This window comes from Rhipicephalus sanguineus, chromosome 7 (assembly GCF_013339695.2).
Source record: "Rhipicephalus sanguineus isolate Rsan-2018 chromosome 7, BIME_Rsan_1.4, whole genome shotgun sequence".
NCBI classification, from domain to species: domain Eukaryota; kingdom Metazoa; phylum Arthropoda; class Arachnida; order Ixodida; family Ixodidae; genus Rhipicephalus; species Rhipicephalus sanguineus.
In genome coordinates this window covers 14647711-14782394 of record NC_051182.1, presented here as the reverse complement: position 1 = coordinate 14782394, position 134684 = coordinate 14647711, and the positions used below count along the sequence as shown (strand labels likewise).

Sequence of the window (134684 nt, the reverse complement as noted above, 5' to 3'; positions counted from 1 at the left end):
AAAAAAAAATTCTGGCTACGCTTCTGCTGTATGCGTAGGCTGTGCGATGAGCTAGGATCCTTGTGCTATCATTATTATTAGGTATATTATAGCCAAAACCACCAAAAGTCGTGTCGTTTCAGAAGCTTGCATTTCAGTTGAAGTATTGTAACATTAAAAGTTATTCATCGTTTCAATGATTCTAGTTCAATGCACAGACGCAGGTAAATGTCTGAGCAAGAAGCGTGGAAAGTTTCATGGGAAAATATTGATCTGTTCAATAGCTTAGCTATGAGATTTTTCGCAACAAAAACCTACTTAAAACCAAGTTTCGAGAAAAACAAGAATTAAATTTTCTATACATGTCATTTTCAATTTGAGTGTAGTCACAAAAAAAGGACCATAACTTTCGAACTGAACCAAATAGAAGCGTAATTTTTTGTGAACCACAAATAGGTTCGTACATTGTTAGAACACCAAAAGTAAAAATTCACTTTTCTTGAAAAAAAAAAGAGACATTGTGAATAAGCACTAAAAATGACTTGAATAAGTTGCAGTGATACATATTGGCAATAATACCGCTGGTAGTATGATTCTGGCACGCGCAGTGCTACTCGGCATGCAGCCTGACACCGTGATAATGCACACTTGGTTCTAGGGTTGCCACCTGCCCGGTTTTGGACCGGCCGGGCCAGTTTTTTGACAAGGGGCCGGTCGCCGGTCCGCACCTAAGACCGGCCGTCATTGGCCGGTTTTTTGCTCATCGTATCCCGAGTATTTTTTTTTTTTTACTCTTCTCCGTGTTGACCACACGTACCGGCGGTCAGTCCCCGACCGCGCAGTTCAACAACTACGACGGTAAATATTTATCGTCAGTCACCACAACTCTTACGCTATTAGTCAACCACTTTCTGGGATCGCTTCAAGTCAAGCGATCATTGGAATAGAGCATATTATTGCGCGTGTATGGTACATGAATATCCGACATTTTTGTGGCATAGGCACATTTTAACGTTTATGCGAGTGGCCTGTTGGATTCAGACGCAAAGAAGAGCTTCTATATGGACGAAGCATTGTGTTTCCTTTTCAGTGCAGCACATTCAGACTAATAAGCGAAGCGTCATTCCAATCACGGGTACTTTTATGTCAGCAATTAGGCTAATTGGTTTTAGGCTTTTGTTTGTGCATTGGGTTTATTTGGGTCAATGAAAGCAATGTTACATTAAATGGCACTGCATGCCGAAGAATTGACATAGCGTCTATTGTTCAACATTATTTTAATCCCCCCCCCCCCCTTGAAAGGCCTTTTTTTTCGGTAAAAGGTGGCAACCCTAAACTTACCCTGTTTTTCAAATGAGGAGAGGGAGTCTAGGCTTTATTAGCGCAATAGCCGCGGTAAAAAGAAGACGATTAACGCTGCAAAGTGTAGCACGCAAAAAATAGCGCGAGCCATATTCGTCGGACGCTAGCAAGGCTGCGCTGTACGTCGTCTGCTCAACGCCACGGGATGGATGGATGCTATGAGCGTCCCCTTTATAACGGGACGGTGACATGTCTGCCACCAGGCTCGAAGAAAAAAAAAACTTCCTTGTTTCAAGTTGGCTTAATACCTTATCTACACTGATTAAATCTATGTTATTATACAAAAAAAATATATAAATTCACGGTCCATCTCTCTGCCTCTTAAGGCAGAATGACCTTATTTTCCCCCATTATTTAATTTTGTACTTTATCTCTACTTTTCTGCCACCAATACTCTAACCATCTCTTACTTATTTCTATCGCGGACGTGTTCAGCTTTCCATTGTTGTCCCTAAAACCCAAGGCTTCATGTAGACTCGTGCCCACACGTATACCTGGGTAAATATCGCCACATTCAATCAGTACATGTTCCATCGTTTCCTTAGTTCCCCCGCAGCCTGTACATTGTTCTTCTTCGTTACTGAATCTCGCTTTATAACTACGCGTTCTAAGGCAGCCCGACCTTGCTTCAAACAGCAAAGCGCTTCCCCTTGAATTATCATAAAACCTTTCCCTCCTTATTTCGTTTTTTCCCTTTCGGTAGTTACTCAGAGCCGGCTTCTTTTCCAATAAGTCCTCTCCGCCTCTCTGACCTTCCGCTTAATGCTCCTTGTTGCCACGCGCCCTAGAGTTACTGTATATGCTACCTTTAGGTAAGGTATATGTAGAGTCACTGTATATGCTACCTTTAGGTAGCAGAGTTGCGCATAGGTCCGGCTAGCAACCACAGCTATGCGGTGAAGTCGCACTTCGTTTTTGCAGGCGCATGCCTACCGTGACGCCGATTAACCTGTCTGGCGTGTCGAAGACCGGCAATAAACGATGGCGAGTGTTAATTCAGTTCGCTGCAGCGGCGGCGTCGAGAAATAAAAAACATTGGCCCAAGCGGCAGCTTCTCCGCAATGCATGGTTGCTAGCGGCGTTGGAAGACAGACGCGCAACTCTGCTACCTAAAGGTAGCATATACAGTAACTCTAGGTATATGTAACTCTAACGCGCCCTAGAGTCACTGGAAAATTTTTCCAGTGACTCTAACGCGCCCCTGCGTACAGCGCCCCTTGCGGCATCGGTGCAACTTGGGGACTGGTTTCCGCGGCCGCTTTTCACACGCTGCTCCAGTGCTCCTTGAAGTTGTAACTACGGTAGAGTGTACTAGAATATATTGAGTGGCGCAACCGAAGCCGGCGCACCGTGCAAACCGGTGTCCCCTTTTTTGAAGAAAGTAGTGGCGGCGCTGGCGTCGCATAATATTGAACACGGCCGGGGACGCGACACGCGCATATGTAGGAACGCGCGCGTCTCCCGCCTTGCCGGGCCGCGCCGAGGAAAGTTGGCATGCTCCGACTCGCTTGCGTTCGCGTCTGCGAGTTGCGTCGCGCATCAGTGGTGACCTAAATGCAAAAAAAAAAGAAGGAACAGCGTTTGAATCACTGCTACACGCCCGGGTGCAATACTGTGTACGCCCGCATGAACCAAGACCGCAAGATATTGCTTTTTAATGGTGTATTCGGGTGGGCGATTTTGAGCGCTCTAGAGCGCTCTGAAAAGTGGTCGCGCGTTCGGTTGGCAAAATCCGAGCGCTCGAACTACCTTCGGGTGGTTCTTCCGGAACTACACTCTACCGTAGTTACAACCAAGGAGGTTAAAATAAAATTTGCTGGGGTGGAGGAGGCGCCCCTCAGCTGAAGCCGCGTGCCGCCATCTTGCCATAGGCAGAAAGCGCGCCTTCCGCAACGCATGCTGCAGCGGCCGCATAGATGTTCTAGCTGTTCTCTGGCGTGGTGGCGTCCGGACGTTGTTGGATACATTGTGCGTTGCGTACGGCTGTATAAATCGAGCGAAAATAAGGTACTCTGGGATGAAGTTTCAGTTGTAAGCAGAACATTTCGAGCTCGATGAAAACTTCTCTATATGCTGGAACATATGCTGACAGCCCGCATTCTGTCTCTAATTTAACATCTGACGGTCATTCTTTTTTCCTAACCGGTTTCGTAAGCACTCAAATGTTCGAAGCACGTCAAGGCAGGCTGTTTGACGGGAAGTCTGGAAGCCAAAAGACGGCGATCGCATATGTTAGAGGCACTTTTCGCCAAATTGTTTCGACCGGACTGGGCTGCGACCTGTTAGTTCTTCGACTAGCTGTGCTTGACGCATTTGTAAAACATTTGCAAAACCCAGCGATACACATTCTTGTGCTTTTTGATACCACTGGTGCGGAGCGCGAATAGGAAAATAACGCACCGCTTGCTATTCAGTGAAATTATATAAATAGGCGAGATTTCGTTATCGGTTGCCCTGTTCGTGCTATAAAAGGGTAGCTCGCAACTACGAGGTTAAGTAACGTCATTTGGGCAATATACAAGGACCTGTTTTTTCTTACATTCGTGCATTTTTTAGTTATATTTGTATTTGCTTTATGCAGTGCAGCGAGTAAAACCAGCAGGTCTGAACTGTGCAGTGCTCTTTCCAGCTGCAAATAAAGCGACCTAACCGATCGCCCAGGGGTACTCCGGCCGTTAGATGCGTTCAAATTGAAAAAAGTTGTTGAAGATGTGACAGTTGCATCACCTATACGGCAACATTACGAAGAAATGCTTCATCTTTTCCAAGAAGAGATAAAACAGCTCAAGATGAAAATTCTGCAGCAGAAAAATTGCACGCTAACCAAAAAGAGCGAGGCTCGATCCTCAAGCGATAATAAAGGAGCTCAAGGATCAAAAGCTCATGTCTGAGTAGGGCAGGGCGATGTTCACTGCAGCCTTCCCCCATACATACAGCAACCCCTAGGGCACGAAAAGGGCACGTATTCCATCAGCTTACGAGTATGTATACGCACGAAGTTTAATCGCGCACTGTCAGCAGGGCGCTCTATACGAGAACGGTGTACAGAATTCCATCAAAGGAAATGCTGGCTTCACAGATGAGTCACTGTCTCGAAAAAGCTAGCCTAATGCCGCACAAAAACTCTACTGTACTTTGATTGTTGATGACAAATGAGAAAACATGTTGAGATTATTGCCGACGCCCGTTGGTCCAACCTCGCGGTAGATCTTGGTAGCGATCATTTCTTACTGGCCGTACACCTCCCCACTGTCTGCAAGAAGACCAAGTTGTATACGTGGGTTGACTGGGACCTTTTCCGGAAGACCCGCGCAGAACGACATCCTCCAGACGCCGCCCCAAGCCTCGACACGTGGACGGCCCAGCTCAAGGTCGACGTCGACAAGGCGACCAAAACCATCACTACGGACTTACCAACCGAGAAGATGGACAGTCGCCTCGCCCACCTGCTCGAGGCCAAACAGTCTCTACTGGCCCGCTGGAAAGGACAGCGCCTTAATCGGAGGTTGCGTAAACGCATATCTGAGCTGAACAAGAACATGGAGGATCATTGCCGCGCCCTTTCTAAGCAAAAGTGGGACGAGGTTTGTAACTCGATTGACGGTCAGGTCCGAAATGGCAAATCCTGGAACCTCCTCAAACACCTGCTCGACGACACCAACACCCGCACGAATCAGCGTCATTCGCTCGCGAAGATACTCCATCAGGCTAAACGGACCGCGCCACCGGAAGACGTCACCAAGACCCTCGTGCAGAAATATCTCCCGCTTCCCACGGGCCCTTCGACTCCTCACCCAGAATACCTTGGTACCGACAACACTCAGTTAGACGCCGACTTTTCCGTCGAAGAGGTGCGGCGAGCTCTCCACGAACTCAATGGCCGTTCCGCCCCTGGCCCCGACGGCATCACCAACAAGCTTCTACGCAACCTGGACGACCCCTCCGTCACTTATCTCACAGACACCATCAACGAAATATGGAAAAAGGGCGAACTACCCGATGCCTGGAAACTCGCCCACACGATCCTCATTCCTAAACCGGGCAAGGCGCCGAGCCTAGATCACCTGCGTCCCATCTCGCTCACATCATGCGTGGCCAAGGTGGCTGAACACGTCGTCCTCAACAGGGTCGGTCGATACCTCGAAGATCACGATTGCCTCCCACACCACATGATTGGCTTCCGGTCAGGATTATCGACTCAAGACGCTATGCTACTTTTAAAGCATCAGATTCTCGACGGAGGTAACACTCAGGACACTCGTGCCATACTCGGCCTCGATTTAGAAAAGGCCTTCGATAACATCACACACTCGTCCATTTTGAAGGCGATCGCAAACCTCGGGCTGGGGCGTCGGTTTTACGACTTTGTCCGCTCCTTCCTCACTGGGCGCAGAGCCGTCCTCTGCGCAGGAGACCTGGTGTCGGAAGAAGTCGAGCTCGGACAGCGAGGCACTCCCCAGGGATCCGTCCTCTCACCGACGCTCTTCAACCTCGTGATGATCGGACTCTCCGAACAACTCTCAAAAATCGAGGGGTTGAACCACACAATCTACGCGGACGATGTAACCATATGGTGCTCCACAGGGTCGGATGGCTTCATCGAGTCCACCCTACAGGAGGCCATCGAAACCACCGAATCCTACCTCGAACACACCGGTCTCAAGTGTTCCCCCGCGAAGTCGGAGTTGCTGATATACCTGCCCAAACGCCGCGGCGCAAAGCCCAAAGGATGGCAACCCCCGGCCGAACGCAACATCATCCTCCACACCAGAGATGGTCGCGCAGTCCCCAGGGTAGACTCCATTCGGGTCCTGGGCATGATCATCGAGTGCCGCGGAACCAATACCCAAACGGTGCAGAAGCTCAAGACTAGGACTGTTAACGCCATACGGCTAGTACGTAGAGTGGCCAACCGGCACCACGGCCTGAAAGAAGACAACTTGATGCGTCTCGTACACGCGTTTGTTCTGTGCCATTTCACGTACGTCGCTGCCATGCACAAATGGCTACGTACTGAGCGCGATAAACTGAACGCCCTTATTAGAAAGGTCGTTAAAAGAGCCCTCGGCCTCCCTATGAGCACTTCCACGGAGAAGCTCCTCGAGCTCGGCGTGCACAACACGCTTGAAGAGATCGCCGAGGCTCAGGAACGGGCGCAGTTGCTCCGACTTAGGACCACCAAGGCGGGCCGCCATATTCTGCACGAGCTTGGCTTCTCCTCGACGGCCGGGGACCCCCCAGAGTGGACGCCGGTTCCCCGTGAAATCCGAGATCTCATCACGATCAATCCCATTCCGCGAAATGTACACCCCGACTACAACAGAGGCAGGCGCCTTGCGCGGGCGACCGCCTTTCTCAAGCGCATAGACGTGAAAGCGGACGACGTCTCGTTCGTGGACGCCGCTGCCTATCGCAACAACCGAGCCTTCGCCGCGGTCGCGGTTTCATCCACGCAGCGGATCCTAAACTCCGCCACTATCCTCACCCGAGACCCCGAAGTAGCTGAGCAAGTAGCCATAGCCTTAAGTGTGCTCGACAGCAAACGAGAAGTCATCTACAGCGACTCTAGAGCGGCCATGAAAGCCTTCGAACGTGGCGTCGTCTCCGATCAGGCGTTACGCATCCTCCGCAGCGTGGATCCGAGTACTCTCAAGCATCACACCGTCATCTGGTTCCCTGCCCATCTCGGCCGGGTGCCGGGCGCCCCGTCCAACCTCAACGAGATCGCCCACGACGCAGCGCGCGCACTTACCGACCGCGCCGTCACAGGGAAACCTCATCTCGCCGAGTTAGAAGCCAACCGGGACGCACCCATTACGTATAACGACATCACAAAACACTTTTACCTTGGACGCCGCATTTTTTCCGCCCCCGCATCCGAAACTTAACAGGCCGCAGGCGCTAACCCTACGCTTACTGCAAACGCACACATATCCAAACCTCGCCAAGCTTCATGTTTTCTATCCCGACGCGTACCCCAGCGACACGTGCCCCTCGTGCGGACACACGGCGACACTCACACACATGCTCTGGGAGTGTAGAAACGCTCATCCCGGCTCTACCTCACACAAGTGGGAGACGTCCCTCAGAAGCTCGCTTCTCGCCGACCAGCAATGGGCTGTCCAGCAGGCCCACGAGGCGGCCGCCAGGTATTCTCTGTCGGTCCCTACGTGGGAGACGCCCGCTACGCGCTGAGCGCGTTCTGCAGGACGTAAATAAAGTTTTTCCAATCCAATCCAAATTGTGGGCGACTAAACGGTTAGATATGCGGACTTTGGGACTGGAATACACGATGACAGACTATGCTCGTTGGCTTAAACTTATGACTTATGCCACTTGGGCGTTTTTAATTGATTCATTGACAGGAAAGAGAGAGAGCGGCCGCGAGCCTACGAAATAGTATCGAAAAAGCTGTATCTATTGAAATAGTGTCGACTGCTAGCTGAATGCCCTTGAAGCACGTCCATGCAAAGCCAAAACTATTCTTTTTGGAAATTTTGAGTTTGTCTTGAGAAAAGAGATGGCTTTCAAGCCTTGACGAATATATATCCTCGATCAGCATATCGAGTGTGGTGCTTTGGACCCACATTTATATTCCGCTCAAAGAAAGTGGCCGAACTCCACATATGCATAAGACTCCGTCACATGACGAACGAAATAAACAGGAAAATGAATGCCGAGAAGTGAGGTCTGCTCTTACGAGGATAATTATTAAAAAAAAAAAGCAACAGTGATACAGGCCCTTCGGTGTGCATGCTTGCAAGGAAAACGCCAAAAGAAACAGAATAAAACTGATCGCATTCTTACCTGCGATTTCGCTTCTTATTCTTGACAACTTCTCCCTTAATGTTCACCATTATAACCATTAAAAACCACGGCGGAAAGACGCGGTCAGCGCGGCGGGCGCACTTTGGCTCCCGTTTCTTGCCTATGGCAAGATGGCCGCCGCGCGCGCGGCGCGGCTTCACTGCGGCCCATTGGTAAGTATAGGTACAGTGTTCTAGTAGTATAGGGAACCCAAGCTCAAGTTTGCGGCGCGACGACAGCGCCGCGCCAGCCGCGCTGCGGCTCTGTCGGACAACACTGAACCGTCGCGCGGCCGACTCAGCCCCTTTCACGGTAGCGGTAGCGCACGTGCGCTCGCGTTCTTCTCTCGGTGCGGGTAACTGTGGGGCCGTCAGCTCGGCACGTTGAACCGAGAGGCTTGCTGTGCGAAGCTGCGCATTTCCACGATGGCAGAAGCGACCCCGCGGAAGCGCAAGCGTGGTCCGAAGTATTGCGGTTTAGTGGCCAGCCACAACAGTGCAGACAAGGCACACGATTCACGTGTTAAACTGTATCGGTTCCCGGGCGTGTCGCACGAGAAATAAAGGCGGAAAGCGTGGATAGCTGACAGCGCTGTCTCGCCTTCTATTTGGCTGTCTGAGTTCATCGCTTTCGTTCGTTCCGACTACCTGAATCGGTAAGTAACGGGGCGCATGCACGCAGCGACTACAGTAATGATTACTCGCTGTCTTCTCGCATTGTTAAAGTCCAGTTACGGTTGTAGGTGAAGCAACTTTGTGTTTTGATTCCCCGTGCTCGTGAGACCTACCCGTCGTTGTTGAACGTTCACATTCGCGTTATACCGTTAGCATTGCGCGGTTGGTTGAATTCAACTGAACTCCGCACATTGTCAGAAGTTCGGCGCCTGTATTTCACGCGTCGGGAAGGCTGCTTTATCACGCCGGAACGGACGTCTGTGCATTTTCAGCAAGCTTTGACATCGTTCTGCAGGTTTGCTTTGTTTTTGTCACTTTATTGGGGTGATATATATTTAAGCCGCTAAATATAACTGGCACTTCATACATGCTTTGCAATTGCAACCTTGAATTAACCACCTTCTGACTTTGTGCGATTTTCTAGCCGCGTTCACGCAACAGGTTTTATACGCCTGTCAAGTCGGTATCATAAACAGAGACTGCAAGCACGACGCGAGAGCCGAAAAAACGAGGCGAGCAGTTCATCTTGCTTCACAGTGGTTGAAGCTCAGCTAGCTGCCTCGCGTCTTAATCGGCGGGTGATTCTCCAGCGGCACGGAGGACTCGACTCTAACCTTCTCAGGAAGCAGTGCCATGGCCGTATGATCTTTTTTTCGCACGCCGCAAACGTTTGTTCACGAAAGTACACGGCTGCTACTGTAAGCATGCCATATCAAAACAACAATCATATGATTCGTAGTCCACGCCGCAGATCATCGATAGCGTGTACGGCTTCATTTCGGAGTGCATGTGGACCATTATTCATATTTAACGTGACAGAATGAGACTTACCTCGAGGTATACGTCCTACACGGTGTAATCGCGACTTGGGAAATGCATTTCGCTTTGAGTCGGGCGTGGTTGTCGTCGATCGTCTGCTACCGTTAACGTGATTGACGAGCCTTCCTCATTTTATCAAGTTCGCTTTGCGGAAGTGCCAGTCAAGCTTGAAGATCCTTTTGAAGCCGCACTGCACGCGGTACATTGTGAGACGCCGCAAGTGCACCGCGAGAGATCTGCACGTGCACGGAAGCGAGCGGCAACGCGGTGGCGAGAAGGGAAAACGCTCGCTGATCACGCCCCAGTTTCTCTTTTTCTGCCAGAGATGGCGCTGCCTGTCAAGAGCAGCCTGTCCCAAGCAACGCTTAGCGGCGCTGCTGGATGGATGGATGGATGCTATGAGCGTCCCCTTTAAAACGGGGCGGTGACATGTCTGCCACCAGGCTCGAAAAAAAAAAAAAAAAAAAAAACCTTCCTTGTTTCATGTTGGCCTAATACCTTATCTACATTGATTAAATCTATGTTATTATACCAAAACAATATAAATTCACGGTCCATCTCTCTGCCTCTTAAGGCAGAATGACCTTATTTTTCCCCCATTATTTATTTTTTAAAGGGGACGCTCATAGCATCCATCCATCCATCCAGCAGCGCCGCTAAGCGTTGCTTGGGAAGCCTATAGGCGGCCTCCACTCCAGCAAGGTTACAACTTCGAGGAGCACTGGAGCAGCGTGTGAAAAGCGGCCGCGGAAACCAGTCCCCAAGTTGCACCGATGCCGCAAGGGGCGCTGTACGCAGGGGCGCGTTAAAACCCCTTGATCTAGGAAAGTAACGACACTCTCCTCCGCGCGCGAGTTTCCTCCTCGATTCTCCTCGCACGCCGCCGGCGCGCGCTGCGCACGGCACCATTTTTCGCCGGCGCTCCCGCGGGCGCGCCGTAGAAATCAACGGAGGCGCGTAATGTCGGGCCACTTTCGCGCACCGGTGCTGTAGAAAACTTTGAAAAATGGTGATAAGAAGATCGAGAACACTGAAATGAACGTTCAATAAAATAATAGTTTTTTTCGAAAGCCGTGTAAATGGGCCATGCTAATTTAAAAAGAGCTTTATGCAGCGTTCCATCATGCAGACGTTTTTTTCTGCCACATGATAACATGCTTTACACTTACATCTGAAATAACTTAGCTTGCGTGATGTCCGCCTGTGTCTGGATTTTTTGTCTCTTTCCTGTGCGCGCATGTGCAACTCAGGTACTTACAGCGTCGCATCTTGAAATGACATCGTGGATAATACATTGTCCATCCATGTGTTATGTGACGTGAAATTAGACTTGCGCGGTGGTCTCCAAACTGAACAAGACGCTTGCGCAGTTTCAGCACGATCAAACGGCGCCAACAGCAACTCATCTACCGCAGTACCAGAAGCGCCGGAGAAAGATTTTTCAGTATAGTATTTTGGCGTTCGTGTCAAAGAAACTAGCACTCGGTTTAGCTGTGAGTGGAGACATTCCGCACGAATGTTAAAACACATCGGTGCGATGATTTTAGCTCGTGTTACATGAACAGAAAGAAGCTCTCCGAAAAACAGCAGAAGGGTGATTTTAAAGCATTTGCTATCAGAGCGAGAATTTTCGGCCTCTGCCTCGAAGCCGATATCGACAGCAAGCGAGCGCGATCACTAGAACACCCCCTGCACGTCGTCTCCGCGAGAAAACCAAATTATGATCGTCTCCCGGTTATGCGTGCGTGGCATCCAAATTCAAAAGCAAACTAACGAACTGAAAAAAAAGCAGTGTTAGCTAGCTGGCGCTGCTCTGTATACAATGCCGTGGGCCTACATTCTCTCATTTCATTCTGTTATTCATTTAATTCTTTCAGGGCCTGCATTCGTTGCATTTGTGCGGCTGAAGCGCATATCAAAGTAAGCTGGAAGAATAACGCCTTTACAAGCCGCTGTTCCAATTTTCAGTAAAACAGACAACGTATCCTGCAAGAACGTTACAGCGCGGAAGAAGAAACGAGCGCGCGAGTAGAGGCCACACGGATAAGCTCTGAATTGTACCTGAGGTTTATTTGGGAAAACACGCATATTAGTAATGTCACAAATGCAAATCCGAGCAAGGAAAATAGGAAAGCAGAAACACGGCTCGGAAAAAAAAAACTGATCACTAAAGTGAGTTGTCATGTAGAAGACGACAAAGCAATACCGGTGTTACAGGGGCCCTTTTGATCGCGATCTGCTCATCGATATCTGGCTCCCAGATTGCAATTTGACTGACGTTTGCGCCAAACTTGATCCGGATAAGTTTGGACCGAATAGCAGCGATGATTGTTGATCGCGATCAAGAAATCCGATCCGGACTGATTCTGATCGCGATCAAAACTACCCGTGTGACACCGGTATAAGAGATAATCTCGTTTTTTATTAGTGAACGGAAGACGTGATAATGCAGGCGTGACCAAGACGAGCCATTTCGGTCACCTGCTGCTAGATAACGGCTTACTTTCGCTATCAGAATGTTATTTGTTGTGCGTTGTGCTTGTGTGTTTCTTTTGTTCTTGTGACTGATCGCATTTGTGTCACAATTTCTGTGCGTGAATCCCCCCCCCCCCCAAAAAAAAAAACCTCATTTGGGAACCAGCGCCAGTAAGTGTCATCTCTATTCGTCCATTCGTTTGTGTTTTTACACCAAACATTCACAATAAACGGAATCTAACAATCACAACAAGCGCGATCGAGAAGCTGTATCATCGCGCGTAATCGTTCACAGCGGAAAGCACATCCTATAGCTGTGCACTTTAGACTGAATGAGAGTTGCCGCCGTGAGAGGTGATGGACTCAGCTGAATATTCAGCATATTGAGGACAACCCCATTTTTAAGCGACGCGCAAATAGCCTACGAAAAAAAGACGTTGATGAGCAGGCCGGAACGATATTTAAAATGTAGCATTCGGCGATGCTTTGATACGAGCAATAGGACAGGCGCCTTACCTCGCAAAGAACGCTGTTTTGTCGGAACAAAGTTTCTTTGGTCGATGTTTTGCAGCCACTGCTTCTTGCGCCAGCCATCACGTTTACCATGGGGAATGGTAAAAAGTGCATAATCGTTTGCACTCTCATTGTGGCAGTTATAGGCGCAACAGCACGGCCACAGAAAGCGCCCACAGAAAGCACAGAAAACACAGCGCGCGCAACGTTTGCTACGCAGAGCCCCGGCGTAAAATGGCGCGAGCGAAAAAGAAAAATACCAGCAAAACGCAAGATCCACACGTCTCCAAGGGCAACGGCGAAGGAAACCAATCGTCGGCGCGGAAAAGAGAAAGAGATTCTTTATTTGGGAAAATTAGGTGAATAGTGGGGGTAAGTGACGCAGTAACTGTCTCTCAGGCGAGGACACCACAACCGCGACACCTGGGGGAAAGGGGAGAAAAGTATAGGAGAAGTTAGAGTTATAGTGGAGGAGGAGGCCTGGGGGAGTTAAACACATCACTGGGGGGAGAGGGGGAAAAAGAAAAAAAAAAGGGGGGGGACACACGCGATAAACGCATGACTCGGAAAAAAGAAAAAACACGGAAGTTCCGTTTGTTGGGGGCTTGGTCGGCGTGGTTCAGAGAAGACGGTCGGCCAGTTGCGCGGCTTCGATGTAGTTGAGGACCGCGCGCAGGGCAGGGCGCACGCGATGGGCTGATCCTACCGGGTGCAGAATGTCATCTACCGTGGCAGACGGAAGTCCCAGCTGCTTGAAGGCACGAGCGAGCGCTTCGCGGTGGGTGGAGAGGGCGGAGCAGGAAAGGAAGAGATGCGCCACGGTTTCCCTCTCTCCGCAGTCACTGCAGAGGGGCGAGGGCGCACCGCGGAGGCGGTGCCGGCGCTCAGCAGGCCAGACGGAACCTGTCCGCAGTGCGAGGAGGAGGGACCGCTCTTTCCTGGTCAGCACGTTTTCCGATAGAATGCGTGGTGGAGAGCCGGCGGCCGTGCGCTTGTCGGGGTGGTTTCGCACGAGCTCTCGCCAAAGGTTTCGGCGCGCTGAGTCCACGGAGTCCGCGCACGTTGTCAGTGGAACAGCTGGGTCGTGTGCTGTCTTTGCCAGGTCATCGGCAGCCTCGTTCCCTGCGATGCCAACGTGCGACGGTATCCACTGGAGAGCCACGTCGCATCCGTGTTCGCGCAGACTGTGGAGTGACCACGCCACACGTTGTGCGAGTGGGGGGGGCGCGTTCCTCTTTGGCGAGCTGGCGGAGGGCTGACCTCGAGTCAGTGTAGATTGTCGCGCGTGTGACTTGCGGCGTTTCGCGGATGAGGTCGGCAGCAAGGTGTATTCCTACCAGCTCAGCCGTCGTGGAGGAGGCGCGGTAGGCGAGCCGGCATTGGCGCTTCAATGCCAGCTGTGGTGCCGCGCAGGCAGCGGCCGCAGAGTGGTCCCGAAGCACGGAGGCATCAGTGAAAAACTGTGTCCTTCCATCAAGGTCCTGGTCCATTCTGGCTGCGGCTTCCTGCGCGATAGCACAGGCCGGTGTGTTGCGCTTCGAGCGCACGCCTGAGAGCTCGAAGCCGATGGGGAGCGGCACTCTTTGGTGAGGGGGGGGCCACGGGGGAATCTCGGGTGCGGAGTCCACGACGATAGAGTCGAACGTGTCGAATAGTGTTCCGACACGCGAGTTGGGCAGTGCCCGCAACTGGGACAGGATGGCGGCCCCATCCGGTGCACGTTGGAGGCGCTCGAGGTGGTAGAGCGCGCGCAGTTCGCCTGTGAGTGACGCCGGCCAGGCGCCTGTCTCCGCGAGCGTGGCAGCCACTCTCGAACCGCGCGGGAGTCCGTGACACATGCGGAGAACTCGGCGATGGTCAGCGTCGATGGCACTCCACTGTATGGGGCGAAGGCTGCACAGAGGAAGCGCGTAATGCACTTTGGACATTGCCATGGCCTCGTAGATGTTCATCGCGAAGGAGGCCGGGCATCCGGCTCCTCGCGCGAGAATCCGTCGGACCGCACCCTCGACACGGCGTGCTTCACGTCTCACACGGCTCACCTCCAAGTTCCACTTTAGTCTATGGTCTATGGTGATACCAAGATAGCGGACGTGGGTTTTCCAGGGCAGCGGAACACCGTGGAGTGTTATGGGGCGGGTTGTACGCCGTTCACTGGCACGCGGGTGGACGAGGAGTGCCTCTGTTTTGGCGGCCGAGATGCGCAGTCCTATGCTGTCCAGGAACCCGGCGACGGCCTCTAGGGCGTTCTGGAGGCACTTACGCACCCTGGCGAGGCATCGGGTGGGGCCGCGCACATACAGGGCGATGTCGTCCGCGTAGGTGACCGCGTGCACAGTGAAAGCGTCTTGTTTGGGAAGGCACTCGGTGAGCGGTGCTAGAACCAAGTTAAAAAGAAACGGGCTCAGCACGCTTCCTTGTGGCACTCCGGTGGTGACAGGGCGGCGCGTACTGTTCGCCTTCCCCACACGGACAGTCAGTGAGCGGTCCGCGAGGAAGGCTTCAATGTAGCGCAGGAGTTTGCCCTGCACACCAAGCGCACAGACCGCCTGGATGATCGTCGTGTGGGGGAGACAGTCAAAAGCTGACTGCACGTCGAGCAGAAGTAGCAGGGCTGTCTCCCGGTCGTGTAGCGCTTGTTCCAGGGTGCCAACAACCGCGGCAATCGCGTCAGCCGTGGCGCGAAGGGCGCGAAAGCCGCACTGTTGTGGAGGGAAGGTGCCGCTCGCAGTGGCTATCCATTGGAGGCGATGAAGCGCCATTGCCTCCATGGTTTTCCCCGGCACCGATGTCAGGGATATCGGCCGGTATGAGGCGAGGCTGCGCGGTGGCTTCCCGCGCTTCAAAACCGGCACGACCAACGCTGTACGCCAGGTATCCGGGAGGGAGCCGCTGTTGAAGACCTCGTTGAAGGCGACGAGCAAGAGTTGGCGCTGGTCGTCGTTGAGGTTCCGCAGCATGCTGTGTGTTATGCCGTCCGGCCCCGGCGCGCTGCGGTGACGTCTGCGGTTGAGCACACGAGCGAGTTCGTGCTCAGTGAACTCGGCGTCGCACAGGCAAGCGAGTTGCTGCGAGACGGCCGCGTCTGTCGGCGCAGAGGGCGATAAGGTCGGACGGTGGCCTCCGAGAGTGCCGGCACTCACGCTTGGAGGCGCAGGGAGGGCTGGGGTAAAAGCGTCTGCTAAGAGCTCTGAAAGTTCCAGCTCCGTGATGCCGCGGGCCACCGCAATCGCGAGCACAGGGTGGCGAGGGGCCCTTGGGTTGAGAAGTCCTCTCATGATGGGCCAGGCGCGATTACGGCGACGTGGATCGCTGAGAGACGAGCAGACGCCGGACCAGCTGTTGCGCCTGAGTCGCCGTGCCTGTCGTCTGCAGACCGCATCTATGCGATTGTGCACCGTCCAATGTTCGACACGGTCCGTGCGGGTCGCAATGCGCTGTGCACGTCGGCGAGCGGCGCGCAAATTCAGCAGCTTCACGTCAGGGCACGGGGAGCCGGCAGGCACAACACAGCGCGTTGTGGCTGAACGCGCGCACTCCGCTATGTGAGTGAAAAAGTCACTGGCGAGCGTTGGTTTCGCGCAAAGTTCACGAAAAACACGCCACCTCACGACACTGTACACGCGCTTCGCCCCGCGACTCGGGTGGCTGGGCGAGAGGGCGATGGGGTAATGGTCCGATCCGGCAGTGTCTGGGGCTCGTGTCCAGATGTACGAGCAGGACTGAGACACCAGTGCCAGATCGATCGTGGAGGGGCGTGTGTTGCGGCGCACAAACGTTGGCTCACCAGTGTTCAGAATGGAGAGACCTGTGGTGGCGATCGCGTCCGACAGGCACCGGCCGCGAAGGTCAGTCAGTCCGCAACCCCAGCTGTTGTGATGAGCGTTGAAGTCCCCACACACGATGCAGTCAACTGTCAGCGCCGCGGCGAGGCGGGGGACAAACGCGTAATCACAACGGAGGTTCGGGCGGACGTAGACACACGCAACCGAAGTGTCCACACCACCCACACGCACTGTCACTGCGAGGCACTCCACTGCGTCATCACAGAAACGTTCACAGGGAATGCAGGTGTGCGCGAGGGCGGCGCGCACATACAGGGCAGTTCGGGGCGAGCCAGGGGGATGACCGGGGTCGGTGCAGGGCGCATCAGAGCAGTTGCTCAGCGCGCACGTCGTCGGTCCGCTGTAGCCGATGAAGTTGTGAAGCGTCAGGTCCTCGGCGCGCGCGTGCGTCTCCTGCAGGGCGAGAATGTCGAATTCATGCAGAGCTTTGTGCTCCGCAAGTTCGGCGTGTCGGCGGCGCAGCGAGCGACAATTCCATTGCAGGATGCGCGGCCTGGAACGATTGCTGGGGTCCCTAGCCATGTTGGTTTAGGGCTTGTTGTGTGGCGAGAGCCGCGACGCACAGCGAGTGGGCAGGAGAGTTCGGCGGGAGAAACTCCAGCGCTGTTCTGACTGCTGCTGCGAGCACGGCGATCGCCGAATCGCGCCGAGCGCTCGCAGAGGGGTCGGCGGGAGTGGATGCTGGTAGCTCGTTGTCTGAGCTGCCTCCAGCGATGGAGGAGTACAGCAGCCCCTGCCTAGTTGGCTGGAAAACACGGGCCTGTTCGGAGGAGTTCTTCGCGGCGCCGTGTGTCTGCGCCACCTGGCTAGCGGTATCTCTCCTGGCCTGAGCGCGAGCCTCTGCGAGCTGCCGTTCCTTTTGCCAGCGAGGGCAGCGCGGTTCCGTGGCAATGTGCTTGCCACCACAAAAGAGGCATTTGGCCACCGGTGCTGTGCATTTCGACTGTTCGTGGTCTGCCCCACAGCGAAGACAGCGCCGGTCGAACGTGCAGGTGGTCTGGACGTGTCCGTACCGACCGCAGGATTCGCACTGAACAGGTCGCGGGCGTCGTGCTTTGACGGTTCGGCGCTGTTTGTACAGGGAGACCTCCGCGGGCGGTTTGGTGCCCTCAAAGCGAACGATGAGGTTCTTCCCTGAGCGCGAACACGCTGTTACAGGGAGATCGGACGCAATGTTTTTGCGTATATCGTCCTCCCCGAGAGCTGTGTCGACGCCGAAAATCATGCCGCTACAGGTGTTGTTGTTAGAGGCCCTCCTGGCGCGGACACTAATACCACAGATGTCTGTGATCGCGAGGAGGGGCTCGAGCGGGCTCCCGATGGGGACATCAGCGGCCACAACGTTCCGGCGAAAGTTTACGCGAACGCGCACGACACCGTCCACCGCGGCAAGGAGTGAAGAGATGGCCTCCTGTGTGGAGGTTCGAAAGTTCATCCTTCTGCTCCTTGGGCGGAATAGAGCCGTTTCCACAGGGCCTTTGGTGCTGGACGTGGGACGGGCCCTCTTCGGCGAGGGGCGTGGCTCAGCCGTGTTGGTGGCCGGAGGCTGTGGGGGACCGTTTGGTTTCGCTTTCGCTTGTGGTGGGCCACGTGGTGGTGCGGGTACAAGCGGAGCGCAGAGGGGTGTGCCAGGAGGGGCGCCGGTGGAGGGAAGCGAGGGGAACGCATCATCCTCGTCGCTTACAGCCAGCGTGCCCATGACGCAACTCGGAATGCTGCCTCCTCCAGCGGCGTGCTGGGAGGGGGGCTGCTTCCCTTTCCTAGCGCTCTCCGTCGCCTGTTTGGCCGCCGCGTCGGCCGCGTCAGGAGGGATCACCTGTTCGTCTGCTACAGTTGATTCCATGGTGTCAGTGGTGGCTGGGATGGGGACGAGGGTGGCCACCGCTGTCTTGGCTGTGCCGAGAGAGGAGGCTGCCTTTTTCTGAGGGGGCCTCGTGACATCAGCGGCTGCGGGAAAGGAGGGAAGAGGCGAACCGGCCAGGCGGGTTTCCTCTGAGCTGCTGTCCGCGGGAGGATCGGCGGGGTAGCAGGAAGGGGGCGCGGTGTGCTTCCAAGAAGGGGAAGTCTGTGGCGGGGGTGACCCGCGGCTGTTTGTCTCGCTCTCCTGCTGTGAGGGTGCGAACGTGATCTTGTCATGCTGTGTACAGCATTCCTCCCGGTTGCTGCTGCCTGTTGGCTCCAGAAGCGGGTTTTGGGGAGAGCGTTGCTTACTCTCTGGGTGCGTTTGCGACGAGGCTGGCGGCGAGAAAATGGCCGCGGTTGTCTGCTGGGCTGACTTTCCTGACAGGGATGAAGGGGTAGTGGGGGGTGCTGTCATGGCGCTCGCCTCACCCTTCCTGGCTTTGCCTGGCTGTGGTGCTTTCTTCGGGGCGGCCGGAGTCCTGGAGGCCTTTCGGGTGCGTGTGCGGGACACAGGCATGGTGTCCTTGCGTAGGAAGCTCGCCGCATCTTTTAGTTGCCGCGCGCGAGTGCGGTTCGTGCGGACTGGAGAGATGCGGGGAGGGCTGAGACGCCATGGCTCCTGAGTTGCTTGCTCGCGTACGAGGTTGGCAGCTTCTTTCATGAGGAGCTCGTACGTTTTCGAGTGGTTTAAATCACCACTCAGTGAGTAGCACGGGGGAAATCCCGGTGGAAGGTCGTCTGCCATCATGAAAGATGGATAGAAGATAGGCTATGGTGGGGGATCTACATTTGATGGCCTTGAAGCCCTAAGAAGGGCTGCGCACTGGGCGCGGTTCAAGAAAAAATAAAATAACAAACGTTCAGGCGCGCGTTAAATAACTCTGCATAAACAAAAATGACTGGGGAAAAGGAGAGATATTTACGCTGCTACGAGTAGCTGGTCCCACGACGGAGCTCCGCGAAAAACCGCGGAAAAGCGGCGGAGAACGGGAGGACGCGAAAGGGGCGAGGAGGGAGAGAGGAGGACGATCGCGCGGCGGCGAGTACACTGAATGGCGGTACTTTCCCAAGATCAAGGGACTTTAGGGCGCGTTAGAGTCACTGGAAAAATTTTCCAGTGACTCTAGGGCGCGTTAGAGTTACATATACCTTACCTAAAGGTAGCATATACAGTAACTCTAGGGCGCGTGGCAACAAGGAGCATTAAGCGGAAGGTCAGAGAGGCGGAGAGGACTTATTGGAAAAGAAGCCGGCTCTGAGTAACTACCGAAAGGGAAAAAACGAAATAAGGAGGGAAAGGTTTTATGATAATTCAAGGGGAAGCGCTTTGCTGTTTGAAGCAAGGTCGGGCTGCCTTAGAACGCGTAGTTATAAAGCGAGATATAAGCGTCAGCCTCCGATTATTCGGAGCGCTCCCGACCGCTCTGACTTCGAAGTGAGAGCGTGGTGCGATCTGGCCGGGAGGGGCACTAGACGCCGCGTTTACCGGCAGGTGACAGGGTGACAGTGGTGACAGCACGAGCGCGCATTTCAGAAGGGGAGAGCATCGGACGCGTAATACTTCGTACACGTGTGTTGTATTGTGTTCGTGGCGTTTTTGAGCGCTTGTGTGGTGAGTTCGCATGTACCAAGCCATAACTGCACCATGTCGAAACGGAGGCGGCTACTGAAGGCGGACGAAACGTAAATGGTGTTACAGCAGCTCGCAGACGAATGCCTTCACATCGATGACGCCGGGCAACTTAATAGCGTATGGCAACGCATTACATGCGAGTACAAAGCTTAATCGTGTTGGCAAAAACAAGCGCTCTATGCCGAGCTCGCGTGCGATCGTAAACGGCGTAGGAGACGGCCGGCGTCCGCCATGCTAGGCCTACCTCTCGGAATCGTGAGTGACGGCGAGCTATTGCGATGTGCTTGTCGTTCGCGAAGGCGTAGTTGTAGTGATTATTTTCTTTGTACAGAAGCATTAGAACGCTGTAATGGGCCGCCCTCTTGAGCGCCTTCTAGTGGGTCGCCCTCTTCGCCTCTCCTCGGAGCGCACGCCCCTCGTGCGCTTGCTCGTGAGAGTCTGCGAGTCTGCGCTCTGTCGTTACTGTCGTCGCTGCGCATCGTCGCCATCGATCCCGCCGTCAATAAACGCCTTTACAAAGTGGTGGAGAGTGCTGTACCGTCCCCACAACTTCGGTCTCCATCTGATGCCCCTGGAGCTTCGATCCCGTACCGTGCCATCTACCATGCCGCAAGACGCCGCTCAGCAAACGCCGCCTCCAGCTCCGACCGCTTGTCCCAGCGTCCCCCGTATCCGCGACCCTCCTGTCTTCACCGGCGCGGATGGCACCGACGTGGAGGACTGGCTCACTATTTACGAACGGGTGAGTGTCCCCAATAAATGGGACGAAGCCGGCAAGCTGAGCAACTTGGTTTTCTACCTCGCGGGTGTGGCAGGCATGTGGTACAACAACCATGCATCCGATTTCCCGACGTGGTCCGCTTTCAAGACCGCCATCGTCGACGTGTTTGGCCGCCCTGCCGTTCGTAAGCTGCAGGCCGAACAGCGTTTGCGAGAACGAGCTCAGCAGGCCGGCGAAACCTTTACCAGCTACATTGAAGACGTCCTTGATTTGTGTAAGAAAGCCGAGGCCACCATGTCGGAATCTGACAAGATGAGGCACATTATGAAAGGCATCGACGACGATGCCTTCACGATGCTGCTCGCCAAAAACCCCAGCACAGTGGCCGAGGTCATCACGCTCTGCCAGAGCTACGAGGAGCTGCGCCGGCAGCGGTCGATGACCCGTCGCTCTCCATCCCGCGACGCCGAGCTCGCTGGCTTGTCGACCATATCCGACCACTCCGCCTTGCTCGCAGAGGTGAAGTCATTCGTGCGCGAGGAAATCGCGCGCCAGTTCTCACTGCTGGACTTTGCTCAACCTCAGTACGTTCACCAGCCGTCAACCACCCTTCTCCCTCCCCTCCGTCGAGCGATTGAGCAGGAAATCGCGGAGGTCATGCCTGAGTACCACCAGCACCATCCGGCTCCTGCACCACTGAGTTACGCCCAAGTTGTCGCAAGGACGTCCCCAGTAGTACCGACGGCAGCCCCACACAGTTACGCCGAAGCCGCCGCTAGGCATCAGTCCTTCGAAGCGGCTGTGCCGGCCACCTACGCCGACGTAATGCAGAGGCCACGACCGCAGCCCACGATGCAGTCATATCAGTCGCTGCCCCGTCAATCACGTCCTGCGCCATGGGCTGGCCTTGCTCCAGCAAACCGATGGCGCACACCTGACAACCGCCCCATATGCTTTGCATGCGGTTACGCCGGCCACGTGGCGCGTTATTGCAATCGCGTCCAGCCGCCTCAAGTCGTGTCGCCCGCCACCAGCCAGTCAAACCGCACATTTTACGCCCCACCTACGCCTCTGTCACCGACGTCACGCCAAGCTCCATCTACTCGGCGCTCTCCGTCTCCCCGACGTCGCTCACTGTCGCCGATGCGCCCACGTCCGGTCGCACGCGACCAGGAAAACTAGCCGTCGCAGTCCACGAGGCAAGGGCTGCGACGCTATCGAACTGCGAAAGCCCTCAGCGAAGCCCATCGAACGTGATAGACGTTTTTGTGGACGGGGTTCGCGCATCTGCCCTTATCGACACTGGAGCCGCCGTATCCGTTATGGACGCTAAACTAAGCCGCCTGCTACGAAAAGTGACGACGCCACTTTCCGGTCTTTCCCTCCGTACAGCCAGCGCCCAATGTATTCACCCGACGGCGGTATGCACAGCCCGTGTCATCATTCAGGACGCTCTGTACGCCGTCGAATTCATCATAATTCCTGCATGCTCTCACGACGTCATCCTCGGATGGGATTTTCTCTCCCGCCACGACGCCGTAATTCATTGCGCACCCGCCGAAATAGAGCTCTCACCACTCTCTAATTTGACGCCGGCAGACAGTCCATCGGCTCCGGGCAAGGTACTCGTCAAAGACGACGTCAAAGTGCCTGCAAACTCATCAACGGCGGTGTCAGTCTACTGCGCCAGTCTATCCGACACCGTAGCACTCCTGTCGCCATATGACCGTGTTTGCACGAGGAAAGGCTTGCTGGTGCCTTTCGCGACCGTTCAAATCACTCAGGGCAGCACCTCTATTTTTGTAATCAACCCCTCTTCGTACAGTGTTACGTTGGTGCGAGGGGAATGTCTCGGCAGCGTGGAACCCCTCGAAGACGCACAAGTTATAGACGAGCCCGATGACTCGCACGGCCGAAGTTCCAGTACGCTCAGTGCTGTTTCGACGTCTGGTTCATCACCCGCTGACGTATTTGGTTCCTCCATAGCTGACAGCCTTACGCAGGTCCAGCGTTCTCAGCTTCTGGACCTGTTGGATTTCGCCCGTCTTTCGATGTCGCTCAAACTTCTCTCGGCCGCACGTCAGCCGTTACGCATGGCATCCACACTGGCGACCACCTGCCACTGCGGCAACGTCCATATCGCGTATCTCCCGCAGAACGCCGTGTAATCACCGAGCAAGTCGACGACATGCTTCGACGCGATGTCATTCGACCCTCTAACAGTCCCTGGGCGTCTCCTGTCGTTCTTGTTGCGAAGAAGGATGGTTCTGTGCGGTTCTGTGTGGACTACAGACGACTTAACAAGATCACTCGTAAGGACGTGTATCCACTGCCGCGAATAGACGACGCGATTGACAGCCTGCAAGGCGCCGAATTCTTTTCATCTCTCGATTTGCGCTCAGGGTACTGGCAAGTACCTATGGCTGATGACGCTCGACCGAAGACCGCCTTTGTCACGCCCGACGGCCTGTACGAATTCAACGTCATGCCGTTTGGGCTGTGTAATGCGCCCGCCACCTTTGAGCGCATGATGGATACCGTTCTGCGCAACCTTAAATGACACACGTGCTTGTGCTACCTCGACGACGTCGTCGTGTTTGCTCCGGACTTCTCCACGCATCTTCAACGCCTACGGCATGTTTTGACGCGTTTGAGCGACGCCGGTCTGCAACTCAATCTAAAGAAGTGCCGATTCGCAGCACGACAGCTGACAATCCTCGGCTACGTCGTGTCGAAGGACGGAATTCTTCCCGATCCAGCCAAGCTTCGGGCCGTGACCGAGTTCCCCAAACCTACGTCCGTCAAAGAACTGCGCAGTTTCGTAGGACTGTGTTCCTACTTTCGGCGCTTCATTCGAAATTTCGCGACTATCATATCGCCACTGACGAAGCTCCTCGGAAGTAACGGGCCCCTCCATTCGTGGTCGTCAGAGTGCGACGACGCTTTCGCAGAGCTCCGTCGTTTGTTGACGTCGCCTCCCATACTACGCCACTACGATCCTACGGCCCCAACGGAGGTACACACGGACGCCAGCGGTGTAGGCCTCGGCGCTATGGTGGCTAGAGGGGGAGGTGTCAGCATCGGCCGGGCTGCGCCGTGCAAGCCGGTGAAGCACATTTTCATGACGCCGACAGGTGGCGCGCTCGTCGTCTCCGAGATGCCTAGAGCGAGGTCTGGCTAAGTGGTCTCGTGGATTCTCTCCGGCAAAGTGCGTGTTATGTCACCTGTTGCTTCGCCTGCTTGGCTTTTGTTTGTGCGTATTGGTGCCTGATGGCCAAATGCGTTGCCGTAGCCACCGGCGCTTCGCGGGAAACCGGAATTTCCTAGTCAGCGAACGCGTCTATGGCACGCTGTCTACTAAAGCGAGAAACGCATGTTGCGTTTTTCGCGACCGAGAAACGTACGTATGTCGCGGTTTTTGCGAGCGAGAAAAGCATGTCACGTTTTTCGAGACAGATAAACGTATGCCGCATTGTTCGCGAGCGACAAACGCATGTCGCGTTTTCTCGCGAGCGAAAAAGATAATTGTGCGGCGAACGCCGGTGTTGCTGCCGGTCTCGTCAGCGCACAACATTTTCTGTCGTGAAGTTGTGTCGTTCCGTCGATAGATTATCCGTCGCTGTCACCGGACCAGAGGACGCGTGCCTTGGTTACTTTATATGATCGACCGAGCCTCGCAAGAAAGCCGAAAAGCGTCCGCTACATTGCGCCGACGCGGCTCACCTGCGAGTTTGTTGTTTTCATGTGCTGACGCTACGTGATGGCAAAACTGCAGAGACAGCAGAGACATTGTTTCGCCCCTGGATCCACTACGGGATACGTCTCGGACAGGAAAACAAGATAGAAATTAAGGTCCCTCTCATCGCAGTTATCACGCGCCGATGATGAACGTCGACCGCCAGGGTTGGGAACGTTCCATTCCACGAGCTGATAAGCCGCTGAGAAGAACAGCGTTGTCTGCGAACTTCACTTCGACAAGAGGTTTATATTTCGCAGCTACACACATGTGATCAACGGTGACACAGTGGAAATTCCCCGTGGTAGCCCTTCCCTAACACCAGATGCGGTTCCAGCTTTGTTCCCCAACGTCGCTGCGTACCTTTCCAAGAAGTTGCCAGCGAAACGGGGGGCAATAGCCCGCGCAAACGACCACCCACTGCATAAGCCCAGGTGCAGTGTTTTCCAATCGTTACACTCCACACAAAGCCTCAGCAGTACGAAGCAATTACCAAAGCTCTTGTTGGGCCAGCTTCATTGATATGTTTGCCTAATCTCGAAAATTATTTGGTTATATGGTGCGCCGTAAGAAGTCGTGAACGGAAAACGCGCCTCGCGTCCGTACCAAGCGCGCGGATGATATCTCGGAGCCGACAGACGCGCCCGAGGACGCGCCCATGCGGCGGCGCTGCCGTCGGCACCGAGATGCCTCCCGCGCCGTCGCATCGTCATGAAGAAATGCTTCGTCTCCGGCGCGCCGTTGCTCACACCTCCCCCTCTAGCCACCATATCGGCGCTGTCCTTGCGCAGCGCAAACCAGGGTTCCCAGAATATGTCGTGGCATACGCAAGCCGTACGCTTACCAGAGCCGAGACCAATTACACAGTCACGGAAAAAGAGTGCCTGGCGATCATCTGGGCCCTTACAAAGTTTCGACCTTATTTGTATGGTCGCCCATTTGATGTCGTCACCGACCATCATGCACTATGCTGGCTGTCGTCATTGAAGGATCCCTCAGGGCGTCTCGCCCGCTGGGCACTTCGCCTGCAAGACTACGACATCCGCGTGCTGTACCGCAACGGACGCCAGCATGCTGACGCCGACGCCCTCTCCATTGCCCGACGACAATGCGCCCTGCTCAGTATCTCACATAGCTGTTGCTTCAATCGACGTTCACACCATCGCTACCGAACAGCGCAAGGATAAATGGATCACCTCGCTGATCGACTTGCTGGCGGATCCGTCGGCAACACCATCCACTCGCGCGTTGCGTCGTCAAGCCCACCATTTCGCCATTCGTGACGACCTACTGCACCGACGCAATTACAACGCCGACGGCCGCCAGTGGTTACTAGTGATACCCCGCAGTCTGCGTTCTGAAATATGCGAGGCCTTCCACTCTGACCCGCAATGCGCGCACTCTGGGGTAACCAAAACTTACCACCGCATTCGACAACGATACTTCTGGCGAGGGATGTACCGCTACGTGCAGAAGTTTTTTCGCTCCTGCCTCGATTGCCAACGCCGAAAACCTGCAACGCACGTGTCGCCAGCAGGTCTACAACCATTACCTTGCCCTAACCGTCCGTTTGGGCGCGTGGGCATCGATTTGTATGGACCACTTCCTCTGACTTCGGCTGGTAACCGCTGGGCCATCGTCGCTGTTGACCATCTAAAGCCCGTTTCACATGACACAAAACAGAGCGATTTTCAGGCTGCGAATTCGCTCGCAGCGAAAAAAACGGCCGATCGCTCTCGCCGCAGCGGTCAGCGGCGAGCGACCAACATGTTGGAAATTTTTCGCTCTGTTCGCAGCGGCGGAGCGATTTTTCCGTCGAGACCCGTCGAAATTGTGCCGACCCGCGGCCGCGCCGTCGAAATTGCGCTAACGAGTTTGCTTTGGTTATGGCCGTTGTTGCGTATTCTCAAGTGAATTTAGATTGGAAAGTGTTTTTAAATGGCGAAACACGCGAGCTCTTCGCTACCGGTGATAAAAATTTAAGAATATCATAACGCACAGATTGTCACATTACATTCGAAAATTATGCCGTGTCTGCCACGATTAACGGCAGCAAGCAACTTTGCGCGCCGCGCCAGTCGCAGAGCGAAAATCGCAGACCATTCGCGGTCCATGTGAAACGAAACCGCCATTAGCGGCGGTTGCGAACAAAGCGAATAGAGCGAACCGAGCGATTTCCTTCGCTGCAATCGCGGCATGTGAAACAGCCTTAACGCGATACGCCGAAACCGCCGCCCTCCCAGCGGCTACAGCGCGCGATGTGGCCTCCTTCCTACTCCACCGATTCATGCTGCCTTCACGGTCCGCCCCAGGAGCTGCTCAGTGATCGAGGCCGTGTCTTCTTATCGGAAGTCGTCGAAGCCATTCTCAAAGAGTGCAACGTCGTTCACCACAAAACTACTGCTTACCACCCGCAGACGAATGGCCTCACCGAACGCTTTAACCGCACGCTCGGCGACATGCTTTCAATGTACGTCGCAGCCGACCACACAAATTGGGATGCCATTCTGCCCTTCGTCACGTACGCCTACAATACCGCCTCTCAGAGCACTACTGGTTTCTCGCCATTTTTCTTATTGTACGGCAGGCAGCCGTCGCACACCCACCATCCTTCCCTACAGGCCGGATCGATCTGAATGTGCGCCTATTTCGGACACAGCCAGGCTTGCTGAAGAATGTCGCGAGCTTGCGAAGACCTTTACAACGCACGAACAAGAGCGGCAGAAGAGCATTCGCGGTGGCACCACCACTTCTGAGTGCACGTTCCTCCCTGGAGCGCTCGTGTGGCTCTCGGTCCCGACCGCTGCAACTGGCCTCTCTTCCAAACTACTGCCCAAATACGAAGGCCCCTACCGTGTCGTCGAACGCACGTCCCCGGTCAACTACCTGATTGAACCCATTGAGCCATCTTCGGACATGCGCCGTCGAGAGGCCTCCAACGCTCAAGTTTGCGCAGCGCCGTCCGCCGCCCCAGCGGAGAGAGGGGAAAACTCCGGTAGCTGGGACGGGTCGCTCTTGCTTGGTTTTCCCATCGCGCGCGCGGAGAACGTGCTCCCCGGGGCTTTTATCTCGCATTTTTCACGCTATGGGTGCCGTTCCTTCGTCGTACTCGAAAGCAGGCACGCAGTCCTGCTGCATTGTGAACTGTCACAAAAGTTTAAAAATTTCGAAGAGCCGAAAACTTCCTGTCATGTTCTACCGTTTCCAATGCAAGCAGTCCGAGGAGCAGAGGCGTCAAGAGTGGATTATGGCAGTTCGCCGCGATGCTTTCGCGGTCTTGTCACCTTGAAGCAGTTTTTGTCGTACACAGTATTACGAACTATTAACGGGGAGAAACGCGATGATCGTGCTCATTTGAAAGGGAAGTGCGCTTGTGAACCAAAATTACAACAAATAGACAGCCGCTGTACGTTTCGAGATTGCGCGCTGGCTTTCCGAGTCAACCATTTGTAATGTTACAGCAGCGGAGCATTTGGGCTTATTACACCACAGTTTAAATAACGTACCGTGAGTACTAAGTGTTTAATTCAGCTGATTGCGGTACATTTCCCGTCGCGGCTCCCTGTAAACAGAATTAAGCTGTATGTTTGCACTGAGCGTTTATATTGGCCTTGCATGCGACACGCCGTGATTGCTTAGAAGGCTGAAGTGTTGCGCTGCTAAAATCGTGGTCATGGGTTCGATTCACGCATACAGCAGCTGCATTTCGATGGGAGCGAAATGCACTAACACCGGCGTACTTAGATTTACGTACACGTTAAGGAAACCCAGGTGGCCGAAATTAATCGGAATTAATCCACCACGGCGTGCCTCGTATTAATGTCATGCGTTCGGCACGTAATAAAAAGCCTTGCATGCCGCTTTGGAAACGAGCTGAAAAAAGAACCAAGGTGGCAATTAAATTTTCGATGGCTTCGCGAATTCAGATGCGCTTATTATTGGGCACAAATCTCGGCATAATCATAAACATGCGCGATCCCAGTGGGTATTGTATAGTATCAGGGACGTAGCCAGAATTTTTTTTTTTTTTTTTTTTTTTTGGGGGGGGGGGTCCAACCATACTTTATGTATGTTTGTGCGTGTGTTTGTATGTGTGCGTGTACATATACGCAAGCAAAATTGAAAATTTTCGGGGAGGGTTTGAACCACTCCCCCCCCCCCCCCCCCCTTGGCTACGCCCCTGTATAGTATGATGCTGACCAAGCGAGCTGTCGAAACAACCAAAGCGACATTCGAATAAGCGAACACGGTGCGTGATCAGGCGTCGATATTATTCGAAATGAAACATGCCTCTGCAAGAAACATGCATCGTCGAAGTGGGCATGAAATATTTATTTATTTTTTGTTTGCGTATATCATTATGCTGTCAAAGGGAGCTCTAAAAATATCCAAGGCGACATTAAACTTGCGATCCGACGTTGTTATCATTCGATGCAAACCTCGGCAAAAGTGAAACTCCCACGAAACTGAACACTGCGCATTGCGATGCAGCCAGTGACTCAACAGGGCAGATGTAAATTTATGCTCTTCACACTGAGCTCATAATAAATTTAAAGCCGCACGACAAACTTGGCATCCAAGCAATTGAAAGTTATCAATAGAAAACGCACGCGAAAGCGTGCTGGATACTTGCTGACAGCTCCGAGTATACACGACTGCCGCAACGAATGTGCGTTTTACCGGTAACATAATTACAGAACTCGCGCAGTCACCTCCCTACTCATGTCAAAGAAATGTGCCCGTTCAGCATCTGCACGCACGTAGCGCTCGCACAAACAGCATCGCCCTTGACGACCTGCTCGGTCCCGAAAAGGTGGTCGATCAACCGTCCTCCTCTGGTAAGATTCCCACCGTTAAAACGTTTTTTTTCCATCTCTGGGATCTTTCTAAACCTTCAGAGCAAGCGACACGTGAAGCTGCACGTGCACGGCGAGCAGAGAACAGCGCGTGCAGGGTGCCTGAACGTGCGGAGACAGCGCAGTCAAAAAGGCTGGTGTGGGGACAGGAGCGACCGGTTTTCGCAAGAAAGGCGGCGAAACGCGTGCGACGCAGCGCCCCCTGGCCGAGCTTGGGAGGCCTTGTACAGAAGCATTAGAACGCTGTAATGGGCCGCCCTCTTGAGCGCCTTCTAGTGGGTCGCCCTCTTCGCCTCTCCTCGGAGCGCACGCCCCTCGTGCGCTTGCTCGTGAGAGTCTGCGAGTCTGCGCTCTGTCGTTACTGTCGTCGCTGCGCATCGTCGCCATCGATCCCGCCGTCAATAAACGCCTTTACATCTTATATAACGAAGCGTGGCTGTGCAAAGTTGTTTGTTTTGTGCTTTATTACGAAGATACGAAGTCCTCCAAGTGTGCATGCCGAGGCGCCCTATGTGGGCGGAGCCGCTGATTGCTCGTTCGCCCCGTGTGTGCTGAATCGCCGTACGCCGCACGCCGGATCGGAGGCAAAAACGTACCATCTATCTCGTCCTTAAACCAGCAGCTCGGACGCAGGGTGTCTACCGAGTTGACTTTTCTAAATTCCCTGAGTTTTCCAGGTTTTCCCTGAGCGTTTTTGCTAAAATTCCCTGAGTGAAGCAGAACTTCGTTTTATGTCAAGATGGGTAGAGACCATATCGCTCGGTGATGTCACTCTCTAATACGCACGTTAGAAAATAAAAACGACTTAATCCCATTTGAATAGTACATAGAACAGTTAAACCTCAATATAGCGAAGTTGGTAAAAGTGGCAACTCACTTCGTTATATCGAAACTTCGTTAAACTGAAATTCGACCTTTCATGCAAGGCATAGTTACTGAAGGATTAATCTTAAACTGAAAATGCCACAAGAATGCTCAACTAATATGGCAACATGAAAAAACTTTTTTTTATTTTTTGCGTGAAAAAAAAATCAATTTTGTTGAGCGTGAAGTGCAGCAATCACAGTTAAATGCCTTGACGAGTGGCACATGTATATACGAAAAAAAAAATGCGGGTTTAATGCACTGCGGAATTGCGCTTGTTCTGCTGCTGCGGGTTGTTGTCAAATCCTCGCGCGTTGCCCAGAGCAATGCAACGCCTTTGCTACCATGTTGCCCAGCCGAACCATTTGCTCTCCATGAACGCAAAACATCGAAAACCATCCCACGTTAGAAAAAAAGAGTCACAGTTTCACCACGAGAGCAAAACAATAAATCCGATAGCAACAAAGAGGAATTTTATATGAATATGGGCTGGCAGCTCGCTCCTTCAGAAAACGCAGCCGCTGCACTGAGAGAAGTGCCCTATCTATGGCTCAGGGGCGGCTTCAGGTACCTAATGGGAGGGGGGGGGGGTACAAAGGCTGAAGCCCCCGCTCAGCAGTGCATTTTGGTGGGTCGCGCATATTTACAACAGCCCAGAGGGGGAAATGGCGGTGCGTAAGAAGCCTTCGTTGGAAATGTGCATAGGGAAGCAGGAAAAGGTAGAGCGATGAGAGAGGTAGAGAGCAGGGACAAGATTCTCTTTACCCCTTTTGGGCAGTGGCAGGCAAAGCAACCTGAAAAAGGGGGCAAACTCAACAGGCAGCCTGACAAAGGAGGTGGACGACAGGCACTGAAGGGAGGGGGCGGGGACTGGCTTAAGGGGGGGGGATCGCCGCTACGCACCCCCCCCCCTTGAATCCGCCACTGCTATGGCTTCAACGGAAGTTTTGCAATTAGAGCACAACACCTGCAAAGGTATGAGACGTCTGCTGATCCCCACTAAAGATACCGCGGCACACGCGACCACGCCCGCTGGTACAAAGTACGCGCTTCCTGTCGGACTTACGCAGCCCCCCCCCCCCCCAACCCGCTGGCTCCTATCTCCATGTGCCCATCGCGCGAACGAGACGGTCCCCGTTCGTCGGCAGCGCTCGCTCGCTTTCACTCGCGCATGGAGCATACGACGCGCGGGTGATGTAATCGCGATTTGGACTTGATAAGGAAGATCATGGCGAAGGCATAAAATTCGCGTCGGAGTGTCTGTACAATTGCTTTCGCAAAAAAAAAAAGCAATATAGCTGCGGGCTAAGATCTCATGAAAGCACGGTAACAGCCTGAATTACGGCACATCCGATTATGGTGGAAACGTTACTGTTTTCCGACATCGCGCGCCGAATCGAGCATGTGGGACCCGTGCTGGTGTCGCGAATTTCGGTCGCCGCTATGCCTTGGCTCTGAAAAGTTTTGTAATTCGGCTTTGTAGCAAACATCCACGTGGTGTGGCTGGTAATTGCGAGCTGCAGCCCCCCAAAATATCGGTTGACTGCCTAAAACTTGTTTCAGCACGTGCCCTCATCGGGAAAAAAAGAAAAAAAAAGCTTTCACTTGTGAGTTACGCTAGCTCTTGCCTGGAAATTTATTCTATTCTTCACGGAGTCCTAAATAGCATATTTGAAGCTCGGGATCCGAGCGAGTGAGCTCTCCGATCAGGGCCGTACCCAGGAATTTTTTTCGGGGGGGGGGGGGGGGGGGTTTGCGTGTAGAACGGCTGCCATTTTTTAAGATTTATACTGGCTTATTTTCGTGAATAAAACAAGTACATCGCTTACTTGTAATAATTCGATGGTACTTTTCAATTATTTGTACCCAAATAAAGAAATTGGTATGTCAACCTCAAATTCTGGTTAAAGCAAGAAATAAGTTTGGACAATAGCACCACCAAAGCCGGGGACACCGCGACCAACGGCTCCTGATGAAGTAACACAATGTAACCGCGGTTCAAAAACGGTATGTATGTGTTACAAGCTGCCACTGTAGCGTCGCCAGCGCGAAGTCGGCGACGGGAATGGCAGCAGGTTAGGTCGTTCCGTACGTAAGCAGAGACAGTGAAGAGATCAGAGACGTGTGAGGGGAGGCGAACCAGAATGTGTAGGTGCCATGCCACTCACCTTCCTTGGGCATTGCCCAGTGGTAAAGGCGTCACTTTGCCCAGCGTTGACTGTAGAACAAAGGTCACTAGTAGTTGCACTGCGGCCACCATCATTTCCCGGCGGCGCATGGGTGTCCTGCTTGTGTTCGTTCTCAGGTGATTCATATAAACCGGTGCATTCTCCTGAGTCGCTACAGAAGTTCGGACGCGCTTGGCTTTCCACCAGTGCTGAGGAGGGCGAAGTTTTATCCTTCGAAGGAGGCGGTTCTTCTCCGTCCGCTTCATCGGTTCGAACTTTCTTGAAGTAAGACGCAAGACTCCTTTGCTTCGTTGTTGCAGAGTGTCTTTTCATTTTGCTGCCGCAATCCTGTGCACGCACACAGAAGTGGCCAGTGGCTCCAAAAAGACGTTTGCGACTGCTTCGACTGCCTGGCGTGAACGGCGGGCGATGTTTTCTTCCTCTCTTATCCACTTTACAGTGGCTAGAATGTAGAAGTGTGATGAACGCGCCGGCTCCCGCGTGGCGCATGTGTTTTCTGAACGCCGCTACAGCTGGTGTGCATGCAGGCCCATTATTGTACTCCAGCTGCAGCAAACTGGATTAACGCTACTTAAAGACCTTTTCACAGAAGACTCCATGGGCACTGCATACTCCCCTTAATATACGTGAACCCCCAAGAATGCACTGCCGAGACATTTGCACTCCCGTGGTACAGTCCAGAAAGGAGGTGTTGCTCCGTTCCTGTGAAAAAGTCACCTTTTCACAGACGGCTCCCTGGGCGCCTGCATAATTCTCTCTGGGCTGCGCTAATTAAATAGCCGTGACCCCCCAAAAATGCACTTTGTAGGCTGTGACGTCAGCCTCTGTACTCCCGCGCGCAGCCCAGCTTGGCGGCGTTTTCTCTCCTGTGAAAGTTGACCGCTGGTGCCGGATTGTGTGCCAGCTGTATCCTCGCTTTGTGCGCTTTGTAGGGAGGCGCATATACCTTCTGTGTACAGAAGAGGTAGATTTCCTTGCGTGTGGTTAAGGTTGTTCGAAGTTGCTCGGATATGCCAGTCTTTCAGTAGATGTCATCTTCGATGATTCGTTTCGGTGGCGAGGACTACAGTTTGAGAAAAGTTTACCCTGCAGCCTGCGTCCTCGGAATGCGCCGCTGAGTTTTTCCGCTTAGGGGTTTCGTTCCCTGGCAAATTTGCGCACGTCGTATTGGTGTTGCCGTTGCTGTCGAACTGTTTACGTTCACAGAAGGAGACGCGCTTTTCGTAGGAACCCAAAGCCGACACGTGCGGTCCGCACAGACGGATAACTTCTCCAGCGGCAATGCACAAGGAAAGCATCTGGAATCAATAAAGGAGCTGCTACGGGGTGAAAGACGAAGGAACGCGAGGGCGAAGTGCAAAGCTGTACAAATAGGGCAGGTGCGAGGGAGGGAGCGCTGAGGTGTTCTGGTAAAAGGGTAGGTTTGAAGAAAGGAAGAAGAGGGAAGCAATGCCAGGAAAGTTGCAGTGTAACTTTGGCAGCTGGTGGTCGCTGTGAAGGCGTGTAAATATTTTAGTATCACCCGAAAACTTAAAGCATCAAAAAAATTTCGGGGGGGCTCAGAACCCCCTCAACCCCCCCCTAGTTACGGGCCTGTCTCCGATAACAGCCAACAAGCGTCGTCTTTTTTCTCGCCGATCGGGATGGCTTGCCAGATACCAGCCTTGTCGAAGACATCCGCTTCCTGAACGATCACGATCGCTTGCAAGATAACTCAAGCTCGTTACATCTACTGCTACCGCTTCTACAACTAATCATGCTTGTTACTTGACATGCGGCGATAACAAAAACACCATATCGGGCGCTAACGCACAGCACGCGCGAGAAAGAATACAGAACTACACCGCGTAGTCACAGAACACCCTGACAACATTGCGCGATACGATGTGTCGTGGTTCATGGTTCCCGCATGCTGCGCATTAGCCTGATTCTCTCCCACTCCACCGCTCCGAAGGCGATGACAGCATCGAGGTGCGCCACTTCCCCGCAGCCGCAGCGGCCGTTTGATTTGAAAAATGCGTTCACAAAATATCGAGCCAGTGCTACCGCGACTTTCGTTGCCTTTCAATAAAGTTACTGTGGATTTTCCCTGATCGGAGCACAATTTCCCTGAGTTTTCCCTGAGAATTTCCAGACTACCCAAAATCCCTGAGAATTCCCGGTTTTCCGGGTTTTCCCGGTCGGTAGACACCCTGGGACGATGACGCCAGCTCGGATGATTGACCGCATTTGTCGATGTTTACCCGGCGGCTTCCCGCGCTGGTTGCACGGTGGCGCTACAGGCGCGCTGCTCCGAGATCGTCGATCCATTCGGTTGGTACGCTACCTCTCGCGCTCCGATTGCGGGCTGCCTCCGCATCTGCCGAGCCAGAGGATCGGAGCGACCAACCGAATACGCCATAAAGCTCCAATCTGGTGTGTCTCGATGCGCGGAGAAAGCGCGCATCAAGGCACCCTACTCCAAACGATAAAGAGCGATAAAAACTTGTGCCAACAGACCCTCGGTGCCGGATAGTGCTGTGTGGGAAGATCACTTTGAGCCTCACTTCATCGAGAGAGACTACGTGCATGTAATTAACGGAGCGGAAGTTTTAGTGCCGAGAGAAAAGCCGTCTATTCGACTTGACGCGGTGCCGACAATTTTACCGAATGCACCGTCATATCTGTCCAAGAAAACACCGGCGCCGCGGCCTCGGACAAAACGGCATCAGCTTGCGTCTGGCCAGGGGCGTAGCCAGAAATTTTTTTCGGGGGGGGGGGGGGGGGTTCAACCATACTTTATGTATGTTCGTGCGTGCGTTTGTATGTGTGCGTCAGGGGCGTAGCCAAGGGGGGGGGTTGGGAGTTTCAACCCCCCCCCCTGAAATTTTTCAATTTTGCTTGCGCATATATACACGCACACATACAAACGCACGCACGAACATACATAATGTATGGTTGAACCCCCCCCCCCCCCCGAAAAAAATTTCTGGCTACGCCCCTGGTGTGCTTGTATATATGCGCAAGCAAAACTGAAAAATTTCGGGGGGGGGGGGGGGTTGAACTTGTAGCCGGCACGTTAATATAGTTCAATTGCGATGGAGCGTTCATTTCTACATTATTTTTGTTCTATCTCGCCGCCACTGAAACGCACCGGCAAGCAGCCGCCTGCGATGCCGGGGGACGCTTTCAAGAGTAGTCGACTGCAGCGCCGCTGCTATTTTCTACATAAAATGGGCCGCTCCACGGCAGCCGGTTGCGCCACTCAAAATATTCGAGTACGTAGTTTAACCGGCGGCCAACGTGAAGCAAGCAAGTTTTCGTACAGAGTGTAGTACAAAGTCTACAAAGTCGAACGATTTACAACGGGTGCGGTACCAGCGGTACTCGATGCGCGCAGGAAGAAGCGGGCGATGCTAGACGCGAGGAACGAGAAGCTACGAACGAAGCAAGACACGTCAAATGTTGGTGAGGAGGCGATCGTAGGATGAATCCCCAACGAGAAGCGTTGGTCGGCTCTGGGTACGTAATAATAATATTAATAATACAGCCTTGTAGGATATCACCGTTCATCGGTCGTGGTAGAGTGAGGGTTCTAGGCCGCTGCAGTCGTGGCTTAATACAGCTCCCTTGCTCGCTACCATCACTGCAACAGTGCTGAAAGGTATCGACGCAGTGCGTTTGTATGCAAACACTAGAGGAAGTCGAGTGGAGACACAGTTAGGACCGCGTTCTGACATCTCGCTGTTCGCGCAGCAGCACGAGTTTACACGTTAGGACACGGGAGAGCCGTCTAGCAGCATGACCGCGCTCTCGCTTCTGCCTACCGAAATGGTTATTGGAGGGCCCGGCCTCCTCAGGCTGGTGATAGTGCATCGTCAAACACGGAATGTCGCTAGAGTCAACATTTCCACGAGGGGTCTTTCTCTTCGTCAGGGCACTTACAAGTACCCTTGGCGAAACGTTGGCGCAGCGAAAGACGTAGCCAAAAAATTTATTTCAGAGGAGAGGGTTCCTATCGCCCTTTCAGTATGTTCGTGTTTTCGTATGCGTGCACGTATGTGTAGACGTCAGACTGCCCATGCAACGCTGCGAGAAAAACTGCCACCAGCGCCCTCATGCAACATTGGCGCTAACTGGGTAGTGCAAAGAGGGCCATCCACAAGCGAATGTGCATATGCCACAATAAACCCCCCTTATTTCATTTGTGTCGAGTCGTGGTTACCTGAAAATCAAGGACCTAAGAAGCTTCTTCCACCAATCCATGCTTCAGAATAGTAGGAAGCTCTTGGCTCATCAAAGCGAACTGCGGGTACAGTGCAAAAGCAGTTTCGCTTATTTCGGCATGCTGCAACTCGCAAGCATCGCACGCCATCGAGTTCAAGGCAAGCCTTCCGACACCATTCTTTAGCGCCTAAATGCATTAAGTTTGGATATGTAGATAACATCAACACAATGATATATACACAATCATTTTAGTAGCTATGTATCTTACGATCAGTGGTACAAAGCCCACTTTATAAGAGACGAATGGCCCTGGCAATTTTTGCCATTTCAATTGCGTTCTCCCTTCAGCTCTTGCTTCCTATGCAGAGGACTGTTTTATTACTGCAAATTAGTTCTGTGGAACCCCACAAGGTGGTGGAAGAGTTCAGAAAGGGATAATAGACAGCCACCCATTTGTAGCACGAAGCCACAAGGAAACCCGTATGGATTTCTCAGAATGAAAGTTTCTTAGTTACCGACAAACTCGTCCTGGTCCGGGGTTCAGACAACTCGAAGGACATGACACACAGTAATGCAAATGAGTTCTGCGAAGTCCCGCAAGGTGATGGAAGGGTTAACAAAGGGAAAATGGACAGCCACCTGTTCGTCGCAAGAATCCACAAGGAAACTAATACGGATTTCTCAGGAGAGAGCTAAGAAGCTTTCATTCTGAGAAATCTGTATAAATACGGATTTCCTTGTGGCTTCGTGCTACAAACGGGTGGTTGTCTATTTTCTCTTTTTTAACTGTTTTATTACGCATCCTCAAATTTTATGCTGATGGTTGTCTTCCGTTTGTACATAACTGCGAATGGGGATACATGCATGTCCGCTTTCGCAGGGTACAACCGAGTGCAAAACAAACCTGAAGGTGGTGACAACCGTTTTACGATTTACTTCTATGACCCACGTTTTAGCATTTGCTAGTTAAAAGGGCAACGTTGAGCATTCAAAGCGTATGTGCACAATGCTGTGTTGTGATGACCAATTCAGATTATGGGAGGCAGCCGTGTGCGTGATGTTAATCGCACGTGTGTTGTCTGCCTCTAGCTGCTCACTCCAGTCTTACATGGCGCGCACCACGGTCAGAGACTCGGCCTAGCTTCATAGTCAAGGTTGCCGTGGTTCTCCATCGGGGCTATGCAAAACAATAAAAGCAGAGCCACATTATCACACTTTATCATTCGACCGGCTGTCGAGAATGCGAGTAATTCACTTATCCAACACATTTAACGGTCCTTATACAGTGCTCTCACCTTTCTGCTTCATACGACAGCTTTAGAAATGGGAAAAACTTAATGTTTTCATTCAGTCCTTTACGTCCGTGGCAGTTCACAATGCAACAGTGACGTCGATTGCAGCGTTTCTTCGTAGCATGCAGAGATGTTGTATATGCTTTTGTTTTCGCCATCATTCTGGCTAGTGATCCAGCAAGCACTTCATGGCGGTTTGGTGGAGAGTCCGACTAGCAGAGATAAATTCATTCTCCTTCTGAGTGTAAAATGCGCAAAACACGCAATATCAACCCTTTGAGATGCCACCGATGACGAACTGTCTGTAAGTGCGTCAAATCTGGACAGTCTTATTTCAAGGCACTTGGTATTTTATTGCAACAACAATACTGTCATAATACCTTGATTTATATGCTCTGTAGTAATTAATCTTAATTAACATGCAATTGAATATCTATTTATCCTGAAGTTATTCGCGTTATGTTTTTGCATGAATAGAATCGTATTTCAGGCTAGAAATATGATGCTCATTCTTTTTCTGTTATGTTGATTTCGAGCACAGGAAAATTATACCATGGTCCCTCAATACTTTTTACTGGTCATGAAACTCCCGCGAAAGTTTCATATAGGGACAAAAGTGACCACCAGAGGCGCCACCGTAAGCAGAAGGGCATTGATCTGCCGCGCTTGGTAGGGCAGGATCGTGTTCGCGGAAGCATTTGCTGTCAAATACACATCTTCAGATATTTTCCTTCTCCGTGTTCTCGCTAACAAATCATAGCAGTGATTAGTATTGTCAATATGGTAGATGATGCGCGTTGTCAAATTGCCCAAGTCATTGATTGCTAACATTGTGTTGACTGATGGTGTCTGTCAAAAAGTGACGCATGTGTTCGTGACGTTCCTATATTTCTCGACACCTGCATAGTCGCTTTGGGGCTTAAACCGAACAGTGTGACTGGTTCTAGATGACTGACAGGTTTGCGCTAGAGGTTCCAGAGTAGCCAAGTTCTGGCTGCACGTAACACTCATTTTCGGACTAATTGTTGCTTTATTTTATAGGGCATCACGAAGCTGCAAATGGAAGTTCGCGTGCTAATAAACAAGCCTGTATATCAGGCTAACTTGGCATTAATAGCTTCGAAGTACCTCTTGAGGGATATCATTAGTGAAACATAGCTTTAAAAATCAAAAGCGCAGATTGAGATACCATGAAACGAAGAAGGATGCTCGTGTTGTTTTCCTTTTGTCTTTGGTGTCATAATTTGCACTTTTGATCTTGATGATTTAAAAAAAATAATGAGGTGAAACTGCTGTCGACTGCTTTTGCTAGATATAGGCACTATGTGCGATTTTCGAGCGAAAGGTTTTGATTTTACGCATGCAGATTTCATAACACTGCCGAGTTCTAATATACGCTGCTCTTTTTTTTATCCATTCCCATATACTGTCGCAATGACCACGAGTTATAAGTTGGCGTTCCAGTTAGCCACCCTGTTCCTTCTATGTAAACACCAGCGCAAATCGAAATCAACCCGGAGCTTCCATCAACCCAGTTATTCAGCTTATACTGATCAGTTATACACAAAACGGCATTACTCTTTTTGAACCTTTCTAGAAATTTTCTCCATTCAGCGACAGCGCCAGCAAACAGCACTATCAAAGTAAAAAAAAAAATATTGCATTTTGACCCACGGCATCGCTTTAGTTTCTATCATTATCCAGAAAGCAAACGCACACACTCTGAACACTGCACTTCACATAAAACTCCAAACAATCACACACGCTACACACACAATTCTAGGCACGGCGCCTTCCACCAGTCTTGGTCGATTGAGAGGCAGTGAACGATGTTTCCATTTGCTGTGCGCACGTCCGCACATACAATGTCACTTGCGTCAAAATGTTTTTCGCACACGCGAACGTACTTGGAGTCGAACTAAAATCCGAGTCTCCTTTCACGGGTTTGCACGCTTCCACCTGTCGTGTTGTTCTGCGTCGGCTGGTAAACAGAACAGGGAGACTTTTTCGACTGTGTCCTTGTATCTCGAGTGACAGCCCGGCACACAGCAGGTTTTGGGCATCGCTGTCACGACGAGGTGACCGCGAAAAGAAAAAAAATTCACAGCATATCCACGGGTGAATGATGAAGAGTTTGGGCGAAGCTCCTGAAGCATTCATGGTTACACCGTGAAATCTTCAGTGGTTTCGCCCAGCAGTAATCAAAGCGATAGCCCTGTACATCATCAAAGACGTGACAAACACCGTATATATATTTATAAAAGAAATTTTGTTAATCGTAAGTGGTAGCTAGACGTGGCTTCCGTACCCCCTTCATTACAACGGCTTTATGATCGGTGAAGTGATGGATCGGTGATGGGTCGTAGTGGGATGTTTGCAAAGACGAAGTAGTGGGCAGTTTGCAAAGGTGGCTTCCGTTCCCCCTTCATTATAACGGCTTTATGGTCGGTGAAGTAATGGATCGGTGATAGATCATAGTGGGATGTTTGCAAAGCCGAAGTAGTGGGCAGTTTGCAAAGGATCGGTGATGGGAGATACTGTTCGGGAGATACTGCCGGTTACGCCTTACGCCGGACGCGTGACAAGGTTAGACTAAGAAGAGCTTTGCCCCTAAGTGGGGTGGAACCAGCACAAACAACACCACTCTGCGGCCACACTCTGCTAATGGCGGCCAGTAGCAGCCGGCTTCCTCGTTCCCCCTTCTAGCTACGCCAGCTCTCCCATTGAGTTACGTGGGAGTTTCATGACCAGTAAAAGTATTGAGGGACCATGATAGTACTTTTGGCGAGGCCCGCAGAAAGTGGCACGTCGAACACGGTAGTGCCTTCAACAAAGTGACCTTATGCAACAGTACACTGCAAAATGAAATTGAAAGAATACACAACTATTACGCAGCAGGTTTAATTTATCCAACCTTCACTGTATCATGCCCTTTCGCAGCCACTAGCCGACGCAATTGGCAAATACAAGTGGTGTACACAATTGTGCACAAAGCATCGCGAAGGGTTAAGTTAAATCGTTGTTTCGCACTCGCTAGTTGCACCTGGTTCCACAGCAAACTGTGCTAGGGAGTTGGACTTTGCACTACTCAATTCCTTCCTTCTCGCTCTGACAGGTGGTGCTACACGTCTTGCAGAACTCCAGAGTCTGACGTCTCTACACATACAAAATGAAATATTCCTGATTGGGGGGAGGGCAAGGAGGGCTCGAGCCCCCCACAAGCCATCACTAATGACATACCTTCTTTGACAGTATCTCATCACTCAAGCCTCCATCATCTCCTGAACTTCTGTCTAGCTTAGCCTGGTGATAGCAAGACATGCACACACACATACAAGCAGCCAATGTACGTGTGGGAGTTAGCCAAAGACTAATCCTTCCTTCCACGCACTGCTGGCATTGCTGTGCTGGTGTAGCGACATTCCCCAAGTAGTGACTACACACATACAGAATTTCACTGGATATCACTGCGCCCTGTATTGTAATGTTTTGATAATTTCACAAAGCAGATCACTCGAGTGTTTGTGTTCAGCTCACTGTTTTGATCATGGTGCTCCTTTGACATGCTTGTGAGCACTCAATATTTTGCTAAGTCACTAGGCTAGTTGGTTGGCATGAATCTTAAGTATAATGTTGTCCTGTTGCTTCTGTGCTTGTGTCTTTTGTGTGCTAAAATAGCTTTGGAGTGTCAATATCTTGTTCACTTTTTTGCACTGGAATTGTTAGCCACTCTTTAAGCCAGTGTGCAGGATTGTGTGCTCATAAAATACATGTCAATTAAATCCATGAATGCATTTCACTGGAACACCACGTCACTTTACTTCCTGAACTCTTTATTGCACGACTTCTTATTTATTAATAATATATCTTAACTGTAAAAGGTGACGATCGTGAAAATAATCGTACTGTGGCTGAAAGAATTGTTTGGCATAGCAGAATACTATTACGCAAAAGCAGCTGTGTTGCATGTTTGCAGCAATGTGCAGATATGACTCAAATTCTCAAAAGTAGATTGCAAAAGCAGAGTTACTATAAATATTCATTCAAATGCAATTCAATTAAAGGACATTAGCATATTTTGGTAACCTTGCTGCAGAAAACATAACTGGTATTGTTTTTTTGAGCAGGAGGTTTGTGCAGCAAGATTAAAGAGTCACTTGCACATTTTAGAAAGCCTTGAAATGCATTGCTTTGAGTAGGAGGGCATATGCACTCATTTGGTGGTGTGAAACAAAAGGAGGTGTGATACTGCACAAACACAGCTGTGCTGCAAACGGAATGGTATGCCCCACCCTACAAACAGTAGCTCATTCTGTTGTATTGAGGAACATACATCCCTGCCACTTCCAACACCCGAACACCTATGTGCTCCTGAAGAGCAAAAATTTGTTGTGGAATGACATACGGTTGAGCTATAGAGAAGACTTACATGGTGAGGCCATAAAAGCATTTCAGGTGCATTTCACCTGTTCTGCGATGATAGGGTGTTCATGTGCACATTGTTGCATTTTTGCAACACAGCTTTGTAGTGAATCGGAAAGATGTAAACAACAATTAAAGTCTTCTTGTTTTGCATTATTTTTCGGGGAAACTGACTCTGAAGTGTTGAAACTTGCTCCAAATCCGACCCGAGGAGCATATGCCACTCACTTTGTTCAGTTTAGCTTTCACTGCTGTAGTGTAGATGGCAGCAAATTGGTGCAGAAATTTCAAAGCTGCATTGCAGAAATGTGACAGTATGCAGAGTAAGGTCAGGTGTTGACAATACGTGTCGTTACCTTCTCCTCCTCTTACTTCTTTCCAGCAAAGCTGTATACGGCTAGGTTCTGGCGGATCACATCCGTACACTAAACAACGCGTAGATAGAACCACAATTTTTGGCGGCGGGTATATATAGGTTTATGTGTAAAGTGCTTTAGCACAGGTGCCCCCTCGTCACCGCAAATGCCTCTTCAAGTGTCACGATACTCTGTGACGGCACTTTCCACCAGTCGTTGTTCCCCATCATCTCGTGACGTAGAGATCGCGCCAGCGCTGTTATCAGCAATTGCCCTATTGCTATGGGACGGCCGCATGCGATTCGCTCGGAGGAAGAACAGCGGCAGTTGAAGGAGCGCCGACCCGCACAGAAGCGTGAGTGGGCGTGGAGACGACGTGTAGCTGCGGCCGCGGAACGTGCAGCCACAGCTGCTGCCAGTGCTTTGAGTTCCACCACGTCGAGTAGCTGCGTGCCCCTCATGGAAGAAGAGCAGCTTGCCCGCCTGGAGCGCCGTCGTGAGCAAAAGCGTCGGTGGGAACGGTGCCGGCGAGCGAATGCCTCCGACGAGGATCGGGCCATTAAGCTCAATGCAAGCGCGATGCACACCACCACGACTGTTCACCATCAGAACGGTTCCCTGGGGCAACGGCGTACGTCTCTTTATTCGCTCAATACATGCAGTAACAATATATAAATTCAATATACCAATATTCACTATAGCAGCCCCACCGTAGTCACAGCTTGGCTGGCATACATTTTCACAGTAGTGGAAGGGCTCTGCATTTTTATGTCGCATATTTTCAACGTGTCATGTTCAGTAAAGGTTTAGATGCACTGTTTACACTTGCTGCATAAGGGACAGGAATACAATAAAAATGCAAACAATAGGTTAGTGTAATAAAGTGCCTATTGAACAAGTTTAAATGCCAGAGCAAATAAACAGTTGAGCAAAAAGTCAGAGTAGTTTCAAGAAGTTTAAACATCTTCTACAATGTGTGCTGAGCGGCATATTATGGCTACAGTGGCCACATCTTGATGAAGGCAACAGGCAGTGCATGGTTTTTCCTTCTGTGCCATGTTTAAGGCCTACATTAAGGTGTGTTTTTAAAAATTCGATCTGCAGTGCTCATGTGGGAAATTATCATTGTAGACTATAAAGTCACCAGAGTGTGGTTACACAGCCTACGCAGTAAATTGCAGTGAACGCACAGACACAGCGAGGAAATACATGCGCTATGTGGCTAGCACATGTGTTGTCATCTCCTGTCTGTCGTGGTGAACTAATGTTTTCTCACTTTCATACAAGTGGCGACATCTGCCTCCTTTCCCGGCCCCCTCTCATGCATAAGTGGTGTCGGCTGCTATGTTCTTCGTAAACAGGCACGCACGCTTAGGTACATTAGCCAGACACCCTTTAGTGGACAAGATGTGGTGCATGTCCCCCCCCACTTATCCCCCTCATTAGTGAGTGGGGGACACGTCACCCCACTGTATCACCAGGGTGGGTCTGCAACTCTGCGGGGTGACCAGCTAAAACAGGCAGACGCCTTTAGCACAGTGGCCTCTATAGGAGGCGCTGGAAAAGCGTTAAAAGGACCATGGCTACAGGACATGAGCATCGCCCAATGAGATTTGTCGGCGGCACTTTATTGGTTCTTTCTACTTATGGGGACCGACAACTGATTTTTCTCGACCCAGTTTTTTACGGCGCGACAGGAAGCTCACCCTTTGTAGCGTTGGTAGCTGCAGTGGTTTATCTGAAAAACACGTAGTTATTTTATATGCAGTATTTTTCGATCTGAAAGCCTCCAAACACGCATGGAGGCTTGCTCCAGCAACGCTGAGAATTGATAGCGATGCTGCTAGCCCTTGTGAAAGCTTTCGTTGTTCTGCTTTTGCAGGAGTTACTGTAACTATGCTTAACCACCTTTATTTTGAGCTTTCCAACCATTTTTGAAAATAGCAAGCTGTTACAATGAGATGTGTGTCTTTATACACCTTCCCGGTATTTGTACAGCGTTGTGTGCGCCTGCGCCCAAGGTTGCCTGCGCCTGTGTCATGGATGGCTTGTCCCGGTGTCGTTACTCTCTCGATACATGAGCCAAGCCAAGTTATCGAAAACGTAACTGTGCATATGCACGGTCGCACCGAGTAGCAGCGCGCGTCATTTCTGAGACGAAGTGTAGGTAGCAAAACTATGTCGCTCCAAAATCTTAGCGACCTGGAAACTGCATGCACGGTTGCATGAGCACGCTGAAAAGTTGCTCAAGACGTGCTGACGAGCATGGGATTATTACGTCGCGCGAAGGCAGCGCCACTTTAGTGCATACTACTAACGCAGGCCTATATGTACATTATTATGGAGTAATACCTTTTAATATAAAGAAATGAACAATATTTCAATACTAACAAAAAAATCGTCGACCGCATACAGCAATCAATGGTCACGTGGCCGTCTTCATCGGATCATTCATGTTTTTGCCGCCAGAGGCGCCACAGGTCATTTTTGCAACTTTCAATTAAGAAATAAAAATATAAATCCATCTCTCACGAAAAAAACAGGGTTGGTTTGAGTCAGTGCAACGGACAATCTTTACATCAGTGGAGTCAACTCCTTTCATATTCTGGGCAGTTGTCGGTCCCTTTAAAGAAAAGGAGAAAAAAAAAATCTAGGGACCTTAATGCGTCTCGGCAACTAGGTCTAGCTTTTGCTCTTCTCATGTCGATGTCAAGCGTCATATTCTGGCAATGTATGAAACTCATCTGAAATATTGAATTGCAGTCAATCGAATGAAAATACCATTAAGAAAAAACAATTCTGCTGCTTTTGCTAATTGCACATCATGATTACGAACATCTTTTTCGCATATTTAATGTAGGTGTCAAAGATGTTCAATTCAGTGGTGAAGTTAGCGAGTTTTATTAGAGCAGCTGAACATTGCTCAAAAACATGGAACGAAGGGGCAAACCACCACATCTAGTGGAAGGAGGAGAATCGCTCAAGAGGGAATCGGCTCACTAAGTGTTCACCAAACTACCGAGCCAAGCCGTGTGCTTTTAGCCTTGCAGTGCATGTTCATTAAACCAGAGAACCATCTTGCTCGGTCAGCCGCTCGCCAAGTGTGAACTCACTCCTGAGCTACCCATCTCAGTCTGATAGGCAGTAGAGTTGGATGGTTTGCCTCTCAAAAGAATCACCACTCTCGTTCAGTTAGCTATTTGCTTGGTGAGTGGGCAGCTCTCTCAGTTCTAAGTGGCCCATCCTAAAAACAGCACAAAATCTAGCGCCTGTACTTGTCCTTATCTTTCTGTGTGCGTGCATCTCGGTTTTTGAGCTGTTTTCTCGTGGAATCATGCCTAGTGGCTGGTCCATTTTGTGTTCATTTTTGGCTTGCCATAGTCACATGTCTTTAGGCTTATGTTTCCCATCTCTTTATGTGAATCCAGTTTCGGTCTTGCGTGCACAAAGCTTCCAAATTTGGTTATGGTTGTGTTGTAATGTATTATCAAAATTTGTTTTCATTCTTTGTCGTTATAACAAAGGATAATGGTATTTGATCATTGCTTGATTCAAAAGCTACGTTGGTAAGAATTATTCACCTAAGCCTGTACCATACAGTTGACGTGTTTGGTTTACAGTGTTTGTGCGAGATGTAAAGAAAACACGATTAGTCTGAACTATGTATTTGTTTAAACCAGTCATGGGCACGTTACCAGTAAAAAGTAACAGTGTTACAGTTACAGTTACCTAAGCCAAAAAAGTAACTCTGTTACAGTTAGTTACAGTGTTTCCGAAAGTAACTTGTTACAGTTACAGTTACCGTGCAAAAGTAACGTCGTTACTTTTCCGTTACTGTATAAAAATAATAGATCACAAATCAAATTATAGAATTTATTTAATAAGGGTTGCACGTCGTAAAACCCTAGACGAAGGAAACAAAAGGGGGCCGAACACCAGCAATCACTGTAAACGCCTCTTGAAGTGGAAAACGTGGTTGATGTACTGGAACGACGGCAGTATATCCTAGGACGTTTATTAACTATACCCAGAAGCGTATGCGAAGAGCAGCGGGGAGTGCATCACGAGTGGGTACGACGTCCATTGTGTCTGCTCCATATGTTTAAGGTGTGTCAGACTCTGTTCGGAGAGCTTCCGGTCCGCTGGGCATACAAACCGTTTTTAAGTCCCGTTATTATACCTTGGAACATGACAACGTGTGTTCACGAAATCCTAAGACTGCACACCGGCGGATGATCATGGCGGTATCTAAAAGTGCGATGCGGGGATTGGCGAAACGGGCAGGAAATGATCAACGAGGCCTAAAGATCTCAAGCGGAATGTCGCTAAAGCAACCCATGCAACGCGTTCTAAGACCGAGCTTGTTGAGCACTGCTGGATGACAGGTCATAGCTTTGACCTAAACAATGCGACGACGCCGGTTTGTGAACGAAGGTGGGCCCGGGAAAAAGAACTCCTGGAATCGTGGTTCATTCGCCGCGGCTGTTTACAAGGACATGTGTGACTAGTGGACTGGTTGACCTCGGCTCATTTTTTTTTTCTTTTTTAGGATGCCACCTGCATTGGGGGTGAAACGTCTGTCATTTTGTTAATAATTGTTGCATTAAGTCGGAGTAAACATTTTACAACCAGTTACAAAGAAGTTTTACAATATCGCTTCGCTAGTTCACGGAATTTCTGGCCTTAGCCGTTTCGCGTTCTGCCGTTTCCTAGCCACCTGTCAAACACGATTAGCTCGGAGCCTCAGACGAGGGAGACTATAAACATGGCATCCTAATGCTCCTCCACCTGTACACCAAGAACATAGCTAGATGCTCAAGTGACGAAAAGGATATATATGCTGAAAAAAAAAAACGGACGCGAACTTAGCAAGCTGTTCAGTTGAAGCACGATTGATTTACATGTTGCGTTAATGACAGACCTCCAACCTCGGTCTTCTGCAGGGAAGATAATACGCTTAGTCACCTCCTCTCCTAAACTGCGAGGGGAGCCCTGTTCTGGAAAGTTGAGGGGTGGAGAGGATATATGGTAAAGAAGAAAGTTCGAAAAAGTGTTGCTGTTGGATAATTTTTCATAAAGACAGAAGTAACTGTAACGGTATTTTCCGTTACAGTTACTGCGAAAAAAGTAACAGGGTTACAGTTACAAGTTCCTCTAACTTAAAAGTAACTAGTTACAGTTACAAGTTACTGAAAAAAGTAACTAGTTACCGGTAACGCGTTACTAGTAACTAGTTACTGCCCAAGACTGGTTTAAACCACATGATACCACTGTTGAAAAAGAGCAGTATCTTATTGGTGACAATTATGAGCACGTGCATGTAAATAATTGAATAAACCTTGTATATGAAGATATGGAAGCAATAATTGTTGTTCGTGTTCCAAACCGACATTTATTTTCAAAGAACTGGCAATGACCGTTACTGATCTCTTCTGGAAAATTTTTTGCATTCTGTCTTCTGCAATGAAGGAGGGATATTTTTCATTGCTGTTGCCCACATGCCACACATTACATGGTACTGTGCACTAGTTGAGCCATCTATTAGCGGCTTTTTTTCATTGTCCTTGGTCTGTGAAATTATGCACGGCAGAAATAAAGATTTGATTGGATTAAGAATAGTTAATTAAAATTTGAAAATAACCCTTTTAGAAATGGAATTGCTAAATAGCCTCTGCATACAGTCAAAGTACCTTAATGCACTAACAACAACATGCTCGGTGACACGGGAGTCAACCGACAAAGATGTGGTCGAATGATCGCAACTGCAGCAACAAAGCAGATAATTCATTGTGTTGAAACACACCAACAAAACTGCCAAAGAGTGAGCAGAAGCAATTGGAGAATGACAGACTGCTATTGTAGCTGTGCTGTCTACCTACATCAATAATTGCTTTAACCCTTTGACATGCTATGTACACAATTGTGTACACCACTTGTTTTTTCTAGTTGTATCAACTAGTGGCTAAGGAAGAGCCAGATACATTGAGCTTTGGATGAACTTAAGCCCCTGCATAATAAACTTGTCTTCAGTTAACTTCATTTTGCAGTGTACTGTTGCATACGATTACTTTGCTGAAGGCACTTCCACGTTCAACCAGTCGTTTGACATGCGGCTTCCCGCTAGCCACATCTAAAGTGTAATTTTTCTTTGCTCAAAATTGACATAACTGGAAACGAATTTGCACTATATTTCTAGCCTGAGATTTGATTCTATTTATGCAAAAACAAGGCATGAATGGCTTCAGAATGGATAGATATTTAATTACAATTTAATTGAGAATAATCACTATAACATACATAAATTAGCGTATTATGAGATTATTTTGTTACAATAGAATATCGAGTGCCTTGAAATAGCACTGTATCGATTTGACGCATTTACAGACAGTTCATAGATGGTGACAGTTCATAGGTGGTGTCTGAAAGGGTTAATCTAGAAAAGAAAGCACAAATTAGCAGGTAATGTAAGGCACTTGCCTGTGTTGTCATGCTTGCAATCAGTGCCATTGCTTTGCCAAGCTGTCATTCATGTTTGGATAGCACCAGCTTGCCAATTTGTGTGCTCTAAAGCCCCAGTATTCAACAAGAGCAAAAGTGTCTAGGAACTGATGTGACTTGTGCAGAATTGCCACAGTTCTTATATATATCGTGCATCCATTGGAACAGCATTGCAGGTCCTGCTATTCCAAGAGCTCCACAGTGCGTCGTGCCCATCTGCCACTCACGGGTAGCACCTAGCAGCATCCTGTACCCCTTGCCTACCGAGCCATCTCAGCGCCAGGCTTGGATTGACTTTGTGCGCGGGTGTCCCTGTGGTCGAACATGTGACTGGAACCCACCGACCGGCGAGATGAGCCTTGTGTGCTCGCTGCACTTCACAGTTAGCTGCTTCAGGTTCCAGCGACCGCGTGGCTGCAGCACGATCGTCAGGAAGTGTCTGAAAAACGGTGCAGTGCCGACGCTGTACCCGATCGAAGAGCAGTGCGACTTGGCGGCTAACGCGGATTCCAATGACAACACTGCAGAAGATTCGGTGAGTTCTGTAAATTTGAGGGCACGCACATTCTGCGAGAATGGGCTCACATGTTCCTAGGACCATTGAATATACCATATTTTCTCGTGTGTAACCCACAAAAATATGCGGAAATTTGGGAGCTAAAGTCAGGGTGTGGGTTATACACAAGTTTTTCAGTGTGCAAGTTGGCTTCATGGTACCGCTTCATGGTAATGCAAGAAAGGCAGCTTCACAGCAGTGTGCAAGGATCTTTTTTTTTTTTAATACTATTTTTCCACAATTTGTGGTAGGGGTAGTGGGCTGTGCGCAAGAAAATGTGGTACATGATGGGCACATATAGAGGAACACCTAGGGGGTTGCCCTGCTCATAACACCCCCTGAATTGGAGGCAAAAGTGGGGGCTGCCGTCCATGTTGCACTTGCTTTTCCCAGATATGGCACATTATTTCAGCCGATGGAATACAGTGTGAAAAAAGGGGGCTGGATGAAAGCTGTATCGGCACATGCATCAACAACCCGGCCTCTTCAATGTGCCTGGCTGTGGAAGCTTTTTGAACGTTGAGGTGTATGGCCTGTTAGGTCCCCGATCAAGACCGTAGTCCAGCTGTATGTGACAAGTTCTAGCCTTCACCAAAGACTTGGAAAAATACTCGCACCTGCCGTGCCTTGCACAGTGTGTGTTGCTGACTGTCACGCACCTCCTGTCGTCGGAATGAGCACGGCGCAGGTGACCATTGCTGGCCACCAGACCACTGTTTGCTGGCCACCATTGCTGGCCACCAGACCACAAGAACACTGCCCTCATGATCTCATCTATATCTTGGCTTTCTTTCAACTCATTGTGCCCTTATCATGGGCGTTGGCAGGGGAGTGCAAAAGGGGCACTTCATCTACTCTATTAAGCAATGTGACATTAACTAAAAATAATTTCTCTGAAGTTACAGTGCCATGAGCCCTCCCGGCATACAAAAATTCTGATAGTTTATTTTATCTACTCTATTAAGCATGGTGACATTAACTAAAAATAATTCCTCTGAGGTAAGCAACGCCTTCTCCGTTTTGGCAGTGGCTTTAAAGATGAACAACCCTTTGTCGGAGAGCCCCTAATTTGCAATCCAGAGGTCTGTGGCACAGCATTTGCCAAAACAGTAAAGCTGGACTTGAGAAAGCTCTTCCCTCTATCCAACGCTTCAACCTCCTCACAGTAATGAAGAATTGAATTACATTTGTCCCACTGTGCTCTAATATCCTTTTGCATTTGCGAAATATTTTCTTGTGATTTGTTTGAGTAAGTTCAGACTCGGTGAGCACCATAGGTCGGCAAACTCACTCATGAGTCGACTCACTCAGGCTCACTCAGACTCTGATCGAGCCGTGAGTCTGAGTCTGAGTGAGTCCGGGCGAGTAATATTTTGGTGAGCTTGAGTTCGAGTGAGTCCTGTTGAGAAAAATTTTAGCGAGTCTGAGTCCGAGTGAGTCCGGTTGAGGAAAGCGTTGGTGAGTCTGAGTCCGAGTGAGCTCTAAGCGCCAAATATATTTCTTGAGTGAGTCTGATTGAGCTCCACACCTTTTTGCCGACCTATCGTTCTATCTACACCACTTAAGCATTACTATCAGCCTTATGTCGGCTCACGTTTATATTCCCATCGACTCACACATACTTCCAAGAACTAGAATTCATACGCCAGATCAATATTTATTGATCAGAGACGTGATTTACAGGGGGGGGGGAGGTTCCAAGACCTGCCCCCGGAAACTCTTTCACAGGAAGTTCTTGATAAAAATATTTCATGTGAGTCATGCCTTTCAATAAAAATATCCTTACTGGATTGCAACCACTGATAACCCATATTTGAAGGTACGTGACCAAAAGACGCCAAGTAGAGCACCAATTATGCGAGATATTGCTCTGAAAGAGCATTGACACCATGGTTGACAAAGCCAATTATACGCTAATGGACTCATGAGTCGATTCACTCAGACTCATTCAGACTCAGATAGAGCCGTGAGTCTGAGTGAGTCCGAGTGAGTAATAAATTGGTGAGTTTGAGTCCGAGTGAGTCCGGCTGAGAAAAACTTCAGTGAGTCTTGAGTCCGAGTTAGTCCTGCTGAGGAAAATGTTTGTGAGTCTGAGTCCGAGTGAGCTCGAAGGGCAAAATATTTTTCATGTGTGAGTCTGAGTGAGCTCCACATTTTTTGCCGACCTATGGTGAGCACTGCTGGAGAGGCGACATCATTGTCACTCTGTTCAATGCATGGTTCTATTCCTGAATGCTGCAATGTCATCTGTGGCCCATCAAGGTAACCTTGTGGCAAAGATAGAAAGGACCACCCTTCAACACGGTCAAAAACAGCACAGAAGTGCTTGCAGAGATACTTGCTCTTTGCAAAATCCAAGCAGCTGAAGCATGATGTGTTGAAGTCAACTGTGTGCTTGTCTACACTGCAACTTTCAGAACGAACTGCAAATGTTCCTTTGACACAGAGCTCCTCTATGTCAGCAAGTGTGTACTCCACAGCATTCATATCAACATGTGTTTTACAAAACTGTGAGGCCTGCCATGCAGATATGACGGAACATTTTCATTCCACTGTCTATAAAGTGCGGATTGTTTCATGGTTACTTGATGATACTTTTTTTTCATTGTGAGGTAGATAGTTGAAATCAAGAACATTTATCAGAGGAATCAGTGATCGTTTCCCACTAGCACTTTTGGTGTACTGTGTTTTAAGCACTTAGTTCTGAGCCTCTGTGCCATTGTTGGTGCTCAGCACTACGTCGAAACCTAGACGGTAAAAGGCTACCCAGAGCTCTCTGACTGGGCAGCCACACAGTTTCAAAATAATTTTGAAGCTTCTCATTCTTCCAGTGGACAGAGTTAAAAAGGTCCTCCTTGGCCTTTTCAAAACGCTCCTCACTTTGTGAATTGGCAACCTGCTTCATGAGATCCAAGACATCATTTGGATGTTCAACATTATTTTCTGTCCGACGAAGCAATCTATTCCACGCCTGGAGTCTGTGAAAGTCTATACGTAAAGATATGCGACTGTTCTGAAATGCCTCATGTATCGCACCTATTTCGGCTTGACTGAAATCAACCATCCAGTACTGCGGAGAAATGCCACCAGACCACTCTTTAAAGATGTTCAGAGCCCCTGCAATACAATATGAAGTCTCGAACTACACAATGAACACTCCTATCGTCGTGTATCCCACTGGTGTTTTTACAACAAGAAGAAACAACGGTAAAGCATAATCACTAGTTTTATGCGTGGCATCCAAGCAGACAACAGAAGTGCCATACTTGGCAATCATCTCTGATAACAGAGAAGAAGTGTCTGTTCACATTCACTGGCCACCATCTCTTCGACATTGCCAGTGACAATGCAAGCTTTCTCAGAGCTTCCTGCTGCATGTGGTCTATAAAAGACGTGCATTTGTGGCTGCTCTGTCCTAATCTTTTTGCTTAAAATAGCAGCATTTTCTTGGTCAACTCTATTGAGCCGGCCTTTCTTAAGTGCAGCTTGCACATGATTGTTGATGTCTGCATGTGTTGGGAAGTATGCCCTGCTGTTGCTGTTCGGTTTTTCTTTTTCGGCAAAAAGCACATCATGCACATAGTACCGCAGACATTTATCTATGTCCGACACAGATGTCATGCCCTCTCGCACAAGGTCATGGATACGCAGTAGTACATCTTTGTCGACAGTTTGGCTGAATGCTTCAATTTCACCAAAACCATGGTTCCATGGTTGGTATGCACACAAACGTCCGAAATTGCTATATATATTCTTTTCTCAGTATCAATACTTTCCCCACGTCGGAGACCTTCCCTCGCTGTGTTGGCCTTCATGTTATTCGTTTTTATCCGTCCACATGGCTGGGGCAGCTCGACCTAGGAAAAAAGTCCTTAGTTTCAAATATATATTTGCCTCAGCTAGACATCATGAGGACATATCATGCCAGCTCATGGACGTGCAAATACATGCTTACACTTTAAAAAGTCACCACATTTATAACCTACCTTGCTTTTGGGATACAGTTCAATGTACTTGAAGTTCATTACGGCTCGACATCCTTTCTTTTTAGTTCCCTGCAGCTGCATTCTTTTCTTTTTGATGGCTTGCCAGCCTGCAGTTGATGTCTTTCTGTACAAGGTAATAAAGGAATGATTGGTAGTGGAGGTCCAAGGGCTTATGCTTACAATATATTTCTTAATCACCTATTTACACCGAGCAATAGAAACTGGTTCAAATAAAGCCATAATATGGTGCAAATCCAGGGCCTATATATTGATTATGGCCTTTTCAATAACATACATCCAGCTTTCACTGTACATTTCACAATCTGATATTTTATTATTCGGTAATATAGGCAATGAATGCCTGAAAAAAAACCAAGCCATAATATTATATTTGCAATGCTTTTGTCTTTTTTTTCTTTTTTTTTTTCTGTTTCAAGATACAAACTTTGTGCTGTGCATCAGACTTTTGTAGTACTCTTCTCCGAAGATGCACTGTTTTGTTGCATCCCCAAGCACTCTGAAGAGCACAAGGTCCAAATGAATTGGAACACCGCCGTTTACTGTGCCGAACACAACTTTACCTGCGAAGAAAAGCATATAAGTGCATTAGCTTTCTCTTTTTATGAAACTCGACATGGCACTTCACTACACCTAGCTCATAATGCGTAACTTACTGAATGTTCGCTTCACGCTTTTAATAATGCAACGGCATTGCTTAATTGGCTCAGAGGTCCGTCGTGAATATGAATACTCAGTCATGTGACCAAGTGAAGACATCATGACATGGCTATTATGACACACTCTCGATGCAGGTAAAAAAAAGATAACTTCGATTGATTTCTCATTTCTCGGAAGGTTCCTACAAGCGTACTTTACAACTATAGTGTCTGGCTGCGAGCTAAATGGTAAAGTGACGCACGTACAACAACGGTTGAAGGGAGTGCTCAAAGAGAGCGCCCTGTGTATCCTTTCTCCAATCGTAGTCGTGCTGTTGCTCTTTATCGTTCCAATATTTTACAATTCATGGTTTTAAAAACGTCCTTTTAATTATATGACATCACCAACAAAAAAGAATACGCACGGTGAAACTTCGCTTCCCCTAATAGAGAACTTTGCGCATACTCATGCTTGGCAGTAAATTTTTTAGACGTCGGTGACCACACCGGTACTCCTAATTACAGCGCGTGTATCTGTAATCAATAACTATGCTATGATCCGCGAAAACAAGTGCCTTTCCCTCAGCACGCTTCACCACATGTATCATTGTAAGGCGGCGAAGCTAACTTTGCGTATGCTGCAGAGTGACAATATAGCGAGTACATACATTGATAGATAAAGATATGCCAAACAGTTAATACCAGTACCCACACACAAACTCGGCATTCTCTCCTCCTATCAGTGGATAGTGGGGAGGGTTCAGCGGCGATTTTGCTTCTCAATTAAAGTCAGAACATTTTTATTGCCGCGATGTGCTCCGTTATTTTTGTTTTGCGGTGGACTTGGGGTTGTTAAATCTATTAGTAGATTTATTTACGGCCGTGCCCGCGCGATCGGGACGACTGGCAAGAAGTCAGGAGTATCCCGAGCAATACGGGAGAGCCGCGTCCAACCCTCCCAAATATTTCAATAAATCGTATCAGGTAAATTCAAGTCAAAAAGAAAGTGAATGGAGATTGAAATTAAATGATCGTGCAGCCGCGCTCAGAGTTTCCTAATGTGACAGCGGTAGGAATCGCCGTCACAAGTCAGATAACTCAACTGCCTTTCTGCGTGATGAACAAACAGCAAATTTCAGGTTGGCAGCAGCCAGCGATCGTTCCAGTTGTTTCAGCTCTTCTTCCGATTTTAGGTATCCAGACCAAATGCCATCTTCATGCTTTAAGTCCTGCAAGTGCCTTCTGAAAATAGGCTCCTGAACATCAACACTATTGCTCATCGTCGACACGCAGATTCGATCGCACTACGCTGAAAAGCAAACAGCAGGATGAGTGGTTTCGGAATCACTCGCGCCAAACCAGTCAAACTTGGTCGGGACCGGTGGGACAGGGAGAGGGCGGCGAGCGCGCGCGCCTCCTCCCCCCCTACCTAAAAAAAGAAACAAAAAAATAGAGAGAAAAAAAAAAACTGCCTCGAACGTGACACATGACGTCGCGGAGCAGTAGCCCCGCCCTAGACGGGCGAGTTGTGAAAACGTCTCCCTACTAGTACAGTGTACTAGAATGGGGCAGTGGGCTCACTGCCGTATCCCTGCGCCGCGCCGCCGCGGCCCTCTCCGCGTCGACAGCTTGAGCGCCCGCCAGGGGCGCTGCCGCCAGTTTCTCCTGAAAACTCTTGCGGGGTGTGGAGCGCGTCCCCTTGGTCGGTGGGGGTTAGGCTCATGGTTAGGCTGGTTACGCTGTAGTTGCGGGGGTATCAACAAACGCAGGGTTGGTGGCGGGGAGAGGGCCACCACAATGACACAAAAAGAGATCACAAAAAAAAAAAATGAGGAGGGGAGGGAGTCGAGCATTTTATTCTTTTTTTTAACTGACCCAAGTAGTTGAAGCTATACTGTTTCCATTTGTGTGTGCCCTGCAGCGCATGTTCACGCCGTTCATACGTTTGAAGGACCTTTGTCGGCACCCCCCGTGCCGCTTTACTGCACTTATATATGCTTGTTTTTCTGAAGGATCGGCATCTGTGTCTATCCCCAAATCGCAACTGTCTCAAAGACGGCCCGCCGCTGCATCTGGACGGGAGGGACGCGCTTTTTTACAGCCTCAGGCGGTCGTGCACATAGAGCATGCAGCGTACGTGCAGAGAAATTTCTGGGGCTGCGTTTGACAACAAAAAACAGCTGGACCCAACGAAGCTAGGAGTGACCGCAGAGTCAAGTGTGACAGCAATAAAAGCAAGAAAACGCGCGAGGGTGGTGACAACAAAACCATACTCGTGCTTTAGTAAAAAAAAAGGGGGGGGGGGGGGGGGGTTAGGGTAGTACTTCTAAAAAAAAAATACTAAAGAACGCTGGTACATCGCTGCTTGTTTCGCTATCGAAGTCCTAAGCACTGAACTATACTGACGGATGAAGTAGCTCTCATTAGGAAGCGATGGAGGTCCAAAGGGATTGGGCTCTCTTTGGGATGCCCCAGTTCCTGGTAGATCGACGTTGTCGTCGGCTGTCGACTGCAAACATCGCCGGCGTTTCTTGCTGTCCTTTATTTTTCATTTTCGTAGTCGACTAGCAGATGTTCATACACGTTTGTTGCATCTGTTTATTGTTCGACCACGAGTGACATTTTCGGCATTGATAATTCATATTGTGATATGGCAAACATTTGCGCATACATAGGCAGGGTTTTGTGTACATATAATCAGTATGTCAGTGCGTGACACTGTCGAGTGTTTCTTCGTGTCCTGTTTTATTCGCGCTGGTGCAATTCCAAGGTGCAATAAAAAGTTTTGGTAACCTTGTACGATCTACGTCTGCAGTTAAAAAAATTTTAAGCGTACGGTGCGGATACATTTATTACGAAGCCGAGTGATTCCCCCATTATTGATTCGCGAAAAAAAAAAAAGAACATTAAGTGGGTTAGTTACACAGACCAGCTAGATCATATATACGCGAAAAAATTTAAAAAATGAGGCGTTGTTTATATTCGGCATAGTGGGGCTCGAAAGGCGGGAGTGAAGTCGCTATGATAGCTACAGTGGCGAAAGTGCATTGAAAATCGTATCGATCAGCAGGACAAAAAAAAAAAAAAAAACGAACGCCCCCAACTACACACCCTGTTATTGCAGCGGCTGCATGGAGGAATATTCATTTATGCAATAGCCGCTTAAAACATCGCTCGCCCTCCGTAAATCAGTCACAACGACAGTAACTTATTTCACAACACACAGAAAACTTGCATCAAAAGAACTTCCGTGAGTTGCGCACCGTAAGATTGACTTTTCTTGCGCGCAAAACAACAACGCGCGCTATCCGCGCCCTGCAACCCGCCGGAAAGTTTCAGGTGACGTAAAGGGACCTTAAGGTGACGCTGTGAGCCGCGCCGCCTGTCGGCGGCGACATGAAGTGCGTCACGCTCCGCCGCTCAGTGAGCGCACTATAAACTTCTAGAACACTGTACTACTAGCTCGAATGGCGGCGCCCATGCGACCCTAACGCAGAGATTAGTAGATCCACTCCCGATGATTGAAGCCGGAACTCGCCGCGGCATGCGCGGCGGTTGATTTTTTCGCCCTCTGCGGCGATCGCTGGAACTTGAGACTTTCCGGGGCCTGGTAGAGCGCTGCGCGCGTTCAGTGCAGCGCTTGCTTCGGTTGACCTCCGTTGATGCATCCGATGAAGTGTGATGGAAGCAATAGTCCCGTCAGTGAGTGGGCTGACGCAAGCACACGTCAGCATCAGCCCAATTACGTCCACTCAAGACAAAGCTGCGAAGCGAAGGGCACGCGACGCTGAACGCAAGCGCTTGAAGCGGGCGGCGGACCCTGAATTTCGTCAGCGCGAAGCAGCTTGGAAGCGTCAACGTCGAGCAGCGGATCCTGAGTTTCGAGCACGTGAAGCAGCGTTGGAACGTGAACGTCGAGCAGCGAAACGTGAGGTTCGGGACCGTGATGTTCAACGTAAACGTACGAAGCGAGCGGTGCAGCCAGACTTTCGAGAACGGGAAGCCGCGCGTAAACGTCAACGACGAGAGGCTGATCCCGATGCTGCACGCGCCCGCGAGCGCGCCGCGAAAGCGGCGGCGCGAGCCAAGCAGCGCGCGCAGCCCGACGCTCGCTTCAAACGTGACTTCCTGGACCGGAGCTTCGGACACAGTTGCAAGGTGTGTGTGACAGACTTTGGTTCGACAACAACCTCACAGATCACCCCATGGTTCCCCTCGGGAAGATGGTGTAATCTCTTTTTTTCGTGTGCGTGGCGCGTCTTTTTTTTTTTTTTCCTCGCGTGCGCGCGTGCTGTGCTTGGTCGCGCATTCATGTTTTTCTGTCCGCTCGTGGTGCGCAGTGCGTTTGAATGCACGCAGCCTGCATGATCCAGAGCACAAGGGACGACTTCCACCCACAACATATCTGTGACTTCGTTTTATTGCTCCCTTTCCGAAACTCTTAAAAGATTTGCTAATAATGGGGCACGATACAAGTTCAGGAGAAGAACAGAAGGAAAGAATGCACAGTGTGTCCATGATTAAATAGCACAAAATTTCATTGTAATGTTCAGAAATTGGAAATTAAAAATCAAACACACTGAAATATGTAGGCCCTTTGACGTATACACATATAAGTAACACGATTTTTTTTTAGCATAAAACAAGGCGTTTAGGAGCAGCACTTGTTTATAATAGAAATGAACAGTCACGACAAGTTACGCGGTAATGGTGGAACCAGCCTAAGCACCGAGCCAACCAAACGTCCTCTTCTTTTCCACCTGAGTGGTACCCCCTGCCTTTCCGAAGGGCACTCGTCTTCTTCACTACAAGTACAATACTGACCAAAGTGCACAGGAGCTTCTGATGTGACAGAGTCATGAAATTTAAAGAAATGTAGGTGAAATGTCAGTGCATGGCAAAGACAATAAAGATGCACAAAATACCTAAATATGGAATAATAATGCGATGAACTACTTATTAACCGCTGTACTAATACGAAACACAAAACAACTATATATATATATATATATATATATATATATATATATATATATATATATATATGCTCAGATGTTGCACAAAGATACATGGAATGCTGGACACCTTCACTACTGATAAACAAGATGAAAAAGCAGATTTAGCAGAGTAAGCAGTACATCGCACTAAAAAGAGAAATACACATTATTTGGGACTTGACCACTACTTGACAGCTGGCGGCAACGGCATGAAGGCGATGGTCCATTTATGCAGCAGCACACGTAACAGTCAAAGAAACGCATATTACTCAATGGCCAGGTGAAATAAGTCTACTACACAGCTTTTCTTTCACCGCGAATACAATGCATAGCTGTACGATAACGTCACTGAAGTGAGAATGTCATGCCGTGTACACTGAGCACTTCATTGAGATAAACGCAAACAATAAAATTCTGCATATAGGACACTTGCAATACTCAAGGCTCACCAGAAAAAACAACTCTCATGTCTACACATGAAGGTTCTTCGAACGGTTTTTCTATAGGTAAAACAGAGATAATACATAAACACAAAGAGTATTTTTTCAGCTGTAAGTACATATAATGAACATTCACGCACCAAAAGAAAGCACTGGGGGCAGAGTAGAAAGCTGGTGCACTTGAAGTTGCGGATCGAGACTTCGCAGAGAGCAGATTCTATAGTTGTTAACCCTTACTTGGGCAAACGCATCACTTGCAGCCTTCTCGATAACTCAGAAAACGTTTACGTCCTGCAGAAAAGCAGTTGCAAACTATGAATTCCAACGAGACAAATTACGCGGTCGCATCACGCAAACATAGTTTCGTCGTCTCGGTATAGTGCAAGTTGAGATACACAGAGACTCAGAAACGCGTATTTAAATGAAGGCGAGTTATGAACAGGCAAAAAAATGCAAAAAGCGCTTCCAAGGACGCAGTCATGTCAGAGACACAAAAGTTAAACTATGAGTCTAAAGTGCTTTATTTTCGCTGCTTCTTGGTACAACGATATTAAGTGCAACATCGTGCTCTTCACGATTCAGCCATGTTTAAAAACAACTGTTGCCCAACTGCAATGAAGCTATTATGTGTGTGTGGCTGCGAACGCAAACTGCATACTCACCTATAGATGGCTTGCACGTGACGTCATGGATGCAGCTTCTGAATGGAACTGGGACTCCACGATGGCGGCTTTGACGACAAACAAGTTGTGTTTACGCGAAAACGACACGGCAGGAACGTCCCTGTGCATGAAGAATGAAAGAACGTGCAGGAGTGTGCTTAACTGGGCTGGTTGGTACATGATTAAGGCGAGAGCAAACAGCGCTAAACACGGGACGGAGAAGAAGAACGACAGACAGACTCTCATGTTGAAAGAACGTGCGTGTGATGTTTTGATAACACGAATGTGACATCGGAAACGTCGCGTCCCCACATGCTGGTGCTCCAACACGGTGCTTTCAGTGACGTCTGTGCAAGCCATCTATAGTTTTTTGGATCATGGAAGAATATTGCGGAACTCCATCTTGGAGTATCCGTGCACCGCTGCATGATGTACGAGTGGTGTGTGCCGTTAACCATCACGGCGGCAAGAGTGCATAACACGCAAACACCGCAAAAACTGCACATGCCGGCCAACAGTCGCTTCATGTAACGGAACATCATGAAACTTCACATCAAGGCCGGCGACTAGGACGGGCTCCGATGTGGCGGCGGCGGAGCACGGCTGACTATAACGACCACTCAAATAAGAGCGAACAATGACCCGTCAACCTCAACGGGATACTTGTGGGTGTCCCCCAAGCATAGCTTGCCTGCACGGCCAGCCTGGTGCCCGCGCTCAATGCTCGCTTCATGCTAAAACGGAACTTTCAAGAAATTCAAAACTAGCGTTGCGGCACACGCGCGGCCGGCGCGGGGCGCACTGGTTTTGCCAGCACTGGAGGCAGGCTGCCATTGGCTGCTTTCATTTTGACTCGCCATTGACTCTAGCGCCAATTTCGCCTTCAGTTATCGCACTTCTGGTTGGAGGCCCATTTTCAAGATGGTGGCGATGACGTAATTCTTTGGGACGACTGAGCGGCAGTCTTTCCGACCGCTTACCATAGTACGGATCGGGAACCGCCATTGGCTGCTGCGTGCCTTGTGTGTTGTGAAGCCTACTTGCAGGGTCCGTGTCTCATCGAGCTGCGCAGCTGAAAAACGGTTCTCTCGTGTTTTTAACTTCATTATGGACGAAGAAAGCCATAGCAAGCACGCTCACCGGCCAGTGAAGTATTGCTCGGTGAACAAATTTTGAGGACACCGGCGCAAATCGAAGCCGAACACTCGCCTGACGGCAAGGGCGTCTGCTGCCACCAGGCCTAGCGACAGCGGTGCCGATGCATCCGACGAGTTTGCCGCGGCGTTCGAGTGCGTCAGTGCCTCCAAAAAAAAAGTCGGACTCTTCGACGATGAAGAAAGATCACTGGGATGACGAGTCTTCATTGATCGCTGACACAACATCGTTGAACATTCTGGTGAGCGGCGCAGTGTGTCCAACGTGTCGCTGTTCGGGATTATGCATCCGGGAACCAGCTGACAAGCGGAAAGGACTTGCGTCGTTTGCGGAGCAACACTGCACGAACAGTGAGTGCCCCGAAACTATTCTTTCAGCGACGTATACATCCCGGAGAATTTCTTCGAGCGGGGAGGATAGCGTGAACGCGGCGGGTGACGGACCGTTCGCAAGCAGAACCTACGACAGCAGGAGCTCGCGTGATAGCTACGCTGTCAATGTGAAAGCTGTTGTGGCGGTGCACTCTGTCGGGATGGGCTACGAGCAGCTGGTCCGATTTGCGGGAATTCTTGGCTTGCAAAAGCCACTGCACCACAAGTCCTTCATAGCCATCAGCCGGAACGTCCGTGATGTGGCAATGGATGCCATCTCTGCAAATCTTGCGAGGTCTAGGGAACTCACAATGAGTGAAGTTGGTAGGGACGACATTGCCATAATGTACGATGGTACGTGGCAGAAACGCGGTCACAAAAGCCACAATGGCACTGGCACAGTTGTGTCCCTTGACACTGGACTTTGTTTGGACTTCGAAGTCCTGTCTAACGTCTGCCTAGCCTGCAGTCTGCACAAGGCTCTGTCAGATGAAGAGCAAGAAATTTGACAAGCGTTTCATGGCCCTGTCTGTGAGCGAAATATTTACTGTTCGGCCCACGCTATGGAAGCAGAAGCTGCCGTGCGTATTTGGCAAAGGAGCCAGACTTATGACACACCATTGTGGTTCAATAAGTTCCTCAGTGACGGCGACTCAAAAGCGTACGCGGCAGTTGTTGAAGCGAATGTCTGTGGTCATGCTGTGAACATTGAAAAAGAGGATTTCACAAACCATGTAACAAAGCGCCTCGGGACTGCTCTTCGCAAACTCAAGGAGCCACAGCCAAGAGGGGAGAAGCTAAAAGAGCCTGCGATTCAGAAGCTGCAGACATATTATGAGGTCGCCATCACAAGCAATAGGGGCAACATTAAGGACATGCACCAGGCGATTTGGGCCTCGTACTTTAATTCTTGCTCATCAGATGGTGCGAGCATCCACGAATTCTGCCCAGATGGGCCAGGATCTTGGTGCGAACACAGGCGTTCCGAAGCCTTGGGCAAACCTGCACCAGCACACACACCCCTGCTCACCAAGGCCCAGGGAATGGCAATACTCCCCATCTACAAAAGGCTCACCAACTAGAAAATACTTGCGCACTGTGTTCAGGGCAAAACTCAGAATGCAGCGGAGTCGCTAAATAGTAAAATTTGGTTTCTCTGTCCGAAGACACGATTTGCCTCAAGATATTTAAGAGGGTGTTGAGGCGAGCTCGTTGGTACAGACCCATCAGAATGCAGCGCTTAAAGAACACAAACACATGGGGCGAGAGTGAGGACGGGCGCTGACAATAGGATAGCTCTGGGAATGTGGTGCATACGAGACGAAGGAGTTCTGTGTAAGACTCTGGAGATAATTAGGTTAAAAAGTAATGAGTAACGTGACATCTCACATTACCGAAAAATGTAAACGTAAGTACATTACCCGTTAAAGTTGCAAAATAGTAATGAGTATGTTACTAAATTACCGGGAAAAGTAACGCGTTACCAGTAAGCGTTACTGCCAACACTGTACACGAGTGATGCAACAAAAAAAAAAAAGGCGAAGCTTGCACTATGTCGCGCAAGGCTAGAAACAGCGAAACTGGGCGATTCTGTAGTCTAGTCTGGTTGCTTCTAAGTTGTTGCTAGGCTTTAGCTAGGTTAGTCATGACACGGATGTCCAAACTCCAGAACCAAGCATTCGCACCTCTCATCGATCTACGGGCACGTCGTTTGTGTAGGGCCTCCATCATTTTGGGCTCTTCTCGCAGCGGTCGTTGCCTTTCCTTAGTATGGCAGCTTCGCACTAGTCGTGCCAAGCCTGAAGGAAGGGCACAGCTGGGTGGCCTTTGTTTCTCATATTTTTCTTTCCTTCTTCTCTTTCTTTCTCTTTGTTTCTTGTATGTCTATTTTGTATCTGTTTCTTTCTATTTCTTCCTTGCTATTTCTTTCTCTTTCCCACTCTTTTTATCTTTCTTTCTCTTTAGTTCTCTCTGGATCATTCTCTTTTTTTTTCATTTCTTTCTCTCTCTGTTTTTCCCCCACTCTCTCTCTGTCTTTTTATCTTATGTCTTTATTCCCATTATTTCTCTGTATTTCTCTCTCTCTTTTAGTGAGCCAGTGGTGAGTAGTAGGATTTGCCCAACTTCTGTGGCACATACTCGTTGATGGTGATAGTTTTCTGATAGGCTGCATAAATAACGGCCAGCTTAAGCAGCTTTGCTGTTAAAGTCGTGTGACGACATCACCCATTGACATCATCACGACGTAAAATTTGTCATGTCATCACGATGTCACATCACATGTCTTCATTGCTTTGTTAAAGGTGGGCCTATCACGAAGGCACTGCAAAACCACATGAGGTGCAGAAACCTTCCAGTTCCTCTGATCCCGGAGGCAGTGCAAAACCACGTTGGCTGTGGAAAGCTTTCAGGCGGGGGAGGGGTATCAATGCAATCAACAGAGAAGAAGAAGGTGGCTTTCACCTTCCAGTTGTCTTAGGCAAATGCATAAGGGATCATGTGACTTTTTTTACCTCTTGTTGACATCATTCTTATGCCAAGTGTTGTGATTTCTAGTACTGTCACTCTTGCGGCCAACTCTACCTGCCTGTCCTGCAACTTTACATTCCGTATGCCACGGATTCGATAGCGACCACAGTGGTTGCATTTCGATGAAGGCAGAATGGTAGAGGCCCATGTCCTGTGTGAAGTCGGTGCACGTTAAAGACTTCATGTCTTCATTATCATCAGTGTTTCATGTCTTTTCGTTGTGCCATTTCATAATCATGAACCCTTACCAACTCGCCCAACTACCGATGCGGCTGCACGTTAAAGAACACCAGATGGTCTAAGTTTCCAGAGCCCACTACAGTGTGCCTCATAATCATATCATGGTTTAGGCACGTAAAACCCCACAAATTATTATTAGATTCTCTATGCACATACTTATGCGTCATATGTGGTGCTCTGTTCGACACCTTTGGATGAGTGAGAAATCTCCTCAATCACTCCTGATGCTTGCTCAGATAAAAAAAGTTTCATTTATAGCTGGATTATTGAACCGGAAATCTTACCAGCTGGAAATACTTCCGGCTTGATAATTCAACTATAGCAATGTAACTCGGCTTGAAATGGATGATTTTCCAGCTGGAATATGGCCGAATGCCAGCCGGAAACTGACAAAGTTCCTGAGGATATCCATCCACTTCGAGCTGAATTATCGAATTGACATTCTTTCCAACTCGAAAATATCTGGTTCAGTAATCCAGATGGAAATAGAACTTCACTATGTTCATCTACTAATGGTGTCCGAAAGTATTCCCTTCTGGATTTGTCGTCTGGCAATGCTTTCGACATGAGTACTGCTGACCTTACCCCTACACGGGCCGCAGATGTTCGTCAGCTGCTCATCGCTTATTGTGATATTTTTTACTTTGACGATCATCCTCTTTTCCAGACAACCGCTGCCAATCATTGAATTAACAGTGGTGATGAAACTCCCCTCTATCGACACCCCTTTTGTATCTCTACTGCTGAGTGGGATATTGTGCAGTGGGAAATTACAGAGATGCTCTAAAGAAACTTCATTGAACCTTCGGCTAGTCCCGGGGCATCACCTGTTGTCCTCGTTAAAAGAATAAAAGGACTACACTTGGCAGTTTTTTTGTCCGACTGCCAACACCTAAACAAGATTTTGTAAGAGGACATTCTTTGCATCGCATCTATGATGCACCTGATTGTCTTCATGGTGTGCAGTATTTTTTATCAATGAGCCTCCATTCAAGATACTGACCGATTGCTGTTTATGAGAAGGACCGTGAGAAGGCTGTCCTTATCGGACCCGACTGACTTTACCAATTTTGAGCTATGGCCTATGGCCTCTGCAATGCTCCAGCAACATTTAAAAGAAAGATGTGCGCTCTCATACGAGATTTAAAGTTATCAGTATGCTTATGCTATCTTTACGATGTCATTGTTCTTGCAACTGTGCTTGTCGTTTTTCATGCTGCCAACCGTCAGCTGAACTCTTTGAAATGTTGCTTTGATCGCCATGAAATAACTGTTGTCGGACACTTCGTCACCGTTACGTATATAAACCTAACCTAAACAAAGTTGGCACTCTGTAAAATTTCCCCCTACCATGCTCGGCTAAGGAGGTGTGAAGCTTCAAATGGCTTGCGCTTTTACTTCTGACGCCTATATAGGGCCGGCCTTCTTTCACGCAGTGGACAGCTGGCGTGTTTTCTGTCTGCTTGAGCAGTCTCACACTTTCACTTGCACATAGAACATAAGACATGCGGGGCAATGTTATTGATTTGGATATTATACAGAGCCGCACAGTGACTGCAAAAGTGTACCTGAACTGTGTATAAATGCTATTGCACTAAAATGTTGCGTAGCCTCTCTGTGGGTTCTTAGCATTTAATTGCACTTCACTAAAGCAACAGAGCTTTGAAACTTCAGTCACCCATAGCTGATCTGGTATTTGGAGCAAATGATGAAGTGAAGTAGGGTGAGTGAAATTTCACATGAGAAGTACTTTGTGCTTGAACTTCAGCTCTGGGAGGTGAGGAGCAACTTCATTCTGAAGAATTCGAAGACTACCGAGGTCAATATGTGAAAGCAATGTTCCCAGGTTCACATAACAAAAGCTATCCTGAATCAATCTGCAGAAAAGACTACTATGTAAATTTTGAAAGATGCAGGATGACCGGACCAGAGAACGCCAGCGACAGCCGAGTTGAAGATCGAGGGCGACGGGTCCGATATAGATGCATCCGATGTATCCGTGATGTGAACGACGTTCTCTTTACATGATATAACGGCGGAGGCAGAATGTAGGAAGTCCCAGCCGAGGATAAGTTCATGAACGCACGTGGGCAACACAATCATCTCGATGTGGTGACGTATGCCGTCAATGATTCCGCCGCGGTGGTATAGCGGTTACGGTGCTCGGCTGCTGACCCGAAGGTTGCGGGTTCGATCCCGGCCGCGGCGGTCGCATTTCGATGGAGGCGAAATGGTAGAGGCCCGTGTACTTAGATTTAGGTGCACGTTAAAGAACACCAGATGGTCGAAATTTCCGGAGCCCTCCACTACGGCGTCTCTCATAATCATATCTTGGTTTTGGGACGTAAAACCCCAGATATTATTATTATTATTATGCCGTCAATGTAGACACGAGCCGTACACTGTCCGTCGGGTTGAATCTGTACGTTATTTGCGCCACGCAACACAGGTCCTACATAAGGTGTTCTTACTTTACGGAGCCGCGAGCACAAGTCACTACGCAAAACAGAAGTGGCGGCACCGGTATCAACAAGAGCTTGCACAGGAACACCTTCAATAGTCACTGACAACATATTGGCCGGGCGGACAGGAGGTAATTTTGTTAATCGACAGGATGCAGTTTTCCCTCCAAAAACTGCAATTTTTAGTTTTCCAAATGCTGGTCAACAAGGCGGGAGATGGGGCGAAGCAGTGATGCAGAGCGGCGGTAGGGCGAAGGAGAGCGTCGTCTAGAGGAACGGGAATCCTGACGCAGGGACGCTGGAAGAGATGGAGACCGGTGCTGCGTGTACGGATAGGAATCTGGGCAATAAGGATCGGGTCTTCGAATCCGGTGTCGCTCGAAGTCAGCATAACCTCGTCGCTCATCCTGCTGGCGGCGACGGCAGTAACGGGAGATGTGGCCACGTATACCGCAGTAAAAACAGACGGGACGGGATGAACGCCACTCAGGATATGCAGGTGCAGGTGGTGCTCTGCTGCCCACAGAAGCCAAATGGCCACAGGCAAGGTCAGTAGGCCCAGATGTGACTGCAGCAGGCGGTATTGCAGCAATATCGGCGTATATGGGCATCACACGTGCTGTTTGAGCAACCGATGCTGTCGGTGTCGTAATGGCTGCCATATCAGCGTATAGGGGTACCGAGTGTGCTGGTGGAGCGACAGTTGCTGTCTGTGACGTCATGGCTGCCAACTCTTGCTTCACAAGGTTGCGCAGGTCGAAAGGTGCCGATGGAGTGGAGGCAGCAGTGAATTGCCTCTGTTCCTGTTCTTGAAGTTCTTCGCGGATGTTGATGCGGATCAGGGCTCGTAAATCAGAGTGAGGTGTAACGTGCGGATCGCTGTCTTGCTGAAGACGCAGGGACTGCAGCTCTTCTAGGCGCTGGCATATCGAAGTAATGTCTTCTACTGTTGTAGGGTTGTGAACCGCCAAGGTGTTGAACGCGATCGTGCCTATTCCTTTGAGGATGTGGCGAACGCGCTCGGCTTCTGTCATTTCACTGTTCGCACGACGGCAGAGGGCCAAGACACCCTCGATGTACGAGATGTATGACTCGTGTTCGAGTTGAACACGTGCAGCCAGCTTTTGTTTCGCGATCTCAGAACGGCCCGATGAGCATGCGAAGATTTGTCGCAGCTTGATGGTAAAAGTGGACCAATCAGCGAAGTCAGTCTCATGATTAAAATACCATGTTTTCGTTACACCGGTGAGATAGAATGGGACATAAGTCAATTTCTCGGCTTCGGTCCACCGATTGACTGCACTCACACGGTTGTAAATGTCGAGCCAGTCATTGACGTCACCGCGGAGACCCGCGAACACGGGTGGTTCGCGTTGAGGGCCTGTTACAGTTGACGAAGGGCGGGCAGCCAGTGACATCGGTGTTGTAGCGTTAGGGCTAGCGGTTTGGTCCGATGGCATAGCTGTAGGGGTGGCCGGGCGCAAGCGGTGACCGGATCGTAGCTCCAGGTAGGATGGGAATGCAGGAGGACGTCGGGATCTTGACGAACCTCCACCACTGTGAAAGACGCAGGATGACCGGACCAGAGAACGCCGGCAGAACCGTTTATTCTGCAGTGTCTGCCTCGGCACAAAACCACGAAGAAGAACAGGGATGAAGATGATGGCTATGTACAAATGAGACCGATGAAGTGTGTTAAATGTGCTTACAATATATTCTTGTAGTTTTGAAGAGACGCTAGAGAACTCAATTTTAAATGACAAAGTGTGAATTTGACCCTATCTTCATTAACTTTCAGTAAGGCATTGATAACTGCAAGAGAAAATGATCAAATTTACTTTTTCTAGAAATTCTCCCATAGCAGCAGCACCCACCACTTTCAGTCCTGTATATATTGGTCGTTGTGGATCACCAGAAAGTAAAACACAAGGTGGACCATGGCAATGATGATGATGTTGAGCATCTTAAAAGGATGAAAAATTGACTAGAATCGAGTAGACTTTGTGAATAATACCACTGTCTCTTGCCACAGCTTCAAGGCACTGTGGCCACATGGCTTTTTGTGACCAAATCATTTATGGCCTATCAAGCCTCCTCTCATGCTTAGGTGTCATTCTTGGTATTGTAGAAGGTTACAGCACTGATTGTTATTTTCTTATGTATTGTGTGATGAAGACCACAAGGTAACGTGTACATTGACTGTTGCCACAGGAGTCCTGCCCGTTTCTCTGTAAAGAGGCACCTTTAAAACTTCACAAATTACTGCGTTTCTTACATGAAGGGCAATAAATGAAGTGTTCAAAAATGTGTGCAGGAATATGTACATCTCTGGTATGCTCAGCAATGCCATTCAGAATTGCTCTCTGGGCCTGTTGAAGAGCTGTGGTGTGCATCGTGTAACATGCTTTTAACAACGTTTCAAGGTGGCTTACATAACTGCTTCTACTTTGCAGTGTTCCTCTGATGTCACAGGTGTGCGAGGGCGTGATTCACGGGATTCCAGCCGATCAATTGCAGGTTAGTGATCATCAGTGTACAAGTGTGTCCATTACGGGCAAATCAACTGCTATGCTCGTGCGACAACCCTACCGAAGCACTGCGCTTTTCACAGGTGCTGACCGGCGGTGACACAAATTCATGCGAGGTCTGTCTATATTTGTCGCTTTTCTTCATAGACAAACGCAACGTTGCATCTTTTTAAAGTAAAAGCTAGACAAGTAACTGTAGTAATAACAATTGCTGGGGATTTATGTGCCAAAACCATGATGTGATTATGAGGCACGCTATAGTAGAGGGCTCCAGAAATGTCAACTACTTCAACTACTGCGGTTATTTAAAATGCACCCGAATCTAAGTACATGGGCCTCTAGCATTTCTGCCTGCATCGGAAATGTGACCGCCGTGGCAGTTATCGAAACCACAACTGATCACCGTAATGACTATACAGTAGAACCCCGCTGTTACGTTCCTCACTGCTGCGTTTTCCCGGCTGTTACGTCGTTTTCCGCCGGTCCCGGCATAGCTCCCATAGGATACAATGTATTGGGAACCCCGCTGTTACGTCGTAACTGTCGGACCGTTCCCGTATGATACGTCGCGAAGTGCGCTCGGAGCCGACCGAGTGACTACCAAAGAGAGCGGCCATGGTGCATTTTCACGCAGCTTGGCCTCGTTTGACCGTAATATTAGCCGCATGAGAGGCGCAAGCAACAGAATCTTTCAATTGATGCAAACAAAAGCATGGCCTTCGAGATTCAAATTGCAAAGATGGCGTCTATGACGTAACTGCGCGCGAAAGCAAGGCCTTCGAGATTGGCATTTACTATAGACAAAAGCATAGCCTTTGAGATTTGCATTGCGCAAACATGGCGTGTATGACGTAATTGCTTGCGAAAGCAAGGCCTTCGAGATTGGCATTCACTTCTGCCATCGCGTTGGCGTAGACTCATCATCATCGTTATTTGTCGGAGAACGGGAGGAGTTCGAGCTGGTTGGAGCTCACATGGTCGTGCGTGCGGTTCGCGGTCGGACTCGCCGCGCTGGTCGTGATTGCGTGTGCTTAGTTCTTTCATGCCTACAGCTGTTGGTGTTAAAAAAATCACATACGTTGATTACATTTCTGTGGATGAGGCCGTCCTTAGCTCCGCGTTTCTATCCATCGACTAGATCGCGGCTGAGCGCGCCAATTTTCGTGCTGCTCGTAAGAATTGAAATGAAATTCTGTACCACTAAATATTTTGCCGTTTTTCCTGTTTTTCGTCTCTTACGTTTCCCGTCTCTTACGTTTATTTCCTATGGTCCCTTCAAAAACGTATCAGCGGGGTTCTACTGTACCACTGTGATGGGGGACAAGGAGCTGCCTCAAGTGTTATTTTAATACAGTGAAATTCAGGACAGTGAAATTCGAAATTTTTGTGAAACCTGAAGAATGACATAATAGCGGCAAGCACGGAAATCTTTTTTGAAGTGCTAAAAGTATGCACCTCTGTTGATAGGCATGGTAACAACATAAGAGCAGCACTAAATCTCTTATTGACACTCAGTTTAGGTTATTGATACTCAATGCATCTTGGAGAAGCTTCAATGGGATGGAAAGCTGTTATTTCTCTTAACAACCCTACAAATGAACCTATATTACTTGGAGAATGCGCCTATTTGTTTAACAGTGTTTTTTTTTTCAAGCAATTTTTCTTCATAGCGGGTTTACTGCGTTAATAATGTGCCACATTGTGGTTATCCTACAATGCCTCTTATCATGATTGTGCACTCTGGAATAGCACACATAATCAACTCGCTCAAGCCTTCATCTTGTGGAAATGACAATATCAACTCTAAGTTTCTAAAATAAACTAAATATTACTCATCTTTGTTTTTGGCTAAACCAGAGGTGCAGCAGCTGCAGCGCCAATTGCGCCAGTTTGATACAATTACGTATTTTTGTGCCGAGCTGTGCCAAAACCGCAATATTTGTTGAAATTGTGCCACGCTGTGCCAAAATGCCCCAGTAACCGCGACATTTTTCGGTTACGCTAGCTTTTCGGTTACGCTAGCTTTAGCGGGAAATGAAGCCCACGTGGGCAACCAGCACTTGGAAGGGGCAACATTGCCCAATCCACTCCGATCCTGTCATGCTGGCAAGAGCCAAACAAGATGTTGGTGTGTTTTGGCATGTTTGCTAGTGGGCCACCATGAAGTTTTTGCTGCTGGACCAAGCATTGGAGGACCAAGTCGCAGCCAGGAAGGCATTGCTCACTAGTGCCAAAGAAATAATCAACTTAGGTGTCAATCAAAGCGATAAAAAAAGTTGCAAGTGGCCATGTGGTGTTAAAGAAAGGGACCAAAAGCCTTGAGCAGGCACTTGAGAAGCTTGAACACACCCACACACAAAGGAAAGGGTTAAAGAAGGCCAAATGTTGATATCACCTCATTAGCAGGATGATTAAGATGTCAATGTACCATCTAGCTCGGACCCAGCCTCCGAATAAAGATTCCGACAGTTTTGTACTTGTCCTTGAATCTAACCCTTTGAAAACCCAAATAAATGATAATGATAATGCCGTTGCTGCTATTGCAGGTTAGTTACAGCTCTACGTATTACAGTGATAACAGATGCTTGTTAGTGCTGCCGTGCCCTCGTAGATGTTGTGCTATTTTGAGCGATTGCTGGTCAGTAGTGTTGCTGCTGATTGCTGATGATGTTGAAGAAAATCCAGGCCCAAAGACTGCTGAAATTTTGCAGGAAATTCTCGAAAAACAAAATGCTTTGGATAGCAAAGTAGACGACATCAGGAAAGAAATTGCAGAAGTGAATGCTAAAACAGATAAAATGCAAAGTCTACTATCCATGTTTGACGAAATGAAAGATAGAATAGATAAACTGGAGACCATTGTTCGAGAGCAAAATGACAAGTTTATCCATTACAAAAATAGAAGCAGACGAAGTAATCTCTTGGTGTTTGACCTTACGGAGAGCGCAAACGAGTCTGTGCAAGTGTTAAAAAGATGCATTGGGAATGACATTTTTCCTAAAGTTCTTGGCATAGAAGGCACTACGGTGGAAAGAATTGACCGGATCGGCAAAGTAAATGCTGATAAACCAAAGCCAGTGATCCTGAAATTTTATGACAGCAAGGAAAAGGATACCATCATTAAAAGCTGCGCAAAACTAAAGGGAACTTTGATCAGAATAGGCAACGACTGTGCGAAGGAAACAGTGCAGATACGAAAGATGTTATGGCAAAGCACTGCCTTGGATAGGGAGGTGGGTACGAAAGTAGTCCTCGTACATGAGGCAAGCGCTACTTGCACTGGGGCAAACGTGGTACTGACACAACAAACCAAAGTGAGCGCGTTGTATCAGTTGAACTAAGTCAAACGGATCTGATAGCTCATGTGCAGCTCTTTTGAGACACCAAAACGATAGCTAAGATTGCTCTCGTTCAATGCTCGCAGTGTAGTGAACAAGACTACGCACCTTGAGTACTTATTGCTTTCACACGATCCTCACATAACCACAATAACAGAAACATGGTTGCACGAAAATGTACCGATTGATTGTGTTGTACCCCCAGTTACAACATAGTATTTAGAAAAGACAGACTCACGTGGAGGTGGGGTGGGTATAATCATTAAAGGTTCTCTTAATGCTTCGTTGATTGATTGTGAAGTACCATAAACTCTGGTGTAGAATAACTTGTGAAAGTACCGTTTTTCTTAGTGGAATTGTATATTGGCCACCCTCAAGCTCCCCTGAGTTTCTGAAATCCTTGAACAAGCTTTTATGTGCTCATGTAAATGGGAACACTAGGTTGGTAATGACTGGAGATTTTAATATCCCTCATATAAACCGGAATAATTTTTGTACAGTGGTGGGGAACCAGTAAACGCTGAAAAAAGCTAGAAATGATGTTTACCTACCATTTGAAACAAATAGTGCTTGAAGATACCAGAATTACACCGACATCAAGGTCGGTACTAGACTTGGTGTTCCTATCAAATAAGTTAAATGATTACAATGTGATGGTGGAAGGTGGTATATCGGATCACAGGATGATCTGTCTTGATCTGCATGTTCAAGCATTGAGGGAAGAGCTACGTGCCAGTAAAAGGTAAAGACTATGTTAGGGCTGACGATACTTCGATTCTTGACTATTTCGAGATCCAGCTTGATAATTTCGAGAGCACCTCTGGTTTAAAATCAGAAGAGTTATGGCAAGAATTCAAATGTGTTATAAGTTATTTTATAAGCGTTTTATTTGTTAAACGTACCGAAGGAAGGAATCGGTCACGCTGATGTTACAGAGATGCAACTTAGATCCTCTTGAACTATGGAGAAAAAAATATAGTTTGAAGGTATTTGATCAACTTATGATTGATAAGCTCAGATATTTACATGCCCCAGGCAAAAGAAACCCCGAACTAACCACGATTGCGTCATAAAACCATACCGAATAAATACTGACACGTTTCGATATTCTTCCTTCCCAGATGTCGTAGAAATGTGGAACAAACTACCAAGCACTATTGTTGTTTTAAACGATGTCTCCGACTTCGAAAATACTGTAGAGGCGCATTTACGAGATTGTTCAATTTCATGTTTTTCAATGCTAAATGATGTAAGCAACCTCATGTTCTTTGTAAATATTTTGAAAAATGTCAGTGAATCTTGAATTGTTATTTTGAATTCTGAATTGGTTATTTAAGGAAATACCTGTTTTCATTGTGAAGTGCCAAATATTACGCAACTTTATGTACCTTGTACATTTTTTATGTGTGTAATTGTATTGTCCTCTTTGTTGTCACCCTCTATGAGGGTTGACAATATTAACAAATAAATAAAAATAAATAAATGCTGAGAGCTTCAGTGCGCTGGCATGGCAGCCTCAGTGATAACTGGTCGACATTACAGTGACAAAGTGCCATCTTGTGACATTTGCATAACTACAAATGATGCCAGATAGCCCCTTCTTTCTACAAAGTAGTTCGCATAACATTGATGCCACAGTGCAGGAAATCTCAATAATTATTTTTTCTTTACTAATCTTCATACAAAAACTGTTCACATATATTTTACTTACATTTTTGTATCACTGTTACCTATTATATAATGGCCCTTTTAATAAAGGTCTTTAGGTGATAGAGTGAAGACATCTGAAGGAAAAACAGATATGAAAATGGAGAAGTCTTTTATTTCCAAGAAAAAAGTAGGGACCTGTGTGTCCCATTGTCTAATTGTGAAGCGACGCAAAACGGTGCGAAGCGACTCGTCGCACACAGTGGAAAGTTACGCACTATGCATGTGTACTTTGTGATGACTTCTTTTTTGCTCGTTGAGCACCAGCGGCACTGGCATCGTGTCCCAGTCAGGTTTGGGTGTTCAGTGAGTCCTGTGAACCAATGCTCATCGCCAGTTGTTGCACAGGTATTGTTCTTGCCTTGCTTATTCTTGACGGGGATGATGGTTGCCAGCGGTTTATAGAAGCTCCTTTGCGGGACCAGTTGTTGACCAAGCTTATCAATCGAGTTAGTTCAGACAAATGCATTCGCAATCGTCAAATGAAGAATGAAGTAGAAAATTCCAGTCTAGAAGTGCCCAAACCCTCAGTCTGTAGTGTACGCATTCCTTGTTTGATCAGACTTGTCGACCCCTCCCATCCAAGTGTTCTAGCGTTCGACCACCGACCACTGGTTTCCTGTTGCCATTTGGCAGCGTCCCTTGAACATTGATGCAACATTCTGGTTCATGGAAGTTAGACATCAGGTGGACATTCTTTGTGTCTTTGCGGTGGTAGGCAATGACATCATGCCTTCTTCGCCGAAGGTATGACCCTGTGTCCATCTTGTGTCAATTTTCACCTCAGGCGGAAGGTCTTTTTTGTTTGTTCGGAAAGTTCTGCAAGCAGAAATTCCAATGTCCTGCAATTCTTGCAAAAACTTTGGGGAGCTGAAAAAAGTCAGTTTCGCCGCAACGGCGAAGAAATGAATGCGATAGCAACAAATTGGAATGTAACGCGAAGAATGGAAAGCAGCTCGAACTTTCCAGCACATCGCTCAAGCGCAAAGAACACATGAAAAAAACACACAAAGGGCGAGCGCGAACTATCAAGTGTCACAGTTGTTACTTATTTCTGTTTGAACAGCATGCTCGCTTCGCAAACGCAGCCGCTGCAGCGAGTGATGTGACCTTCATACGCTCTGTAACTTCAGCGCGGACATCGCGGTGCAAGCACAAGACATACAACCCCCCTACTCCCTCCACAAGATAAGTGCTCATGCAGGCGACCACGTCCTGTAGGGCAAAGTGCACGGAGGCGTGCGCGAGCAACGCTACGAGCGGGGCGATGACCTTTAAAGCGCACCCCTCACACACTTCATGCCATCTCGCTGGTGAGCAAGAAAGCACGCTGAAGTAAATAGTGTATATAAATAGCTCGCCGTTAGCATGCTGAAAGACTGTACTCTTCGTTGCCTAGACGTCAAACGCCGCGCGCTGCGAAGTGAGAGTCATGCCGTTCGATTCCACGCATCGGAAAGTATTTCTGAATTATTTTACTTTGTGGCTTATATATAAATATATATATATACACACATATACATATACGGGACATGACGCCGACGGCAAAAACCAGCCGAGAGTGTCCGTATAATTTATATCGCAATAAAAGTTGTCGAAATACAACGGGGACCTGGCGGGCACGATGCCATCTGCTAGTGGGAGAACAATAGACTCCCCAGTGTACGACTAAGGGGTTTTTGGGCACTTTTTCTCTATTTCGGTTGAAACCTGAGCAGGTAGCCCGTCTGCCAGAGACTATATCTTGTAGCCTCTCTTGGGCTGCATGTATTGTTTTGCACTTGAGCGCCCTTTTAACAAAATCATGCTCTCATTAACTGCACGATATGTTAAAGGGCTGTACTCAGTCTGAAACTTCTTGTTTATCACGTTGACCAAAGGGTGCACTTTATACACCCAATCAAAATCATTCTCCTCATAGTTTTAAGCATTGTAGTGTTGTCGTTCAGGTGAAGACATCTGAAAAGGCTTGTGTATCATGACTTGTGTAATTTCTTTGAGATAGAACAAGCTGTCGGAACACGAGTACATTGGTAGGTTATGGATGCGGTTCACGCTCATTAGGATCAGCATCTCACTATTGGCTTCTAGCTCATCCCATGTAAGTGACACCCATTGTGCTGTTTGCAGAGTGAAGAGGTTTGTCTGCACAAAAATATGGTCCAAGACCTCATTGTCTTAAAGGGACTGACAACCAATTTTAGGGCACCTGTTTTCTTTAGCACATTGGAAGGCTAACTGGTCAGAGTGTTTAGCCACAGAATGGTAACGTGGGAAACGCCGTGAAACATGTTTAATCAGAATTTTTCTATCTGCGGCAAATATGAAGTCATACACATTCGACAACACATGCTGCAAACAGTGAGCGCGAGAGCTGTTTTTGTTTGAGCGCGGCGGTTTAGTGCGCATGTGGGCACTCCGCGCGCATGCGCCGCGGGCTCTACATGGGCCACTGGCAGCCGCGAAGGCAGCACCGCTTCTCACCGTGCAACTCCTTTTACCTCGTAGGCAACACAGAACCGAGCGGGAATAGATAATAATATACATACTCTAACTTTGAGGACCAATTATGGCGTGCATGACAGTATCAGACTACGTACAGCTATCAGACTACGCACAGCAAAGTGACCGTCTTCGTAATCCTGCTTCAAGGCTCCTCCGCTAGGCTGCGCAACATACCGGTTTTTGTTACTTTTAAGCACAAATTAAAAATATAAATCCTACTCACAACGCGAAAAGGATGCTAGAATCTGTCACTATATTTCACGGTCTTTTCATTTCTACCAGGATCTAATCACACATTCTTTCCACTTGTCGGTCTCTTTAATACAAAGAGAAAGCATCAAGAAATGTGTTCGTCTTAGCCTTTGGGAAGTTGTGCAGCTTATCAGATTTGGGGTTCGGCGGGTCTTGTTATGGTAGCAGGCTCCCGCTGTGCGTCTGCATCCTAGCAAGGAGGATGCGTTGTTACAAGAAGGAACGTCGGTTTATTTATATGGTTACAAGAGAGGAATGAGCAAATGAATGAGCATTTTGTGCAAAAGTCTTCGGCTTATATAGCCCCACATCTGCCATCACTGAGGCACTTGGGAAGCAGTGACAGCAGCTTCCACCAATCAGGTGTCTTGAAGTCTCAGCACTCCACCCCCAAGAAATGGTGAAGAAATTGGGCCACTCGATACATCCGTTGATAAGGTAGCTTGGTCGAGATGTCCAGTGGAGATCACAAGCGCACCACACAAGGAAGACGTACACAGCCCACGCCTCTAAGACTCAATTCTGTAACGCCAGGCGAGGAGGTTGGGTCTGGAGGAGGGGGGAGGGGAGGGTCGATGACCTCGGAGAAAATGGTGGCTGCTGTCACGAACACCTGCACGAGCTAATTGCTGCGTTGAGGTGAAGTCATCACCTGGATCGATGAGTGTCTCTCCAGCGGTGCCATCACACACTGTCAAACACCACTCCAGACAGGGGGGTTTGTGATACCTCTGTCGGATTCCGTGTCACTCGTCCATGACAAGATGTCTGGTCCACTTGACCATGTGTGCGGAAGCACACCTCCAGGAAAGCGTGGGGCTCCGTGGCTCTGTCCAAGCGCCGATACCGAGGAGAAAGCATTCCGCTAGACAGGTGCACGCACAGTGGCGTCTGCTATGATGAACTCCAGGGCCAAACGTAACAAGCTATGGTTCGTGGGCGTGGGCATAACAACAGTTGATGTGTCTCCATGAAGCTCTTTTAAGTCATCTTCGGTATCATGTTTCGAAACAGTATTTTTCTTTCTTTTCTACCTGTGTATGGTGGATGCTGTCTTCTCTTCTGCATGCCTGAGCACCTAGTGGGAGCTTCTTCCTTGAGATCACCGCTGTTCTCGCTGAACTATTTGGGTGGTAGCTCTCAAACCTCATTGGTGGTGCGGTATAACTCCTCTTCATCACTGTTGTTCAAGTTTTCAGACAAGCTCCAGAATAAGTCAGGTGTTTCTTCGACAGTGACAGGTTTCTTTTTACCAATGGGGGAGGGGGAGGAATCGATATGGACTACACGGCCTCAAAGCTACCGCCGCTGTATGCCAAGCCTAACCTGCAACAGGTGAATCGCACCACTTTTGGTAAAACACTTTGTGCTGACCTATACATGCTTAAAAGTCACAAAATGTAGCTGTTGATTATTCATAAGTAGTTACTGTAGTTACCAGACTTTCAGCAAGGTCGACAGTTGGGCTAGTTGGTAAGGTTCCATAATTGTCGCTAACGTCGCTCATTGCCATAAGTGTGTGCAAGGCCAGGGTAGCAACTTCGTATGCCAAGCGAGGCCTCTGCCCTCCCGACCTTCAGTTCATCTGCGGTCCCCTGCAACCGTCAGTGGGACATACCCGGAGGCTTTGTCGGATCCTTTCTTCGGAAGGGTGGCGCCAGGTGCGTTTCTACAAGGACTGCCTTCGTACTGTGTGTTGTGTCAAGTATGATCACAAGCATCACTACCGTGCTTTGAGCGGATGGTACAGGACTTCGCAGCAAATTACGGATTTCTTGTGGTTGTCGGTGCTTCCCCATCTGCCTAGGAAGACGAAGAATGTTGCAACGGAGGCGACGGTGTTGACCTTAGGCGGAGCTCAAGTTCCGGACAAGTACAAAGAGTTACTCCAATTGGGACCAAAGTACTGCTTTGATGCCACACCTACGCCTGTCGAAAAAGTATGTATTGTTACGTTTGGCCTAAAAATTCATCGAGGCCGACGCTATTGAGCGTACAGCTGTCTACCGGAATGCTGTCTTCTCCCCCCCGTATCGGCGCTTAGACGGAGGCAGGAACGCCAATTCTTCCTGGAGGAGCCTATGCCGAGCGAGCGAGCATGTCGCCGTGGATGGATTTCCCAGAAAAAGGACGTCGGAATTCGGAGACACCTTTTTGACTCGTTCTCTGCGTGAGATAGCACCGCGGGAGAGTTTCTCACCCAGCCACATCTGCCTTCTACCCTACCGCAGCAGGGAAAATTAACCTGCGCCGGAGGGAGCGGTCTGCGTGTTTTCCGAAATTTGACACACCCGCTTTATCGTGCGTTTTGGTCAGCGTGGGATCGCGCCGTTGAAGACGCTCCCATCAACTCAGGTGGGGCCTTCACCCGAGGCAGCCATCATTCAACACTTCTTCCAAGTATTACTGGCAGTGGAAGCGGAGGTCATCGGCCCTTTCCCCTTTGGACTGAAACTCCTCGCCGACCTTCTCACCTACGAGTCTTCGGGGCGTGGCGAGTGTATTGTGTGACTCTTTGCCTCCTTTCGGGAGGCCGGACGCCAAGACGACAGGTTACCGGATTGGCGGGAGACGCTGACACCGGTTTGCCCGTGCTTCTGCAGTGACGGTCTCGGGGCTATAAAAGCCGAAGACTTTTGACGTTATTTCTCTGCTCTCTCTTTTCACTCCAATCTCTTAACCATGTAAATAAATCTACGTTCCTTCTTGAAAGAACGCGCCTCCTCACTGGAAATCATCGGCTATGGGGACGGACGGCGGGAGCCAGCTACCGTAACGAGACCCGCCGAACCCGACTCCTTACAGTATTGCAAGGACTGTTTCCCGTTTCGTCCCTGAGGACCAAAAGCTTGGGTGCATCGAACAGTGTGCTGGTGTTATCGGTCGTTCTTCTTGTGAGCCTCGCAATCAGGCAAGGCTCCGCCCCCTTGTTAATTTCGCCGTTTCTCACCAGCTTAGAATTCTGACTTCGGACAAAGAAGGGTTTTTTGTTGTGCTACCCGAGGGCCTCTTTGGAGAAAAGGCATCTGAAGCCTTACAGAAGAATTTCCAGTTGACCTCACTTAAAGAAAAAAAGGTTAAGGAAAAGGCCCTAGTGCGTCTAGAGGAACTTAACCTCACCAGAACTGTTAACGAGGTGAAGAAGGCCAAAGGGCTTCATTTGGAAATCTTTTTTTCTATAAAAACTCACAAAGAGGGTATGCCCTTCAGAGCAATAGTGTCTGAACGGGGAACATGGCAATATGCAGTTTCTAGCTACCTTCAGAGGCACCTATCGGCTCTTTTTGTTGCCGATCCGTTCCGTGCTCACAATTCCGAAGCTGTTGTTCAGTATCTTAAGGTTACAAACCCAGGTCCATGCTCTGCCTTCAGCATAGACGTCAAAGATGTTTTCTACTCCTTGCCACATGAGCGTCTTTTGCAAAATGTCAAGGAATGTATCTGCGAGGATAACGATGAAGTTCGCTTCCGCGATAAAGCTGGCATCAGTGTTGAAGGTTTTATGGAATTATTGTCTTTTTACCTTGTGTCAACCCTAGTAGGATGGGATGGAAATTTGTTCTTACAGTCGTCGGGGGTCTGTATAGGATCTAGGGTTGCGCCCATCTTGTGTGACATTTATCTGAGCAAATTTGACAGGATGCTGGAACATAATTTGAATGGCTTAAGCAAGCGAATTTTCCGTTATGTAGACGATTTTCTTATTTTTATTCCAAATTTTGACACCTGTAGGTTCGCTGTAGATATTCTTAAGGTTTTCAAGGAAGTTAGTTCTGGTCTTACCTTCACGTTTGAACTCCCAAAAGACCAACGTCTACAGTTTCTAGATCTAAAATTAGTATTTTCCCATGACCACACGTGTTGGATGTTCTGCCCCAGAACAAAAAAAAAACACTTTTAAGTTACAACTCATCACATTCTAAAACAGTCAAAGATGGCATTGCGCTTTCCTGCCTCCGTTCAGCGCTCACTAAAACATGTAGCCACCTCATTAGCACTAGCTTCTCCCTTCAGTTAGATAGACTGTTGGGTTCTGCCTTCCCGCCTCAGACTTTGATTGTCCAATGTGAAAAGCTTCTGAAGCAGGTAAAAGAGAAGTTTGTATCACAAAAGAAGGATGAAAACACAAAAAGAAACGTCGCTGTCATTCCCTATGTGCACAAGTTCTCCCATTGTCTAAAAAAAGTTGGTGCCCGCTACGGCGTGCAAGTGGTTTTTAGCGCCCCTAACAGACTTGGAAAGATTTGCGCTGCTGTTCACAATAAACTTGAAAGAAGTTCTACCTCACGAAAAGGGGATTGCATCACGAAGCATCAAAATCAGTATGTGCCGTGTGCTTCAGGTGTTGTCTACAGCATCCCAGTGACGTGTGGGCGTTGTTACATTGGACATACGGGACGCTGCCTAAACACCCGTCTTAGAGAGCACAAAAATATTCTAAGTAACAATTATGGGTCACATCTAGCTGCCCACTGTAAAGGTTGCAAATGCACGCCTCTTTTTCATAAAACTACTGTTATTTTTAGGCACAGGGATGATGCGGCGCGTGAGGTTATGGAAGCATTCTTCATTAAGAATGCTGGGGAGAGTTGCATCAGCTCTCCTTCAGTGGCGCTATCGCGAACCGAAATTAGTTTTTTGGAGGTGGGGTAGATAGACGCTTTTTGGCTTTTGTGTTTTTGTTTTTCTGGTTTTGTTGGCTTACCTGGCTGCTGCCTATCTGGTATTATGACGGTAGAGTTTTACCTATCGCTATTTCTTGGTTCTTTTGGTTTTCTTGCCCTTGCGCATGTTAGTATGATCCCCACGTGGCGGCGATAACACAGATCATTTGGGTCACCTTCTGTATGTTTTCTTTTCCTTGGTTCTTCTAATAAATCTGCCAGTTGCGAGTAAGCGCTCGTCTGTGAACTTCTTGTCCTTTGTCCCGTCTTTTGCGCTGCTCTAAAATATTATGGTACCAGACTTTATTGCTTGGAAGTGCACACAAAATTCGGAGTGCACACGTCAAAACACGGAAACAGCTACTAGTCCTGTAGCATGCTTCCACCTAGTGGCAACGGTACAAAAATGCACACAGAATGCTCTTCTATGTTCAAGAAATGGAGCCAGTGGCTAATATGTGATATTGCAAGATTTGTTACGGAGCTACAGCACCAAGAACGTGAAACAAAAAATGGGGTCTGTATGTCCCGCTCATCATGAAAGGGTTAAGAATTGTCAGACATTCAGAACTGTGGTGAAGAAAAAATTATGTCTCTAAAAGTTAGTGTTCTTTAACAACTGCCGTCAAACCAAAAATCGATTTTCAGCTGTTAATAATTGTGCAAAAGCTCATAACTTGTGAACAAACCAATATTTTTCAATAAAACTTCCCATGCTCCTTACTGAGACAATAAGCTGTGCAATGAACTAATGAACTAGGCAATGAAAACCATGAGTAAGTTTTGATGACGTGGAACTTCAATTGCAACCACCTGAGAAGCCACATTTTTTTTAGTTTTTTGGCTGTAAGGTACTTAACCCTTTGAGGGTTGAATTTTTTTGCCAAATTCCACCCCCAAGGGTCGATTTTTTTTATTGCTGATTTAAATTCTTCAGACGAATTTATTTTCAGGAAAAGGATTGTCGTAATCTTTTTAGAGTGACCATAAAGTGAAAACAAAAAATCATTTGTGTGGTTACCTACACATGGTTCACTGATGAGTAACAGCAAGCTAAATTCTTAAAAAAAAAAGCTTATACGACTGTTAAAAAATGATGTGTTGGAATAAACATAGTTTACAGATGTACAAAAATAAGTGCACGAAGTGGAGTCAAATGGAAACACTGAGGGATAGTCACCTTTGATCCAGTCAGCATCGTCATGCCGCGCACGCTTTTGCGATGTCGCTCATTCATGAACATCTGAGTCTTAACTCGTAAGTAATTCTGTATGACCGGCTGACATCCAATGAATCGGGTTCTGATTCAGCAGATTCTGACTCATTTGCAGCAGAGCAACCAGTGCTCACTTTCCCATAACACGAGGAAACTGTGTGGGCGAGTGTGCTGAAGAAAAAAACCATGGTTGTGCACGCATCCGGAAAGCAAAACAAGTGAGAAACCTATAGTAATCCTTCGTTTTATCGCTAATGAGACAGAAGTGGTTTTTGTGAGCCCCCAAAACAAAAAACGCAACCACAGCGGCATCGTTTGTGTAAGTCAGCGCCTGCGCGGAAACAGGCGTATTAGCGCCCTGGTGAGCAATAAACAAGCAAGTAATAAAGCGGTCACCCTTTGAGAGATTCCAAACCAGACAGCCAATAGTTTTGCAGGCGCAAGAAGCGGGGACCACACGAAGGACGATACCGAAACTAGCCGCCGCACAACCAGATGCGCAAGCAATAGCCGCTGCACCGCTGTAGTAAAGTATAAAGAAAACGGAAAGACATTAGTGCAAGAAAAAAACTCTATGTATTCTTCCAACGTGGCAGCATATGCCAAACACGAGAAATGGTCTAAAAATGCGCGTTTTTTTAACATACAAGCGATGATGTACACGTACGTTGTTGACCATTTTGAAGGTGTTTGCAGAGGACGTGCATGTACGTCATTGACCCTTAAAGCGTTAGTGTTGATGATAGTGTAAAGATTATATAGTTCATTGCACAGGCTCTATATGCAAATACAGTGCTGCCAAGCCATTTTGTTTTTTGTGTGGTAGTATTGGTAGTTATGACCGCTGGTGTGATGGGCATATTTCGGGTAATATTGATGATTAAATTCTAATTAGCTTCAATTTTTTTCTAATGACACATTTGAAGGGTGTTTTAAAACTACCCTTCTGAACGTAGATGGAATCAACTTACGATAAAAATTTAAAGGTTTCTAAACAGGTGGGGACATACCTTAAAGAGGCCATGACACAGTCGACCAACAATTTGCAGTCTTCACCAAAGAATAGAAGTAGAGGGTCAATTGTGCCTATAAATATATGAAAGATGCACTGTACAAGAGTATTTCGGTGCAATGTAAGCCCTAGAAGTCGCCGGCTATAAATCCCACCCACCACCGGCGACCACCATTTTGGCATGGCATGTGTGACGTCACGTGCTGCATGCAGCGGAGCCGTCGTCTTTTACCAAAGTTTCAACCGCTGCAAAACTATTCACTTTCGATGCCAAGCTGAGGAAAGCTAAAATAGCTCAGTTTCACGTGCAGCTGACCATGGAACAAAATCATTCGCCGGAATGCACATGCCCGTGCAGCAAGCAGCCTGTAACGTCACGGCTCGCGAGTGCGCCAGTGTTGCCCAACTCTCAGGCTGCTCGCATGTTTGTAATAATATTCAATTATAACTTAAGCGCTCGACCAAATGCGCTGAAATTTTGCCAGCTTGTTTGTGAACGCACAAGGATTAAACATACATAACACAGACTATGTTCAAAAATTGGGTGTCATGGCCCCTTTAACGAGTGTCTACTGTATGGAACACATCACCTTCTTTAGACACAGACCTTCTTTTGACCTCTTAATGTGCTGTTTTGGCATGCCAATGTTCATGTAAGCAGCCTTTGGTTATTTGAGGACTCAGTTGTGTCTGTGATCCTACGTTTGTCTCAGTTTGAGATCTCTACTTCCAGGACAAGATGGAGGCCGCCGTAAAAGACAACGGAAGTCAACCCAGAGGAACGCGCGTCGAGCTGCAGTCGAGATAGTCTTCCCTAAAGACGCCTCCACACAGTGCAGCCTGGAAATGGTTTCCAAGACTACCAGCTATGCTGTCAGAACTGCGTCCAAGTCTGTGCAGTGCAGTGGGTGAATGCTGTTGATGAAATGTGCAGAGACATCAGACTTGAGAGCGGAAGACTTCGGCTGGAACACATGTGCGAATCATGCTCGCTCAAGTGCCTCGGGAGCTACGCTTTTGAGCAGCTGTGTTGTCACGAATTTGGTTCCCGGCCGTGACTGTATTCTGCCGAGGCAGAAAACAACAGTACTCGTGTATTTCGCACGGTATGCACTTAAATGTTCTTTTGTGTCAGCTTTTTTTTTTTCCCCTTCTTTTTGCTGAGCCACGAATGCTTTATTAATTTATGATGGATTTCATTATTGCAGTGAGTCATATTTATTAAAGCACAGATCAAGTAAGCTTTTGTTGTATAGCTAAACCTCAGTATAACAAAGTTAATCAAATTTGCAGTTTCCTTCCTTTCATCCAAAGTTAGTTATGTATTGGAATTTGACCATTTTTGCAAAAGTATAGTCACCGATGGATACATTTTTCACATAGAAGGTGCCGAAAGAAATGTTCCATCAATCAGCAGCATGGAAAAGGTAACTTAAATTAAAAAAATCACTTTTGCTGAAACTGAGAAGTAGCTGTCAGGTTTACAGCTTAATGTCCTGCCGAAAAAGTCCTCACGAAGCAGCCTTACACCACACGAAAAGCTGAAAGAAATGCAGGTCCACTGCAGCGATAATTAGTGAAAGTGAATCTATCATGCCCATTCAGCTGCTGCGGCTTGCCATAAAAGCCTTAGAGAGTGCTCAGAGTGGTATGACACTACTCTGTGCTCAATCCGATGAATACACAATATGGCAACTTGTCGCTGCGCCCTCCACAACAACTAAAGAGCTTCATTTCAAAGTTGCATGACTGCGAGATAACAACTGGAGTTAATGCCACCCTTGTTCACGCTGAGCACATTTTCTTTCTTACAACATCACGCGTGTGCATTATGTTGGTAATATCTAGCAAAATTAGGTATGGCATCCCAAATTCCAGTCTCTGCTAATGCGTTGGTTCCGCAGAAGTCTGGTAACTTGGTTTTATTGGTCCTGTAACTTGGTTTACAGGACACCCGCATAACTTTATGAAAGTTAGTAGCAGAGTGGCAGATAACTGCAGGCAGCTAAAAAAGAAATTGCTTGGTTGCATAAAAACATACTGCAGTAGTGCACTCACGGTGAAAGCACCTGTTAGAACCTTTGACTCTTGCAGGTAATTTTTTTCAGTGAGTCGTGGAGAGCTTTTTATCAACTTTGGAATCGCAGAGTGACCGCAGTGACAACATTCTTACACGTGGAAACGGGGGCGGATCCAGGAGCCAAATTTAGGGGTGGGGGCAAGGGGTGGGGGGGGGGGTATTGCACAACTCACAGTAACTAAAGGGAAGAGGGGGGAGAAGGCGAAGGCACTTTCTTTCGCAGTGAGGTCTATATATTTTTCAAGGTAGCGCACTCTCATTCTCTCATCGTATGCTGCGTTGAAGTGCTTGCTTGAAACGTGACAGAATGGAACCAGTGTTCTTTAAAAAGGACTCTGGGAAATGTATTGCGCGTGCAGTAAATGTTCGGCAATCCAAGGACATTCGTGAACACTCGCCGGTTTCACGCATACCCGACCCAGTACGAGCGAGCTAGAACGGTGCCGCTTTCATTTTCATCAAAACCGTCCGAGAACACGTAGGTGGTAATGACACATTGCTTTTTGTTTCATCTAACTTAAATCTCAGTATCAAATTGAGGAAAAACTGGTATGGTGCAAAGAAGACGGGGACGAAACGAAGACACGGACTGACAGACACGGGCGCCAACTTCCAACTGTTTATTATCAGAGACCGCGCTGATTTATATAGGCTGCCGAATAAAGTCATCTCATAACAGAAATAGACGCATGGTAGAACTTACAATTCATTATGAGCCACTAAAACAGAGTCAAGGCATGCGCCAGAAACCACTAACGCGAGCTGTGAAAACATGCCAGCACACATGAGCATGTGCCAACCCTAGCGAGAGGCAAAATGGGCATCGCACAATCTAAACTCTACATGTCTTCAGGCTATCTTTCAAAAAGATGGCTTCTTTCTCACTTAGATCTAGTGATGGGGCACTGATGTGAAAATCCTGTTGGGTACGTCGCCAAACCCTTTCCTCCAGACACGTGTGGCACCATAGGCGTGCGCAGGGTTCCCCATCAGGGGGGGGCGAAGGTTCATCGCAGCGCCCCCCCCCCCCCCACTAATCAATGTACGAGGCCGATTTTGCGCCCTCCCACTCTATGTGACTGGGGTGTCAATGTATGGGGCAGATTTTGCGCCCCCCCCGCCCCCCTCCCGTGCGCACGCCTATGTGTGGGCAGGGCTGGGCAAAGATACTGTGAAATTGTATCACGATACGATACAAGATACTCAGGCAAGAAGTATTTGAGATACAGATGCAAGGTACTACCGCGATAATTGTATCCAATACAATACTTGCCAAGTGTATCTTAAAATACTTTGATACATTCGCAAGTTAGTTATTATATATCCATATGATGTAGCAGAAAACGCCAATGCACAAAACTGTCTGCTTGAAATTTCTTAAGTGTGACCAATTTTGTTTCATTTGAATGAAATGTCTGTTAATATCTTAAAGTTTTGTCTTTCTTGCTCAACGTGCATTGGTTCAATTCGGAAACAACTTACCAGGGTTTGTTTAAGCTGCTTAACAGGACATCGCTTTATACACTCCACTGACAGCGGTTCTTGGTTGTCTTTTCGTAACTGATGGGAGTCGCTGCTCAGCTTGTCGGCCAGCTGGCGGGCTGCCATCTAATCACAAGAACTTCAATAAGAAGCCTTCGCTAGATGGTGCAAATACCCGCGTGGAGTTGGACCTTGCCTGTAAACCACAACTACGCAATACCTGATCACCGGACAGCTGTACAGCAGCAACAAAGCTGGCAGCGACTTTTGTGAGGTTTGGTGTATACGTAGGGAACATAAAACTGCAATGGCTGTTCATATTCTACGTATTGGCTGGTGTAAAGCGTTCGTTATCGATATACTCACTAACGCGCAATCTTTGAGCAATTTTTCTTAAACGAAAGAACATCTCCAACCCGAAAACGTCTCAGACGTATTTTATTGTCACGTTGTATAGTGACGATTAATATGGCGGCAGTCAAATCGTAGAAACGAAACTCTTTACTGAACTGACTTAAGGTAAGAGAATGGAAAATTCATTGCCTAGGTAAAATTGCCTGAAACAACTCGCTGGGACGCTCATGAGAAGAACGGTGTATTTGGTATAAATGTTTCTCGAATCTCCCATCTAACATCTTTGAGATGGCTCCTAATAATTTCCATTATTATAATGCAAACTCCATTTCGCTACTTTTTAAACGGTAAGCAGAATGTTTGGTGCTGTCTTCTCAAGACCCGCCACGGTGGTCTAGTGACTATGGTGCTCGACTGCTGACCCGAAGGTCACGGGATCGAATCCTGGCCGCCGCGGCCGCATTGTCGGTGCTTGAGGCCCTTGTACTTACATTTAGGTGCACGTTAAAGAAGCCCAGGTGGTTGAAACTTCCGGAGCCCTCCACGGCGTCTCTCATAATCATAACGTGGTTCGGGACATTAAACCTCAAATATTATTATTACTGTACTGTACTCAAGGCACGCCCACGTAATTATGTATTTGTTTTCAAAATCGAATTGGCAAAACAGTAAACTCAAGTGAAGTATAAGTGTGTAGACAGTAGCAGAAATAACGCAGACATTTAAAAGTAACGATAAAGCAGAGAGCTTATTTTGAAGCACGTTACAAAAGAAATATTGCAGCGACCACACCGGAAAAAACAATAGAGAGACCTAGGTAATGTACAGAATGCAAAAGGAGAGCTAAGAAAGCATTTGTGCTAGCAATCAAATTGTGATTTCAAAGGCTATTTGAATATATAAATAGCACAAAAAAAAAAACGTATGGTACACCGAGATATTTTTGTTAAGTAAAGGCTTGTTCTATTACATAGAGCATCGGTATCGGTGGAGCTATAGTTCTTAGAACCTTATTTACGTATAGGTCAATATCATCGCATGTAAGGAAAACTTATATCCACGAGGTCCTTCAAATCGCTGGTGTGTGAAAGCCATGAGACGCCAGGCAACTTCGTTCTTGCGTACTTCAGATTTCGTTACGAAGCCCCACGCGAGAGAATCTTCAATTACGACACGAAAGCGGCATAAGAATTTGCGTAATAGTCGTTGAACTCATTAGAGTTATCCTATCATGTGTTGTAGTGTTCCTGGTTCATGGCACACGGGGCATTCCTGCCCGTACTGGCTCGGGTGCAATCTGTTAAGTATTCCGGGGGTGCGGGAATGTTTCTGCCCGTGTCTGTCTGATGCTTCCTCGTGAACTCTGGAAGTGGCTCGGGGAAGCATGGTCGCTCGTTGCGGTAAAGCTCCACTATGCCTTTGTATGTGACAAGTGGCTGGCCCTTTTCATTCTCGGCCCCATATTCCGCAAGTGTGGCCCGGTGCAACAGCGCTCGGGCCTGCTGGTGGGCGAACTCGATGCCCCCCATTGCGGAGAGGGCCGGCGCTCAGATTACTTGTATCATTTTCCTTTTTAGGGGTTGTTTGTCTCTAAGCGTCCGAAGCACCAGCCGAGACACCCAGCCCGACTGGAAGCTTCTCTACGCCTGTAGCGAGTCGCGCAGACCTGGTCGTCTGTCCTCACTAGAAGACTCTTGCAGAAAGATAAAATTATGTCGCCGCCCTTAATTTTATTCAGGTGCCATAGTGGCGCCAGTACGAGCTTGACAAGCGGAGTTCAGCAAGCGATAATTGTTTCGCACGGTGGTGTTACGATAGCAGTATCTTAAGATACACGATACATGATTGAATGTATCGGAAATATAGATACCGATACTCGTTTTGCGAGAGGTATCGCGATACAGATACAAGATACCCGAAGAGTATCTAAGATACATGTATCTTCGATACTGCCCAGCACTGTGTGTGGCACATACCCGTTTACCATGGGCCGCGGTGTACAGGTATGCGCCACATGTTATCGACAGTTCATATTGTCACGGGGTCGTGACGTCGACGAAGACAACAGCTGGCGTGGTCAAGACTCTTTATTTGGCCGAACTTGTGGCCGGGAAATGAAAACTCAAACTACAGCAATACACGCTGTACACTGATAGCGGCGAACTGGGCGTCGGCCGTCGAAAAACTGACAAGTGGTCAAGCGCGTCGGCTTTTATACAGGCGCTATCGAACTTTCCAGCGATATCGCTGGTGGCGGCGTTATCTCTCGACAAAGCAGGAACATTCGAGTGCGGCGCGCAATCTTAACGGAATGTTCTAACACAAATCGCGAAGCTTCTTACACATCGCGGCGCGGCCTGCGCAGCTCGTTGCCCACAGTCTTTGTGGGTGAAGCTTCAACTCATCAAAAATAAGACGCGCGGAAATATCTACCCAGGAACGGCGAGGACAGACATTGGTAATTTAAGTGTGAGAGCGTCAAGAAAAACCGACATCGGCAGCGTTGACCCGACGAATGGAAAGAATAAAAATTAGGATCCCAGCAGAAATCAAAACCCAAGCGTTCAATTAGGTATTCTACCACAGAGCCACGCCAGTTCTATAAACTGCTTTGGAAAAACAGCCTATGCAGGCGCAATGTCGGTGCAACGTCAAGTGTGGTTGTGGTGCTGGCTATGTAATTTTACAAGAAAGCAATAAACACTACATATGTACTCCTACGATACAGGCGTAATATCAAATTAACGTCTATGGTTCCAGTATTTGCTCCGCTTTTATAGCAGTCTAATAAACATTACACTTGTATTCGTATGATTGAGCAAGCTATATATTGAAGCATTGCTCGACCCCGGAGGAATACATTAACGAAAGTTACGTATGATATTCACATGATTGCACCATAAAGTGCACTTAGTTTCGGTAATACTGACGTATGTACTCTAACGTGAGGGCTGACGCTACGTCGCACCATAAGTTACCCTTTAAATGCTAGTGTTGACGTGCCTGGTAAGCCCTGCACACAGCTACTACACTTACAAAAACACGTCGATCCACCTCGTAAGGCTTGGCTCAATGCCATAAGATACAGCGTAGAAGTACTCCCTGACTGCGTCGCATGAAACCGATTCCCACAACGCGTAGGATCTGCCGAATTTTTTTCTTTTTTTTTGAAAGGGGGGGGGGGGGTACGAAGAGACGTTACTTCGCAGCTCTCCATGGCATGAATAACTCTCCTTGAAGCGAATCGCTCGAATGCGCCGTTCTTTTTCATGAATGTCCTCCACTCTTCAGGTCACCATAAAATTTACTCTGAGGAGTGTGACGACGATCAATTTGGGATTTTTTCGTCGCACTCAAGAAAGCCATGCTCAATTCCACGAACGTCCTTTCAAGATCATTTACCACCTCCCCACCCCCCTCCTTCGCACCATTGGATGTACCGAATGACACAGTGCCTATGTTTGCCGAATAGCCTCATTGGGCTCTGTCAGCACGCACCTTCCGGCCAGGAGCAGTCACGGAAGCTGTGGGGAAGGCGTACCACGAGGTTGCGAGGAAAAGAAAGCGAAGAGATGCTTATTTCATTATTACATGTTAGTAGCTGATTCCTCTTCAAGCGGGCCGAAGCCCGGCTCAAGTGTCTTTCGGTGTCCCTAAGCCGCTTGCTAGGGTAATATTGTTCACCTCACTTCTCGAATAGTCTCAAGGCGACACCCCAAAGGGGAAGAACGTATGCATGGGACCACCTCTGTTCCACTTCCGGGAAAGGGCGAGGCGGACCTGTGAGGTCCTCCAGACAACAACTACATTTCTACACCATGAAGTTCCTTTCTTTGAGGCGCTGCACTGCCGCAAGCAGCCGGACGGCGGGTCACTCGTACAGCCTGTCGTTATCTGTAGTGGCGCGGCAATGCAACATCGCCGAGGTCATTCCAGAAACACGGTGCCCGGTCCTTGCACCTGGAGACATAGTCCAAGAAACGGCTGCATGGCATGTAATTCGTGTGAGCCCCCTTCGCTGGCTCGCTTCAGCTCAGTTGCAATTCTTACCCGCTTCTCTGTGAACTATACGGAGTTAGGGAACCGAGCTGCTGTCGGCATGCTCACCTGATCTCGGGCGCTTCGGCGAATACAATTCGCAACAATGTGGTGACCTGTGTTGCCCTCCATTGGAGCAGACTCTACGACGGAAAGCGAAAGTTCGAATAACACTGAATGGTTTCCGCATGTATTTGAGAAGCGTGAAGGCACACTCACTCACACACCAGCGAGAGTGTGTGAGTATGCCTTCTTCGTCCTTGTTTTGGGTTTTCGCTGTTTTTTCTTTCAGGTGACTCGTACCAGTAAGGACTCCTAACATAGCAGGAAGCACGTGTCTCTGACTAAAAGAGGGAGAAGCAGAGGCTCCATCCTTGCTGCCGCGGTAATGGCCAGGCTTATTATTGCGATAGCAATTATATGGACACTCTCGGCTCATTTTACAGCGAAAGCTGTTATGAGATCATTTCACAGTCCGTTTTTGGCGCCGTAGTTGTCCGCCGCCGCCGGTGTCCGTAACCAGTATCGCTCGAAATAAGAAAACTAAAGAAAGAAATTCCAGGATCGAACGAGGTTCGAACCTGGGCCCTCTGCGTGGGAGCCCAGTATTCAACCTCTGAGCCATGCCGGTGCTTGAAACTGCTTTGCAAAAAGGTCCTGTACAGGCTTCATGTCGGGAAGGAACCACATTAGCATATGCAATATAGCGTGGTAGAAGAGTAAAATAAGCACCAAGCGTCGCACAACGCGAATTCTGTAACCAGGCGTCACACAATGCGAATTGCGCAACGAGTAGGTTGTTGAATGCTTCCAACCCATTACAAAGGGATCTGCCATAATTCTTCATCGTCATCAGGCACAGCATCAACAAAGTGCGCATAATCCCTTACATGCGTTTAGCAGGTACCACGGCTCTCCATAGAATGACGAAAAATGGCACAGTGCTTGCTGCCCTACTTCTAAAAAATTACAATAATTTATAGCGTAGGGGGTTCCTCGCAAGCGCGCTTGTATTGGTTGCCAAGGAAGCCCATAAGCGCATGATCCATTTCCTCGGGGTCTCAGTAAAATTACAATGATTTAGAGCGTAGTGGGTTCCTCGCAAGTGCACTTGTATTGGTTGCCAAAGAAGCCCATAAGCGCATGATCCATTTCCTCGGGGTCTCAGTAAAGTTCTTCGCCCCCCCCCCCTTCCGGCCCTCTTCCACGTCAACGTATGTTATACAGCATGACGGGAGAGGAAAATAGCGACCGGGCGTCACCCAATGCAAATTACATAACTGGTGGGCCGTTTAAAGCTTCCAACCCATTACAAGGGATGAGCCAATTCTTCATCGTCATCAGTCGTCGCGTCAACAAAGTGCACATAATGCCTTACAGACGTGTAGCTGGTTCCTCGCTTCTCCGCAGAATGACGAATAATGGCTTAGTAGGTGCTTCCCAACTTCACAAAAATTGTGATTTATGGCGTAGTGGGTACCTTTCTAGTGTACTTGTATATAGTCCCAAGAGAGCTTACAACGGGCTCTAGAAACGCCGCTCTTCCAGCTTTCGCTGTGACTGTGCTGCGGTTTCAGCGCAGGCCTGGCGTTTTTTGCCGTCGCCGTCATGCCCCAGATATATATATATATATATATATATATATATATATATATATATATATATATATATATATATATATATATATATATATTGCCACGTGCCTTTCTTTATCACTTTTGGTGTATTCGGTTTTCGGCCACAAAGACTGTCAGCAACGCTCAGCGCGAACCGCGCCTCATTGTTCGAGAACCTTCGCGACCATTGTAGATCGTTTTGTTAAGATTGCGCGCAAGACGCGCACACTCGAGCTTATTCTAGAATTTGCACGACAGCCAGCGATAACGCTGGAATATTCGACGGCACATGTTTAAATGCCGACGCGCTTCGCCGCTAGTCAGTTGATCGACGGACGACGCCCTGTTCGCCGCTATCATTGTACAGCGTGTATTGCTGTAGTTCTAGTTCTCATTTTCTGGCCACAAGTTCGGCCAAATAAACAGTTTCATCCTGCAAAGGCCGACTGCTGTCTTCGTCGACGTCACGACCACGTGACATCTGGTGGAGGTGCTGCTGCTTCCATGATCCGGACGCCCCCGCGAAGCGCTGACCCAAGCCCAAGCCGCGAGGAGGACGACGGCAAAGAAAACCCGGATCGTCGAACTAGCCGCCGGCAGCTAGGACTCAAACCAGAGTACGGACCTCTTCCCGGCAACGCCAGGCAACCTAACGCCGTGACCTCGACTGTAACGATGACCGACCCAGTAGCTCCAACATCGATCCGGCTGCATCAGCCCCGGGAGCCGCCAACCTTCCACGGGTCGTCGCTCGAAGATCCAGAGAGCTGGCTGGAAAGGTACGACCAGGTCGCCGTTTTCAACAATTGGACAAGTGAAGACAAACTACGGCACGTGTATTTCGCGCTAGAAGACACCGCTCGGACATGGTTCGAGAACAGAGAAGCCACGCTGACGAACTGGGACCTTTTTCGCGCCGCATTTTTGGACACCTTCGGCAGCGTCGTCCGCAAGGAAAAAGCCGAAACGCTGTTGGAGACCCGTGTACAGCTCCCGAATGAAAGCATCGGGATGTACACCGAAGAAATGACCCGACTGTTCCGGCACGCGGACCCGGCTATGTCAGAAGAAAAAAAGCTTCGTTTCCTGATGCGGGGAGTGAAGCAAGAGCTCTTTGCCGGACTTGTACGCAACCCGCCCAAGACAGTCGCGGAGTTCAGTTCGGAGGCCACGACGATTGAAAAGGCCCTAGAAATGCGTACGAGGCAATACAACCGCCGTATGCCGACGACGAACTACGGGGAAGCACATGCGCTGGGCTCCGACGACTTGCGTGAGACGATAAGGGCGGTCGTGCGCGAAGAGCTCCGAAAGATGTTTCCTGCATCGCAACCCCAACTGCATTCCATAGCCGACGTCGTTCGCGAGGAAATTCAGCATTCGCTGGGAGTTGCTGCACCGCCGCCACCTGCGCCGGAAGCCATGAGCTATGCTGCCATTGCACGCCATGCTGTCGCCACTCCGGGCTATCACCAACGCCCCGCGCCATCGCAGTTCCGTCGCCAGACACCGCCGCCACCTCCGACGCCATCCCGCCCGCCTGCAGGCCAAAGCTACACCCCCCGAAAGACCGACGTTTGGCGCGCCCCTGACAACCGCCCGCTCTGCTACCACTGCGGGGAGGCCGGCCACACATACCGCCGCTGCCGGTACCGACAGATGGGGCTACGCGGATTCGCCGTCAACGCGCCGCGCCCGCAGCCAGGCGAACGGCCTCGCGACATCGACGACTACCTGACCGGAACACAGTGGCAAGAACGACGACCTTCCCGCTCGCCGTCGCCCGGCCGCTACATGTCACCGCACCGTCGGCAGCACACTGGCCCAAACCGGGGCCGGTCGCCTAGCCCGTATCCGGGAAACTAAGGGCAGCAACCGATTGAGGTGCGGTTGCTGTACGACGAAATGCCGAAGATCCTCCGCGGCCGCCGACGACGACTACGCGACGAGACCTGCCGAACACGACGCGAAGCAGACGAAGCCCTGACGACGAAACCTCGGTCCCTGAAGAAGACCTGTCGACACGACGTACAAGCAGCGGGACAAGCCGACCTAGCCGTGACCCGACGCCGCGATTTAACCGCAACGCAAGACGACGGATTAGCGACCTCGACGTACTATTCGACGGCCACAACGTCACCGCTCTCGTCGACACTGGAGCCGACTATTCCGTCGTCAGTGGACCATTCGCCCAAAGATTGAGGAAAGTCAGGACTGCTTGGCAAGGGCCCGAAATCCGGACCGCTGGGGGCCATCTAATAACTCCGGCTGGAGTCTGCACCGCAAGAGTCACCATCAATAACCGGACTTATCCTGCGAGCTTTGTAATCTTACAGCATTGCTCCAGGGATGTGATACTTGGGATGGACTTCCTAAGCCACCACGGGGCCGTCATCGATCTGAGATCTGAGTCAATAACACTAACCTCAGAAAAAGCGCTGCCGCCACACACGACGCCAGGAAACCCCGTGTTGAATGTGATAGAAGAGCACGTCACCATTCCGCCTCTCTCCAGCAGCATCATTTCCGTCGGAACTCAAGAACCCGCAGACCTTGAAGGTGTCATCGAGGGCGATCAGCACCTACTTCTGAACCGTCAGATTTGCGTCGCAAGAGGCATAGCCGAGCTGCGTGATGGCAAAGCTAAGGTAGTGCTGACAAACTTCAGCCACGAATATAGGCACCTCAACATTGGTACGACGGTCGCCTACATCCACGAATTCGCGGACGCCAGCAGTTCTTTCGCCCTCTTCGATGCTACTGAACCTGCTTCGACGGATCGACGAAACCAACCCGATTTCGACGTCAACCCGAGCCTCCCGAAACACAAGCAAGACCAGCTAAAAGCCCTACTCCTACAATTCAAGGACTGCTTCTCGTCGTCGTCAAGAATACGACAGACCCCAGTCGCGAAACATCGCATCATAACAGAAGAAAGTGCCCGACCAATCCGTCAGAGCCCGTACCGAGTTTCGACGCGAGAACGCGAGGCCATCAAGAAACAGGTCGACGAAATGCTACGCGACGACATCATCCAGCCGTCCAAGAGTCCGTGGGCGTCACCTGTGGTGTTAGTGAGGAAGAAGGATGGAACCCTTCGTTTTTGCGTCGACTATCGTCGCCTGAACAAGGTCACGAAGAAGGACGTGTACCCTCTCCCACGGATAGACGACGCCCTAGATCGACTCCATAACGCCAAGTACTTTTCGTCGATGGACCTCAAGACCGGCTACTGGCAAATCGAAGTAGACGAGAGAGACCGAGAAAAGACTGCCTTCATAACACCAGACGGCCTGTTCGAGTTCAAGGTCATGCCCTTTGGTCTTTGCTCGGCACCCGCAACTTTCCAACGTGTCATGGATACAGTGCTGGCTGGCTTGAAGTGGCAGACTTGCCTCGTGTACTTGGACGACGTCGTTGTGTTTGCCTCAAACTTCGACGAACACCTACGGCGGCTTGAAGCTGTACTTCAAGCAATAAAGAGCTCCGGACTCACCCTGAAGCCAGAAAAGTGTCGCTTTGCGTACGAGGAGCTCTTGTTCTTGGGACACGTGCTAAGCAAGTCTGGAGTAGGCCCTGAGCAGCAGAAGACAGTCGCCATCGCTACATTCCCGCCGCCTACCGACAAGAAGGCCGTGCGTCAATTTCTCGGCCTGTGCGCCTATTACAGGCGGTTCGTCAAAAACTTTGCCCGCATCGCCGAGCCACTTACTAACCTTACCAGGACCGACGTCGAGTTCAAGTGGGAAACGCCGCAGCGGGAAGCATTTCAAGAACTAAAACGACGCCTGCAGACGCCTCCGTTACTCGCGCATTTCGACGAATACGCCCAAACGGAAGTGCACACCGACGCAAGCAATGTAGGACTCGGCGCCGTTCTTGTGCAGAGGACTGACAGAGTGGAAAGGGTAATCAGCTATGCTAGCCGGTCGCTATCAAAGGCGGAAGCAAACTATTCTACGACAGAAAAGGAGTGCCTTGCCATAATTTGGGCTACAACAAAGTTTCGCCCCTACCTTTACGGCAGGCCCTTCAAAGTTGTGAGCGACCACCACGCTCTGTGTTGGCTAGCTAACTTGAAGGACCCTTCAGGTCGTCTCGCACGATGGAGCTTGAGACTTCAAGAATTCGACATTACCGTCGTTTACAAGTCCGGAAGAAAGCACTCTGACGCCGACTGCCTGTCTCGTGCCCCCGCGGAACCGCCGCCGCAAGACGACCAGGACGATGACTACTTCTTGGGAACCATAAGTGCCGACGACTTCGCTGAACAACAGCGATCCGACCCGGAACTCAGAGGCCTTATGGAATACCTCGAGGGCAAGAACGCCGTCGTTCCGAAAGTGTTCAAGCGAGCACTGGCGTCGTTTTTCTTAGGCAACGGCGTTCTCCGAAAAAAGAACTTCTCACCGAATCGAGCCAAGTACCTTCTCGTGGTGCCTTCAGGATTGCGGCCAGAAGTCCTCCAGGCCCTGCACGACGACCCGACAGCAGGACACCTCGGTGTTTCCCGAACGCTGGCAAGAATACAGGAAAAGTACTACTGGCCGCGCCTTGCCGCCGACGTCACTCGCTACGTAAGGACATGCCGAGACTGTCAGCGACACAAGACACCGCCAACAAGACCAGCGGGCTTTCTTCAGCCGATCGAGCCACCTCGGCGACCGTTCCAGCAGATCGGGATGGACCTCCTGGGACCATTCCCAACGTCGACTAGTGGTAATAAGTGGATCATCGTAGCTACCGACTACCTGACCCGTTACGCCGAAACAAGGGCCCTACCTAGAGGCAGTGCCGCCGAGGTAGCGAAGTTCTTCGTTGAAGACATCGTTCTGCGTCATGGCGCCCCAGAGGTCCTGATCACCGACAGAGGTACGGCGTTTACTGCGGAACTAACTCAGGCGATCTTGAGGCACAGCCAGACAAGCCACCGCCGGACCACTGCCTACCACCCTCAGACCAATGGCCTCACCGAGCGCCTAAATAAGACCATCGCCGACATGCTGGCCATGTACGTCGACGTTGAGCACAAGACGTGGGACGCCGTCCTTCCGTACGTGACCTTCGCTTACAACACGGCCGTCCAAGAAACGACGCAGATGACGCCATACAAGTTGGTCTACGGAAGAAGCCCGGCAACGACGCTCGATGCCATGCTACCCAACGTCACCGACGAAGAAAATCTCGACGCCGCCGCTTACTTACAGCGCGCCGAAGAAGCACGACAGCTCGCCCGCCTACGGATCAAGAACCAGCAAATGACTGACAGCCGCCGCTACAACCTTCGACGACGCCACATAGAATACCAACCCGGTGACCGTGTATGGGTATGGACGCCAATACGCCGACGGGGACTCAGTGAGAAGCTTCTTCGACGATACTTCGGATCGTACAGGGTACTTCGACGCCTCGGCGCACTCGACTACGAGGTTGTCCCTGACGGCATTACTAACTCTCAACGGCGCCGTGCACGACCTGAAGTCGTCCATGTCGTGCGCCTCAAACCATATTACGCGCGTTAGCGAATCTGAGGACTGTCATTTTGCTTTATTATTGTGCTTTCTTTCTTTTTGTTATTGTCTATTGTACTTTGTTGCTTTATTCTTGTTATTTATTGTTGCATGCATTAGCCTGTTCTGTTTTAAGCATCGGGACGATGCCTTTTTCAGAGGGGGGCATTGCCACGTGCCTTTCTTTATCACTTTTGGTGTATTCGGTTTTCGGCCACAAAGACTGTCAGCAACGCTCAGCGCGAACCGTGCCTCATTGTTCGAGAACCTTCGCGACCATTGTAGATCGTTTTGTTAAGATTGCGCGCAAGACGCGCACACTCGAGCTTATTCTAGAATTTGCACGACAGCCAGCGATAACGCTGGAATATTCGACGGCACATGTTTAAATGCCGACGCGCTTCACCGCTAGTCAGTTGATCGACGGACGACGCCCTGTTCGCCGCTATCATTGTACAGCGTGTATTGCTGTAGTTCTAGTTCTCATTTTCTGGCCACAAGTTCGGCCAAATAAACAGTTTCATCCTGTAAAGGCCGACTGCTGTCTTCGTCGACGTCACGACCACGTGACGATATATATATATAAGGCACACAGAAAAATAAAGCAGAAGAAAAAAATTCCGAAGCGCCTGATCGGGGATTCGAACCATCGACCCATCGCTCCCCAGCCTGCTGCATTAGACAACTCAACCATGCCCCATTTTTTTTTCTTTATTGCCTTCTTGACTACAGGTCAAGATCGTCTAACAAGCACACATCACATCCGTTTCATGTGCGTTAATGGGGGGAACGATACTCCTTGTCGCCATTCTTCCGCGAAGTTGTGTTGTCCTATCGATTCCTAAGAGCAAGGTTTCCTATGGATTACTTATCTAACGTGAAAAGAAAGCGCCTTATTAAGGACCTAATCCAAAATGTATTCCCTGTCCCCGTTTATCGGTTAATGTTTAAAAAAGCACACGGCCAAGACGTTCTAAAACGAGTTAAAAACATGTGGATACCGCCTAACGTAAAGACCTTCTTCTTCAAGCTTCATACAGGAACCTTGCCAGTGAAAACGTGGCTGGAGGATAGAGGGATTTATGTACCATGGGGAAGCATGTGTTTCCTGTGTAATCGGCCTGAAACTATTGAACATGTATTCATTGACTGTAATAATGCCATATTCTTTTGGGACATATTGCAGAGGACCTTAAAGATAGAACTACCTCTTAATCCGCACGGAATTCGCTTTTTGCCCTTTGAATACTCTGTTCCGCATTTGGATGTTATCTTTTTACTGGGCCTCCATTCGGTTTGGCGCAGCATGTTAGCGTATAGACACTGTGATGTTAAAGTTCCATCTGTTCATGAGTGTTTCGTGGAAATTGTTGTCAAAGTTCGTGAGGTGTATAAGACGACTGACTGTGATGAAGATGTGATAGCTCTGTTTGTAACTCAACCATGCCCCATGCATGCGACGGCGAAATAACAGCGAGCTATTTATATACACCATTTACCACTGGCGTTAAAGGCCAACTCCGGCGATTTTTCGAGGTCGATGGATCTCAATGAAATTCGCTGGGTACGTTCCTTTGCACGTTCCCGTCATTTATGCCAAATTACAGGCGTGAGACATGCGCAGATTGTTTGCAAATGAATTTTAAAGGGCCCCTCACCAGGTTTCACAATTTTGAGCTGACGAGCGCAATGCATACACTGGGCGTTCACGATTACGTCTGCCAAAATTTGCAACGCTACGCGCCGCGTAAATGGGTCAAATTTCAAGCTGAACGCTGCTTTCCCTTCTTCTCGCGTCCGCCCGCCCAGAGGATAAGGGGATGACGTACATGAGAGAATGGCCCTACGTTGATGGTAGTGCTGTGACGTCGCTCCTCTACGTAGACGACTGTGCTTTGACGTCGCCAACAGTAGCACGTGACACTGCGATAATTACTTGACACGACGTGTAGTTTGTGTAATTTGTTGCTTGAATGGATGAATAAAACTTGAGAGCAATAATAAAACACACAAACGAAATGTGTGCGTTTTCTTTTTTTATTTTTTACTGCGAATCGCAGCGAGATTCGAGACTAATCTACCTCCGTTTCGCACGCGTTCGTGTTCTCGCGCTTTGCGCATCGTGCAGACGGCACCCTTTGCAAAGGAACTAATTTTCTACCGCGTTCCAGCGTTCATTAGGCTCATTTATCCTCCCGCGTCTAACTAGATGTTGCAGCTTTCGTGCTCAGTAATAGGTTAAAAGCCAAGTGATCGGCGAGGGCGCATTCGGCATAACTTGCAGAGATGAAGCGCAAAGAACGCCGCCACAACACCGCTCGCGTCTCGGGGGCTCGATCGGGCTGGTTCGGGCACGTCATGCGCTCGTGACATTTTGTGCGCATGACGTGTTCATGCGTATACGTTATGTGATCCTTCTGCTCGCGTGCCGAAGAGGGCAGGGAAGGGATTTGGCTTGCGAAGGCTACACCGGGCGAGCGGCAAGGGTTTGCAGCTCGCCTCCTCGCATCATGGTTTCGCGCCGCTACAAATTATTGTTTTTCTCAGCTTCTAACCGACCGATTAGAAAAATTCTTGTGGCAAAGTGCTCTTTATTGGGCTCGCAACAACTTGCAAGGTCTAACTAAAATTCATTAGGTCACCTGGTGAGGGGCCCTTTAAAGGTTGTTTGCAAGATTGTCTGCAAACGCCTTCCTGGCTTCCCACAATTATTGGCAACATTGCGTCTGTGACGTCAGTATTGGGAAGGCGGCGGAAGTGACGCAGCCGAGGGCACCGCTAACTTCGGCGCTTCGGCCGCTACAGCGAGCGTCTGCTGTGCACAAGGCGACAGACAGCGTTGGTCTGGCCGGCGCTTCGCTGGTCGTCCCGGCTGTCACAGTTTTCATACTCCGCGCCGGCGTGACCGGCATGCCTTACACGACTTCCGGTTCGTTCGTAACAACGTCTACGTCATACGTAGACAGTACACTCGGTTGGGTTTCGGTTTCAGTGTTGCGCTTTTTTGCTTATTTAAAATTATTCTCCAATTTGCCGAGTATTTCTGCTATCGGGCCCGTAACAGGAGCGTCTCAGGAACATAAAGGCACCATTACTTTGACATGGCCAAAAAATCGCCGGAGTTGGCCTTTAAGCAAATCTCGGAGGAGCTTGAGCGTGTTTTCTATCACGCAACGCTCCTAATTATCTTTCAATTTGAAAACTGCCCTTGAGACACGCACGACAAATTGGCCCTTTTCTGTCCGCACTCGTGATGTGGAAGAAAAAAAAACAACAAAGAACACTGGGTACACCAGGCACACCTAGAGTGCCTCGATGTCCTCCTCGCCCACCGCTCCGTAGGAAGTGGAGACAACTGCGTCGTCTGCTACGGCGTCCGCCATTTTCACGCCGGCTCCGATCTAGGGGAGCATTGACGGCGCGCGTGTAAGCTGTTTGCAGGCGGTACGGAGGCTTTGCGTAGACTATAATACTGTGGAAATGCATTAATGTGTTATCATGGTTTATTAAATATTATTTTTGATAGTTTACAGTCTAACAGCACTATGAAATTCGCCGCTTCACGCGATTTACTTTAAAACGAAAACGGCGTCGTTTGACACCGGTTGATCTTGCTCTGCGGGTGTAAAATAACGCGTTGCTTAGGCTTTAGTGTAGAGCAATGGGTAATTGAGGTTCGAATCACCATATTACTTGGCATTTCCGCTCTACAGGAAGATTTGCTCAGCGAAGCTGTGCTGGTTCAAAACAGTCATTATGCAGCAAAGATGACAAAGCTACTTGAAATGTGGACAGTAAGTGTAACCAATTAATAAATGACCAATGAATACGTGATTGCTGTGAGTATATGCTGATCCTATTGCATATTTTTGTTATCTATTATCATTTAATTGTCACACGTATTTGGCAGAACTCCTTAGGCAAAAGATAATAAGCTAGCAAAATAACAATTTCATAAATTTCAACACGTGAAATAGCAATATCCCTCTGCGGCTCGACTTGACAAACGAAAGAAAAAACAATATACATCACAAGGAGAAACGAAAATGTCTCAGTTGTGCCTAATACGCCAACACACGATTTCAAAGTTCACTGCAGGCTCACTCCTGCACATGTCTTGCTTGCATGCCTGTTAGCTCCCTTCGCCGCGACTTGACGCAGGTGCATGCGCAGCCTCAGCCTCGCGTAGTTTGAAATTAGCAGCTCTTCCACAGCGTGTTGCTGGCAGCATCCTGCCAACTTCGGCCGCGGAATCTTGTTTAGGTATGTAGTCACAACCTTCAGGGGTGATTTTCAGCGAAAATACGCTCTCGGTCCAACCGGTAACACCAAGGGTGTAGCCAGGGGGGGGAGGGGGTCTGGGTGGTTCAACCTCCCCTCCCCGAAAATTTTCAATTTTGCTTGCGTATATATACACGCACACATACAAACGCACGCACGAACATACATAAAGTATGGTTGAATCCCCCCCCCCCTCGAAAAAAAATTTCTGGCTACGCCCCTGGGTAACACATTACTATAACTAGAGAAGACAACGCGCAGCATGCCGTCCCAGCCTCTTGGCGTACGAAAAGAAACAGCTTCGGTAGTCTTCCACATCACGTGCAAGTTTGCGTGCGCTGAGTACGAATTAGGATTCCAAACTCTATTTCTAAAACTGGTACAGACACGCGCAGAACTTTACAATTGGATTTGTTTTCTGAATGCTTTACACTCACAGCTAAGAGTAAGCGTAACTTGTAAATTACCTCGTACCGCACTGTTTCTCATCAAGAAACATTCTCCCGAACACGACGTATAAGGGAAAATCTTTCAGTCACCAACCTCGTGCACAGTAAACCACTTTACACCCTTAAGGGGGTTTTGCCGTGTCTATAACTAACACCCTTACACCCTAGGAAAAGGGTGTTTTCACGTATCAAAACACCCATACCATAGGGTGTTTCCAATGACCTAAACACCCTTATCACTGAAAAATGTGAAAACAAATCTACCAGTCACGGAACATGCAATTATAGATGACATCAGCATAGAAGGTGTACGCACGCGCCACACCGCACACACAACAAAGCGTATTGTAAAATACCACATGGACGGAGCGCTCGTGCTACACAGCCTTACACTGACCATCTGGTATATATAGCCATAGTATCTTAAGCCGCCGTTCAGTGCCGGTGGAGATATTCCTGTTCCGTATAAATGAACATTAAACATTAAGAGAATAGGCGTAAATTTATGGTACGCTTGTAGATATCCCTAAAAGAGACATGGCTTTTAATCTAAACTCGCCTAAGATCTAACGACATTTTAATTAGCAAGTCCCAGTTATCATCTGGCACGCTGTGGTACGGGCCATGGGTGTTTCGATAACCCATAACACCCTTACCTCCTAAAGGGTGTTTCGTCAGAGCATTACTCCTTAAAGGTTATTTTGGGGAAGGAAAACACCCTTACACCCTAAATTTTGCTAATTTTGTTAGGCAAAAGGGTGTTTTGCTTGCTTGAAACACCCCGTAAGGGTGCAAAGTGGTTTACAGTGTGCTACAAAAATATTGCAGAATAAACAAATATTTTGAGGGAATTGCGTGATACTCACAATTCACACGGACGAGGTGTTTGTAGGCTACCAGACTGTTCTCCTTTTTGGGTCCCTCGGAAAGTTGAACAGTCGCCAACCATTGCTCGAGTGGTTTGAGCACAGTGGCACACAGCCAGTGACATAGGCAGAAATTTTTTTCGGGGGGACGGGGGCACCTTTTTGATCCGACATTGGGTCTGGGCAGATAAGTAGGGTCGAGTGTCATATTGTGCTCTGTATCCCATGGGAAAAAAAAAATTCTCGGGGTGGGGGGGGGGGGGACACACCGTGCCCGGTGTGACCCCCCCCCCCCCCCTGGCTACGCCACTGCACAAGGAGCCAGGCATTTCGCGTGAAAGCGCTCAAGGAACGCCGCAGTTCCTGCAGACTACCGCCACGTTTTGGCCACGTCTCCACACACACGCTCGGCGTGAAAATGGCGGATAGCGCTACGAAAACCGATTTTGGCGACAGGAGCTCAGTCAAAGGATGTCTCCACTCTCTACGGAGGGGTGGGCGAGGAGGTCATCGAGGCACTACGTACACCTAGAGTTACTGTATATGCTACGTAGCATATACAGTGACTCTACGTACACCTTGCATCAGACGCCCCCGCGTGGCAGGAAACGCAGGAGGTGGGTCACTCCACACGGCGCAGTTTGAAAGAAAAAAAAATATCTAAGAGCATCTGATTCTCCATTAGAGAACTTGAGAATTGGGGACCCAAGACACTGGGTCACCAAGCTGCGTTGGGTAGGCTGCTCTTGCGTTCGGAGGATCCGCAGAGCTTGAGAACTGGGTCAAAGGCAAGTTGCGTTGGCGCTGTTACGATCGGCATCTGCGCTGAAAAGGAAGCGGCGTCGCCTGTTCTTCGAACCCGGCGCCGAAGCGCTGCTTGCCTTGACAATCGTTCAAGCGCTTGAATTGTCCTCCCGAGATGGGACGTGAGGCGCCGTGCAGTCCGGCCCATCCGGGTTCGGCGAGGCGACCGTAATGGCAGAGTCTGGTAATGGTTTCCTGTCGCCAAATCTACCTTGATGAGACAGCGGCGTCCGCGCGGATGACAACCAGCCCCACTAATTGATCGACGAGGTGCTTCGGAGCTGCAGACCTTTTGTTGCGCCCGGCTGTCCGAGCGTGTGACCCTTCGCCCTACCGCCTTCACCTGGCAAGGGAGGATATCCTTGGGGCCACGTGTGCAGAGTGCGGTGGCCACGCCCCAGTCGACGACGTTGACCTGGGCGGGTGTGGGTGCACCCTAATTAGTGTTGTGTGAGACGCGATTGGACCGTCCCAACCTGCAGCAATTCCCCCATCTAGGGATCTGGGGAAAGAGACCCTTTAAAACGAGTCCCCGCGGGCTCATTCGGCACGAAAGCCTCGTCCTGTAGGACGAAATCGTCATGTAGAAACAGACTGCTCGCCCCATGTAAATAAAACTTCTGTTAAGTTTGCCTTCTTCCAGCCTCTTCCTCCGGAGTCTCTGGTGCCTCCAAAGGCCGGTCGCAACAACTGGATGGCAAGCGGTGGGATGGACCGAATACCTTGTGGGCTGGCAACCAGCGAGACCAACTCTGCACAACACGACCGCAGGGTGTAAGGTTAGTGCCCTGCTTTGCTCTGAGATATATCGAGTCTCTTAGCCCAGTCCTGTCAAGAGTTCGATAGTTTATAACTGCCTAGGAATTGTGGTTATTTTCTCAGTAGAGAACAGCTTTCGTCATGGACCTGAGTAAGATAAATAAGCTAGGCCAGACCTTATTCTGATGTGCAAGGAGTTGGGTGTAGATGTCAGCAGAATATGCAGAAAGCCTCAGATTATTCAGGCTATACAGGCTATAGACGCAGATGAGGATGAGATACGGGAGTGTTGGGAGTTGATTGAGAGCAATAAGAAGAAAATAGAACAGGAAAAGGAGCATGAGAAAGAAATGAAGCGCATGGATCTGGAGATCCGCAGACTAATGAGTAGTACAGCAGAAGGCCAGCAAGTGCCACACACCACAGTAAATTCTCCCCCTTTTAAGATAAAGGATTTAATGCAATCCTACAAAATTGGTGAGGACATAGGACTCTTTCTCGTCAATTCCGAAAGGACTTGCGAGAAAATGGGCTGTTCTGCTGCTGCCTGGCCTCAGCTTTTGTTGACGTTACTGCCATGCAAGGCTGCCGACATTGTTGCACGATTGAATGCCGAAGATGCCAACGACTACAAGTACGTCAAGCAGGCGCTGTTAGAAAGATTCCGCTTGTTCGCTGAAGCCTTTCGGCAGCGATTTCGTAGTGCATCGGTTGGGACGGGTGAATCCTACACGGACCAGTCATGGGCTCGTTACCAGTAAAAAGTAACAGTGTTACAGTTACAGTTACCTAAGCCAAGAAAGTAACTCTGTTACAGTTGCAGTTACAGAGTTACCAAAAGTAACCTGTTACAGTTACAGTTACTGTGAAAAAGTAACGCCGTTACTTTTCCGTTACTGTATAAAGTAAGTACTAGATCACAAAACAAATTATAGTGTTTATTTAATCAAAATGTGCGAAGGCGTGTGGGTAGTCATAATTGCATGTGGTAAAACCCTAGACGAAGGAAACCTGTGAAAAGGGGGCCCAACACAAGCAATCGTTGTGTACGCTTCAATCTGTCGCATCAATAAATGCTCTTGGATACTAGAACAGGCAAACGTGGTTGATGCTCTGGAACAACGGCGGTATACTACGGCTTTTATTAACGATGCCCAGAAATGCATGCGAAGAGGAGCAGGGAGTGCGTCAGGAGTGAAGACAACGTCGATTGTGCATATTCCCTGTGTTCAAGGTGTATCAGACCCTGTCCGGAGAGCTCTACGTCCGCTGGGCATACAAACCGTTTTTAAGCCCCGTTATACATGGAGACATGTGTTCGCGCGAAACCTAAAGACCATACACCTGCGGAAGATCAGAGCCAATCAGAGCGGGGTCATCTAAACGTACAATGTGGGGATTGCGACGTGACTTACATCGAAACAGGCAGGAAAAACGGGATATTGCTGAAGGAAGCCATGCAACGCGTTCTACGATGGGGCTTGCTCAACACCGCTGAATAACACCGCATCGTTTTGACCTAAACAATGGGACGACGCTGGCTTGTGAACGAAGGTAGGTGGGAAGAACACTCCTGGAGTCGTGGTACATTCGCCGCGACGCGTGGGCTTGCAACAACCTGAAGATGCCACCTCCATAGAAGGCGAAATGTCTATGTCATATTGTTAATAATTGTGTTATGTCAGAGTAAACCATTTACAATCAGTTCCAAAGAGGTTTTAAAAAATCGCTTCGCTAGTTCACAGTATTGCTGGCCCTCAGCCGCATCGCACGCTGCACCTTTCTAGCCGCCTGCCAAACAGGATTAGATCGGATTCACGGACGAAGGAGACTATAAACTAGGCGTCTTAAGGCTCCACCGGTACACCAAGAACAGAGCTACAAGCTCAAGTGACAAAATTATATATATTCCGAAAAAAAAAAAAAACAGACGTGACCTTAGCAAGCTGTACAGTTGCAACATGATTCATTTGCGTCATCTAGTTTACAAGTAAACTTGGAAGTTGCGTTAAAGACCAACCTCAGACCTCGGCCTTCTGCAGGGAAGATAATAGCAACCTCCTCTCCTAACCGGCGAGGGGAGCCCTATTGTGGAAATTTGAAAGGTGTATACAGGATATGGTAAAGAAGGAAGTTCGAAAAAGTGGAAAACGTTTAATGTCAACCTTTAACGAGCGTTGCAGTTGGATAATGTTTTTATAAAAACAGAAGTAACTGTAACGGTATTTCTCGTTACAGTTACCATGTAAAAAAGTAACAGTGCTACAGTTACACGTTCCTCTAACTTAAAAGTAACTAGTTACCGGTAACGCGTTACTAGTAACTAGTTACTGCCCAAGACTGACACGGACTATGCCTACAAATTGAAAGCCAACTTGATGGAATGGTTGAAAAGTTCCAAAGCATTCGGCAACCATGATCGGGTCATTGAGTTAATAGGGCTCGAACAGTTCTATAAAGGAGTGCCTGATTCTATGAAATTTTGGATTAAAGACAGGACCCCTGCGACCATTCAGGCAGCTGCTAGGTTAGCGGAAGAATACGCCTCGCGTAGGCTAAACGAGCGGGAACAACAAAAGTCAAAGGGTCCCGCGGCGCCCACTTTCCAACCGAGAAATGCGTGGGGCGGGAATAAAGGACACAAAGGCGGCGTCGTCGGAGAAGGCCCGCGAGAACAGCGGGGTACAGGGGAGTACTCGTCCGCAAAGAGGAGAGGGCAGGATAATGAACAAGGCGCGGGGGCACAAAACGAACATAAGGCATTTTGAGGAGAGGCGACCTATGATTTGCTACAGCTGCAATCGCCCGGGACACATTGGGGCGGTTTGCAAACAACGCAGGAATGTGTTCTCGTACGTGAGTAACACCGAGGAGAACGATAAGCTGTTAGCACTGTATATGTAGGGTTGTTCGTTTTCGGGTTTTATATTTTTTCAAATTCGGGGGGTAAAAATCGGGCGGTATTTTTCAAACTGATATTCGGGGAAAAATCGGTTTTTTTGCGAAACCATTCCTTACTTCGGGTTTTTTCGGGTTAAATATACGGTTGTACTTATCAGAACTTACACTGAGCTTATCAAAACGTATCACGGGCTTTTTAAGTATAACACGTTAAATTTGGTGTTTCAAGCTGGCAATTGGGACAGACACCAGAGTATTATAGCAAATACAGTATACTACCCGAAATTTTGTGTTTGCTTGAAAATGAATCAGTGGTGTTTGAAAATGAATGAATCAGTAAACATTGACTCTTAGAAATTATACATTTTATTCTCGAAAATGTGGTCATCGATTTTTTACACGTCCTTGTTGACATACATTATCATCTGCATCTGTCCGGTCGTTGAACATATCTCAGCTGGGAGAAAGTTCTCTCCACATCACAGCTACCATTAGCTAGGCACAACAATGTCAGTGCAGCTTTTGCAAGCCTTGGGTAGCGAGAAGTAGAGTCATGCCAATACTCGATTAGTTCGACAGCTGGGTTTGTGGGGCTCGCTTCCAGCAAATACTGGTTGAACTCGTCATTAAGGGAATCTACATTGTCGGTTACGGACATGAACAGAGGTCGGTAGTCCTCAAATGACTGCCCCAGCAGACGCTTCTGAAACGGATCAAGGACGGCTCCCAACTTCCACAAAGTTAGCTGGTTTTCCTCTTTTTCTGAGACGTTCCGTCCAAGAGTGCAGCGCCATTTTGTGGCGAGTTTCGTGCAGAACTCTTCAGAACATGTTTTTACTAAATTAGCGCTGCGCTTGGGTAACATAGACAAAACAGCTTTGGCCTGATCGCTTTTACCGATCATCGCCGAAAGCTCCCCGACAATCTGCTGCAGCTTCACGTTTACCAGGTGATCAAAGCTGGGCATCAAAAGCTTCCCACTTTCAAGCGTTTTCTGGGCTTCCAAAAGTGGGCCGAGTGCATCTCTCATCAAGATTGCCTTCGCATAAACAACTTCTTTTTCAGAAAGTATCCCTCGAATAGCTTCCGCTTTTCTGCTATCATGCGAGCTTTCAGCAAGTTCTGTTAACGAGCTCCACATTTCTACGACTACCACAAGTGCCTTGTAGAAGCTTTGCCATCGATTCGGGACAACAGAAGGTGGCTTCTTAATGTCAGGTCCAAAGAGGCCATTAGAAGAACAAATTTCAGTGTACTTTTGGTAAAGCTTGTTAGCGTGCTTAAATAACGCTCCAAACTTGATCACTACGGATCGAACATATCAGACATGCATGGTAAAGAAATGGCATGGTCAACACTCACATGAATAAGGTGTGCTATATCTTTCACATGCAAGATTTGGATCCCTTCAGCCTGACAGATTTCTCGAACCATCTTTCGCATGTACTCCGCTGAGTCTGTGGCTATACTGCCACAACGTCTTTCCACGTCTTGCCAACCGTCAGGAGTGCCTTGCTAACTGCGCTGGCCACCGTGTAACTGTTCGATGCATTTACCCTGTCGACGTCGACCAGAACAGCGTGCTTCTTCACGTTTTTCTGGCTATAGTAGCACAGGAGAGTGTTGATGGTAGGCACACCAGTGATGTCTGGGGATTCATCGACGATGACGCTCACTTTCACATCTCGCATATCATCGCGGATTTTCTCCATGTCCTTGTCAAAAGCTTCTTTCAGGTATTTCAGCCGAAGTCTTTGTCCTGTTGGCATGGTCTTCGTGGCCTTGCAGTATTTGCGTGCGAAGTCTCCCAGCGGTCCGTCCGCCTGGTGCATGCTTATTCCGCTGTACGCTAGGGCACGAACAAAGTCATGGATAACGCCGTCCGCTTCAGTTTCTTTCGCACGCTGTCTACAGGACATATCAAAAAGCGTCTGCTGAGACGTTCCCGCAGTCTCAGCTTCCTTGGAAGCCGTCTTGAACTTCTTATGACGAGATGACATTAGATGCTCACGAATTCGGTCGTAGGGCTTCTTCGCTGGATCGGTGACCATCTCGGTGTTGCAATATTTGCACACTAAAGTGCGGGTGCCTTCACTGTCTTTCGTTGCGATCTGGAGATCTTCATGTTCTTTACACCAGTCATCCAGTGTCTTTCGTTTTCTTCCCATCTCCACGCTGAAGTTTCCGGTGCCGCCTTATGTCCGCGACGGTGGCTTTGCGCTCACAAGACGCGCCTGGTAATGCTAAGTGAGGATGGCGATATGCGTCTCGTCTCGTGTCGCGCGAGAGAGTGAGGGGCGTTCGCGCGGGGTTGGACGCTGGGGGAGGGTATGGCTGGCTTCTTCGTCGCTCAATCTCTCCCCCACCAACTGGTCACCCGTCCCTTCCGCGTGAAATTCTTGGAAGCAGGTGCACATACCCGAGACTAATCTGCAGTGGGCAAAGGGGCAGATTTCTTTGCTTTTCTTTCACCCTAAATTTGTTCACAATGTACTCGAAGCGTGGCCGGCCTCAAACGTGTTTCCCACTTTCTTCTGCAAGCATTTTTTTAGGGGGGGGGGGTGCATGTACGCTCTCACGCATGTGCGTGCAGAGGAGAGAGGGGATGTAAAGATTAGAGAGGAGAAAGGGGTGACAAAGGAGACAGGTAGTGGTGAGAAGAGAAGGGGAAGAGCATCAACACGAGTTAGCAGCAACTCACGATTGTGCAGATCGCTACAGGGAGGTTTATTCGGGGAGAAATCGGGTTTAACCCGATTCTCCTGAAACTTGTTCGGGGTGCAAGAATCGGGTAAAATCGGGTTTTACCCGAAAACGAACAACCCTATGTATATGCATAACTTGACGGTCAGTGGAAAAGAATGCAAAGTGCTGAGGGATTGCGCGGCGACGCTGGACGTTATTCATCCGTACCTAGCAGGGGCGTAGCCAAGGGGGGGGGGGGGGGGGGGGTTGGGGGGTTCAACCCCCCCCCCGAAATTTTTCAGTTTTGCTTGCGTATATATACACGCGCACATACAAACACACGCACGATGATACATAAAGTATGGTTGAAACCCCCCCCCGAAAAAAATTTCTGTCTACGCCCCTGGTCCCTAGTAGGCGCGGATGATTATACGGGTGGATGCGCATGGATAAGGCAACTGGTTGAGACTCAGAGTGTCTGTTTGCCAGTTGCTAGGGTCATCGTCGAGGGCACTTTTGGTAGGTTGGAGACGGAAGCGGTGGTGTCAAAGAACCTTCCTGTTCAGTACCCGTACCTATTTTCAAACAAATCAGATCAACTCTTGAAAGACAAAGGTTTGAACTTCTGTGAGGGGACAGTCTTGGCTCTCACGCGATCCAAGGCCCGAGAAGTGGCAGCTAAGCTCACGCACGAGCAGGTTGAAAAGACAAGCGCGCTCGGCGACGGCAGGATAGGTATCGCAGAAGTTCTTTCTAAGGAGAGAGGCACGGAGGCTTCAGCAGCGAATGCGGCTGCAAGTGTTGAAATGGGGGGGAGTAGTAGAACCGAGCTCGCTCGCGTTCCAGAGGTTGCGAGGTATCAGTGCCAGTACTATGCGCGAAGAGCAGACAGCTGACGAAAGTATTGAGCGACTCGATACACATCAGCAGGAAGGCGTGGCACGAAAGAACGTGAAGTTCTTTAAGGAGAATGGAATCTTGTATCGTGCGTATCAAGATAGGCGTCAGAGATCGTTTGAACAACTGGTAGTTCCAGCTAAATGCAGGGAAGATATCCTACGCATGGCCCATGATAACTCGTGGTCAGGGCACTTGGGGATAAAGAAAACTAAAGCAAGGTTGTTGCAGGAGTTTTACTGGCCCGGATGTTTCCGCGACGCAGAACAGTTTGTTAAGTCATGCGATGTGTGCCAGCGCGTAGGGAAACCCAATGACAAGTGGAAAGCACCGCTCAAGCTAGTTCCCATAATAACGGAGCCATTTCGTCTGGTTGTCATAGACAAAGTCGGACCACTGCCAACGACTTCGTCGGGGCATAAATACATAGTGACTCTGATCTGTCCCGCCACTAAATTCCCGGAAGCTATCCCGCTGAAGGAACTTAGTTCCTTTGAAATAGTTGACGGGCTCCTGAGCATTTTCTCTCGCGTGGGTTTTCCAACAGAACTCCAAAGTGATCAAGGAAGCGTCTTTACAAGCGCTTGAACGACAACCTTTCTGGAGCAATGTGGAATAAAAATAATACATAGCTCTATACATCATCCCCAGACAAACAGTGTAGAGAAGTGGCATTCAGCGCTTAAACGAATACTGAAGACTCTGTGTAGGGAGAACTCTCGCGAGTGGGAACGCTGTCTCCCCGCAGCTATGTTTGCGTTGCGCACAGTACCGCACGAGTCGATGGGGTTCAGCCCGGCGGAGTTGGTGTATGGCCACGAACTGCGATCGCCTCTCCGCATGCTTAAGCTCGGAAAAATTTTTTTGATTGTGGTGAAATTGAGAAGATCGTTCGTCACATCGGCGGCAACGAGCGCGCTTTCGTCCCATAAAAAAAAGAATTATAATTTTAATCTGATGTTGAAAACCGTGAAAGAATGACCGCTAGCGTCACCCAACAGCAAAGTGGTCGCAATTCCCGCAATCTATAGGTGTGACAGACGTCCACGCAGGTGGACTTATTTTGCTTAAAAACAAACATGTAGAACTTGAGAGTGTATTTTCCGCTCTTGAAACAGCTTTCGATTGCGTCAAAAAGTAATTTTTGCTGTATTTTTTTTATCTCACGCGCCCAAAAAGACGCCTGGCGTCGCTGCCGACGCCGCCGCTTTCGAGTTCGTCTGCTTCAACACCCCGCACTGGTTGTACCGTTACGCTGAGCTGTCGTTAGGATGTCTCGCGCGTGCTGCGCTGTGAAGGCATGCATTTATAATCGCTACATCAGTACAGGAGTTTCGTTACATCGTTTGCCTGCAAGACCGTTACAGAAACGTCTGTGGGAAGATTGCGGCAGCAGTGCTAAAATAAACGCATAGACTGCAATCATAGCAAAACGAGTGTTCTGTAATCGTATAATAAGGCTTCATTTAACCGATGGTGCGCTTAAAACGACTGTTACATTCATTGCATTAGTGCTCAGAAGAAAAAAAAAAGAAATCCTACAGAAATGACATGTGCTTTCGGTTTTAAGTTTTACCGGCACTACAATCGGCATCGCGTCCACCAACCAGTGTTGTGGGGCGTATTCACACCAATGGAAGAAGACCGAACGCAGATCGAAAAATTCTGTTTTAAAATTTTCTACTCACTTTCGAGAGAAACCGCTGCAAGGTTGGACACTTCAGACGCTTTCGAATGCGGTACAAAACAGAAAAGCGATGAGGACGGTAGACAGTCCCTTTAAGGAGATGTGGTCAGGAAGCGAAGAGACGACAGTCGTCGAGTACGTTCTCCGTTTGCTCAAAAGGATCAGCGTAGCACGGGAATTGGCTGAGGCTTGTATGAGCGCGTCGCAGCTTAAATCCAAAGTGTACTACGACCGAACCGCCAAAAAGCGCGCGTTCAAGGTGAACGACCGTGTGATGCTGCTGCGGCATTCGAGGGCCAACAAACTTGGAAGTACAATGGGAGGGTCCGGCCGAAGTCGTGCAAAAACTGTCAGACACTAACTACGCAGTCAAGCTAGGAGGGGAAAATATATCATGTAAACTTGATGAAACCATACGTCGAGAGACAGGCCGTTGTACGCCTTTCACTCAATGGCTACGAAGATATGCCCGTAGAGTGTCCTCCCGGTTTCGGAGAAGTAGATCGGTCAGAAGCAACGAGTGCGAAAATGGAAAAGATGGTTAGTGACACGGATCTAACAGGTGACCAAGCTCAGTACTTGAAGAGCCTGATCGAGGAGTTGGAGGGTTTGTTTTCAGATAAACCGGGAAGAACAGATGAGATAGTGCATGATATTGAGTTGGCGTCCGATGAGCCAGTCAAAGCGAAACCGTACCGCGTGTCTCCAAAACAGAGAGACATGATGCGAAAGGAGGTTCAAAAGATGCTCGGCATAATTGAGGAGGGTGATAGCGACTACGCTTCTCCCTTGATCGTGGTGGAAGTTTCCGGTGAGGAGCGGCGTCCATGCATAGATTATCGGCGGCTGAACCGAGAGATCAGCTCTATCCTATTCCTAATATCGAGGAAAGGATAGAGACCGTCAGTAAGGTATTTGCAGGTGCCATTGACGGCACGAGTAAGCCGCTACGCCGCATTCGTGACCCCTTTCGGATCCTTCCGTCCACTGATGCTCAGTTTCGGGCTCAAAAATGCCCCGTTTTGTTTTTCTGAGCTCATGGACAGGGTGCTACGTGGCTTAAACGACTTTGCTTTGCCTTACCTCGATGACATGCGGTTTTTTCAGACTCTTTGGAGATGTATCTCAATCATTTAAGGAAAGTATTTGAGCGTCTGAGGAACGCGGGGTTGACGGTAAAGGCAGAAAAATGTAAGTTGGGAGGGGCTCAAGTGAGCTACTTGGGACATGTATAGTCAGGCAAGGACGTCGGATGCCTTCTGAAGTAAAAGTGGAGGCCGTTGCATCCTACCCGCGACCCAAAACGAAAACTGACATACGCGCTTTTTTGGGGCTCACGGGTTACTATCAGCACTACACTCTAAAAAGTTTTTGGGAGTAACTGCGCAGTTCATCCGAAAAAGGGCGCTTTACTCCCTCGAAGGACGAACTGCAGAAGCATGCGTGCCGTGCGCAAAGTTCGGAGGGTAAATGCTTGGTCCTTCGTCAAAATGAGGGGAACGGGAGGACGAATGGCAACACTTACTCCCGCACGCCTCGAGAAGGGGAGGGAGGGACGCGGGGGCTGAGGGGGGTGAGCGGGTAGATCGCCTTTCACTACTAAGCATATTTTCAAGTTAGGTGCATTACGATGTGTCAGTGCCTAGAAAATGTATATTAGTGGCCGTAACATTGCTCGTTCGTTTCTTGTAGCAATAAGTGGATGAATAAATAACTAAAATAAAATTGTTAAGAGAGATGACAGGATGACCTTTATTGAACGGTGGAGGTGGGCCCTGTTTGCCGGACGGCACGTATACGTCCAGGCCGGTGCACCGTGGCCCATACTTCCTTTATTTCAGGGTCCATACTTCTTCGCACGGAGTATGGGGCACTGGCCCGAGTGCCAGATATATTGCTTGTGGTTTCGTAGCTGTGGGGCGCGTTGTGCATTCACATTTCTGTCTCACGACTTGCTGGTATTTGCTCATAACATAGAGCTTCCTGTAATACTTACTCTATGAAAGTCTAAGGTGTTTATGGCTCGTCAGTCAAAAGTAGTGCTGCGTTTGAGAACATCGCAAATAAAGAAATTTCTTGTTTGTCTGGTGATATCTCATTAGTGTAAACTTAGTAAAAAAAATGTAGAGGTTCCGTTCATTTTTGTAAAAAGACCAAAAAGCAGTAGATTCCGTCGCCTTTTCACTTAATCAGCAAAAATTACAAACATCTGTAGAGCTACTGATAAATCAGCAGTCATGGCAACGAGGACCGCACGTGGATACGTGCCGTGTGTCGCGGACAGTTTGTTTTGGAGTTTCGAGTGCTGGGGAGAGCCACGCGTCTAGCATACGGCCCCCGCGTCCGTGGCCTTGGAACATTGAAAGCGCGCCTGACTGAAACCGCCACTGTTCTCCCCTCCGAAGTGGGCCATAAAACGGGGGACGCGTGCACCAGTGTCGGTGGTTGTTTTTGTGTGTGTGTCTGTTTGTAGTGCAAGGAGGAGAATCCAGCGGACCCGGGAAAACATCAGTCGCCAGCGAACCTTTTGAGCTGCGTGGACGTTTCCTATTTTGGTGTATCAGTAAATAAGTTCGTTTTGTTTTAATCACCGGCTTTGTTTCACTTTTGGGTGTTTCAGGACTAGAGCAATCGAGTCGTAGAGACACTACACCGTGTATGTGTGAGCGAGTGCATGTGCCGCGGCAGGCTTGAGAACTGTTCTTTGTCTTGCGCCGTTGTCGCCCAATGTCATCGAAGTGCCTCGTTACATACGGCGACAGAAATGCCGTCGTCACTTTCGACGAGCCGTGGACGGCGCGGGATTCAATGGAACATATAAAGGAGCTGGACATGTTCTCTGAAGTTGACGTCTCCACCATCGGCTTAACGGTGAGTGCTTGATTGTGATGTTGTAGCGGTTGCAGCAGCGTTTGTCATCGATTACTGCGGCTTTGTGTTAATTTTTGAGCTTCGTCCATTTTATAAAAAATCCGGCAGCGCTAAATTCTGCGTTATTGCCAAATTTGGTCCGATCTAAGCCTTGATGACAACATTGTTGCACCGAATTTAGCCCTCACTTCTTTCATCATAGAAAACGTGGAAGGTATTTCTGTTGAGTAGGAAATCCTTCTTCGAGGCCACGCAAGGCGTCAATTCCAGTAGTGTTCGGCATCTAGCGCTGCTGCACGTGTATGAGTAGCCGACACTGTCAGTAGTCGAACCTCGTTAGTGTGTTTTAATTTTAGATGTAGTAAAATGTCGTGCTCGTCACTTGCTATGGTTGAAATTTGGGGTATATGAATAGTATGAATGCTTGTGCACGGCCGCTGGATGAAGCGGCCGTGGCTTGTGGCAATAGTAGGCTGTGAATCTTTGTTGGCCAGCATTGCAACCATGACACTTCCGAACTTTTCATCCGTGTGTTACGTAGTTCCCTTCTGAGTTCTGGCATTCTTGCTTTTATAGCGTTTCGACGAAGACTTCCAAGTGTCTGTAGACATTAGAGAAGTGGACGTGATCGAAAATAGAGCAAGAATAAATGATAGAGTGACCAGCCAGGTCCCGTGAGTAGTTTGTTGCACACTGCTTTGAGAAAAACCTTAGTTAAATGGGGAAAAACAGCTAAAAAAACACGGTTGATCCCTCCGTCATAGGAATCGGAATAACACGAAAGTAAAGCGTGCCCTTACAGAAGTAACTGAATGCTTACTGTGCATTGATATAAGAGAGTTTGCACAATGTATATTGATGTCTGGCAGCTAATGGCGCCGTTTAACGTTGTGGGAATTCAGGCGTCCGCGCCAGTGCCTCGACGCCATCTTCCCTTGGAGAGTTCTCGTGTCCCTCTCCTCTCGACCGGACGGGTGGCAGCTGGTCATAAATCGCCGTCACTTTGCTGCCACCCCGCCCTCGAAGGTTAAACACTGTGGCCGATTGGCCCAATTTTGGCGGGATTTGGACCTGGCTCGCGCTCGCCTAGAAGCGGCGGGCGCGCGACCGGGTTCGAGAGAGACCACTTGGGGACCTCGGAGGGTGCGTACGCGTTTTGGCCGCTCCGGCCGGCGGCGATCCTTTGTTCTTTGTTCTTCGCCGCCGGCCGGCGGTTACGTCGTTTTGTCGGGGCTCCGGCCTCAGCGGGCGCTCGCCACCCTCCGCGGTCTCGAAGTCCCGAGGCAGCGCTTCGCGATCGTGCACCGTATGTTCCTTTTAAGTGTTAATTGCTTTATCTGTTCGGTGTCTTCTGCTCTGGGGTGCGAGATCGCGGGAGCGCTGGCCGAAGGGTAGGTCGGCTCTCCAAACCTGGTTCTTTGTTTGTTCGTTTTGTGGGTGTGCCATTCGCGGCCACATTTGGTAACAATTGTATTAGCTAATTGGTGTCCTGTGTAACTATCTTACGTGCGATTGGTTGTAATGAATTATTGTTCTCTTGTATTAAAATCCCCCGTAATAAATCACTGATTTGGAGAGTGTCGCCTAGGGTCTCCCTCGCTGCGCGCGACGGCTCGCCGTCCCTTCGCGGTGATGGGCCGAGTTCTCGCGCGCAGCAGTTCGAACGGTACACGGGCGCGGGACGAACGAGGACGCGGCAACCTGCAGGAAGCTCCCAGTGCTCGAACCCGCGGTGGTGCTCGGCACGACGACACCACATTCTGGCGCCCAACGTGGGGCCAGGGGCCTCATCAGCCTCTGGTCGCTAAAAACCGAGCTTTTACGCAGCGTGGGGTTGTCGCGTCAAGTTCAGTGCGTCCGTGTACGTTCGTATCTTTCTTCTCTCTCTTTTCTTTGCATTCATCCGCCGTTTTTTCTTGAGAGTTGCCTGACTTATGAATTGTTCGAGCGTAAATTACCCTAGGCCTGATCTCTGTTGAGGTAACGTGGTACGGAAAGAGGCAAGAGCCACTTTTCAAGAAGTATTGGGCGCCCGCTTCAATGTTTTGTTGCGAAGCGCGGACGAGGAATGGAGTGCTGCGGGTTTCCGCCGAGATACAACATTCGTTCTTGGTGGCGGGAGTTCGTTGGATAACCTGAGACCTTCGTCATGCCGTTCCGGGGAGACTGACCCCCTCTGCTCTGCCTTTGATTCAGCGATTCGGTGAGTCCAACGGATTTACTCTGAGCCCCTACGCGTTTCTAGCCTAATTCTGTAATAGTTGACGCACTATTCGCGCCCTGTGTTGCTGCTAGTCACGATTTAGGCACATGCCAGCAAAAGGGCGAAAATGGCGGAACAACCGCCGAGCGGACAAAGACGGGTCATAAAACGAGCCCGGTCCGCGAAGAGGTGAGCGCCTCAGGCACCCCCCGTCGCGTGCGCAAAAGGGGACGCGTCCCTGCAACCCCGTGACGATGACGGGAAGGCCGTACTGACGAAAAGCCAGCCGGGGGGAGACAAGACGGACCACCCCCATCTGGGCTCTGGAATTGTCTCTTTTTGTTTTTTTTTTGTAGTGGCCCGAAGAGCTGCGAACGGACAGCGGAGTAACCCAGTTGTATATATTTGTAAATAGTTTCTTCGTTTGTCGCTGGTGATGCGACGGCCTCCGGGAGGCGATGCGCCGGGGCGTGCTGGTATTGCACGGGCGCGGGCGCTGTAACGTTGCTGGTATTGCAACGAGCGCGTGGGGTCCGAAGCAGCGCCGGGCGCTGCTGCCCCAAGGGTAGGGGGGAAGGGTTCACTTCGCATGGTCCAGAAGAGCTCGGCCCAAGTTCGCATGCCACCTCTTTTACCGCTGTCGACGACCGACGTGTGTAAACAGATTGGCAACCCCCGGCGCAGAGGTACGACGTTTCGCACCACTGCATTTGTTATATTTTATTGGCCTGTCTTCAGAGTGGTAATGCTTACATTAAGGTGGGGGTACCACTGCAGTGTAGTTTCATTCTGAGCCACCAGAAGACGCCACCAAGTCACGTTTGGAAAAAAGAGAGGAAAATGCGCTCTCTGGCCGTCGCGACAGCGAAGAGCCTCTCCCTGCTGCAACTAATCCACTCTTTTCAGGGGCGCCGCTGCTCCTTTGAAAAGTTTCAGATGTGCTTGACGCCCCCACCCCTCCTTCCCTCCCGCTCCCCCCCCCCCAAAAAAAAAAAAAATGCACGGCCCAGAGAGCCTTCGTACTCCCATGCAACATCCGTACCCATGCAACAGTCCAGAAAAGAGGTGCCTCTCTCTCTTGGTAGTATAACTATTTACGCGCTGAGCCACGCTGGCTGCCGCAAGGGCTGCTTTTTTTTTCTCCTCTTCAACGACGCCTCTTTCTATCGCTCCTTCTGTGATGACCCTAGCTCACTTGTCCCTTTCCCCAGCGGTGCGGCTCTTTCCACGGGAGGAACAATTGCGCTGCAAACCGCTCACGTAGGCTGCCTGGCCAGCTGCTCTCCGTGACATACAGTGCCGGAATGCGGGGCTGGGTGACAAGCTCTATCGCGGAGGCCACATCACAAGCGAACCATGAGACATCACATCCTTCCGTGTACAGTGTACATATGTAAATAATCCCCTCTGTCGCTGTCGTTTACTCCTACCTCATTTACTGATTGTCACTACGCAGTCATCTGCTTGAGCTAGACAGCGGTCATCATAATAAACTCTCCTTTTCCTTTGTTCCATTTCTATGTACTTCCTCAAGTAAACGGCCACTTACGTCTACCACTCTATATGCCGTTACACACCCTGACACTATGTACTGAAGATTTTATTTCTCTCGAGATAGAATTGACAGCAATATTTTGCAGAGAGAACGCTATAATTATGCAGTAATTATTGTCCAAATAATTATGGTGACATGAGGGCTTCTATTCACACTTTATGTATGATTTTGCAAATGCTCAGGGAAGTTCTGTTCTCGTATATATATATATATATATATAAGCAATTTTATTTTACGTTTCGCTGGAGGTCTAAGCTTCATTAGATAAAGCTCGGACCCCGAGCGGCACGTAAATAAAATTGCTTAGCACGCGTGTATGACTTTTCTGGGAATATTTCACCGAACCTAGAAACCCTGCGTTGTTTCGGTGTATGAGCAATCAGGGCTCATGAGCAAATACGGTGCGAACATCCCAAATCGTCGTGGTCACTCTTAGTTGAAGGAAGGAAAGGAAGAAAGTAATAAATAAGTCAAGTTGACAGTGATGACGTATAGTGCGGCAAACAGTTCCTCTCGGCTCATTCGCTAGAGCAAGCAAACAAGAAAACGGGGAAAGAAGCGCCGTTTCGGCGGAGTGGGGCAGGTGCCGTAGATACGGGCGGGAAAAAAATAAATAAATAACAGTAAATAAATAAAATAAAATAAAATAGAAATGGCAGAAAGGAAACAAAACGCATAGTGCGGCTTCCGCGACGCGCCTTTGAAGGTCGCGGGGGGCATTGTTCCTTTGCTTGGACGGCAGCAATTACTTGCTGCGAGGGGTGCATCCATGGCAAAGCAAGCCCCGGTCCCCGCGCCTTTTGCGGTTACTTCCAGAGGGGGGAAAAAGGGTCGGTGTTCTTTTGTCGCTTACCCGTTGCGTGTGTGTGTGTGGGGGGGGGGGGGGGGGGGGGCAAAGATTGTGCATGCGCGCGAGGCCGTTTGAGAACTACAGTTCAACCCTCATGTCTATGTCAATGTGGCGGCGTGGGTGCAGGAATCCTGCCCTGTTAGTGCGGCTCTCTGAGGCGCCTATGGTTGAAAAATCTAGTGTGGGTGAGCCTATCCCGTTTGAAAAATGAATTATTAAATTAAACAAAACGGTTAAAATATAAAAAGAAAGGAAGAAGATAAGAATAAAACGAATAAAACGTAACATATATATATATATATATATATTATATATATATATATATATATGGGTCATTCCATGCCAAATCACCCAGCGTTTTTCCGACCATCACAAATATGGCTGAAAAAATTTCCACGCTTTTCTTGAAGTTCGAACAAAAATTTTCCAGCCTGTTTGTGAGAGTCTGTAGTTTTGCGAAGACTGAGCTAAAGGGCATCAAACAACAATTTTTTTTTCAAAGGACGTTTATGGCATGCACTCGATAAAATGGTATTTCCGGCAAGCTAATGCAGTGATGTAACTGTAAAAATAATGACTTATTTATGCATATCGATTCTTCGAGTGCTTTTCGCACGAGCAAAATTGAATAAAGTTGCAAAGTTTGATATTTTTTTCCAGGAACAAGGCAAACTCAAAGGGTAGAAATTAATTATATACTGGAAGCCTGTTCGACATACTAGAAAAGAAAAATAATTTAGTCGTTGAAGGTGTAGCAAATCGTCTGAAAAAAAAATTGTGAATTGCACTTTTTTTTTTTTTTTTAGAAAAGCTGTGTATTCATCGTCAAAAAGCTTGCCTTGGTGGTCGGACTAAAAATATGCACGATACTTCATTTGAAAGCTCTATGTATTAGCTGAACATAGATAAAGTTACAAAAGGGTATGATTTTTTTAACTTGAGAAATATTTTTTTGAAATTTTGTATCTCCACCAGCTTTCCGCCGACGTAACTCAAGCGGCATGAAGCACTCGCAAAGGCAATCTTCAGCCCATGCCCACTGACCTGGGATGCAGACGTCAAGCATGGTGCTGTCTATAAAGCAACCCCATTTCCTTTTCCATTACTTTATAGACAGCACCATGTTTGACGTCTGCATCCCAGGTCAGTGGGCATGGGCTGAAGATTGCCTTTGCGAGTGCCCTTGTTGGGAACACGGCTCAGTTTTACCCTGTCCTGTAACACGGGGTGTAAGAAAACCCGTATGTCCTCCTTCCTTCCCCCGTGGAAGAAACGCGCCCAGTGGTTGTGTGTAACACCTTCCCCCCGCCCCCTCCCCCCCCCCACCTCCCTCCTCCTCCCCTCATTATACCCGACAGAACTTCTCGTTCGTCTGTAGGAGAAGAAAAATTCTATTTGACTAGGTGTGCTCTTCCTTCACTGTGTAACATATGCTTCCGAATGTAACCTAAGCTTCCGAATGTTCGAAAGACGGGTAGTTTGGCAGTTGCGTGCTACAACGCTGCCGCTCTGACCCACGGTGTCAAACCCGTGCTAACTGCCTAAGCAGCACAGTTTTCCCTGCTATACGTACCGTCATTTATTTCATTTGAATTGAAACTTCAGCTGGTTAGTATCAATTCACCATAATACAAAATAGTTCCAAAGGATGTTGAAGAAAAGAACTTGTCTCACTGAATAACGCTTTTTGGACGCATGGCTGGTCAATTCAAATGACTATGAGGGCAAACATATCTTCAAGGAAAAAGTTTCAGTGCTGCATATATGCTATGCAGTGAAGGGCTGCTGTCATGCAGCAAACAAGAAAGAGTCAATTTACGTTGTTGTGACAATTTATTTAGTACGAAAGGAGCGTCAGTAGCACTTGGTTGGAGCCACGAAAATACCTGAACATCACACACACACAAAAAGCCCCCAAAGGTAGATGCAAACATTCAGAGAAACACTGTCGCTCAATCGCCAAGCAAAGTACATATAATCACGACTGTCAGATCAGAGCTTGTGACAGCAGAGAATGAAGGTATACATTTTGTTATTATTATTTTCCGTTATGCTATCATACACAAACTTTTACAAAAGTTCATTGGCGCTTCTTTGGTCATGTGTCCCGGGCATTGCTCCAGAAGAAGAGCGCACATGAATGACTATCTAAATGAAAAAAGAAAGCCTGAGATGACACACCCGACACAATAAAGCAAATTGCTACCTCATGGCTTGTGTAAGAGCCATTTCTGTCCTCAAACCACTAGCCTGCATCTGCAAGTTGATGGACACAAGGTTATTCTCCTCATGAGCACTTTTTGACAGTGCATGCGCCAGCAGTCCTAGGATTCGAGGCCGTGGCAAATGTCGGAGTCGGTGCTGTGCTTTGCCTCCTTGCTCTTACCACCTTTTTCTCCTTCATGAACCACTATATAAAGAGGTACATATTAGCGCGAACAAAGAAACAAAGACTACAGAAAGAAGTGGGAGGAAACAGAAAGGTTTCAGCGCCTGACCTTTCTGCTCCCTCCCACGTCCTTCTCGAGTGTTTATTTTTTGCTTTGCGCTAACATGAATCCCTTATAGCGAAAGAGGCAGGCCCGGAGTTCGCACGACGGGAGGCCACCGTTACTCTCCTCGTGATTTACGGCCTGTGATTTGACCGGGACTCGGAAAACCACCCCTGTCTGACGTATTAGTGCAATGCGCCTTCCTAGCGAATTGCCATGACTTACATGAACGCGATGCGCATCTGTCGCTTTCGTGTAAACGTGTTTTATGCACAACGATACCCACTATACTTTTTATAAACTTATCGTTTTCAAAAACGCTTCTCTTCTTGTCTGGCTACTAGGTGCAAGTCCCACTTCGGCTACGTCGGCTCGTCAGCCTTACGATTCACGCAACGAGTTTACGACCCTCTATCCTCAGACATCGCAAGTTCTCAGCACGGCACTTTCCAAAGACGTTGAATTGTTAGCCCCTAACCTTTCTCCTTCAGGCAAAAGCGGCGGCAGATAAAGCACGAGCTGAGCAAAGAAAACAGAGAGGAGGTGTTCGATCGCGTTTCACGAGCACAACAGCATGCACTGCGCAGATATCGAGGAATAGCTGTTGATTTCAGCCGCCAGTGCAGCAACACAAGCCTACAGGCACGCGCCTAAGATTTCCGGCCGGAGGCTATCAATCGGATGTCACTGTCTTCCGACGGCAAAGCTGTGTTGTGCGAAACAATGTCATACTTCGGGTTTCCTGCTCACCACATCAGCAATGGACGCAAATTCCCGCTACAGCAAGAATTGCTGCGTAGTCACCGATATGGGCTGCGCACAAGAATATACAGCAGCGAACGAACCGGGACCCCAAGCGTATCACGCATGTATGCTACCTGCCGTTTGTAAAACGTTGCCTGAGGAGGTTTACTGAAGAAATAAAAAACTTAGGAGGCGTACTATTTAGGGCCGAAACATACAAATCCAAGTGCCAGAAGAGATGTAGACCATTCGGAAAATCCCAATGAATATGTACCCGCACATGCCACAGGGTGACCGCAAATACGGCCGAAGCTTACCACTAAGGCTTTTTATGTAAACTTTATTTGTGATTCTAGCAAACAGGTATACAAATTTAGGTGTGAAGTTTGCGATACTGGGCTGACAGAAACCGCGTTCCACACCACAAAGTTCAATCATTCAAAGCAAGAGCAATGAATCAGAGAAATACGCAAAGTGAGCTCGCAGTTCCTAGGCTGTAACCTCAGGCTGTCTAAAGGTGCGCGTGATAGAAGCGGGGGCGGAGGCAGGGTAGCGGGGGCGGAGGCAGAGTTCGCAAGCGCCCGCGTCCCCTTGGAGCTAGCTTGATGTAATTATGAGGAACGCCGCCATGGGGTACTGAAATATATACGCGGGTGTTCGTGGATTTCGTTGCCATGGAAATGCGCCTGTCGTAGACGGAAATAATAATAATAATATCTGGGGTTTAACGTCCCAAAACCACGATTTGATTATGAGAGACGCCGTAGTGGAGGGCTCCGGAAATAAATCTAAGTACACGGGCCTCAAACATTTTCGCCTCCATCGAAAATGCAGCCGCCGCGGCCGGGATTCGATCCCGCGACCTTCGGGTCAGCAGTCGAGTGCCATAACCACTAGACCACCGTGGCGGGGCATAGGCGGAAATCGGACCCACGTCCTGAAGCGAAACAGTCCGATGCATAACTTGCCAAAGTATATGATACACGGCGAATCGGAGCGAGCGTATCCTGCCAAGTTTCCGCTTGTAGCCTAATCTAGCAAGTACAGAGCACAGCAAGCGCAGTAGAACGTGATGGGTTACTTTCGCGACACGCACTCCTACCGTGCCGTACACTCACAGGATAGATCGAGTAAAAAGGGCGTCTGTTTGTCCCGCAAGAATAATCGTCATCTGGCTTGCTTGCGTTTCCTTTCTTGAAAACTCGGCGCTGGCCACTTTTCTATCAGGAATGCTGTCACGCTGATAACGCACGTGCCGTTCGTGACTAGAAAGTGCCGGGCGCGCAGCGATAATGCAAGGAAAGGCAGGCACAATAAATGACGATTATTGTTGTGGGACAAAAAGAGTTCTTTTTTACTCGATCTATTCTGTGAGTGTACTTTTGCCCGGGGTAAATGCTGCGACGCATAAAGGAAAGGTAGCCGGTACAAAAGAAATTCGAGTGACCTACATTTTGTAGAAGTGGAGGTATACATCTATTGTTAATTTAGTTAGTTTAACTGTGCGGTGTTTAGTTTGTTAGCAATGGCAGAAAGGAACACACAGCAAGTACAAAACAGTTGTCGTGTCATTCCTATATATGTGTGCCTCATCTCGCATTTATGATGTTTATTGCTGCGGATTCATACGAACAAGCCCAACAAACCACACTTCTCAAAAACTACATTTTTTGTTTAAAAAAAGGGGAAAAAAAGGAAAACTGAGGTGCTATTCAAAACATACTTCGCCCACGCAGATCTACTCAGTTCCCTCGCATCGCACGCGCACTGTCCGCTTTTCTGCTTTCTTTTGTCCGTCGTTGCACACCCCTCGTTTTTTCGTGGTCGCCTGAGTGGGGCCACAAACATACGCACACACACGAGGGGGACGTTCCAAGGGCACGGCTTTTCTTTTCACTTGACGACCCTCACCCCATACCCTCAGAGGACTTCACAGTTCACACCAGCTTTCACGCTCTCCCACGCAGCCTTCCGGAGGGCAGACAAAAAGAGAAGACTTACAGATGCTGGGGCTTGGTTTGAAGTTAGAAAAGACATTCTCCCTTGAGGTAAAATGCTTTCGAACGCCACAGTCGGGGAGACGGGGAGCTTTCCAATTCAGCGCTTTCGTGTTGTCTGTCTAGGTGGCGCTAGAGGAAGATTTTCGTTGTAGTGATAGGAATAATGCAGATTTCTCAGTGTTCCTGCAGCATTTGTGTGTGATTAGTGTGTATAATTATATAAAGAGACCGTAACTGTTATATTTTAAGCTATACATGTTGAGATTTCAGCGCAGTTTGAAGATTACTCCGCTTTTGTTGTCGTTTTCAGCATGAAAAATTACGAGAGTTTACGAGCTTCGTATCGCATTTCTGCTTACTTTATTGAAAAACGCTACGTCGAGGAAGTAGATCGGGGACCCTAGTTTCTTTACGTGCAAATTCGGCCATGGAACTTCAGTAGCTTTCCACCAATATGGGCCACGGTAGGTCCCTATATTGAGAATATTGCCCACTTTAGATGAATATAATTTAAAAAGTAGCTCGTGCACATCGATGAAATTGAGCATTCAGACGGAAAATCTTATCCTCTACATACGCCCCGAAAATGAACTTTCTCTAGCGAATAGTTACTGGACAATCTGCTGCGGAAGTTACTAAATTTGGCTGTTTTCAAAAGCTCAGCAACAAAAAAGTAGAAGTCCAGCATCAATTTGCTACGTTGAGAAAATAGGTAAATATGTCTTGAATGTGCTGCGCAAAGAACAGTGCTGTAACTGTAGCAGATTTTTCAAAAAATGGTCACTGCTGAGGCACAGTCAGCCAAAACCGTGTAACTTGCACTTATTCTTGGCTATCCATCCCCAAATACTAATGGTTGACTTGTTTTTAATAAATATATTTGAAATGTACACAGATCAAGCTTTTCAATGATATATAAGTCAACTATATGAAACACGGAGAACAGCCGCCGCGTCAGCTGGAAAAGTGACAAAACCGACGTGGTCGTGCCGCCGGAGTGAGACCGCCACCTTCGCTCTGAGATTCGGCGCGCGGCATGGTGTGAATGTTCGACTATCGCCGCCCCTTCCGCGTCTGTCCATTTCGTAGACAGCACGTCATGGACGTCCATTTCGGTCGGTGTCGCCAGTGGGCAGTGTGCGTCCGTGGGAGGATTATCCGCTAGTGTCGAGGTCATACGTCAACGCGCTAGTGAAGACCACGCTTACTATCCGGATGAACTGATCAGACGGAGAAACAATGACAAGAGACCGGCCGTACAGATGTTATGCACATTAATTTGCTTTAGGACAGCGAATAGGGACTCCTCGATAAAGCTTTCGTTCGCTTCATCAGGTGATGGATTTCGATATTCGGCTAGTGACTTCCTTGCAGGCAACTTCTCTTTCCTTGGTTGTTCCCATTCTTGATTTCCCGTTTATGCAACCAGTGTTTAGATGCTGTTGAGCCCTCACCTTTGCTCTTACGTATGTGTTTGCTTGAATGTTTCGTTCTTTGATGTCATGTAGTTCTTATGTGTGTGGTGTCGTACTCCGCGAGTGCTTTGATGTGTTTTCTGCCGCCTTGCGTCGTCGAGTGAAGTCGGCGTGGCCGGAGACAGAGCGGCAGCGAGGCAGTGGATCGGGCTGCGGCCGCGGCGCCTGTCGCAGTCGAGGCGTTGACGTGGCGGCCGGCGACCGACGCCTGTAGCGGTCCGTGTACGCGAAGACGGGACTGAGGCGAGCGGAGGAGACTCTTCGCGATCGTATCGACTTTTTGTGTCTTCTGCACCATTTGTACTGTTGCCTATTACTACCTCGGCGGATGTTTGTTCTTGTATTTCTTCATTTTGAGTGCTAAGTTTTTAATTGTGGTTTCTGTGCACATCGGATGTACGCGTTTCGATTAGATGTTAACATTTTTTCTTTGGGAGAGCTTTAGAGCTATTTGTTCCGTTTTCTTTGGGAGGATTTTCGCTGCGTGTTAGTTTAATGGAACGCCCAGGTGTCGTGCCGTTGCGACTTTGTTGTGTATGCTTACTTGGCCGACACCGGAGCTCCAGTTGGTAGGGGGCATTTAAGGAGGGAGGGATGTGGGAATTCAGGCGTCCGCGCCAGTGGCTCGACGCCATCTTCCCTTGGAGAGTTCTCGTGTCCCTCTCCTCTCGACCGGACGGGTGGCAGCTGGTCATAAATCGCCGTCACTTTGCTGCCACCCCGCCCTCGAAGGGTAAACACGGTGGCCGATTGGCCCAATTTTGGCGGGATTTGAACCTGGCTCGCGCTCGCCTAGAAGCGGCGGGCGCGCGACCGGGTTCGAGAGAGACCACTTGGGGACCTCGAAGGGTGCGTACGCGTTTTGGCCGCTCCGGCCGGCGGCGATCCTTTGTTCTTTGTTCTTCGCCGCCGGCCGGCGGTTACGTCGTTTTGTCGGGGCTCCGGCCTCAGCGGGCGCGCGCCACCCTCCGCGGTCTCGAAGTCCCGAGGCAGCGCTTCGCGATCGTGCACCGTATGTTCCTTTTAAGTGTTAATTGCTTTATCTGTTCGGTGTCTTCTGCTCTGGGGTGCGAGATCGCGGGAGCGCTGGCCGAAGGGTAGGTCGGCTCTCCAAACCTGGTTCTTTCTTTCTTTGTTCGTTTTGTGGGTGTGCCATTCGCGGCCACATTTGGTAACAATTGTATTAGCTGATTGGTGTCCTGTGTAACTATCTTACGTGCGACTGGTTGTAACGAATTATTGTTCTCTTGTATTAAAATCTCCCGTAATAAACCGCTAATTTGGAGAGTGTCGCCTAGGGTCTCCCTCGCTGCGCGCGACGGCTCGCCGTCCCTTCGCGGTGATGGGCCGAGTTCTCGCGCGCAGCAGTTCGAACAGTACACGGCGCGGGACGAACGAGGACGCGGCAGCCTGCATGAAGCTCCCAGTGCTCGAACCCGCGGTGGTGTTTGGCGCGTACGGCGCCGGGAGCGACGACGACACCACAACGTGTATGCACCCACTTTGATGATTGGTGGTACATCTTCATCCCGACGACTAACGTCCATGTTAAATGATTAAACAAACCCTTGTGGTAGCTGTAGTAGTTAACGGTGAAAGCATAATCAGAGAGCGAGGTGTGATAGCCAGAAGAGCTAGTAAACATATTTGTAGCGCAAAAAAACCAGACGTAGACACAAGTAAGGAACACATACACAGGACGGGCGCTGCCACAATACTCTATGTGGCGCAGGAAAAAGGCACAAATTTTATCAGCAAAATCTGCGATGTGCGAGCGCCACGTCTGGGACACTTGGCATGGAATGACCCAATAATAATATGTGGGGTTTAACGTCCCAAAACCACGATATTGTTATGAGAGACACCGTAGTGGAGGGCTCCGGAAATTTCGACCACCTGCGGGGTTCTTTAACGTGCACCTAAATCTAAGTGCACGGGCCTCAAACATTTTCGCCTCCATCGAAAATGCAGCCGCTGCAGTCGGGATTCGATCCCGCGACCCGAAAGTCGCGAGATCGAATGACAGGGTCAGCAGTTGAGTGCCATAACCACTAGGCCACCGTGGCGGGGCTAGACCACCGTGGCGGGGCTTATCCATTGAAGTTGCAACTAGCAACTGAGCAAAGAGGCTTATTTAATTGAGAGGCCTGTTTTATAAAGAAACTAACTACGAGCAAGACTTCGATTTGGGCGAGTTGGTACATGCTTAGCTGGGGAAAAACAGCGCCCGTCCTGTGTATGTGTTCCTTACTTGTGTCTACGTCTGGTTTTTTTGCGCTACAAATATGTTTTACTAGTGATTCAAACCAACTAGCCCGCATCACCGCCTTGCCAGAAGAGCGTCGCATATTGGACGCAGAACTTGGTCGCCATCCCGCGGCACGTTAAAATGTGATTGAACACCACGGCCGGACTAGAGGGAAACGCAAAGCGCGTTGTGCCGCCCCGGTAGCCCGGCCGCGATTTTTCTCGGGGCGAGCGCGTGAGCATGGAACGCGGTGTTACAGCCAGGTGAGGCAGGCGCGCGTCGCAGAGCTATTTTTGGTTTGTATTAGCGTGATGCTGAGCGAGGCCGACGCTATTACGACGCTTAGGCAAAGGTTGCCACCTCGCGGTGTGTTAAGGCATTGACAAAATTCAACTTCTATTGAAAAACGCGCCGAATGGGACGGACGCGTAAACGCGTTGGAGGTGCTAGTCGCAGAGGCCACAGCAATGACGAATTACTTTACCTTACCACTCCCAGAGGTCAACACCACCCAGCCTACCGGGAGAGTGGTAGATATAAAAGGCGCGTTCGTAAAGCGTCCAGAGTCTGTGACCGTGGCCCAGTGGATAGCGTGCCCGGCATCTGTTGTTGCGGACCGAGCGGTCGTGGGTTCGATGCCCGTTGACGGTACCTTTTTTCTTTGCCATCTAATTGTGTATATTTTTTCGACGTCATTTCCGTGACGGAAATACGTCACTGAAGTCTTGGTGGACCCCGGCATAAAACACTTTCGTGTTAAAAAAAAAGACGAGGACGCAGGAACACAGTAGACTGGACGAGCGCTGAACTTACAACTGGCATCTTCATTGCACCAACCACTCGTTTTTACAGCGCATCAAGCCGAGCACGCCATTCCAATCAAACCGCCAATCAAAATCATCAGGTATGCAAACTACATTGTCACTGAAAGCTATCACGTGTACATGAATTACACCGTGCGCATGCATCTTCCACACTCAGATAAAATGAACAAACCAGTTCCTAACAAGGATGAACAAGCAACAAAAACACAAAAAAGCAACAAACAATTTATGTTCGAGGCGCATGCTCACTTACCGCGATAACAATGATTGAGAGTGAGTCGATGGAAAATTAGTGGATGACCAACAAAAAACACAGTAAAGGAAATGATTTACATGAAACCTTTGAGATATTGAATCTCAGCGTCAGTGAGCAACATAGATGGCTTGCTGATGCAACTGTCTCCTGCTTCCCTGATAAAAAACGCTTCCTTAATTTCACGTTCTGTTTTGAAAACACATAATTTTTGTAGAAGGCAAACGGCAGAACAGCTGTTTTGAGAACACACCATTTTTAAAGAAGGCAAACGGCAAAACAGAACGTGAGATCGTGGAAGCGTTTTTTATCAGGGAAGCAGGAGACAGTTGCATCAGCAAGCCGTCAATTTTGCTCACTGATGCTGAGATACAATATCTCAAAGGTTTTATGTAAATCATTTCCTGTACTGTGTTTTTTGTTGGTCATCCTCTAATTTTCCATCGACTCACTCTCGATCATTGTTATCGCGGTAAGTGAGCCTGCGCCTCGAACATGGATTGTTTGTTGTTTTTTTTGTTTTTTTTGTTGCTTGTTCATCCTTGTTAGGAACTGGTTTGTTCATTTTATCTGAGTGTGGAAGATGCATGCGCACGGTGTAATTCATGTACATGTGATAGCTTTCAGTGACAATCTAGTTTGCATACCTGATGATTTTGATTGGCGGTTTGATTGGAATGGCGTGCTCGGCTTGATGCGCCGTAAAAACGAGCAGTTGGTGCAACAAAGATGTCACTTGTAAGTTCAGCGCTCGTAGAGTGTACTGTGTTCCTGCGTCCTCGTCCTTTTTTGCGCTGTTTTTCCCCAGCTAAGCATGTACCAACTCGCCCAAATCGAAGTCTTGCTCGTAGTTAGTTTCTTTATAAAACAGGCCTCTCAATTGAATAAGCCTCTTTGCTCAGTTGCTAGTTGCAACTTCAATGGATAAGCCCCGCCACGGTGGTCTAGCCCCGCCACGGTGGCCTAGTGGTTATGGCACTCAACTGCTGACCCTGTCATTCGATCTCGCGACTTTCGGGTCGCGGGATCCAATCCCGACTGCAGCGGCTGCATTTTCGATGGAGGCGAAAATGTTTGAGGCCCGTGCACTTAGATTTAGGTGCACGTTAAAGAACCCCGCAGGTGGTCGAAATTTCCGGAGCCCTCCACTACGGTGTCTCTCATAACAATATCGTGGTTTTGGGACGTTAAACCCCAGATATTATTATTGGGTCATTCCATGCCAAGTGTCCCAGACGTGGCGCTCGCACATCGCAGATTTTGCTGATAAAATTTGTGCCTTTTTCCTGCGCCACATAGAGTATTGTGGCAAAACAGTTTTGCTCGATAAAAATTTTGACTATCATGGCGCCCCCTCGAAGTTCGCTTGTATTTGTTAAACCGTGCCTAATAGAAAAATGTGTTTAAAATCTATTTTTCTGTGTTCAGCTTTGAAACCACGCTGGCGTTATCGCAGAGATTCTGTTTAGATGTCCTATTCACTAATTCCGAAATTTTTGTGTTTCACTACCAGCTACGTATCTTCAAAAACTACAAAACTCTTCAATGTTCGTGATTTTTTCTTGTGCTATCTCGAACTCCCCCTAACCAATCTTAATAATAGTATGATTTTCAGGAAAGTGTATTATAGTACAAAAACGTTTAGGGTTAAAATAGACTTGAAATCTTCCCTTAAAAAAATTGTGAACTTATGCGATTTGTCGCATGTTTGACCGTATTTTTCATACTGATGCGGTCCAAGTAAAAATCCTCGTCATGCAGCGTTTGATAGAAGACTTCGTCGTTAAGTAAAGAAGAAAGTCTAATCGAACAATATTTTGTTTTAAGGAAGAAAATAATTTTTGAATTTGGCCCTCCGAACGCGCCCTGCATTTTCATTTTGTTGCCACTTCGCCGCAAAGCACGTGTTCGCCCTTGCAGCTGAAACTCGTCACAGGCAGCGGCAAGATGCGAGATGTATGTCAGTGGCTCGTGAGTGCTCGAAAGTCTTGTCGCGTTGATCTCAGGGCGACGAGTAATCAATTCGCGTTACAATGTGAGCTTGCTTGGCGGGCCCAATGGGAAGTATGGACGCCCGAGAGCAACCTATGGCGTCGTTGGCACAATGTGCTAGAGGCAGTCTGCACAACACGTATACCCCGAAAAAAAGTGTATACAATGTGCATTATTTCTTTCGGTATGTGTATGCTAGTTGTGCAGACGGCCCTGTAGCACACTGTGCCAACGACGACATAAGCTGCCCTCGGGCGTCCATACTTCCCATTGGGCCCGCCAAGCAAGCTCACATTGTAACGCGAATTCATTACTCGTCGCCCTGACATCAACCCGACAAGAC

General features: G+C 48.8%; 1 protein-coding gene across 5 annotated transcripts; it reads left to right on the top strand.

The window, feature by feature from the left end:
• The first annotated feature begins 35634 nt into the window (after window positions 1–35634).
• Window positions 35635–86629, top strand: LOC119399306 (THAP domain-containing protein 10-like). 5 transcript variants are annotated; one of them, XM_049417638.1, is made up of 5 exons: window positions 35637–35876; window positions 49318–49684; window positions 69657–69720; window positions 69815–69847; window positions 85159–86629. In XM_049417638.1, the coding sequence occupies exons 1-4, from the start codon at window positions 35842–35844 to the stop codon at window positions 69829–69831; spliced, it is 483 nt and encodes a 160-aa protein (XP_049273595.1). In that variant the 5' UTR covers window positions 35637–35841; the 3' UTR covers window positions 69832–69847; window positions 85159–86629. The 5 variants fall into 5 exon arrangements, with proteins under 5 accessions (XP_037522045.1, XP_049273596.1, XP_049273595.1 ...); XM_037666117.2 differs by lacking the exon at window positions 69815–69847 and having other exon boundaries at window positions 35635–35876; XM_049417640.1 differs by lacking the exons at window positions 35637–35876; window positions 49318–49684 and adding an exon at window positions 57963–58505.
• The last annotated feature ends 48055 nt before the right edge of the window (window positions 86630–134684 follow it).

Bases quoted from the DNA above. Each gene is read 5' to 3' on its own strand.
- LOC119399306 (XM_037666117.2), top strand. From the start codon at position 35,842: ATGAATCCCCAACGAGAAGCGTTGGTCGGCTCTGG. The intron at 35,877-49,317 runs GTACGTAATAAT...CCATTGGAACAG, and splicing joins GAAGCGTTGGTCGGCTCTGG to CATTGCAGGTCCTGCTATTC. The intron at 49,685-69,656 runs GTGAGTTCTGTA...TCTACTTTGCAG, and splicing joins ACAACACTGCAGAAGATTCG to TGTTCCTCTGATGTCACAGG.